The sequence below is a fragment of the Rosa rugosa genome, chromosome 7, assembly GCF_958449725.1.
Source record: "Rosa rugosa chromosome 7, drRosRugo1.1, whole genome shotgun sequence".
NCBI lineage: Eukaryota > Viridiplantae > Streptophyta > Magnoliopsida > Rosales > Rosaceae > Rosa > Rosa rugosa.
Genome location: NC_084826.1, coordinates 6,352,399 through 6,472,231, shown reverse-complemented (window position 1 = coordinate 6,472,231; position 119,833 = coordinate 6,352,399). Strand labels below are relative to the sequence as shown.

Here is a 119,833-nt window from a genome sequence, read left to right as displayed (position 1 = left end):
ATCGAAACATTTCATTACTTGTTTTCATGTTTTGCTTCTTTTTTCTTTCCACACAGCTTTATCATTTATGTATGGTGTTGCTGTAAAATATGGTGTTTCTAAGTTAATTTTTTGCAATTCACAGGCCGATGCAGCATCTGGTATCGCTGTGCACGAAGAGTGCAAGTTGAAGTTTCTGGAGCTCAAGACAAAGAGGACCTACCGTTCAGTAGTTTTCAAGATTGAGGAGGAGCAAAAGCAAGTTATTGTGGAAGCAACTGGTGATCCAACAGAAACATATGAGGCTTTCACAGATAGTCTTCCTACTGATGAATGCTGTTATGCTGTTTTCGATTTCGATCTTCCTATACCAGAGGGTGTCCCAAAAAGGCAGATATTGTTTATTGCCTGGTAATTCTAGTTTTAGATCACTTTCAATTGTTTGTAGTAGTTGCGCTTCAGTACATTGGTTATCTAATCATGACTTCTGTACATTTTTTCTTGCTGTACGTGAAGGTCGCCTGATACATCAAGGGAGGGAAACAAGATCTATGCAAGCGCGATCGAAAGTTTCAAGAGAGAGCTTGATGGGATTCAAATCGAGTTGGAGGCGACTGGTCCATCTGAGATCAGCCTTGATGTAATTAGGAACCGTGTTGCTAAACATGAACCATAGGATATCTGGTGAGGAGCTCTTCCATTCAGCTTTTGTTAGTTGAGGAATGCTGTACATTGTGGGATCGATCGTGACATGCTGATGATGACTTCAATTTCCAATTTTTTCATTGTTTCTCATTCGTCTTAATCAAATGTCCCCCGTTTGTTTGAGTGGCTGCTTTGGTTTATGACCTTCCTTGCTGCTGATTAATTTGGGTTGTTTTGTGTGACCTTGCATTGTACTGGATATTTGATCTTTGTGGCAGAAGTTTTTTAATTAGCAGAAGATATTTTCTTTGTAAATTTGTTATTGCCATTTCTTTAGGCCTTTCAGTGACATGAGTCTTTTTTGTCCATCTTATTTATGAGTATGACAATGACAGCTTCAACTGTCAAATTTCACCTTGGATCTTTCCCATTCTCTCTAGGTTATTGTAGCCCCCTTTCCCAATTTTCACCTTTACCTTCCCTCTTCTCCCTCATGGTTGAGTTTGTTCTCCCCACTGTTGGCTATTTTCTTGGTGAATTTTTAAACATCCAACTTATGTAATCCTTAACTGTAACTGGGTTTAGTTTAATCTTCAGATTTCATTAGATAAAGTAGCTGTTTGAGTTGATGAGAACAGCATACTAGTACGTTACGGTGTATCAAACTTTGAATTGTAATAACATGGAATCAATTTTTGTTATCTTTCGCAAGAAACCAATGGTTCAAATGCCATAACTTAAAAGGAGTTCATTCTGATCCGGCATGGAAAAGAAAATTAGCTCAGCAGCTTCAATAAATGAAAAATAAAAAATAAAAACTGAACAGGTTTCGTGAGTGATTCTGTTTCTACAAAGTTTACATAACCTGTTCTGAGTGAAGTCAATTCAAAAGAAGAATTTTCCACCTCCATATTATGCATTCAACATGATTCCCCTCTAAGAAAGATTAACAACTAATATATTGCTCAAACCTCACTTTTGACAGATGCAGTACGTTCACCTCTGAATCTTATGGATCAAACTCAATTACAGTAACTTGGACCAAGCATAAATCTGTCACCTGATGTAAATTAAGGTGTAAAGTTGGTCTTACCTTGCAATTAAGTAATAAATATTGACAGTACAAATTCAAAAGCCTACCTCAGAGGTGGTCCAAGTCTAATTAGTAGGTTTTGAAGATTCCATTAATTTTCTGACTCGAAGATCACTGCGATTGATTACTCAAAAACTAAAACTAATATAGGCAGTAAAAACATATATTCTACGGGAATAGAAGAGAAAAGATTCTCCAAGTATCACTACTTACTGTATCGTCTTATGATCACAGATTGTGTTAGTGCTACAAGAAACTAAATGGCAAGTGAGAATTTTTTCCACTTGAAGATATTAAGAGCAATTTCAACAGTAAGAATCTGTGATAAATTATTCTTTAGAATTCACTTTGCATGTGTAAAGATCAAGGCTTTGCTGATAAATATCTAGTAGGACCTTGTGAGGGGTTAACTTTTAGCAATCAAAAATTGTCCAAACCACATGAACCATCAGAAGTACTCATAAGATCTTAGAAAAGTGGAACTCTTTTACTGATTTAGAAGGCCACAGTTCAATACAGCTATAAAAAGTCATACAGAACTCACTTCACCATCAAATTCAGGCTGGTATTTACTTTAGAAGGTCACCTGTCTCATTTTTCTTTTTTATGTCACAAATATCAACGTTAAGGGAGGAGAAGCTCTGATGGGAAAAAAAAAAAAAAAAAAAAAAGACAAAGTGGAAGACAAGAATAATCCCCAAATTCTGCAAAAATTCGTACATGTCGTACTAACAAAGAATGAACGAACATCAGTACAATGTTCATGATATTTGATATGAGATCATAATTAATGCCTTATTTGGTGATTGAAGAAATTATAACAATAAATGAGGTTTAGATTAGCAAGCATCTTTCATACTCGCTAGCATGCCTTCAACAATTAGTGAAGAATATTGTCAAAAACAGAATGATTCGCCTTAAGCACCCCGCACCCCGCACCCCGAAATTAATAGAAGAGACGCAAGAAGAAGTCTTAATTGAGCGCTTAATGAGATTCCAAAAGTGTAATCCCTTCTAGGGGTCACATAAGACCAAGACATACAAGTTGTTCAAGTTGTTTGAATATTGGTTAATTGATTCTAGTTAGAGATTATTGTATGGCATAACATGCATTGTTTCTGGTTGAGATTTATTGATGGGTCTCCTATTACTCTGGAGGGTTGCTCTGATATTGTTCTCCATCATTGATTTAATTTTTTTGTCTGGTAGCTAGCTGTACCTAGTGTTTGTAGAGGGGAGACTCATCCAACATTTGCATGTTATCATGCATAGACTTAAAAAGAGCCATGTTAGAGTAGAAGGCTAAAAAGAAAGAGAGAAGGTGAATAGTTGGTGCCTTGGACCCCTAAAGGAAAAGATTGAGAACAAAAGCATGTACCATGTACAATAAATTGGGCAGAAGTAACCACAACCCCTATTCGTGGAACTCTGCCAGATTCCCAAAGTATAGGCACTTTACTTTGGCTTTCATTTCAACTGGAATCTTGCTAGAAAAGGAACTGAATAACTTAATTGAACTAAGAAGCTCAAGGAATTACCTGCTTTATTAGTCTGTTCGAAACTAACTGAAGAACATGCCAAGGACATCTGATCCATTGAAGGTCCCTGAAAACGTTTATCTAGTATGTGACTGTATGCTTTTTAAAGTTTGTCTATGTTTGCAACTGGAAATCTGATCGACAAGCTGAAAACCAAGCCGCTGTTGTATTCTAATCATTTGAAGCCTTGGTGTCATTGTGTCATGAGTTTGTTGCAGATTCCGAATCAATTAAACGAAAACCAGAACTCCTCAAACAATGATCTTAGTTGCAGAAATGGGGATAGATCAAAACCAATTGGCAATGGATGGAGTGACCCAAACCCTTATAAACCCACTAGCAAGGTCCCATTTTTCCCATGTGGGATGTATATATTCTCAACACGCCCCCGCACGTGTGACGAATTTTCAAGCCATACACGTGGACAACTTTTGGGTGACGTGGAGCCCGTGTGGCCGTTAGACATGCATACGTGGGTAACCCGCTCTGATACCATGATAAAGTAATCTGGGGTTCACATCCAAAACCAATTGGCAATGGATGGAGTGGCCCAAACCCTTATAAACCCACTAGCAAGGTCCCATTTTTCCCATGTGGGATGTATATATTCTCAACAAATTGTACATCAATCTTCTCATTGCCGTCATTCTGCTTACTCCTTAATATCTTGAGGCTTCTGCTCTTCTGTTTCATTTCACTTATACTCAACCAAAATCTAGAGCACTGAAGACTAATTACTTCAGCTATCTGCTTGGTGTTTATAATAACGATATAGTACTAGAGCTAACATGAAGAATGATGCCATGAAAAGTATCTTAAAGTATAGCTAATAATTTATTTCTTTATGAAACTTAACAACCATTTGAACAGAAGCTGAAGCATATTGCTAGTCAATGATCTGTACATGAGAGAATAACAAAAGCTTCATCTAAACAGAACAACTATTTTATTTATAGTGCTTCTCAAAGTGGATACAACATTTTGAATAAGACAACAGATAAAAAATGTAGACTATTTTCTTCTAGTCCTTTCCTGCTGCTGGGTTTACAGTTAAGGTTTTGCAATCCGATTCCGAGACCATGTTCTTGTGGATTCTGTCAATGAAATCAGCAGCTTTGTTGTCAATGCCAGGCTCAGCTACCCATCGACCGCCTCTATCCTCCATACTGGGCCACACCCTTCTTGCACTCAAATACGAATCCTCTATCTCTTCTCCTCGGCGAGGCCTCCGAGACTTGAAGAAGCTGAAGAATGAGAGAGAAGATTTCTTCTGTCTGTTGTTTCCTCCCATGACTCTTAACACAATATTCAAATGCTTAAGAGTGAAGAGCTATTGAAGAATGTTGTATACTCTCTCTTTGGTTTATATTGGCAATGAGGCTGTGTTATGTATTTATAGTGGGAGGCTAAGAATCTGGAGGATTCAGACTTTAAGAAAGTAATGAGTGGTTGTGATCACATGTGGTGTGGGGGGATGAATAGGAGAGTATTATTGGTAAACAAATACATTGGAGACCAGAGAAGAGAAAAGCATATTTCCTATGGTCCTCTGCTTTTGAAATTGGCCTAAACAGCCTTAATCAAAGTTCATTATGCAATTCTTGGCTCTTTCCTTGCACTCTCTTCACCTTCAAGATATTATTAGTAGTTTTGTTTGTCTACTACAAATAGGTCTTGGAACAATGGTATTGCACTAAAAATCAATTTTTCCATTTTCACCTTCCACATTGTGCCAATGATGGTAAACCAAAATATGAACTGTGATGCTATAAAATCGACAGTGTAACAGTAGTTAAGTTGTATAATTTTAGCTTTGCACTAGCGTAGATTTCACGACAAATTAAACTATAGATGCTATCTATGATTTTGACACTACAAAAGTTAGCCTTCATAATCTAAAACTTGCTTAAATCTATAGGAATAGTCAAATTGGTATGATACAAGATTTCTTCTGTGGAAAAAGCTCATCAACATCGTTTTCACCAGTAAAGATAGTTAGTGGATAAGACCTAAGAAATTATATATGCAAAAAGGAGTAGCTCAGCTACTATATAATCTAAAGAATGCAGATGGTATATATGCTCAAAGTTCCATTTTCGTTTAAGTTACAGTTCAAAAGGCAGAACCATAGTTCCCCTTTTCAGTTCTTATTAGAGATATAAAATGGTCTACAATTGCAGAGAAGCCAAGCTTCCTGATCTAGCAGGGTATACAAGCTGTCTAGCTTTAAGGTATCAAAAAATGCTTGCCTATAATAGCCAGAGTTTGGCATGGTAGACTTAATCTACGAATTAAGCACGGAAATTTTATTCCCACATGCTTTTGAAGTAACTAAAGTAATGGTTTCTTGCTGTACTCACTTTGATTAATTAAACTTCATTAATCAGAGAATCATGCTTGATTTTCAAAGTCCCAGCAAATCATTTCATGATCAATGCGAACCTGCAAATGCTAAAGTAATCAGTTCATCGACACGTATGTTTAACTCTAGCTTCATCAACATGATTCTCCTCTAAACAAATTAAACAATATATGAATATGGCTAACGAGTGCTACCATAGAATTTAGGCAGGATACGCTTAAAGCTGGAAGTCATTTTAGATTGAAAGGTAGAATATAAATGAAGTCTTTGTAATTTTTTCCATGCTTTATAGTTTATACTTTTTTTTTTTTTTTAAGTGGGCCTGGTGCGGCTGCCCTCAAGCCTTGATTAATGAAATTGCAGAATACAAGGGGGGGACATAGAGCCTGAACCCCAAATTATAATAAGCATAGAGAGAACATCCTAGATTAAAACCCGGATTCTCCACAAAATCTATGTATTCTAACAAGCACCAATTAGCAAAGAGTGCACGAATGGCTACTCTATTTGCTTTGACATAGCGGTGACATACCGGAAAGAGAACTCTATTACGAAGAAGCATAATTACCTGCTTTAGCACAGCTTTCCCACTATGTTGCCGCACGGAAATAAATCCGGCGACACTCAATTTCATCCTACCACTAGGAGGTTGCGTCCATTTGATCAAACAAATAACTCGCCGCCTCGCTAGGCCAGACAGGGCACACAGAGTGTGCATACCGGGACCAAGCCCACGTCGCCCTACCCAAAAAAGGTTGGGACTTATTGCTGGCATAAAGCCACTTCTTACTAAAAGTAAATAATAATTAGACAAAACAGAAAAGGAAAAGTAAAGTAGGCCAAGGGGCAAAGCCCAGACCACGTTATCAACCGGCCCAAACCCAAGGTTTTCATCACAGAGGCCATGACGCCACGCGCAGGCGAGAAGCTCCCACGCCGTGCCACCACCGGCAGTAGCACCACCATCCCTTAACGCCCTCCCGCTTGAACTGCCGCCCCTCCCCAGATAGGATCCGGACCACCTAGACGAAATCGGATCCGTCTGATCCGATCGTAGCCACCAGACCATCAGACAACGCCGTCCGGTTCTGGATCCAAGCCAAACAGATCGTCCGCCAAACAGACCGTCCGACGATCTCCGATCCCACCAAACAGATCGTCCGCGCTCCTCCCTGGGGTTCTGCGACACCAGCCCCACCGACCAGCCTTTTATTCGCCGCTGCCTCTCTGCGTCAGAGACTCCACGAGCCCAGAGCCGCGACGCCGTCACCCTGCAAACCTTCCTTCGACTGGACCACACAACATAGGACACAACGTCCCTTCTGGCCTGTCCGACGACGCCGCCGCGAGGGCGTGCCGTCGGACCAGGCATGCACTCCTAAGGGAAGACCAGACACCTAGGGTTTAGAGAGAGAGAGACACCGTTTATTCTTTATACATGACTTTTTTTTTCTTCACATTTGTAAAAGAGGATCAAATGATTTTTTATAGTTTATACTTTGCATTGCACAATGTTGTTAACAAAGTTTACAATTTGATCCTACCAGTTTTTTTTTTTTTGATACGAAATTTGATCCTCCCAGTTACGGAAAGTCCTTTAACCTCGCGAAGTCGTGGAATCTGGGATATGATTTGTTGAAGTGTGATCAGCAATACTCACTTCAGTGTGTGTGTGCATGTGGTTTTTTTTTTTTGTGAGAACTGTCTTCTATTTATCAATGTTCATGGAAAGACAAACTATACTTTTATATCCTCTAAGTCTACATTATTTATCACATTGCACCATGTTCAAAAACATTACAATTTGGTACTCCAAGTTACACAAAGTCCTTCCTCATTGCTATTCTAAAAAAAAAAAAAAAAAAGTCCTTCCTCATTGCAAAGTCATGGGACGCCTAATCACAAATACTCACTTTAGAGAACGTTCATTCAAATACATCACCGTGAAGAACTAATTAAACTTTGTACCCATTAAGTATAAATTGTGTCTTACATTGATTGCATCATGTTTTAAATTTTTTTACAATATGATCGTTCAAGTTACACAATATTGTTATCCTAATTGGTCATGGGATAAATAATTTATTAAAGTACTTGTAGCAAGTAATCAAAAATACTCACGTTACTGTTGAATCAAATACACTGATAATCCAAGACATGTATAGTCGTATACCCGTAATTCTATCTTTTGTGATAGTTTGGCAAAGGGACTAAAATTGGACTAAACTGGTCCATTTCGATACATGAATAACAAATTTAAGACTTTTTATTGTTGAGGGGCGAGGTGTTAAATTCTCAATTTAGAGGGGTAACTTGATATTAGGCCCAAAATTATTAAGGTAAAATAGAAGAGTGGGAATGAATGTCCTTGCACTCAGCCTCTCACAGTAACTCTCACCATCAACGGAAAGGTAGAACTGAAGTGACCCACTAAACAAAAGCAATACAGGTAACTTCTTTGCTCTTCTGAGATTTGTTAAATCTTTGAACTTTGCTCTGAAATTGTTAAAGTTTTAATCTTTGGCATGTCCTTTGTTTTCAGTTTTGTACCTGTATATATCCTCTGTTTGGATACCAAGAAAACCTAGCAAAACGAAATGAAAAGACGATGGAAATCTTATAATACTTGCTGTTCAATGGAACCCCAAATGCTATATATTTATTTCAATAAGAACTGACCCATATAAAAAGAATTCTGTTTCCAGAATCCAGATTCACGAGTGTCATAGAGGCATAGATTTATGTAGGCTTGTTTCCCAGTCACTAAAGCTTCATGTTTTATTTGGGTTTTGAACTGTAACACATTATCTGTTTCCAAAATAGGGTATCACATCCTGAATGGGTTCAAACTCAAAGCTTTTTAAAGCATGTATTGAAGATAGGATCAGTGGATTGCCAGATGCAATTCTTTTCCACATTATCTCATTACTTGAAACAAGAGATGCTGTAAAGACCTGCCTATTATCTCATAGATGGAACAATGTGTGGACTTATGTTCCGAATCTAGAGGTATATGTATCTTCACCGAAATATGACTCAGATGAACATGTGCGTCAAGCCGGGTTTGTTGATCGAGTACTTCTGTTCCGTAACTTGTCAAACATTCATAAATTCAGTCTTATCTGCCTTGGAATCGAAGATTATTTTGATCGTATTGATGCTTGGGTTTGCACTGCCATTAGGCGCAATGTTGTCGAACTTAATCTTGATCTTTATACCACACCCTCAAATTCCTACGAAGGGTGTCTTAAGTTGCCTACAAGCATTTTCATTTGCAAGACACTGGTAGTTTTGAAGCTGATACTAACAGATCATGTTATTGCTATTCCTCCTAACTCGAGTTGTTTTCCAAGTCTCAAGTACCTTGATGTTCAGGTATATTATCCTGTTGCTGTCGATACAGTGGCAAAACTGTTTTCATGTTGTTTCTCTGCACTTGAAGATTTAATTATACATGGAAATCTCGGAAGACTTAGAGATGATGAAGTTTTGAACTTAACTATCTCTGCTCCTAAACTCAAAAGACTACAGATAAAATTCTGTGCTGTTCCAGAGGATGACCCTTATGCTACGGATGGAGGGTATGAGTACAAAATTTTTGTTAATGCTAATGCTCCAAACCTTGAAAAGTTCAATGTCGAGTACCTTTTGGCAAGCTATTCTTTGAAGAATGTAAAATCGCTAAGCACAGTTGAGCTTAAATTCAAAGGTCTGCATGCGAGAGAGAACCTATATTTTGCTGATCGTATACATAAGCTCTTTGCAGAAATCGTGAATGTCAAATATTTGTCAATTTTAGCTTCAATTGTGGGGGTAAGTATGCTCTAACTTGTTCACTATATAGCATTTTTTGAACTCTGTATTTTATCCATGGAAATTCTATATTATGCTGAGGAAATATCTAACTTTTATCTTTATTCATCTGCCACTTGTGAAGGATCCTGACATTGCATATCAATATGCTATGCCTAGGTTCAATAATTTGAACCAGTTGGAGCTACGTCTTCAAACTTGCTGCTCTTGGCAATCACTGCCAATTTTTCTCAATGCGTCACCCAATCTGGAATATCTTCTGTTGGAGAATGTAAGTCCATGAGATTTTGCACATGCCAAATGTTGCCTTGAATTTACATATGCTAAATGGTACTGATATATAATTTTCAATATTATTGTTTAATGCTTTTTAGAACATCAATTGCCGTGCTCATGGCGCTCATATAGACGATCCTGATGGTGATATAGACGATCCTGATAAATATGATTATGATTCTGACAATTCTGACAATTATGATGAAGATGACTTGGTACATGAATGGTTTCCTCCCGAGGTTGTTCCTATTTGTTTGTTGTCATGCCTAAAGACTATTTACATACGGGGATTTCGAGGACGGATAGATGAGATGGAAGTCGCGGGGTACTTGTTGAAGCACGGGAAGGTTTTGAACAAGGTGACAATTCATACTTCTAATTTCTGTCAAGAATCAGTAATGGAGTTGTGGCAGATATTTTCAAGGCTCCCTAGGGGTTCAAAGACTTGTGAAATTGAATGGATCCTTCCAAAGTTGTGAATGCATCATTTCTTTGCGAAATGAACTTGAATTTACTATTGCTTGTAGCATGACCACATGAAATCCGTTTCACTTCTGAAACAAACTCAAGTGAGCAGCGCTGTATTAAAACTCCTTTTTGATGAATATTGATGGTAGCCATGCTTTGCTTTCTCGTTTCTTCACCATTCAGGGCTTTATATCGGAATTTTTGTAAGGACTCATACAACAGTGCTTTGCACTTACCTTATAAGAAGGTTACTACTTCCTATGATCTGACACCGCCAAAGAGTTCATTCACTATCCAAATCTTCTTTGATGATTCAGCTTGTGATGAATAGTAAGATTAGCATGAAATTATTCTTGTTTTCGATAAGACTGGAATGATATTGTTGAGTTCTTTTCTATGATTTTATTTTTTATTTTATAACTTCCTCTTTCACCTTTAAAGATCAGTACTAGATAATGAAATGAAAAGGAGTTGCTTCTATATTATCTATACTTTATTTTTTTTAAAGGAAGTGGTATAAGAGCTAACTCAGCGCCCTTATCCGAATTTATTAATAATCAAGAAAAACAAGATACATAGCAAGGGGGGCTAAACCAAACCTTGCCAAGAGAAAATACAAAATTGCAAAGTACAGAAGATAACTAAGATCCTTTGAGAAGCGGGGGACTAGGCCAAGACTGCTTCCAAAACAAACATAGTACTGAAAGACAAGAAAAAGAGGCACTCCTCATCTTTCATGCTTTTTCCACCCATAAAAATAAGGCAACCCTTCCACTATGAAAAACGATAATTTGGAAAACCCAAACAATCAGCTTGTAGAAACTTGTGGAGCTCATTAATTAGGAGGATTATTATACCAAGTAAACGTTGCGTTTGAGATTCCCAGATTTGCCATCTTGTCAGCTACAACATTACCTTCTCTAAAAATATGACTACATCGAAAATTCATTTGATGTACTTTAGATAGACAATTGCGCCAACGAACTCTTAAATTCCATGGAGGAGAAAATGATCTAGAAGAGAAGCAAACTACCACATTAATAGAATCACTTTCCAACCATAAATAGAACCACCCTCTAGCATAGGCAATTTCGATAGCCAAGATAATAGCATAAAGTTCAGAATAGAAGGAAGAATTCCAGCCAAGTGACTGACAAAAACTCCCTAAAAACCACCTAAGGCATCTCGAAACACACCCCCACAAGCTGCGTGGCCTGGATTGCCTTTCGCCAAACCATCAGTGTTTACTTTGACCCAAGGAAAAATTGGTCATTTTCAAAAAACATGGTGAACTTTGGGAGCCTTACCACGTTTAGGAGCAATTCCAGAGAACACAATAATTGGGCATCCAAAACACCCTTACAGTGACCAGGAGCAAACAGACTAATTTGACGAATCCATGCCAAAATTGAACAACACATAGGGGGATGATTATCAAAACTGAGCCTATTCCGAGCCTTCCATATCTGACAATGATTAATACCTTGAGTTAGTGAAAGATCGTACAACCTTAATTCTTCATGATCAAAGAATCATGCTTGATTTTCAAAATACCAAATTGTTTTTATTAATCAATGGGGACCTGATATTCTTATCAAAGAATCACAGAATCATGTTTGTTGATTAAGCAATAAGCAAACGTATAGAACAATGAGTTCTGCAAAGATCGAAGTGATACGAAGTTAGGCAGTATATGCTTATAAAGTAGTACAGATTGCACATTAATTATGAAGGATTTGGAGTATACCTTGGCAAAGTCAACAATGGGGGATTTGTTCAAGGTAAGGAATTAAGTTTTTATTAAGAGCTGAGAAATACTACTACACACGGAAAGAAAAGTTTCAACCTCTACTATAGAACAGAGTTATAGAGAACAACTTTACAGATGAAAGTTCTGATTACTGAAGGTGATCGTTTTGAGTCTTTCCGGGTTGTCCGAGCGAAATTTCTGACCCTCCAAATTAATGACTAATTTTGAATTCACAACAATGTATGTTCTACATCCATAATGTATCAAAATGAAGGGAGTGACGAAAACTACACAAGAAGATACCAATTTGGCACGCGCGGCATGGAGTTTATGAATGGCCTCCAGCCAATTAGTTATGGCTCATCCTTGGAATATCCTCGTTTCTTTGATGCCTTCATGCTAATGCAAAACAAATCTCCTTTTAGTAACAGAAAGTCCTTTGCAAGTAGGGACACATATGTGATACGAGACTAGTTTGTTGAAGGAAAACTCACTCCAATGTTGATGCAAATGAGCACACTGATCTACTCGAATGTTTTTCTTTGTTATAGACATGAAAACAACTGTAATACGAGCAAAATTATCCGTTTTGTAATACGGTCGAGCAAAATCATCTTAGAGTGTTAGCATGGTATAACTGGTAATTAGTCCTTAATTTGCTAATAAATTAGATAAAAGGGAAACATAGATTAGGGTAAATGGCTTTGCCCCTCACTATAATTTCAGTTTTGGTTTGTCTTTGGTCCTCTCGCAGTCTCACTGTTCAACAGATCTGAAGTGACCCTGCAGCTCTCCGAGGAGAACATATAGAAATCTCCAACAAACAAGAACCATAGTTATCCCATTCTTCTTGGCTCTTATGAAATCTGTCTTGTGTTTAATCTTGTGCATATCCTTTGTTTCCATTTTCGTCTGTGTATATCATATGCTTGAATATACCTATAAAGCCTAGAAGAACGAGATGATAACCAATGGCCGGAGCCGTAATATATCATGTCCATTCCAGTTTAGAACTGAAGCAACTTAGGATTTTCATAGGAGAAAAGGTTTCCTGAATTGTATTTTCCCCAACCCCAAAGACGTAACTTCCTCCAGATCGAAGGCAATTATAGCAGAGACTAATCGAATAATTTATGTTTTCTAGGCAAACAAAAATGCACATAGGATTTTTAAATGACCAAAATTACATGGTTTGGTATTATTCCCTTTCATCTTTCAAGACCTTATGGTACTTTTTGTGCTTTGCAACTCTCTTTAAAAAGAAGTATATCTTTTTAATTTGATCTGATTAGCTGGACATTAGCATATAGATACTGCATGTCTATGATTTTGACGCCCTCATTATCTTCCTTAAATCATGATCAGCTTATGATGACTAGTAAGATTGGCATGATAGAATCAGACTTCTTTTCTATAGAAAAGAAGAAAGGAAAATAGAAGTAGCTAGCAACAAAAATATTCCAAAGAATGCAAAAGTACAGTAATCAGAAGTTTATTTTCTTTTAGACCAACTTTATTCGTGCATTGGTAGCCTGGTAGGTAACTGCGTTTCAAAATCAATACGTTAAGTTGCCATTTCAAAACTACATAGTTGACACAGGTTGGGGCAGGGACGGAGCTCGGACATAGTTTTTATTTTATTTTTTGGCTGAAAGATGAGTGAAAGAGAGGAGTACCCTAGCTAACACTCTGTTGAATTAATCAAATAAAAAGTAGATAACAAGAGAGGGATACAAAACCAAAACCTCTCGAAGCAAACTAACAATTAAACAAAACTAGCAAAACCGAAACTGAGGAAGACCCATAATGTCACTATTACAATAGGACAAAATAAAAGAAGGAGGCACATCCCACCACACTAGTTGAGTTAACGACATACCGTGATTAGCCAATGTATCTGCAACTTTATTCCCTTCACGAAAAATATGAGAAGATCGAAATGTCATATTTGCGATGCAACTTAAACAATTAAGCCAACGAACACGAAGTTGCCAAGGTACAAGTAAAGGAGAGCGTAGGTAGTCTAGCACAAGTGACGAGTCAACTTCCAACCAAATGTGTTTCCAATCACGAACCCAAGCAAGCTCAATAGCCATTATAACTGCCAAAACCCCCGCCGCTATAGAGCTCGGACATAGTTGACTAGGGCACAGCTTTACCAAAGGAAAAAAGAAAAGAAAAGCTTGTAACTTAAATTTTGTTAAAATTTCAATAACATGTTTTTTTAGAACTATAAAAATAAAAGTTGAGCATATACTATTAAACGGAAAAAAAAAATTTCATATAATCAAACCATTTCTAAAGGGAAATCATGTGGTCAAAAATCAGTTAAAATTTTTTACATCAATTTTTCATTCTTTTAGTTCCACTTTCCAAAAGAATAGAAGAATAATTTTTTTTTTTTTTTAATCAACAGATCAATTCTCATTCAATCTCAAGCCAGAATGGCACAGATACATACATTCCATTGCCATCATGCGCAAGTCTAGGACGTGGCATGCTAGCACCACTCATTAGACAATCAGTGCTCACTTATTCAAAAGCGAGCATATACACTATGAAAAGAAAACATGGTAAATAGGCTAAGTTCGAACAAAACTTAAATTTTTTGAAGCCTATACTCCAGAGAACTCTAGTACCACATGTGTCGGGTATAAACATAGATTGTTGGATCAAATCACCTGGATCCCAGATACGAAACCCTCGAGAATTAGCTCTCCTCATTTTGGTCCACAAGTGGGCCATAATCCAAAGAACATTCTCAAATAATTTGGACACCCAATACTTCCAAGCTGATCTAGGCTTTGGAGTTGAGTTGGGCCACACACGTGATATGGGCCACCCAACTGATTTGGGCACCCAAATTGGATTGGGCCTCCATTTGGAGTTGGGTCTCCATAATGATCCAAGCTCCCCTCCTTCGGCACCTATCCCCGTCGCTGCAACTGCCTCCTTCACTCCCGGCACACGGCCATCATCAATGCCATCCACCGCCTGCAAGGAGAAGTAAATCAAGAAATCCAAAACAAATTAATGACAAGAACAAAACTCTAATTGCAAGGAGAAGAAAATCAAGGAATATGGCTAGATAGGGTGGGCTATAGTTAAGATTGAGATCACTTTGTCCTAATTATATATGTATGAACACAAACTTCAAAAAATTTGGATGGGCTACAGCCTAAGGTTGTCCGGGAACTATGCGCTAGTCTCTGGGTTGGGGTGCATTTTGGAGTCTGGGAACACTCGTGACTATACATGTTGATATATATTTTTAACACTCATATTTATTGAAATTCACCAAAAAAAAAAAAATTATGTATTGAAATTCTTTTGTGTCATAATCTCACCACCATTAGTAAAACGTGATTTTTAGAAGGTTTCCCAAGTGACAAACCACAATAATCTCAACTCAATTTTTATATTTAGGATTTTCTTAATTGGAAGTTTATGTCCGATCTATGATATTTCGACTCAAGACTTGTGTCAAATTAAACAAAAGGAAAAAAAAAAAAAAACAAATTCACGGGTATCAGGCTTGAAAATTGTGTGTTAAGGTGTTTCGAGAACCAACTTTTTCAGCTTTTCTTAATCGTGCGATGCATAAAAGTAGAAAACGCATAATTCTCTACACCGTGCAGCTTATAGAAAAGAGAAAGAAACGAGTGAAAAATAAGAGAACCCATAATATTAGAAAATTAAAAAAAAGTAACAAAAGGAAAGAAAGAAATGAAGGTATACTGGGCTTGAGCCCAGTATGTATGGGTGCGACCCAGGTACAGTCGGGCGAGGATCCAAGTCCGTCCAATTTTACTATAATAACCCGTTTCATAGACCAAACCGCAGATTACGAGATCGGAAGCAGCTTTGGGTTTCTCTCTCTCTCTCTCTAGCTCGCAAATTCAACTCCACCAGGTTATTGCTACCGGTGTTTTGATTCTTATTTGTTCCTGAATATCACGAATTTGAGGTTTTCTTATCTAATTGTTGTTAAAATTATTCATCTTTCAAGATTGTTGATTTGGGTTTTGGACCAAGTTACAAATTGTTATTGGTTTAGGCTTAGTTTGAGTGTTCTGTAAATACCCATTTAACCTATTCGTGTTTTGGTTTTACTTGTAATGCTTGGTATGTGTATAATATTGAAGACATTCTCTTGACCAAAAAAAAAAAAACTTTTAATTACAATTGGATGAATGAGAGGAGAAAATTAGTGCAATTTGGCTAGTAGGAGGAGAGTTAGACAAAAGAAATTGGAGTTTTTGTGGCAATTGAACAGTTGGTTTCACTACATTAGCTATTGTTGTTGGTAATGATTTTTATGTATGTATTGGTGATATTTGTAATAGGTGTGTGTTTTCTCATGTTATAGCTATACTTGTTGCTTTTCCTCTGTTAGTGGCTTTTAATTGATTTGGACTTAGCGAGAGGGGTTTGATTACTGCTCTTATTGGTGCAATTCAACTATTTGGCTAAATACTAGGGGAGTTAGTTAAGAGTTAGATGATAGAAATCCAGAAGATTGACACTTTAGCTTTCATAATATCAGTTTTTCTTGGTAATGAAGAGCAGGTCAGTAGGTTTCACTACATTAGCTTTTGTTTTTGAAAAATATTCTTGGTGTTCTACTCCCCAGACATATTTATCGTAATTTTAGAAGAGTAACTATAAAGTGGTGTTTTGGTGCCTGTTATGAAGTTTTGATATTTGCATAGTTTTGTCCATAGTTTTGCTCACTTTCTGTTCTGAGATTCAAATGAATTTGCCCATCACCTTGGAGTTGGAGTTTTTATTTGTTGTTGGTTTATGATGGTTTAGGCAAGACATGTCCAACCGGTGGTATAACAGTAGACAGGAAACAAGCACCCGAGACAAACAGCAACACGAGAAGGAGCAGGTAACTAGTGGGCCACTTGTATTATTGGTTTGTAGGATCTTGTGTCTATTATCATAGATCTGATGACCTAGTTGCATAATTGGCTTGCCAAACAAGTGGTGTTTTTTTTTTCAGTGACCTCCAAGTTTTATGGTTCTCACATGATTATATTTAGTTCCTCATGAAAAATCATTTCATTAGACTACATTAATCATATGGTACTTGGCTAGTTTTATGTTTGGCTTTTGTTTACGGCCAACAAGGAATTCCCAATTTAACGATATGCATTAAAATGACTTTATGGTGCAGGCATATCAGGAGTCACTTCTTGATGATTTTGCAGAGGAATTCAGACTTCCTATTAATCAAAGGCCAACAGAAAATGTTGATCTGGAACATGTGGAACAAGCGTCATTGGACAGACAGTTACCATCATCTAACATTGGTTTTCGGCTTCTCCAGAAAATGGGGTGGAAGGGGAAGGGGCTCGGTAAAGATGAACAAGGTTTGTTATTATATTTATGATTATGTGATTGTGTATTGAGTTTGTTAATTGATATCTTTAAAGTAAGTGACCACCTTCTTTCATGGACAACTTGTATGTCAACTTGTTTGAGTGCCTAAAGGCTACAACATGCTGCTCGTTCTTTAGTATATAAGTTTTCTTTAATCCCTTTTAATGGCAATCATTATTGGTCTCACTGCGTATAAAGTATTGGTATTGCTTATAGTAGTGATGATAGATTGGCCCTTAAAAGGGATTAATTGCTGTCATTGTTGGTCTCACTGCTTAATTGCTTCTAATCGGGTAGGGGACATATGAAGTCTTGGTATTGCTTATAGTAGCCCTGGTGTTCTACATTCATAACATCTAATCGGGTTCTGCAGGAATTGTTGAGCCAATAAAATCTGGGATTAGAGACCCAAAACTAGGAGTTGGAAAACAAGAAGAAGATGATTATTTTACAGCAGAAGAAAATATTCAAAGAAGAAAACTTGATGTTGAGATGGAAGAGACTGAGGAACATGCAAAGAAGCGGGAGGTATGCCTTCAATCTTAGATACTATAAGTACTTAAGTTATTAGATAATAATGAAGTTGATAAGCTACTTTTTCTGAAACCCAAATTTAATAGCAGAAGGCAGCATATAGCATATATGCCTGTCTTTTGACGGGAATGGTATATCATAAGGGACCATCAACTTTGGAAGGTCTTGAGAATTTCCTGCAGTTTTTATTACCTGGTGGCTTCTACTGCCTGCTTCGTGCACATTAAAATCCAGGTTTTAGCAGAACGTGAGCAGAAAATTCAAACTGAGGTGAAAGAAATACGCAAGGTGTTCTACTGTGACCTGTGCAACAAACAATACAAATTGGCTGTGGAATTTGAAGCTCACTTGAGCTCCTATGATCATAATCACAGGAAGGTAAGCGGTTTATGTTGATTACAGTCACAATCACTTTCTTTGACTTGATTGTTTCAAATTTGGTCTGAATGGGAAAACCCCTTAAATTTGAGGCTTGCAGCGTTTTAAAGAAATGAAAGAAATGCATGGTACAAGTAGTCGGGATGATCGTCAAAAACGGGAGCAGCAGCGCCAGGAGAGGGAAATGGCAAAGTTTGCTCAGATGTAATCTTTTGCCTCTCTGATTCATGCATTAATTTTTTATTTTATTTTTTGTATAGCCTCATTGACTTATCATTCCTTTTCTTTTCTTTAATTTAAGGAGTGCCGATGCCCGTAAGCAGCAGCAGCAGCTACAACAACAGCAAGAAGAATCTGCATCAGCCCCAGGTTCTGCTGAACTGAGAAGTGCTACTGCACTTGCAGATCAAGATCAAAGGAAGGCCTTGAAATTTGGGTTTTCTTCTAAAGGTGGCGGCACCTCTAAGGTAAAACCAAAGTGAAGTTTCTGATCTATTGTAACTATGTATTTGAAGATATGAATCTAAACTGCATATCACTGTCTAGGCTTTGTGAGTAAACTACATCGACTCATAGGAATTGACTAAACTGCATTTATTATTAATGCATTCAATTCATTTGATGAAAAAAATATGCCCGTTAACATATTGGCACTTCTCTCCTATTTTGCAGACCTTGTTTGGTAGTGCTTCAAAGAAGCCAAAAGTAGCAAAAGTAGCTGTGGCCTCAGTATTTGGCAATGATAGTGATGAAGAATAGGTGACATAGCTTGTAACTGCCCAGCGGCTCTGTACCATTACGAAGCTTTCATTGTTTGTGTGTCATAATTATGCAGTTTATGTTTCCATCAGTTGTATGCAGTTGTGATGTGAGGAAAGATCCTTTAATAGGTGTACCAATTAAAGTCAAATACACCGAAGCATAAGAATGATGTGGTTAATAAAGATTGTCTATTATAAGTGCAGACTATTTGCTCATGAGGATAAACAATGCTTATGCCTCCCCCCTCCTTGTGACTAAATGAAGCTTCTGCATTCTGTAATGTTGTTTCTTGATTCATGGTTTATCACAATTCACCGCAGTTACAGGGAGATTTTTGACCATTGGCACTTTATATATATATTAAATTTTTTTTATGCATCAATGCAAAGAATTTTAGATAGGAACCATCTATACATTTTTATTATAAAGCATTAAGGAAGAGATTTGAATATGATACACTCTTTGATCACAACCTATGACATCTCCATCTTAAAAGTTTCTGAAAACCACCAGTTACAGAAAACCAGAATGTGGGGTTGTTAAGCAGCTTCGGCAAATCCGATCTCGAGGTTACTGAAGTCGAAAATTGTGTGATATGCCCCCATAAATACATCTCCAAGGATCCTGCATGAAGGTTGACAAGCCTGCGTAAAGATGGACCTAAGCAGATGTCTATAAACTTGAGTATTAAGTTTCCATAACATACCAGAGAGGACCCGATGGAGGGGGTATATCGAAAGCTGTAAACCCACTGATGCAGATACCAGTAATGCCTTGGCCAGTTTTCAGAACATACTGAAAAATTGGAAAGTATGACAAATAGTTGCAGACTCAATATATTTATAGAAGAACTTATCATCAATTACAACCAGAATAACTGGTAAATCTCAAATCTAACCTGTTGTGGAGTGAGAACAAAAGGCTTATTTCCGATGGTGAAGGTAATGTTCGGCATGCTTGAAATGCTATTGCAGTCAATTATCGACTCTCCCATTGGACTTGGCAGGCTCTCACACAGCTGTTAAAAGTGTTACGTTCAATACCAGCACCAACTTGTAATTTTGTCTCAAATTTTGGCTTCCAAAAACATGAGATGGTTCCGGAAAATTCAGAGATTCTCACCTCATCAATGTACTGAAGTACTCTTTCTTTTGTTCCTTTTTGTCTAAGCTGATTCTGGGCCCAAACAACAGCCATCTCACAAGCTGTGCACAAAGCAGTGTCACCAACAGATGATTCCTCCCTATCTTCTCTTTCGATCACTGTTTCAATTCCAGCACTGCCCAAAATTGGGTTTGACAGTCAGAAATTTAATGTAATGTATGTTTCACATTGCTGTTTAAGTGCTTAAAGGTTTTGACAAGAACCCCTTCAGCTACACCCTGATCATATTGTCAGTTCTAGTGTTTGTGGTCTACTTAACCTTAAGTAACATTCCTAGACTGATCACTATATATCTCCATGAAACTGCTTATGCTATGTTTGAACAGAAAGATTGAAAAAGAAAAAAGGAAAAATATATGTAACTATCAGAATATCCTCACCTCACATACTGGCCCCCATTCAAAACACATAAACCAAGCTGCTTACATACTTGGTCAGGTTGTACCTGCAGATATGCAGATCATGGATAATCCATAAATCCGATATTGGATATGTTAAGGTTGAAAATAGAAGGGTTCAGATTAGGTTAGAGATAGAGAACAAAACCCACCCCTGATATTAGAAGATTCCATATCAAGTCTCCATACTGAGAAACAATTTGCTTACATTCTGTACTCACTACTCCTTCAGCTCCAATAGCATGGTTAACTTCAGTAACAACAGACTGAAAAAAGAGACACAATGTGAAATCAAGCCTGGAGTCTTTTTGAAAATATTACAACTGTAGAAAAGATGAAAATACATACTGTTGGGCCAGTGAGTAAGGACGTTCCTGAATCCACGACAGCAGCACAACCCCCCTCACAGACACCTGAGTACAATCATAAAGTTTAGTCATTCTTAGACACTTACAGTTTGAGTTTTCCTCAGGGTATGATATTAGAATGAAAAAGTAAATCCTGAGTCACCTGTTGACTGGTTTCCGATTAAGAGATCTCCCAAATTGAACTGAAAGAAGTAAAGAGATGTCAACTTATAGATAATTTCCAAGGAATAATGTAAGAGTTGCAGACATAAAATCTTCCAATTCTAACCACCTGCCAGTAGCCCTTTTTAGTAACTGGAACATAGGTATGCTTTCCCTTATAGTGCGTTTTGTCAACACCACCAAAAACAAGTTCACCTCCAACTTCTGCATCTGCATCTCGATTAAGCCAGAATGAGAAGACCTCATCATCTAAAAGACCTTGCTCTGCCATTGTAGACCTGGAATTTTAAAACAAACACATTATCGCAATTTTAGAGACAAAAAAGTAGTTTTAAGAGACAAAAAAGTCTACAAAGGTTAATTTTGAGGACAGGCAAAGACTCAAGTTATTTAGCATGAGGTTTTGACACGAAAATAGTAAAATACCACACTGGTGTAGCATTTCCAACAGAGATTTCTTGAAATCCAAGCCCAAGAAGTCCATCAAACTTTGCCAAGACAAATGTGAGACTGCCTTCTCGAGTGGCCTCGATGAATTCCTGAATATAAAAATGAATGTTTGAAGGTTTAGAAGCATTACCAGTATGCAGCCAAACTACAAATCAAGTCTAAAAGTGAAAAAAACAAGAACAAGTCAAAGAAAAAGCCTGCCTGATTTTTGACAACTACATCGCCGACTAGAACATTATCTTGACTGAAAAAACCAGAAATGGATCCACTTCCATATGTTATTTGAGCAGACTTTCCTGTACCACAAGGCAACCATTATAATCTGAACTTCACAAAATCACTAGAAACCCCTTAAAACTCATATGATGATTACCGTTTGCAATATAGGTACTCGACTTGCTTGACTTGTACCGAGTATGGAAATAGCACGCAATCTGGGGCATGTAATAATGGAATATAAGATTTTATTATTTAAGATCACAACTTCACAAGCAAAAATTAGTTGAGCAAAATTTACTTACAGACAAGTAACACTTTGCTGATGGCACCCAAAGATTGGAACTTCCTGTGTCGAATATGACAGTAAAGTTCTGAGGTGGTGAGCCAATACCAATCTCACCATAGTATTGAGCATCCATATAATTCTCCAGGGGTACTATATCTTCATCATCACCCAAATAGTTATGATCAATCACGCCCCTTATAGTAGTCCCTCTAAATTTTGCCTCCCTTGCTGCTCTGGCAGCTTTGATGGTCTGAAGATCCAAGGTTCGCTTCTTCAGACCGATTCTCACTAGGCCATTAGAGGAAGCAGGAAGCAGTGCACAGATTAAAGTCCATAAGCACAAAGCCACCAAGAGATATTTACTCCACATGTTCCGATATATCTATCAAAAATAGTTACAAACAGTAAGCTGAGAGTTGAATTGGAAGCAAGCACACTAAAAAGTTGATCACTTATGTAAGTTAAAGATTATACACAAACAAAAAGAACCCATGTCTGAAAAATCGGCAAATACTATTGCTAGCTAGCTAGTTGTTCATGATGATCATGAAGAATTAGCAACTCAAACCTTGCTCAGCTAGTTTGGTTTGGGAAAGTTGGAGATGGTGTTGTTGTAGAAGCTAAGTTTGGTGATAACCAGTTGATGATGATGATGAGCCTGAAGTGTCCAGAAGAACAAGTAATCCACAAAAGTCAGAAACTACTAATTATATATGTAGTGGTCCATAAAAATGTGCTAGTTACTTACTCGACCAATAAAAATATCTCAGCATCAACATCACAGGACTAGCTACGCTCTATAATTCCTCCGTAATGGGCTTCCTTCCAAAACTCAGATCGGAAGTGCTATAATCTCTAACGAGGCAGATGGAAGCTACCTTGAAGTTTCCAATATAACAAGACATTTTTTTTGATGCACAAAAAATATAACAAGACATGGGCAAGAAGGAGCGGGGTAGCAAAAATTTAAAGTACTTCTGGTCCTATCTGAATCAGAGCCAATATGGGAGGTGAAATATTTCCCCAGTTCTCCCAATAATTCAGAGGCGTATCAGAACTTCACAACTGTTCTAAGTTCGAAGCACAAGAAAACAATATCCAACGGTTTGGAATTATTATAGAGGAAATTCTCTAAAAATAATGCGATTAATCTTCACTATAGTTTTTTGTTCCCACAATGTTGAATAAAGTTTTAAGTTCAAATATCTCATTGTCAAAGATGAAATATTATAATTCACTATAAGACTATTATTTTAGGAATCATAAATTTGCAAAATGAATACGAAAACATCGACAAATAATTGTCTAAATCGAAATGATGAAAACAATTATTATGAATTACAAATAGTTTGTTAAATACAAGCTTTTCTTCTCAATGAAAGAGCCCTACTTCAAAACTCACTCCTACATTTCATTATCTAGTAGTCTAGTGGTAAATGTAAAAATAGACAGAAGTTGACAATGAAACTGACATGCCAAAGCAAAATAACCATGTCTTACATAGCTTACGTGGTATACTTGGAGCCATGTAGAAGTGCATTGCATCAGTAAAAAAATCTTTCCATAGCAACATTAATGTCAATTGGTCATTCCAAACAGAGACACCCTGAAGTCCCACTTCAGCTCGCCCGACCCGGCCCACTAAAAACCCCACCCGTTAAGCTTATACCCTGTTGACACTTCGCTTTCTCTAACAATTTCAGAGTCACAGTCTGTCACTCATTCTCTGGGTTGTTTGGCTCAAAAGGTAAACTTTATCTGGGTTTCTCCCAGTTCTTTCTTTGTTAATAGTCTCATTTCTAATTCCTTGTAATTGCTAATGGCTCGGATTTGGGTGATTTTATATAAAAAAAATTCCATCTCAAACTCTCAGTACCAGACAAAGTTTCCATCTTTTCTCTTATCTATTTGTATTTTCTTTGTCAAAATGGGTTCTTTCGTCGACATGTTTTGAACAGAATGGTATTTGAAAACTTGACGCAATGAGATTGAATAGCTTTTCAATTAGATTGAACTGAAATTGTACTGTGATATGGTAGCGTTGTGCTTGTGGGTAATGTATAAAGTTGAAGACTTTGTGCAATATAAATCAGCTTGATATGGTGGTATTTACTATTTAGTTGCGTATAACTTGATAGTTCAAATGATTATCATTGGTTGAAGTTTTGCACTGAGATGAAAACTTGTGCTTGTGTGTTTTTTTTTTTTTTTCTTTTTTCTTTTTCTGAGACGCCGCCATTAGTTTTCTCAAGGATTTGGCTTTAAAGGAGACTATTTTCGCACTTGGAGTTCGAGTTGCAGACTTGGAGTTCCGATTCGCAGCAAAAGATTTGAAGGTATGATTCCAATTGATTTTCGCAATTTGAATGTTTAGGCTCTGCTTTTCAAAGGCTTTGTGAATATAAGATTGTTGATTGTTACAACTGAATCGGAATTGCTTTGTATCATTGACTGAATGCATAGATGTTGTTTGGTATTCTTCAAATTTGCTGCCCAGATTTCAATTGACTCCTTGCTCAGATGTTGAGACTTTAGGCCTTTATTAGACTTGCTTTTTGTTACTATTGTTGTTGTGTTGTGGGTGGGAGCCAGAGAATGGCGGGTTGTTAATTAGAAACTTCCCGAGTTTACTATGTGGATTGTGTTAGAGGCATAAAGTGAACAACTTGTTTGTTTATTGCGTTTTATTTCAGTCAATGAGAGGTATTGATCTCTTGGCTTACTTGATCCACCTGAATGGTTAACTTCACGATTTGTCTACCTAAAGTGTGGATGTTTTGTGCTCATATTACAGTTTAGCCAACAAACTGAATGCATTTTGAACCAACAGTAACAGCCTAACCAGTACCAACATTCTAAAATTGAAAAGAAAAGATAAAGGTCAATCGGAAAATGAATAAAGTAGAGCATGTCCAGATTGTTATGCTCCTCAAAAAGTATAAGCTACTGATTGTTATGCTGCCCAGTTTGTTTAATTGATATATATATATATATATATATATATATATATATATATATATATATATATATATATATACTTAATAGTTAATAGGCTTGTCTACTAGGAAGTTTAATTGATATGCTGCCCAAATTGTTATATTTTAATTCTTGGCAGATTGTTATGTTTATGTGTAATTGATAGGATGTTATGTTTAGTGCAGGCAACAATGAGTTCTAGTACTACTACTAGTGTAATTGAGAGGATGTCATGTTATGTGGTATATATAAGAGTAATAATTACATCAATATAGGTCGTTTATACGCAAGGCTTACGCCTTACTGAGGATCACCGGAAAACGCCTCGGCCTAGGCCTCAACGTTTTAAAACATTTAATTTTTAAACTGACCCATTAGTGTACTCGTATTTGGGTTTGTGTCAGTTAGTCTGTGTTTTTGAACTGTCAAAATATCAAGATTTAATTTGGTTACTGAAATAGGCCACTACTATTTTTCAGTGTGATAAGGCCATTGACTTGTCCTGGGTGTGTGAAGAGAGCTCAGAGTTGTAACAGAAAGTTACTGAAAGATGGCATTGAGGCGCTACTTGGGGTTTTCAGATGGCGAGCTGATGAGGTCTGATTGCAAACCTTGTTCCAGATTGATGAGACAGACTGCTGGGATTTTCACAGTTGGAGGAGGATTAGCATTCTGGATTCTTTGTAGATTGCATTATGGTATGCTACTTCTACTAGTTATGAGTGGTCTATACAAGCATGTTTAATGATGTTAAGTCCCATATATCATATTTTTGATCCGTACGTTTTAATGCCAAGTTTAAGAATAAATACCTGTGCTTTTGTTCTTCCCCGTCAAATAACTCATAATAGCTGTAATGTCTCTCAGTCTATTTGAATAGAACAAAAGTCATAGCATTTGTGGTTCTATGCCTCTGCAGGTCCCAGAATTACAGTTCCTAGGGCTCTTCGGTGGGGAGCTTGTGGAGCTTTATCTGTGAGCTCGTCCACTGCTCTGCTGGTACGCTTGCTTAGTCCAGAATGTGAGCCCCAAAACATAGAAACTTATGACAAGGGAAAGTAGCACCTAACCATGAAGATTGTATTGCTGTTTTGAGTAAGTTCTGATGGATTGTTATGTAGGAGTGTGAATTATAGATGGAACTCAATTTAAAGCTAGATATTTTGCTCTGAATGGATATCAATGGATGTACCATTGATATGAAATGAACATGATTAAGGAGATGTTTTTCTTGCATCTTTATGGTTATTGTTTGTTCTCGTTATAACTGCACATAACTAGTTTGACGGGGGTGCAAATCGATTAACAAACAAACTGATTTTTAATAAAATCAAAATCTTCCTGCCATTTTCAGAAGATCTGTGAATTATTTCTCATTGAAATGTGCATATGCAAACATGATTCACAAGTGCTGAAGTGCCCATTAGTACTACAGCAATTTGCAAGTCAGCCAATGCCTTTTGGTTCAAGTTAGAAACTGATATGAGTTCAGTACTATAGCTTCACAGCTAGCAGACACATTGATTTAGTGAAAATAGAACCATCATCACAATTTATTGGAAGTGTATGCATTGAATCCATCAGTGACCTTACTTGAGACCTAACTTTAAGTGTGAAGAATGGAACCATCAACCATTCCAAATGAGCTACTGCATCAATATGAGCATCCACACCAGTAATTTTCTTTTGTTTTTCGAGTTACCAGTTTCGCATCAGATATTTCCTTAAGTTTAAAAGGTGAAGTGGATCTTCAGTCACCTGAGTACTGTACATTTCTTCTTGTGAAGGGAGAAGAAACAGATTTCAGTTCACTAGTCTTCCAATTAACAGTCTTTATGGGCTTAATAACAGTGATCCATAAAGTTACTATTTGTTACAGGAAAGACAGATCAACATGTATAAAAAGGTCCATTCTCTACCTTCTGTAAGTTAATTAAAAAATCCACGAATCGATTCGCCTATTGTGGTCTTTCTTTGTTCTTATGTGGTGTGGAAGTGGCTGAATGGCACGCTGTGTCACAGTCGCAGAGCTTGAACAGAAAAGAGGAGAAAAGACCTGGTCACTTGAGAATGTAGCAGTGCAGAACCAAAGGTCAACAATGGTGTTTATCAGAGTCCGGAAACCATTCTTTTGGAACAACAATGACAAAGTTGCTTTCTTTGTGAACTCCGAAAAGGGTTCAAGGAAGCACTGGTCACCTTCTGATGAAGCAGAATTGGGTGTTTTGGCTCATGGAGCTCTGAGCTGTCGACCAAGTAGTAATTAAGGCCAGCTTTTCTTCAAATTCTCCAGCTATTTTTTCTGCAATAAGGTAATCTTTAATAACTTCGTTCTAGGTGTTTATTTTGAATGAGTAGTGTTTTGGACTGTGTTAGAGACAATGTGAATGGAGGCACCAATTACTCATCACAGTTCAAGAATTAGGATGACGTTGGTAAAGAGTCTGGACCCTTTAGAATTAGGTTAGCTTCTTGTTTTTTTTCTGGGTTCTGTATGCATTAGATAGAGTTGTATTTAGATTTTAGACTGAGATTGAACTGTAAAAGTCATGCTGATACCACATCCATACTCTTTCCATCATCTAGTTTGGGTCATTCTTGGCCTTAGCTTCCCACACAGTTTTGCTCCTAAACTCTTACAACCAAACTAGACGCCTCTATGTCAGAAGAACAAAACCCCAGCTACCACCAACTTTGCTCATGATCAACTACTACTGAGTTGGAAGAAGGTTGCATGCTTGACTTCTGAATCTTTTGACGTAAGTCATGGTTTAGTGACTTCAAGAGTTCAAGGTCTTTGGAGGTCAGATATTAGTCAAAATTAAGTGACAATTGAGGATAGCATGAATCTCTCTTGCAGCTATTTTCACAGCAACTTTCAAGTTATTATTCTTCTGATTAGCACATGGTTTGTTTTTTCTTCTGTCATTTCAACCAACAATATTGCTTTGCTGGTTCCTAGGGCTCTCTGGTGAGGAGCTTGTGTTGCTGTGTCTGTAAACTGATCCACTGCTTTGCCGGTTCCCTTTTTAGTCTAGAATGTGCACCCCAAAACACAGAAATTTATGACCAGGGAAAGTAGCCTAAATTCACAGAGGTTATTCAGGTGTTCCAAGGAAGTTTTTTGTTTTGTTGTATAGGAGTGATTACATATGGAACATAGATTGCAAATGAGAAGAAGAGATGTTACTGTCTTGAACTACCACTTTACTAGTATGAGCATCCACCAGTAACTTGGAGATATCAATTCCTCATCCAATATTTCCTCTTTGGCTCGATAAGTGTTTGGAGATACCAAATTTGATCTTACCAGTACTATTAGACTTTTCGGACCTTGGACTTCAAAATCATGCTGTTTAGTGACTTCAAGTCCTTCATACATTACTCACATTAGAATTTCGACTCATAGTCTTCGATTTTCAGTGACAGAAGTGAACACATGAATCTCTCTTTCTGCCATTTTAACAGTTGCTAGCTGAAAAGTTGATTCTCTTCTGATTAAGCTATAAACCGTTACCCCAATTTTTTTTTTTTTCCGTTGCAACTGAAGGTGACAATAATGCTACATGTGGTGCATATCACTGTCATTAGTTCCACGATCCACAAGTAGATACCAGGTTCTGAAAGGGATTTAAGACCTAACCCCAAATGCGACTCGCCTCATTGCTTTGTCCCACTTGTGATTAGGATCCCACTAAAGACGATTCAGTGATATTATTCTGCAAATTACACTTCATGTTGGTTCTGGCAAATTGAAATTAGCATCGGAATCAGCTGCAAAAACCAAACATATATGGGGATGGAATAACTAAATCAAACCCCCCAAATCCTAAAATAAACACCAAATCAATGAGTTCTCTGGCTATGAATCTCTTATTGGTCTGTGAATGATCCAAACCATTCACTGAGGACTGAGATAAATTAGTTGATTTTCAACCTAATAATAGTCTTATACACCAAATGATGACAATTCTAATGAACTCTGGGGATATGCCTCTAATATCAAACCAACAAGGTAATGTACTTGAGCATATTAAATTTTGTGTTGAATTAGTGTCACTTTCCTCTCCATTGTTGAAGAGTTGGGGCTTGAAAAGTTTCTTAGACAATGAGACTTAGTCCTATATATGTAAGAACAAAAACAAACAGTTAAAAGTAACGACATGGATTGATTCCTATCAGATTCCACTCCCATAAAAGTTCCATCATCCACATCTCTACCTTTCTTAAAGAAGAGTGACTAAATGGAAAATGCCTGCTGCATTTGCAGTACAAAAGCAAGTTCTGATAAAAACGATTTTTTGGTCGATGTCACTGGTGTAGAAGTTCATTGTCGGATGGTGTATTACAAATTTGATTCTTTTGGTCCCGGATGCCAGTATCAATGAATTAGGATTCGTAGTTGCATATGCAAAGAGTCTTACTTAAATTGCAGAAGTCGCTAATGTTTATGCAACTTTTGAGATAGTTTGGGAAATTTGGTAGCAATGGCTAGATAATTGTAGTGATAAATATTAAAAACCAAACTAACAACACTCAAAACTAAACTCTTTTTTTTTTTTTTTTTTTTAATTTTCGTTTAAGGAAAGCAGTGTAACAGCTAACTCAGCGTTCTTACCCGAATTTATTAATAATCAAGAAAAAAGATACATAGCAAGGAGGGCTAGACCAAACCTTGCCAAGAAAATAAAAGTGCAAAGTACAGATGATAATTCCTAAGAAGTTGAGAGTACATAAGATCTTTGAGCTATGAAAAAACCGCTTCCAAAACAAACATAGTACTAAAAGACAAGAAAAAGAGACACTTCTTATCTTTTCTGTCTTTCCTCTCGAACAAGGCAACATCCCACTATGAAAAACGATAATCTGAAAAACTCAAATAGTCCGTTTGTACAAACCTGAACTCAAATTCAAGCAAATCAAAGTTCAAAAGTGATTCTAACCACTCGACCAAGAAAAATATTAAGGTGGGCGTTTGAGAACATTTTCATGCTTGTATCTTCATTTCAGAAACTGAATATGGTGAGAATGCGTTACGCGAAAAAAAAAAAACTAAAAATATGAAAAAATAAAAATGAGATCACGTGCAAGACACGTGGTTAGAACTTAGAAGCAAACAAAACAAACGGGAAATGGTCATCCGAGTCATGATAGTGACTTGTTTGGCGCCACCTGACTAGTTAATTCTGTTAATCGCACCCCACTTGTCATATCTCATTTCCCATTATCCCCAAAATTAATTAACACTAATTATCCCCTTAATCCCCAATTAAATAATCCAATTAATCCATTAACCTCACCCCAAAAACCCCCAAACCCAAACCCAATCACACTGAACACTCTCCTCTCTCTCTCTCTCTCTCTCAATTTGATGCTCTCTTCTTCTTCTTCTTCAATCTCATCACCCCCTTTCAAACCCTAACCCTAAAATCTTCTCCTCCCCCAGCAATGGCCTCCTCCCCCGACCACAACCACACCCGCACCCTGAACGGCGATTCCAACACCCACGCCTCCAAAAAGCCCAAACTCTCCTTCATCACCCCCTCCGAAATCGCCGCCGAATTCTCCCACCACGACCCCACCGTCGCCCGAATCAACAACGGCAGCTTCGGGTCCTGCCCCGACTCCGTCCTCCAGGCCCAGCGCCGCTGGCAGCTCAAGTACCTCTCCCAGCCCGATCACTTCTACTTCAACCACCTCCAAACCGGCATCCTCCACTCCCGCACCCTCATCAAGGACCTCATCAACGCCGACCACGTCGACGAGGTCTCCATCGTCGACAACGCCACCACCGCCGCCGCCATCGTCCTCCAGCAGGCCGCCTGGGGCTTCTCCGAGAGCAAATTCGAGCAGGGCGACGCCGTCGTCATGCTCCATTACGCCTACGGCGCCGTCAAGAAGTCGATCGAGGCCTACGTCACTCGCGCCGGCGGCCACGTCATTGAGGTACCCTTGCCGTTTCCTTTGAATTCCAACGATGAGATTGTGACCGAGTTTAAGAAAGCTTTGGAGAAGGGGAAGGCTAATGGTAGGAGGGTTAGGTTAGCTGTGATTGATCATATTACTTCAATGCCGTGTGTGGTTATACCTGTTAAGGAGTTGGTTAGGATTTGTAGGGAGGAGGGGGTTGATCAGGTTTTCGTCGATGCGGCTCACAGCATTGGGTGCACTGAGGTTGATATGAAGGAGATTGGGGCTGATTATTATACTAGTAATTTGCACAAGTGGTTCTTTTGCCCGCCGTCGATTGCGTTTTTGTATTGTAGGAAGTCGCCCAAGGGTGTGGAATTGCACCACCCGGTGGTTTCGCATGAGTATGGGAATGGATTGGCTATTGAAAGTGCTTGGATTGGGACTAGGGATTACAGCCCTCAGTTGGTTGTTCCGGCGGTTTTGGACTTTGTCAATAGGTTTGAAGGCGGAGTTGAGGGGATCAGGAAGAGAAATCATGAGACTGTTGTTGAGATGGGGCAGATGTTGGCCAAGGCTTGGGGAACACATCTTGGGTGCCCTCCAGAAATGTGTGCTAGCATGGTCATGATTGGTTTACCTGCTTGTTTGGGGATTTCAAGTGAGAAGGATACTCTAAAGTTGAGGGCGCATTTGAGGGAGAAGTTTGGTGTTGAAGTCCCTATATATTTCCGACCACCTAAGAATGGGGAGGTTGAGTCGTTAACTGGGTATTGCCGAATTTCTCATCAAGTCTACAACAAAGTTGATGATTATTACAAGTTTAGAGACGCAATTAATCAACTTGTTTCTGATGGGTTTACTTGTGCTCTACTTTCTAATTGATGAGGTATGCTTGGCTTTCATCCATTTAATTGATCTATAAGTTGGAAATACTATGGATTGCAATTTCTTTGAGTAGCAGTGGCTTTCCCACATGAAAGATCTGTTTTGTTTTGTGGTGTGTTTTTCAAATGAAGATTGAGTTCTGCCCATCTTTACGTATCCAGATTCAAATGCTAGTTAAATATAATGATGAGCCTAAGTTTCTGTACTACTGTCTCTGCAAGTTGTAGTATACCCAATTACTTGCTTTAGTAGTTATTATAGTTGTGTGGACTCTGGACTTGTGGCTGTGGTAGCAGGCATCCCCAACCCCTCTGTTTCAGGACAAAATCAATATAGTATAATTCTTATCAGCCCGAAAATCAGACTAATGATTAAAAATGCTCTTATGGAGAACTTCCTTCCCTAGATATGCCCAATGTTACAATATATGCTTGTGGTTATGATATGCAAGGAGGAGCCTTATTTCGATTATTGCAGGAATAAGCTTTACTTGGGTGAGGCTTGTTGAGTTGACAAGTGATTTGGAATTTAGCCGATGAGATTTATTCAGTTTCATGTGAATTTTTGTTAATTGTTTGTGAGTTGTTTTGACATGCAACTTTCTGTATGCCTGTAGTCTGATGAAGCAACTGAAGAACTTCTTCCGATGAATAACGTCCATGGTTATCTGCCTCTTCTGCATGCCTCAGTAGTTGCAATGGTTTCGGTACCATTTGTTTCCAAGAATAGTTGAAAACAAACTGCTAAGTGCATGTATCATCAAAGCAGAAACAATTTTCTTTTTGGTTTTTAGCGTTTAGACTTCCTGGAGATGTTAACTTGTCTGTTGAACACTGTCGGGCTTGTTGTGGTAAATGTTTAATGACTGTCATTGGCATGGTAATTTAACTTTAAAAAAAACTTACATTGAAATATGACTTACCTACCTTAGGCTGCACATTCAAGCTTTAGGGGGGTGTATTCATTTAAGAGTCTACAAGAATTTTTTGTATTTTAGAAGTCTATGGGTATTCAACTGAGATTTTAAACAGTCCTTTAAAATCTTGATGTATTCAATTAAGATTTAAAATTATCCATTTAAATCTGTTGATATTCAAAAGTATACGGATTTTTAAGGATTTCATTAAATGCTGGATTCTGGAGGATTTTATAGTACTTTTTATACATATCAAAACTCAAAAACAATCCAACCACTTCCTAAGAGATTTTGATGGATTCTTTCTCACTTAAAAAATGAAGCTCTTCACCCAAAAAAAAAAAAGCAGGTCTCAATAGGTGGCACTCATCAATTTTGTGTTAGACCTATTTTCCCACTATCTTCCTATGCCCTCATCTAATAATTTTTTATTTTATTTTTATCACTATAACTCTAAAAGCTTTAATCATTCTAGCTAATTAAGCTAACTTTCAATGGTATTATTAAGATGATACATACACACATGATTCTTTTGTAAATTATTATATCTAAATTATGTCATTAGTTTACTACTTTATTTTTTGTGTAACATTTTGGCTGGTTAATTTTCTCTTATTGTTCATATATCATTATACACAACATAAAGAATGGTAGATTGCCATACTTTCTTGTCATTAATATAGCATTATAGTTGGATCCATAGCTTAATTAAAGAAGAAGAAAAAAAAAATTAACCTACCAAAAACATCATAAGGATTTGTAAAATCTAAACAAATACTAGTAAATCAATCCATTGGAATCAATCAGAGTCCATATAGAATTTAAACAATCCGTGGGTTCGAGTCACCATGAGGGCAGGAGTGAATCTTTTACAAAAAAAAAAAAAATCCATGGCTTATAAAAATTCAAACAAAGTCTTTTAAAATCTGAATTGAATACACCCCCCTTAGTTGTGATCCACTTTAGCTGCAATTGCCTAGTTATGAATCATCTACCAAAGGATTCTTAAATGCCTATCTTCTTATTGATGCAATGCAATTGGGTTCCCACAGCATTTTCTGGGTGTCCAAATTTTTTTTTTTTTTTTTGGCAAAATGACAGCAGAAGCCTAGAAGAAAAGAAAAATTGATGGGCAATAAAGGTCTATTGGAGGGCAATAGACGTTTATTAGAGGGCAATATATGTTTTGAATTGATATAATTTCGTTTTTTTCTTTAATCAAAGTTTTATTTGTCTAATTTTAGGAAGATTAGTTCGCATTCTAACTACCAAAAGTTCTATTGGGGGGCAATAGAAGTCTATTAGGGGGCAATAGAGGTTTATTGCCTCTCTATTGGGAGGCAATAGACCTTTCCGGCGACCTATGAAATCTCCGACGACCTCTTTGGAAACCTCCGGCGAGGTTTTCAGAAAAGTCTTGTGGGCGGAGGCCGATGACCGGAATCCGACCACCAGTGACGGGAATTCGGCAAAGTTGGCCGGAATCCGGCTGCCGGTGACTAGAATCCAACGACCAGTAACGGGGCTCCGGGGAAGTCTCCTATGGTTTCTCTCTCTCTCTCTCTCTCCAAGTAACATATGGGTGAGGGTAAAATGGTATTAAAAAAAATAAAAAACAAAAAAATAAAAATTTATGGGGTATTAGGGAAGACTTCCTTAGAGTGTTTTAGATAAGGGGGAATTAAAAAAACTTAATGGGGTAAGTGAGAAAAAAATCTCTAAAGATAGGGTAAATGGATAAAAACCCAAACAAAAATTAAAAAAAAAGAATACTTGTAATTTTTTAATGATCATTGTGTGCTCTGAGTAGAGACTCAGACTCCCAGAATTATTCTTTAAACTTTTTTTTTTTAACGTTCTTTATACTAGTTATTGGGCTTTTTTCAAAGGGAGAGGGTCCCCAAAAAGCCCGTGCCAAACCTGTCCCTCCAATCCTCATCAAAAAAAAAAAAAAAAAAAAACTGTCCCTCCAATACTACACTGACACCTGTTCATTAAATTTACATCACTAACCCAACATCCCAATAAAACACCGTAGCGGCTGAGTCTCAACTCTCTCTGAATCCCTAAAACCATCTCTCCAGCTCTCCCTGCTGCATCTTGATTCATCTCTTCTGCAATTGAATCTCTTTCCCAACGTCCATTTGTTCTACAGCTCTACCCCTTACTAAGCATAAGGTAATTATGTATTATTCAACAATTTAATTTCGTTCAGTAAATTTTTTATATATGCGCACTTGTTTTTCGTTCAATTGTTCATTTAAAATTGAATCTGTGCGATAATTACTTATATATCAGAGATTAATTTTATTGCGTTGATCTGTTGAGAATAAGGTTACTGTCTGGTTGACTCGACTCTGGTCGTGTGCTATGTAATAGATTTGAAAGAGATAGCTGTCGGAAATGAGAGAGTTTAACGGTGAAGATGTAGTGGAGCAAATCCTATCAATTCTGCCACCCAAAACTCTGATGCGATTCAAGTGTGTGTCTCAAAGGTGGTATGCTCTGATCACTAGTCCCAGGTTCGTTGCCAAGCACATCTACAATTCCATGCACAACAATCTCTCCACTAGTGTTCTTATGAAACGTGAAGTCCATAAGGACACCAACACTGACGAGACTGAAGAGTTGTTCTCATTCCTTCATTTTCGAAATGATGTTGATGGCGTGCATGACGAGCATAGTGTTCTTTCTAGTATCCAGGAATTCCATATTCCGTTTCCTACCGGTGTAAAGACTCCGAACGACTCGCTTATAATTATAGGCCACTGTAACGGGGTCATTTGTCTAGCTCAAGCAGTATCTGGTGAGGTGATTTTATGTAACCCAGCAATTCATGAATATAAGCTTCTTCCACCCTCTCCACACCTTCCAGATTCCGATTGGCCATGTAGCCCCTTATTCCGGTTCAGAGATGGTTTAGGATTTGGACACGATCCGAACTTTAACGAATATAAAGTTATTAACATTGGATTTCCTGCTCCAGAATTATCTACACCTGATGGATTTAACATTTATAATCCTCCCAAAGCAGCTGTCTACACCCTTGGTACTGATTCTTGGAGAGAGATCAGGACTGATTCTTTAGAAACAGAAACTACTATTCTTTGGCCCGAACAATTCCAGATGCACTTCAAGGATATGTGTTTTTGGTGGGGACATGAGCAACATAAGGAATTGGATGTGTATGATTCCCGCAAGGAGGAATTCATTAGGGACGTTATCATTATGTTTGATACTGGGGATGAGCTGTTTCATGGTATAATCTTACCCGATGAATTTTATTATCCATTAAAGAATTATTTTGGTGGGCACCTTTTAGTGTGGAAGGACTCCGTTGCTCTTTTGGGAAGACAATTTCGTGAACTATCCTTTGGAATATGGGTGATGGATGAATTTGGTGGTCCTAATGGTGGTGCTTGGACAAAATACGTAAGTTTTGAGCTCCCTGTGGATCCGTTGATATTTTGGAAGAGCGAGGAGGTTCTTTTGAATGATTATAATGGGACTAAGTATAGCGGACTTATATTCTCTTATAATCTCGGTACCAAAAAGCTTAAAAATCTTCCCATTCAAAGCAAGAGGACTGACTCTACTGCTGTTGTGCATGTGAACAGCATAGTTTCAGTCTTGGGAGGCAACAAACTCAACAGCAAAGATAATTCTACACTCAATGTATAAGTTCTTATTGTTCCTTTTACCATCCCGATGCTTGATCAAATATGTATCAATATCGATGTTGATATTATGCTTACTTTTATGGTTCAAAACGGTAGAATTGCTTCAAATTATAGCTGTTCATGCTCTTTTACAGGCCGATTTTTCTGTATTCAAGTACTCTTCTCCACCAGTCAGTCATTATATGGTTGACAAGAAAACTTACTCATATTCGGTGTGGGCAATCCCATCAGATGATGTGTCTCTTAGGATTAAGAAAGTGATGAAGGGATTGCGGACCGAATTCGGCGGACCAGAGATCGATCCTCACATTGCCGTCGTGGGGTCCATTTGTATGAAGTATGAGGATATGCTCAACAAGTTTAGATCTCTCCAGTCTATTGTTATTTCTTCATACAAAGCTAAAGTTAATCAGGTCGTTACTAGGAGTTCCTATTTTCAATGTGTTTCCCTCCTCATTGATTCATCTTCCGAGGAGGTAATGTATTGTTGTCATTTTATTGTTTTGTTTTGTCTTGATTTGATTCATATCAATTTTCCACTTCTCTTTTGGTTGTTGGCTTCGGATAGATGTATGCTGATTAATGTAGTATCAAGCAAGTGAAATTTCTCTTGGAGAATTTATGCACCTTTCGTTTATGGCATCTCAGTTTTGCTTTTATCTATTAGTTGAGCCTAGTATTAAATTACTCTTCATATTTATTAAACTATTTATAGTAATTCACGTGTATCAAATTTTCTTTTTCTCAGTTATCGTTTGCAACTGGAGTCTGTGCTGCAGAATTTAATTTCTGGAACGGTAAGTTCTTTTCATTGTAGCTAGAGCTGGTTTGTTTATGAATTTGAGATGTTTTATCTGTTCAAACTGTAACTTTGAAATACTTAGCCATAAGCTATTTGAATCAATATTTTGTAAGTTTGGGTAGACATATAACTTTGTCCTGTGAGAGTGAGACAATTAATCTATTGATTAAAAATAATCTTCATGCTTTCTACGTACTTTTCAAGTCTGTTACATTATCCTTGAGAACTTCTGTATAGGAATTTTTGGCATACGCAATTATAACCAGCGGCTACAAGCACTTATGTTGGTTATTTGCTGTCAAGCAATTTAAAATCTTAGGACTATAACAAAAATGAGGATCATTCTGCTGTTGATCTTGGTCTCTTCAAAATGATCGACAGACTTATCACTTTCTTTAGATTGAAGTACAAATGCTGTTAATTTAGTAAGATCATATTCATATGCCCTGAAGTATGAATGAATCAATTAAAGGAACTCCTGTGTAATAGAAGATATCACAGAAGCCAATTCTTGGCCATGTTTGCCTTGCATTTAGAGAAAAAAGATTAGATATCAAATGTTGCTACTTTTTCTGCAGTTCAGCCTTTTGATTTACTGATGGAACAAAATTAATGTCTGTCGTCCACAGATGTTAGGCCACATTTGAGCCTCCTTTATGGGTACCTGACAGAAGAAGAGAGGAAAAAAGCTGAAGAAAAAGTTTGTATTCTGGATGAGAGCATCAGCAGCTTGAGCTTCTCTGTAACTCGACTTGCACTGTACAAAATTGACTACAAAGATATAAGTCTCAAATCATGGCAGAAGATTGCTGAATACCCCCTCCAATTTGAGTAGTTATAGCTCTTAAATCTTAATTCATGCTTATTATTGTAATCTAAGATTCTGTCTCAGTATTGTCTAGCATGATCAATATAAATGGGACTCTTCTTCAATTAGAATGAATATGACCTTAAGACCTTTTGAGTCCAATTAATGATTATGTGTAATCAGATTTTGGATTCTTATCACACCGATCGATTACGTCCCCGAGGATCATTAGTCCAATAAAAATCGTCTAGTCTTATTAATGCTGAGGAGTTCTGAGCAGGTTTGTAGGGAGGAGGGGGTTGATCAGGTTTTCGTCGATGTTTGGTGTTGAAGTCCCTATATATTTCCGACCACCCAAGAATGGGGAGATTGAGTCGGTAACTGGGTATTGTCGAATTTCTAATCAAGTCTACAACAAAGTTGATGTATGTTACAAGTTCAGATACGCAATTAATCAACTTGTTTCTGATGGGTTTACTTGCATGCTCTACTTTCTAATTGATGAGGTATGCTTGGCTTTCATCCATTTAATTGATCTATAAGTTGGAAATACTATGAATTGCAATTTCTTTCAGTAGCAGTGGCTTTCCCACATGAAAGATCTTTTTTGTTTTGTAGTATATATGTTTTTCAAATGAAGAATTGAGTTCTGCCCATCCTCACATATTGAGATTGAAATCCTAGTTAAATATGACGATGAGCCTGAGTTTCTGTACTACCGTCTCTGCAAGTTGTAGTATAGCGAATTACTTGCTTTAGTAGTAAATATGTCTAGACTTGTGGCTATGGTAGCAGGCATCCCCAACCCCTCTGTTTCAGGACAAAATCAATATAGTGTAATTCTTATCAGCATCGAAACGACACTAATTGATTAACAATGCTCGTATGGAGAACATCTAGGGAAGGAAATGCCCAATGTTACAATATATGCTTGTCGTATGGAGAATTTCCTTCCTTAGACATGCCCAATGTTACAATATATGCTTGCGGTTATGATATGCATGGAGGAAGCCTTATTTAGATTATTGCAGAAATAGGCTTTACTTGGGTGAGGCTTGTTGAGTTGACAAGTGATTTGGAATTTAGCCAATGAGATTTATTCAGTTTGATTTGAATTTTTTGTTGATTGTTTGTGAGTTGTTTTGACATGCAACTTTCTGTATGCCTATAGTCTGATGAAGCAACCGAAGAAGTTCTTCTGATGAATAACGTCCTTGGTTATCTGCCATTCTGCCTCTTCTGCATGCAACCTTGTTGTTGTAAATGTTTAATGACTCATTTGCATGGTTATATAACTTTAAAGACTTACATTGAAATATGACTTGCCTACTTTAGGCTGCACATTCAAGCATTAGTTGTGATCCTCTTTAGCTGCAATTGCTTTGTCATGAAGCATCTACCAAAGGATTCTTAGGTGCCTGTTTGCTTGTATTAAAGATTTGTACACCTTTATGCATGATATCAATGGGTGGGTTTTATCGGACTCTGAAATCTAGCTACTTAAATCTTTAGCGAGTCTTACTGTGAGATTTTTTTTTTTTTTTTTTTTTTTTTTGAGAAAATAGATAACTTCATTACTTATCCATGACCAGAAGGCACGTACATTAGATACTGTCTCATACCAAAAAAACTAAATGGCACAAGCTGCCAAGCAAAAGACAGGTGACCCTCACTATTAACACATATGCTCACTTATTGAGCCTAAACAATAAGAAATTAAGTCCTCACTACTAACCTCTCTTTGAAAAGTAAACCTAGTCACCTAGAGTCCTCAATTGGTGTACAACTAGAGTAAACAAGAGAATCAAGCAAACCATTAATCTTTCTCAAGTAATAATGTAATTTACCACACTTAATCACAAGAAGCTAATCCAAATTATATTGCATCTTTACTTCAAACTTGTCTTCCAATTACTAAATGCAAAGCCCTAAGGTGATTAGTCAAAGAACTTAAACATAAAGCATCAATTCAAATAGTGATTAAGCATTCATCATACAGAAACTATAAATCCATCAATAATTATCAAAATACAAAAACAATCATGCTAAGACATCATCCTAACCCTAGAAAAAGGTTTAGCAAAATATATTTAAATAAAACATAGGAAAGAATGGAAGGGGGAAGATGGGGAAGATGGATGAGTCGTCTCTGCTCCTTAGGCGTCTACATTGTGCTCCCGAGACTTCCTCTTATGTGAAATTCTTGCTCCCTTATATAGGGAATATTTCTGCTCATCTTTGGCTTCATGTTTCCTTGTAAAACTTGGGTTTAGATTCCTTTCTTAATTTGGAATGGGAAAACCTTGAAATATCTCTTGTAGAAGTAGGAATAAGTTCCACATTGAATCCTCATCTGAATTAACTTGCTTGAAACATTAGGATTGATGATCTTGTGCCACGAAACTTGAGTTCTCCATGAATGTTTGTAAATTCCCGAGCAAGTTTCCTGTCTGACCTATCTTCACTCAAATAATCATAACTTGCTCTAGAAGAATTGAAATCGAGATCCGTAAAATTATACAGAAAGTAGACATCCGTAGCTTTCCATGAATATAAGGCTCATTGTCTGATTCAATCTGGATGACTCCCAGTAATTCAGAGAATTTGGATGTTCTGCACAGGCAGATTCTGGTGACTCAGGATTGCAAAGCATGTTTCAATCATTTTCGCTCATATTGGCTTCTTTTCTTCTCTTTATGAGATAAACCTATAAAAACACTATATCAACATAAGTGACTTGAAATAAGGAGAACTAAGCATAAATACTAGATTACAAGGCATACAAATATAGGAAATTATGAGCACATTAGTTAGTATCTTTGTTTCCATACTGGATTTGTCAATGTCTAAATGGAATGTGATTCACAAGCAGCTGCTCCATCTTTTTCAAATCACTCAATTGGCCTCAGCAAAACCACGCACTCTAGAGGAAGCAACATTTTGGACATCCTCCATGACTAGCTATCAATAGGCTAACACTTTTTGAGGATATACATGCACCTGCTAATGGGCATCATCAACAACTATTTTTTACAAACTATTGCAGCAGCAATTCTAACTAAGTTAGCCTTAAACTATGACAACCGTACCTATTTTTTGAACACTGCACCACAACATCTATACTGATGGTGATGTTACTACTAGAACATGATCTACTTCATCTTTTGTTGTAAAACAAACTTAATCTTTTGTTAATATAATATCATGTCAACTATATTTTCTATACTTTTGAATTTAGTCCTTAAATAACATTGTGTTAGCTCCAAAATCCGCAGCAAAGCACGGGCACAATTTCTAGTTATTACGAAATGACGGTCATGCAAAAAGGAATGCGTAAGGTAAACGTGTTGGCCTTTCAATCAATATTTGTCAAGACTCAAGACATTATGATGGGGAGGATGGGCAATTGTGTTGACCTTTAGATGAGCAAGAGCGAAAGAAACTGCCGAGAAGGATTAAGGCCTTCCATTAGATCATCGAAGTGGGTGAGTGTTGCTAGCTGTGTACTTGCTTGAGTGTAGACGACACACACTACAGGAAAACTGATTACTCACGACGCAAGATTTACGGCGTGCATTAAATGTACACCGTGAATGAGTATCATTTACAACGTGCATATAAATACACGCCATAAATGATAATTTTTTGACACAATTTTACGACGTTAACTATATGTGCGCCATTAAACTTGAAATTTTGTGTTCTTTAACTGCGTTCCCTGTTGTATGCCGTGGTTGTTCGAACTTCGAAGAGCGCCCGGCCAAAAATTAAACTTCCTCTCCTCTCTTTTTAAAATAGAATTCTAGGTCAAACTCGTATCATCCTCTCTCTCTCTCCCTCCTCCTCCTCTCAGAGGCTCATTATCTCAAAATCTCCTTTTCAAATTCGATTTTGGGAGTCCGATGCCGGCGGTGCAGGAAGATTCGCCGGAGGCCCAGCGATATCCAGAAATTTGACGCCGTTACTGCGATGGTCCTCAGAGCCGAAGAACAAAGCCAGCTACAGCTCGTTGAACTCGAAGACATTGATGATGAAGACGACCTCTTCGAAGCGATCGATAAGTGTAAGCTTCGTGAACCTTCGGTTCCGTTCAATTTCCGTTACATACTTCGATTTTACGTTTCGATCATTTCGCACTGGTAATTGATTTCAATCAATTTTCAAATTCCTGATGGATTTTCTTAGTTTTTGTGGACCTCGCCGGAATTGAGTTTGTTTGCTCACAATTTTATGATTAGAAGTAAATTTCAAGCTAAAATTGCTTCAAAAGTGACTAAATCGGAGTTATAATGGAGCGATGAGATTTGTGTGGTTGATTGAGATAATTTTGATGAAGAGTTTCTTTTACATTGCGTATGTTGTACTTCTATTTTGTTTCAATAAGTGCCTGAACATGATATGGCTAATAGCTGCAATGTTGGGGTGATCCTGGAACAACTGAAAATAAATTGATTTTTTTTTTTTTAAATTTTGCAAAAGACATTTACGGCGTGCAATGCGCGTCATAAATGAAACTTTAAGGCGTGCTTCTGAGCACATTTACGGCGTGCATAGAAAATCTACGGCGTGCTTATGAGCACATTTACGGCGTGCAAAAGACAATTACGGCGTGCTTATGAGCAATTTACGGCGTGCTTTTGAGTACATTTACGGCGTGCAAAATGCACGCCGTAAAAGTGAAAATTTGAGTTTAATTTTATGATGCTGTCTATAAGAGCGTCTCTTCGCGCGCCGTAAAATGTCATTTACGGCGTTTTTTGCGCGCCGTAAATGACCTATTTTCCTGTAGTGACATAAGGGCCTCGTATGGTTCGGAGCCTGGAAATATATATATTTTTGGCGAGGGCATCTTCCAAATGTCTTACAATTAATCATATTTTCAAAAGAAATATGAAAGATTTGCTATGTCTTGATGAGCTTAGGGTTTGACCCATTTTATGTTGAAATGCCTTGTTATAGCACATACTTATTCATGAAATCTCATTTCTTTTATTTTGAGAACTTCTCTGTGGGCTAGCTAAGCAAAAACTTATTACCTCATATATAGGAACCAATTATCCGATCGTGACATACAAGTAATTTCTTGATCGAAATGCATGCATATGACCGGCATGATTCCTTGAAACAAAACAGTATCTTTATCCACTTTTACAAATTACCTGTAATTTTGGAATGCTAATTAACAGCAAGTACATTACACGTTTGAGAAGGAATCAACTGAAATGCTTTGAAGCTAATGACTCATATAAGGTGGATGATGACTCTAGGTTACTTTTAGGTGCCTATCATTAATTAATTTTCTACTGTCGGTTCACTCTTTCCTTCTTTTAGGTGGCCATGGTATATATGTATTGTCGGTTCATATCCAAATATGTTAGCAAATTTGCCTCTCAATACTGATTAGTTTCATCCAAATTTGCTTAATTGAAAATGAGACGGCTTGAATTCACCATTTGTAAGTGATCACACCCACCAAATATGCCCTTTTTGATTTTGTTACCATAATGACCCTTTTTGATTTTGTTACCATAATGAACAAATGATGAATTAATCCTTTTTCAGTTTCCTTATGCAGGTTTAATGTAACATGCGGAGAAACCGTTGAAAAGCAAGCAAAGCAAAAACGATCTATAGTAGCATTAATCCTTGAACCTTTCGTGTAGAATCCAGTTGATGATCGATAATATTATGTACGTTTTTTCATGATGACAATTTTATGATGCTTAATAAAGATGTTAACACAAAAATCTGCTGAAAATTGTCGCACAAAAATTTCATAAAAGCTAACATAATTGCTATTGTTCCATACCGTTTACGGAAGTAGTGGCTATGATGGATAAGTGATTATTACAGTTTTAGCTAGTAGCGTTTAGAGCTGATTACAGTAGGGTTTATAATTGCCATGTTAGAGCCTAAACACTGAGCTAAAATCAATTAATCTGGAACGGATTACAGTAGGGTTTATAATTGCTTCTTGATACAGATTAGTTTCATCTAAATATATGCGTAATTGAAAATGAGACGGCTTGCATTCACCATTTGTAAGTGGTTAATTACACCTACCAAGGATAGGCCCTTTTTTATTTTGTTACCAGAAAGAACAAATATGATGAATGGAGTACGTTGGAGAAACCCTAAGCTACAATGGATTAACCAAGTTGAAAAACAAGCAAGGCAAACAAGATCGAGAGTAGCATCAATCTTGAACCTCTGATGAATCTTATGTTTCTTCATGATGACAATTTTATGACTCTTTATATAAAGATGTCAACCCAAAAATCTGCTGAAATTGTCCCAAGAAAAAGTCACAAGGCTCACGATTGGACCATTTCATAATTTTCATTTTCGTAATCCTAACTGAAGTAGTTTAATGTCCCTAATTAATTAATCTTAGGGCCATTACTAGTGCATGCATATGCTCTGGCATGATCCCTTGAAACATTATATGCAAATGACTCATATGTGGTGATGACTCTTTGTCTAGGTTTGTTATCCAAGTAGCTACCAAATTTGCTTTTCGATACCTTAACCTACTATCAATTATATGAGTAATTATTCAATGGTCCTGAAATACGTACCTCATGGCATTACCATGTGGTGGTCTGGGCCACTCGAATTTGGTGAAGACATTGTAGAGGTGAAAAAAAAAAATTAAATTAAGAGAACCAATAAGAAATAAGTACTATTAGCATATATATGGTTTAACTGATATTTGTTTGCATACAGCAATGAAAGAGGAATAATTAATGTATATAGGTAAACACCTGTTAATTAAGATACTCAAATGATCATCGATCCTTAGTAAAGTCATTTTTTTTTCATCATATCAATAACTACTGTTTTATGAGTCGAACTCACGACCTTTCATTTATAAAAGCGAAATTTATGCCACTATACCAAATGGTACTGGACAGTAAAGTCATACTTGATAATTCCTATCATATAGTTGTTAAGGGACCTATCGGGTTCAGATTATGTCAATAGCTTTTAAAATTGTAATTAAGTTGTGTTAATGACCTAGGCCAAGTTATGAAGGATCCGGGCGTTATGCAGTTTACAGTTTCTTCATCATATATAGTACTTCTTCTCCCAGTATCAAATTGCTACCGTTCCGTACAGTTTACGATTAGTGGTAACTACTTGATCGATTAGTGATTAGTACAGTTTTAGCTAGTAGCGTTTAGAACTCATTGCAGTAGGGTTTATAATAGCCATGTTAAAGCCTAAAATCTGCTAAACTCTTAGCTACAATTAATTAATCACAATCAGCTAGTCTTATGCTTCTTCGTGATGACAATTTTATGACGATTCACGTAAAAATATCAACCCAAAAATCTGCTGAAAATTGTCAAAAGAAATGGTCATAATAAGCTAATTATCATATTTCTCAATTAATCATATTTGAAGTAGTTTGGGAACAGTAGTCTTAGGACCGATCTAATGGTTCGCAATACTCATGATGACAAGGATACCAATAGATCATTACTCTGACGATCATTTTGCTTGTCATTTGCACATTAAGAGAGTTGAGATTTGAGAATGATGATCAAGTGCAACACGTATCAATTAAGTTTCAAAATAGTATTGCCAATAGCAAGAAGGAACCCTAAAATGTAATTCATGCATGCATATGGAAATGACGTGTGAACAGAAAAAAGAAAAAAGGCGAGTTTCAGTTCGACATAGTAGATCAATTGATCGAAACCACAGTAGCTTGTGTTTCAGGGATCTATATATAGAGTTTCATGTTTGGTGATATGAACCATTAGAATTATATCTAGCTACAATATTATTCAAAAGAGTGATCATCATATACAGAAAAAATGAAAACACCAGCAGTCTGTCTTATTTTCTTGCTCTCTGTTATTCTGTTCAAGGGTTCCCGTGCAGAGCCATACGAATACCTACAGTTTGTCTTGCAATACGCTAGAGGTTACTGTGTTAACGTCAAGAAATGTATTCCACGGGCGAGCTTGCCGGCCAAATTCACGGTTCATGGAATTTGGCCCACGAATATTTCCAAGACGGTGATCGAGTGTACAGCTGCCGAGAAACTACACTCGTTCAACAGAACACTGGTATATATTATTTTTACTGAACATCTTTCTGGTTAGTGCATGTTTAACTCATGCTTAATTCTGTAACCCAGTTACTCGGCTTGTTTTGTTTTTCAGATAACACCGTCGCTGGAAACCGATCTTCTCCAATCTTGGCCCAGCGTCCGGACAGATAAAGATAATATGACTTTTTGGAAACACGAATATAATACACATGGGTCCTGTACTGCACCAGCTATCACTCAGACAGCGTATTTTGAGAGAGCTCACAAGTTCTGGAAGGAGTATGATCTCTATTCTGTTTTGGAACAAAAAAAATCAAGCCGGGGCCGTCTCGATGGTATTCACTGGCTGATTTTCAAGCAGCCGTCCAGTCCAAGATTGGTACCGACAAAATACCTCTCATCCTGTGCAAGGAGACCGCATTAACTCGTGGGAGCGGAACAACTGAATTAATTCTGAGGGAAATAGTTATCTGTTTCGATCACCAGGGGACAAATCTGGATTGCAAGAAGAAGATCACAACTGCAAACGATAACATATACTACGTTTAGCTAATTCTCCCTCTTTTCATCTCTTTTTCTACATGGTTTCGATGAATTTAGTTGTGTCTAGGGTTTGACACCCTAGCATTAAGATAATGTAATAAACTATACTTTTATGAATAAAAATACAATATATCTTACGTTAGGTATGTTAGCACAGTGAGTATGCCTACTGCTAGTAATGGTGATCGATGTGCCTAGTGCTTGTGATGTGCCTAATTCTAATGGCAGTAAGGTGCCTAGTATGGTGCCTAACATGCCTAGCGTACTTGGTAATGGTGTGCCTAGCAAGGCTAAAATGAGTCCAATATCAACGTGTGGTCGATCTAATCAGGACAACCCAGCAATAGCTCAGCAAGCCCATGCTTATTGCATGACTGAACCTCAAGCTGACCAGTTTGACTCAGTTGCATGCACGATTAATCCTGACCGCATCATGAAGGACACGTGGCGAGATCTGCATATGTTTGCTTAGCTGTAATTAATGATTTTCTGTTATCTTCTAGTATAAATAGCTATTTCTCTCTGCTTGTATTAGTTATAGAAAATTACTCACAAGTGTCATTTTAAAACTTAGATTAACCATACGGCCACTTAATTTTTATTGTACAAATAAGGCCACTTCCACCTTTAAATTATTTCATCTCTGACAATTATACCCTTCCACTTAACAAAACGTCAAAACCAATTGATTACGATATCAGTCCATTCTCTCCAAAAAAAAAAACAGATCCATCGTTCTCTCTTCGATCTCTCTCTCGCCAGTGATTCAACAGTTTCTCTCTCCGACGAGTTGGTTCACTTCTCGCTATGGCTATCGATCATACATGGCATTGCCAACGAATAGCCTCTCCGACGTCGGAACCTCTCCCTCATCGGTAACCGACAATTGCGCAGCGAAGCTCAGTGTTGACAAACGATTTCAATGGAGTGAAGCCTTGTTGCAGATTGGAGTGAAACGAGATGGCATCGTTTCCCCAACTCCTCCTCTTTCTCTCACGTTTTCTCTGATCTCTACGCCGATTCAAAGCAGATCTGACGGGACCATCACCATCGTTCGATCAATAAATGTCGCCGGCCAAAATTCACCATTGCAGGTCAGAATTCAAAATTCTCTATCTATTATGCATTTTGGAATTGGTTGAATTGTATCCAATTCTAGAATTATGAGCTCAGGTTGATGCTTGTACAACTTGTAATTTAGTCTGTGTTAGGTATTTGAGTTGCTTGCTGACTATGTTGTTAGGTATTTTAGGTGCTTGATGACTAAGTCTTTATGACTTATCTCTTTATTATAGTGCTGATTGCTTTCTGTTAAAATAAACCCTTGTGTGTAGGGTGTGTAGATTAGCATTTGAATTTGTCTTCCTCTATTGTGAACCACGTATAGTTCATGTAAACGTAGATGCTTTTGTGATCATTCCTGTTTTGTATTGGCTGTATAAAAGCCACAGTTGTGTTATTGAATAATGCAAGCTTGAGAACTCCCAGACATTGTGTTTTTCTATTAGAGTTTGAGGTTATTAACAGTGGTATCAGAGCTCCACCACGGGGCCTGATTTGAGTGAAAGAAATAGCAGATTTCTTAGAGAGTGAGAGAGAGCCAGACAAGTGTGAAAAGAGAGAATGGCTTCTAGTTCAGAGGGAGGCTTTGTGCAGCCTGCCATACCGAAATTTGATGGCCACTATGATCACTGGGCCATGTTGATGGAAAATTTCTTGAGGTCAAAGGAATATTGTCCATTGATCGAAGATGGAATCACTGCGGTGGAGAATGAGGCAGCATTAACAGAGGCACAAAGGAAGGCAATTGATGACCAAAAACTCAAGGATCTCAAAGTGAAGAACTATCTCTTCCAGTCCATTGATCGTACGATAATGGAGACAATTCTCAATCGAGACACTGCCAAGAATATTTGGGATTCCATGAAACAGAAATTTCAGGGATCAACCCGAGTTAAGCGTGCCCAATTACAAGCCTTGAGGAGAGACTTTGAAGTATTGCAGATGAAGGAAGGTGAGCATGTGAATGAATACTTCTCAAGAACCCTAGCAATTGCCAACAAAATGAAGGTGCATGGGGAAAAGATGGAGCAGGTGGTGATTGTCGAGAAGATTTTGAGGTCTATGACCTCAAAGTTTAATTATGTGGTATGTTCTGTCGAGGAATGTAACAATCTGGAGACCTTGACAATAGATGAGCTACAGAGTAGTCTCTTGGTGCACGAACAGAGGATGAATGGGCATGGGAAAGAAGAACAAGCTCTTAAAGTCAATCATGAAGAGAAGTTTGGCTTGAGAGGCAGAGGAAGAGGTGTGTTTCGAGGAAGAGGAAGAGGCAGGGGCCGGCAGCAGTTCAACAAGGAAATTGTAGAGTGTTACAAGTGCCACAAGTTAGGACACTTCCAATATGAGTGTCCTAGCTGGGAAAAGAATGTCCATTATGCTGAACTCGATGAAGATCAAGAGATGCTGCTTATGTCCTATGTTGAAATGAATAATTCCAAAAGAGAGGAGGTGTGGTTCCTCGACTCCGGCTGCAGCAACTATATGAGTGGTGACAAGCAGTGGTTTATCGAGCTCGACGAAAACTTCAGGCAAGTAGTGAAGCTTGGCAATGACACAAAGATGGCTGTCATGGGGAAAGGAAACATCAGAATACATGTTCATGGAACAACTCAAGTGATCACTGAGGTATTTTACATTCCTGAGCTCAAGAATAACTTGCTTAGTATTGGCCAGCTTCAAGAGAAAGATTTGGCTATTTTGATTCAATATGGTGTCTGCAAGATTTATCATCCTGTAAAAGGGTTGATTATGCAGACTAACATGTCTGCCAACAGAATGTTTGTGTTGCTTGACCAACTCATGCTCCAAGACCAGCTTGTTTCCAAATGACATCTGAGGACACAACTCACCTATGGCACCGGAAATTCGGGCATCTAAATCTGAAAGGTTTGAGAACCTTGTCATACAGGAAGTTGGTAAAGGGTTTGCCGCCTCTCAAAGACTCCTCCAAAGTGTGCACAGATTGTGTTATAGGCAAGCATCATCGAGACCCGGTTCCTAAGAAAAGCTTGTGGAGAGCTTCTCAACGTCTACAACTTGTGCACTCGGACATTTGTGGTCCGATTACTCCTGAGTCAAATAGCCACAAGAGGTACATAATCACTTTCATAGATGACTATAGTCGAAAAGTATGGACGTATTTCTTACATGCTAAGTCAGAAGCATTTACCACTTTTAAGAATTTCAAGAGCATGGTAGAAAAAGAAACAGGGAATTTCGTTTGTTGTCTTCGTACTGACCGAGGTGGGGAGTTCACCTCATCTGAGTTTAACAGATATTGCAGCTCAAATGGGATCAGTAGACAACTCACTGCAGCCTTCACCCCACAACAGAACGGGGTTGCAGAGAGGAAAAATCGAACCATTATGAACATGGTGCGATGTATGCTGACTGACAAGGAAATTCCCAAAGAATTCTGGCCGGAAGCTGTAAATTGGGCGGTGCATGTTCTTAATCGATGCCCCACTCTAGCAGTTAAAGATAAAACACCTGAAGAAGCGTGGAGTGGGCTCAAGCCTTCTGTGGGGCATTTCAAAGTGTTTGGTTGTATTGGACATGTTCACATACCGGATAACAAAAGGCAGAAACTCGACAACAAGAGCTTCAAGTGTGTGTTCTTGGGCATAAGTGAAGAATCCAAGGCTTATCGGCTGTTTAATCCGGAGTCTAAGAAGATTGTTATTAGCCGAGATGTAGTGTTTGAAGAAGAGGAAAAGTGGAGCTGGGGTAAAACTGTTGAAGAGATTTGTTGTGACACTCTTGAGTGGGGAGATGAAGAAGAAGAGCAGGTTGATAACAATGAAGAAGAAGAGCAGGTTGAGCAAATTGCAGAAGGTGAAGGTAGTAGCTCGGGTTCATCTACACCAACTAACTCAGCAGAAAACAATGCCCCAATCAATGCACCTATTCCTGCTCAAGGGAGGATAAGAAAGGTACCAGTGTGGATGGAAGACTATGAAAGTGGTGAGGGATTGTCTGAGGAAGAAATGCAGCAACTTGTCATGTTCACTTCATCCACTGATCCAATAATTTTTGAAGAAGCTGTCAAGAGTCCTACATGGAGAGAGGCTATGGACCTGGAAATCAAAGCTATCGAGCGAAATGGTACGTGGGAATTGACTGAGTTGCCAAAAGGAAGTAAGAAGATAGGTGTAAAATGGATCTTCAAGACTAAACTGAACGAGAAAGGGGAAGTAGACAAATGCAAAGCTCGGCTCGTGGCAAAGGGGTACACTCAACAAGCTGGAATTGACTACAACGAGGTATTTGCTCCTGTTGCTCGTCGGGACACTATTAGATTGATACTTGCACTTGCAGCTAGCAGAGAATGGAGTGTGTACCAGTTCGACGTGAAAAGTGCATTTCTGCACGGTGAGCTCAATGAAGAAGTTTTCATTGAACAACCTCGAGGTTATGAAGTGAAGGGTGCAGAAGACAAAGTTTACAGGTTGAAGAAAGCATTGTACGGGCTTAAGCAAGCCCCATGAGCCTGGTTCAGCAAAATAGAATCCTACTTCATTAAGGAAGGGTTCGAGAGATGTTTGAGTGAGCACACATTTTTCATAAAGAGTGGTGAAGATGGAAGAATTCTTATAGTCAGCTTGTATGTGGACGACCTTATTTTTACAGGTAATGATGTAAAGATGTTCGAGGAGTTCAAAAGTTCAATGAAGCGAGAATTCGACATGTCCGATCTTGGAAAGATGAAGTATTTTCTCGAAGTGGAGGTAGTGCAAAGCTCGGCCGGAATTTTCATAAGCCAAAAGAAATATGCCAATGATGTGTTAGAAAGGTTCGGAATGGAGCGGTGTAATCCTGTGAAAAACCCTATTGTACCAGGATGCAGACTTGTGAAGGATGAAGGAGGTACAAGGGTTGATCCCACCGCCTACAAGCAAATGGTGGGCAGTCTTATGTACTTGACTGCCACCAGACCAGATCTCATGTATGTGGTGAGTTTGATTAGTCGATTTATGGAGGCTCCTACTGAGTTACATCAACAAGCAATAAAGAGGATCTTTCGGTACTTGAAGGGAACAGCTGAATTAGGAATATTTTACAAGAGAGGAGGAGAGGAAAGCTTGGTTGCTTTCTCTAACAGTGATTATGCAGGAGACCTTGGGGATCGTAAGAGCACTTCAGGGTACGTGTTTAAGCTGAGTTCCGGCGCTGTGGCATGGAGTTCCAAGAAACAACCAGTAGTAACACTCTCTACAACTGAGGCGGAATTTATAGCAGCTGCTTCCTGCGCATGCCAAAGTGTATGGATGCAAAGAATTCTCAGAAAGCTCGGCCTCAACCAAAGTAAGTGCACCATTTTCTGTGACAACAATTCAGCCATTAAACTCTCGAAGAATCCTGTCATGCATGGTAGGAGTAAGCATATCGACATTCGTTTCCATTTCCTTCGAGATTTAACCAGAGATGGAGTAGTTGACTTGGTGCACTGTGGGTCTAAAGATCAGTTAGCTGACATTATGACAAAACCCTTGAAGTTAGAAGCGTTCTTAAAGATGAGAAAGCACCTTGGAGTGTGCGAGGTTCAAAAGGTAAACTGACTGCATTTCCTGCAGGTCAGTTTAAGGGAGGATTTGTTAGGTATTTGAGTTGCTTGCTGACTATGTTGTTAGGTATTTTAGGTGCTTGATGACTAAGTCTTTATGACTTATCTTTTTATTATAGTGCTGATTGCTTTCTGTTAAAATAAACCCTTGTGTGTAGGGTGTGTAGATTAGCATTTGAATTTGTCTTCCTCTATTGTGAACCACGTATAGTTCATGTAAACGTGGATGCTTTTGTGATCATTCCTGTTTTGTATTGGCTGTATAAAAGCCACAGTTGTGTTATTGAATAATGCAAGCTTGAGAACTCCCAGACATTGTGTTTTTCTATTAGAGTTTGAGGTTATTAACAGTCTGTTCGTTGAGCTTCATTTGAATTTGAATTGTTCGGAGTGGTTGATCAGGCGTGTACTGTAGCTTAGCTTGAGCATTTTTGGTTAAGGTTTTGGATTATTACACACTATTGCATTTTTCACATGATTGTGAATTTCATGAGTTCAAAAGGTTTTTCTTGATTGAAATTGGGTTCGGACAAGAGGATTATGTGTTTGAATTGCAGCTAAATGTTGACTTTCTATTAAAGGCTCTTAATTTACTGTTACATAGATGTAGATATCTTTGCTGTAAAATCTCAAGGCAGAGTTGTTGTTTGCTATAATATGGTAATGCTTTGGTGGATAAGGCTTGTAGGATTTGTGCATGGGCTTCTTCGATGGCAGTGGAAGTTAGTATTGTTGATTGGTACAACAAGTCTTGATGGTTTGCTCAGTTGGAAGTGGGAGGATGGCGGTGATGGCAAGGGATCTTGCAGGTGGAAGTGTGTCACATAGCCTCCCCTCATCTAGGCTCTCTCTCCCTCCCTCTAGAGTAGCACATAGGTAGTAACGAGCCCTACTCTTCACTTGAGTACTAGTGAATGGAGCCCTACTCTTCATTTGAGTACTAGTGAATGGAATATCTAGGTATTTAATCACTACGGCCCAATTAGATTACATGGAATATCTAGTAACAGTAGCTTTCTATCCCTATGCATTTGTTAGTATATTTTCAAGCTGATGTTAGTAGGTTTTTAGTTTTAATTTTGATTGATTTCAATTCAATAGCTCTGTAAAGTTGTTATGGTGGCTTTTCAACATAGTGATAGTATTCTATCCCTATGTTAGTATACTTTCAAGCTGATGTTAGTAGGTTTTTAGTTTTAGTCAGTATCTCTCTATAGTTGCTATAGTGGCTTTTCAACATAGTTATAGTAGCTTTCTATCCGTATATTAGTATCTTTTCAATCTGATGTCAGTAATTTCTTTGTTTTCATTTTGATTGATTTCAAGTGGTCTTTTCTTAATAACTTAATAAATTGGAAAAACACGATTATGAATGAAATTCATTTTTCTTCTTGTTGTGATTTCATAACCCAAGCATTTCTTGTTTGGGATTTGTGTCACACTATCAACATGTATAATGAGCTAGTTTTGTGTAATCAGTATCTTTGTTAGTAGGTTTTTATTATTGGTTCAGTAGTTTTGTACATGTGTTATAGTAGCTTTCTGTACCTATGTTAGTAGCTTGTTACTGGTCCAGTAGGTTTGTAAATGTTTTATAGTAGCTTTCTGTACCTATGTCAGTAGCTTTTTATTACTGGTTCAGTAGCTTTGTACTTGTGTTATAGTAGTTTTCTGTACCTATGTCAGTAGCTTTGTACTTGTCTGGTAGTATAAGTGTGTTATAGTATTTTTATTTCAAATACTAATATTTTATTGTATCTTTGTTTTTGCAGAATTCTTCCATTTTGCATTTGTAGTAATAGATTTCGAAAATCATGTGAATTTGGATATTGAAGTCTCCATTGGCGAAGAGATTATTCGGCTAACCAAGAAGTGTTGAAATGAAGTCTTGTGCTGAAGGTGGCAATATTATGCCTATGGGATTAGGACGTCACTATTGAAAAATGACAGTAGCATTACAACATTGACAGTAGCTTTATACAACTATTGTAATTGAATTTCACAACTATATTAGTGACTTTTTACAACTATGGAATTAGCTTTTTACATAGTTATATCATTATTGAATCCTGGATACTTTTTGTATCATTGAATATGATTTCTTTTCTTGATTGTAGTAGCATTTTTATTTTTGTTGTATCTTTTACATTTCTATAGCGTTGTTAGTATCTGAGAATAACTTTCTCAGTCTTTAGGAGTAGCTTTTGTTATGCTTGATAGTATCTTTTGTTGGTGGGGATAATAGCTTTTGGTTTTGGGGAGCTTTTGTTGGTGACAGTAGCTTTTGTTGCTGGTGACAGTACCTTTTATGATCTTGTTGGAAATCACACCAGCGTAGTTTTTGTTTGTGACAGTAGCTTTTGTTGCTGGTGATAGTAGCTTTTATAACCTCGCCGGAAATCTCACCAGCGTAAATTTTGTTGCTAGTGACAGTATCTTTTATTGCTAGTTATAGTAGCTTTTATGACCTCGTCGGAGGTTGCCGGAAATCTCAGCAGAGTAGCTTTTGTTGCTAACCACAGTAGCTTTTGGTGTTAGTGACAGTAGCTTTTGTGGTTGCCGGAGTTGGCCGGAGACCCGCCGGAGTTGACCGGAAACCTCGCCGGAGAGGAGAGAGAGAATGATTGTTGACTTTTTACTCTAGTGGCATTTATGTAAATAAATTAGTTTTTATATCCAAAATATAACACATTTTTTAATCTAGTGGCCTTATGAGGGAAAAAATTAGTTGGTGGCCTTATGGCTAAAAAAAAAATTCAAATATGCACTTATATGTAATTAACTCTATTTATTTATTAGTTAATAGTTACGTCCCCATTTTCTGTAAAAATTACCAAAGCTTCAATATCAGTTGCTCTTCTTCGTTCTCTCTAGGTTTCATCTTCTTCTTCAAGGGTTAGGGTTTCTATTTTTCGCCATTAATGCTTACTCTTTGAGCTTTCTACTATGATCGTGAGATTTTAGCATGGTATCAGAGCCCATGGCGGCCTGACCATCGCTCACCATCTCACCATTTGCCGCTGCAATCGACCTTAGTTTATGAATTTCTTCTTGTTCCTCATTCTAAAAACCCTAGAAAATTGTAGAATTACCATCTCAAAACATCGAGAATCTTCAATCTTTAGATACTTTTTCTGTAAAATTACCTCTCAAAATACCAGATTTGCGTCTCAATTCGACGTTTTCCTTCAAGATTCAAGCTTTCTCAACCTTAACAATGGTGTTCTCATCAAATCTGGCATGTACTGCTGTTTCCGTTCGACTCGATGAAACCAATTATCACATATGGTTGTTTCTAATGCAACATTATCTTCGTGGCCATGGCTTACTCAAATTTGTTGATGGTTCTTATCCTTGCCCGTCTCAATTTAACATTGCTGATGATGGTACTCTCTCTCTCATGATAATACTGATGCTTATGAAAGATGGCTGGAGCAGGCCGGATAGTTCTCTAATTTTGATGATCATCAACACTCTATCGGCAGACGCTCTCACTCTTGTAATTGGGTGTCAGACATCAATGAAGGTATGGCTTACACTTAAGAAGAGGTATGCAACTGTCTCTGAGTCACATATTATGAAATTGAAATATGCTATGCAGAGTATTCAGAAAGGTTCTGATTCTATAGAAAGGTACTTATTGAAATTCAAGAGTGTTAGAAATCAATTGGCCGCTGTGGGAGTTAGAATGTCTGACCAAGATGTTAATTAAAATGTTAATTCTTGCTGGACTCCCTAGTGAGTATGGCCATACTAGGCAAATTATCAAAGGGAAAAGCAATGTTGATTTAGAAGAAATAAGATCATTGTTAATTACTGTCTGCCCAATGTGAAATTGAGTTGGAAAACAAATCTGCACCTTTAGCCACACTTGCAGCAATGTTTGCTCAGAATGGCATGTTACACAACTTTCACCACAATAGTCATTATGGCATGAATTCTAGAATGTTGTCACCTCCTGGTTTTGGTCAATCTTTTGGGATGCATTCTAATCTGATGCCTTCACTTAGTAACTATGGAGTTACTCACAATGGCATGATCAACTGTATGACCTCTGGAATAACTAATTTTCATCAATACAATGCCTCCCCTGCAACCACTCAATATGGCTTTGTGTGTCCACAAAACACTATGGTTGCAAGTACTGGCTTTGCTGTGCCACCCACATCAATCACTTTACCAACTACATTTCAGCACAACTTCAATATGCCATCCATGAGTTATCAGTCTATGCCATCTATGGGAAATAACACATTCATGATGAACAACAATATGGGAATTGAAGGAAGTTACAGTTCAATGCCATTTCAATTTGGTTTCTCCCATCAGTCAGCTGGGTTTCTTGCTCAAAATGGCTCGAATGTGTCAGTATCATATGGTAGACAGCAGCAACAAGTATCTACAGTGAACAATTCCAACTACAACAATATTTCACAACAGAATGCAATTATGCCTCAAGAACACTTTTCTCAGCAGAATGCACAAATTGGAGCATCAAGCAATGGTTATCAACAGGGTAATTTCAGCAACCCTTTTGCTGTTGGCGGCCACTCAAATGATAGTGTTTCATATCCATACTTTTCAATTAATATAGATGGGAGTAACACTATCCCAACCTAACAGGTGCCTTTACCCTTCTTTAAAAAAAAAATAACTAAATAAAAAATATGAGTTTCAGAATGTGCTTCATTTGACAGATCTTAAAAATTTGAACTCAACTTTGGGAAATTGTAAAAAAAACTTTTGGGTCAAGTGGATCAGGCACAGGAACAACACCTAAAAAAAAATCATGAGTTTCAGAATGTGCTTCATTTGAGTATTTGACGGATCTTAAAAATTTGAACTCAACTTTGGGAAATTGTAAAAAAAAAACTTTTGGGTCAAGTGGATCAGGCACAGGAACAACACTCATGCAGAAAGATATACAGTAAAAATAATACCTAGTTTTGGTCGAATGAGTGTTGTTTTTGTACCTGATTACACTTCACCATTGGAAATGTTAGTAGGCCAAATCCCGTGAATCGTGAACTTGGCCAGACAAACTAGATGTCGGAAAGCATTTTTTATTGTTGTGCGTAGCAGCAACATCTTGCCTGTTGAACCCGAATGGTAATTATATGAGTCATTTGGATGTCAATCCACTAAAATCCTTTTAATAAATGGATCATTTGCGAGTATATGATTGAGTATGGTTGTTTACTACAAATAATTAAACAAGTATGGATCATTTGCAGTTGATTCTCCTTGGATCGGATCTTTATTTGTGTACATATTGTATTAGTGTATTTTGGTGACTATTCATTTTGGCACTTTTAAGAATGCTTGCGATATATTTTTTTTTGGATGGTTTTCAACATTTAAGGACCAGGTTTATGTGTCCTAGTAAGGTATAGAGGACACAGTATCTTGATATGGGAACACATTTTATGTGTCCTCTATTAGATACAAGGACACTTACTTTGGACTTTAAGGACACAGTTTAGGTGTCCTAGTAAGGTAAAGAGGACACATTTTTCTTGATATGAGAACACAGTTTATGTGTCCTCTATTGGATATGAGGACACTTATTTTTTTTCTTTAAGAACACAGTTTTAGTGTCCTTGTAGGGAAAAGATGACACTTTTCAGTGTCCTTGTATATGACTTACAATGACTGATGGATATAGATGACTCTTTTTTAGAGAGTCCTTAAATGTATTAGAGGACTCTTTTCCAGTGTCCTTAAATCATGTTTTTGTAGTAGTGTGATGAAGATCCATTTCATTGCAGATGGGCAAAGAATCTCTCTTGTAGAGTTTGATTGCAGTAAATCCAGTAATTGTAATTGTTGGGTTCTTCTTTGATTGATACCTTGGTCCTTGTATCGTTCGGCCACCATGGAGTTCGGGTATAAGAAGCTTTAAAACGATTAGGCCCTAATAAACATCTTCGACAACATAGTCTTATTTAACTCTCTTTTTCTCTTGGCCACGTGTCAACGTATTACAAGCTCGTCAAACCACGTGGCATTTGTCACGTGGATTTGACAGCAGTATGGAAAAATTTCTCGGCCAAGCATATATTGCCAAATGGTTTGAGAGAGACAGTAGCATAGAAAAATTTCTGGCCAAGCATATTGCATATTGCATATTGCTTACATGGCCAATATATATTCAAATTCTGTATCTCAAACATCTTTCCTTTTTCTATCATATTAAATGAATTATTTTTCTTTAAAAGAAAAAAATAGGGGTGCACCTTACTGTTGGGCGTTTTTAAGGGGATTTTGCCATAAAATCGAAACACAATGGGTCTCAACTCTCTGAATCCCTAAATTATCTCTCCAGCTCTCGAAGTGCAGCTGCATCCTTCATCGAATCGCTCTTTCGACATCCTCTTGTCCATTTGTTCCTATTAAGGACTAAGGTAATTGTGCAATTTTTTTTTCTGTGCACTTGTTTCAATGAGTTTCAATTTCACATTATTGAACTTGAGCGTTCAAGCGTTGAGAATAAGGTCAGAATCCGGTTGAATTGAGTCTGCGTATTGTTTTCTGATTGTGTGTTATGTAATAGATCAAGAAGATGATCGAGAAGGAAAAGATCTATCTGAAATGACGTTGGAGTTTGGCAAAACTATTGATGAAGATGTGGTGGAGCAAATCCTATCAACTCTGCCACCCAAATCTCTTAAGCGATTCCAGTGCGTCTCTAATAGGTGGTATGCTCTGATCACCACTCCCAGGTTCGTAGCTAAGCACCTCTCCATTTCCATGCACAACAATCTCTCCACCAGTGTTCTTATGAAACGTAAAGTCCATAAGGACACCAACTCTGACGAGACTCAAGAGTTGTTCTCATTTCTTCATTTTCGAAATGATGAAGATAATGATGTTGATGGTGTGCATGATGAGCATAGCTTTCTTTCTAGTATCCAGGAATTCCATATTCCGTTTTCTACCGGTGTAAAGACTCGGGCCGAATCACTTATAATTATAGGCCATTGTAACGGGATCATTTGTCTAGCTCAATCAGTCTCTGGTGAGGTGATTATTTGCAACCCAGCAATTCATGAATATAAGCTTCTTCCCCCCTCTCCGTACCTTCCAGATTCCGATTTAGAGATGGATTGGGATTTGGATATGATCCGAACTTTAACGAATATAAAATTGTTAACATTGGATTTCCTGCTCCAGAATTATCTACGCCTGATGGATTTAACATTTATAATCCTCCCCAAGCAGCTGTCTACACCCTGGGTACTGATGCTTGGAGAAAGATCAAGACTGATACATTAGAAACAGAAACTACTATTCTTTGGCCCCAAATATTCCAGATGCACTTCAAGGATATGTGTTTTTGGCGAGCACCTGAGCAACACAAGGAATTGGATGTGCTTGATGAAGACGAGGAGCAATTCATTAGGGAAGTTATCATTATGTTTGATACTGGGGATGAGCTATTTCATAATATAATGTTACCGGATGAATTTGATTATCCATCAAAAAATTATTTCTTTGAGAGCCTTTTAGTGTGGAAGGACTCCGTTGCTCTTTTGGGAATACAAATCTGTCAACTATCATCATATGGAATATGGGTGATAGATGAATTTGGTGGTCATAACGGTGGTGCTTGGACAAAACACATAACTTTTGAGCTCCCTGTGGAACCGTTGATATTTTGGAAGAGCGACAGGGTTCTTTTAAATGATCCTAACGACACTGATTATAGAGGACTTATATTCTCTTATAATCTCGATACCAAAAAGCTTAAAAATCTTCCCATTCAAAGCGAGCGGACTGACTCTTCTGCTATTGTGTATGTGAGCAGTATAGTTTCAGTATTGGGAGGCAGCAAACCCAAGAACAAAGATAATTCTACACCCAATGTATAGTTCTTACTGTTCTTTTTTCCATCCCGATGCTTGATCAAATATGTATCAATATGGTTCAAAAATGTAGAATTGTTGCAAATTATAGTTGTTTTCATGCTCTTTTACAGGCTGAATTTTCTGTATTTGAGTACCCTTCTCCACTAGTCAGTCATTATATGGTTGACAAGAAAACTTACTCATATTCGGTGTGGGCAATCCCGTCAGATGATGTGTCTCTCCGGATTAAGAAAGTGATGGTGGGACTGCGGACTGAATTCGGCGGGCCGGAGATTGATCCCCACATTGTCGTTGTGGGGTCCATTCGTATGAAGCATGAGGATATGCTCACCAAGTTCAGATCTCTCCAGTCTAATGTTATTTCTTCGTACAAAGCAAAAGTTAATCAAGTCGTTACTAGGAGTTCCTATTTCCAATGTATTTCCCTCCTCATTCATTCATCTTTCGAGGTGTCACCTGAGGTACTGTATTGTTGTCATTTATTGTTTTGTTCTGTTTTGTTTTATTTTTATTTTTTACGATTTTTCCACTTCTCCGTTGGCCTTTTGGTTTCAGATAGATGTATGCAGATTAATGTATAAAAGTGAAATTTCTTTTGGATAATTTATGCATCTTTGGTTTATGGCATCTTACTTTTACTTCTATCTATTAGTTGAGCCCAGTATTAACTTATTCTTCATATTTATTAAACTGTTTAGAGTAATTCACGTGTATCAAATTTTTTTTTTTCTCAGTTATATTTTGCAACAGGAGTTTGTGGTGGACGATTCCAATTTTGTAATAGTAAGGTCTTTTCATTTTAGAGCTGGTTTGTCTATGAATTTATCTGTTCAACCATAACTCTAGCCATAAGCTATTTGGAAAAGAAAATATTTTGTAAGTTTTGGTATATAATATATAATTTTGCCCTGTGAGAGTGTGTGTGAGACGATCTATTGACTAAAACTAATCTTCAAGCTTTCTGCATTTCAAACTTGTTACATTATCCTTGAGAACAACATCACGGATCTTAGGACTATAATAACATCAGGATCTTTCTGCTGTTGATCTTGGTCTCTTTGAAATGACAGACGTCTTAATACTTAATTTCTATCTATTGAAGCATATATAAATGCAGTTGATTTAGTAAGATTTTATTCGTCTGCTAGGAAGTAGGAATCAATCAAAGAACATCCTGAGTAACATAAGATATCACAGAAGTGAGCTCTTGCTATGGCCAGGTTTTCTGTGCATTTAGAGAATAAAGATTAGATTGCAAATTTTGCTACTTTATCTTCATTTCACATTATGATTTATTGATGGACCAAAACTATTGTATGTCCTCTGCAGAAGTTAGGCCACATTTGAGCCTCCTTTATGGTTACTTGACAGAAGAAGAGAGGAAGAAAGCTCAAGAAAAAGTCAGTTATCTGGATGAAGGCCTCAGCAGCTTGAGCTTCTTTATAACTCGACTTGCATTGTACAAAATTGACTACAAAGATAGAAGTCTCAAATCTTGGGAGAAGATTGCTGATTACCCCCTCCAATTTGAGTAATTCCCTTATTTCATGCTTATAATTAGCATGTATTGAAATATAAGACTTTTGCCTGAGTGTCCCTGCTGTAGTCCTGCGACTCCTGTCGAGCACAATCTGATTTGGATTGCTACATATGTATCATGACAATCTTATGCCTACACCTTCATAATGATGAGTTTGTTCTTTTAGTACTTATTCTGTAGTATTATTCTTCGGCCGAAACTAAAAACCAAATTACTTTTGAACTTATTGATTAGAAGCTGGGACAAAACAAATAGAAGAAAAGAGGAAATTGTCCTTTCTCACCACCCTGATTGTGACCCCAAACACAAAAAATGTTGTAATCATCGACAGTCAGCCACAGTCTAAGTTGCATTATATTAGCTAAACTACTATGTATGCATTTCGGAATTCGGATAACAAAGACATGCTTGGAAGAAGACATTATTTTAGCACAATTGATGGTGAAAATTGAAATATGATTAATAATATATCTATACACGCAATTTGTTTGTGGGAATGATCTGAAGGTATTAGTTCTTTGTTCTGGAGTGAGGCTAGTCATGGCTTGTCGGATAATCATGTTCTACCGGTACTATGTTCCTCATCTACTACTTCGTCATCAGAATATCCAAATCTTGAAGCCCAAGCTTTCATTTCGAATTTCAAGGGCATCATCTTACCATTATTACCACAACCTTAACCCTAGTGATACCCAAACCAATTTCCCCATCAAGCAAAAACTCTCTTCCTTCATTACAGACTCTGACATCCAAGCTCAATTTTCTCACCAAGATCCGGGTGTTGCCCAGATAAACAATGGCAGCTTTGGTTGCTCCCCTGCTTTTGTTATCTCTGCATTGCAACAATGGCAACTCAAATGGCCAGGCCAACCGGACCATTTCTACTTCAATGAGCTCCACAAGGGGATACTCAAATCAAGAAACACAGTTAAAGAACTTATCAATGCAGAAGATGTTGATGAAATTTCCATTGTAGATAATGCCACCACAGCAGTAGCCATAGTCTTGCAGCAGATGCAGTGGGCCTTCTCTGAAGGCAAATTCAAGAAAGGGGATGCTGTCATCATACTGCAATGTGCTTATGGCGCGGTGTGGAACTCGATCAAGGCCTATTTTTCGCGTGCTGGCGGGTATGTTATTGAAGTTCCATTTCAATTTCCAGTGAATTCCAGTGAAGAAATTATAAGTGAATTTCGGAAGGCTTAATTTGGTCAAGGAAAAGCCTAGTGGTAGAAGAATTAGATTAGCTATGATTGATCATGTTACATCCATGCCATCTATTGTACTTCTAATTAAGAAATTGGTTAAAGTTTGCAGGGAAGAAGGTGTTGATCAAGTTTTCATAGATTAGGGTGTTAGGTGTGTAGATGTTGACATGCAAGAAATTGGAGCAGATTTTCACACTAGTAATTTGCACAAGTGGTTCTTCTGCCCTGCTTCGGTTGCATTTTTATATTGTAAGAAGTCAGTCACACATTTAGAATTGCATCATCCTATGGTGTCTCATGACTATGGTAAAGGGTTGGCTATTGAAAGTAGTTGGATAGGGACTACGGATTATAGTCCATCTTTAGTGGTTCCTTCAGTTGTGGAATCACAAATAGGTTTGAAGGCGGTATTAAGGGAATCAAAAGGAGGAATCATGATGTTGTTGTTGGGATGGGTAAGATGTTGGCAAAGGCTTGGGGAACCAATCTTGGGTCTCTGCCAGATATGTGTGCAAGCATGATCATGGTGGGAATACCAGCTTGTTTGGAGGTTTCAAGTGATGATGATGCTTTGAAGTTAAGGACACATTTAAGGGAGAAATTTGGTGTTGAAGTCCACATATATTACCAGATGCCAAAACATGAAGAGGTGGCAACAACAACGAGGTATGCTCGAGTTTCTCATCAAGTCTACAACAAAGTTGATGACTATTATAAGTTCAGAGATGCAATTATCCATCCTAATTAGGGCTTTTCATGCAGCAGAAAACAGAAAGTTATGCAATACTTCTGTGAATCTGTTTGAATTACTTGTATTGAAATGGGTTTTCATGTGAATTTTTAGTTCAGTGGAGCCTGAAGAAGTCCATATCATGAATAACAGGAGCCATTACCTCTCCGTCTCCTGCATACTGCTAGTGGCAATGGTTTCGGTACCATTAATATCCTAGAGTTACCATAGAAACAAAAGCTGGAGAAGATGCATGTATTAATAGGAAGAAATACTTCTCTCAGCTTCAACTACAGTAGTTTGATTCCATTGGGCTGTTATTGACCTGTCTGTTGCTTATTCTTGTTATCATGAATTGGAACATGACATCTTAATGTTCACCATGTTGTAGAGAATTGGAATGATTGTATTGTATTCATATCACCATGAGGTTTATATAGGGTTACATCATGTATACAAAAGGCAATACATAATAGCTATACTAATCAATCGCACATTACAAGTATGTCAATCGCATACATTACGAGTCTGTCAATCGCATACATTAAGCAATACCTATTGCATGAATAGTCATTATCATTTACAACACTCCCCCTTGGATATTCCATGTCAATAGTGTTGCCTCTGCTATGCGCTTCTAAGTTGCCTGTCAAAAACCTTGCCAAGTAATAAAAACCCAGTGGGAAAAAAAACAACCTTGGTCGAAGGAGAAAAAGAGCACAACGCGCGTGAATGTGGAGTAGTCGACATCCTTCAACACTCCCCCTTGTGCCGCTCAAACTCGGTGATGACGTTTTGATCGTTGCCTCACTAAAAACCTTGCCAGGTAATAAAAACCTTGTGGGACAAAAATAACCCTGGTCGAAGGGCAAAAAGAGCACAACACGTCCTTCACTCTTCGAGATCGAACATGTAGACATCATACCTCCCCCTGATGTCAAGGTCTCCCCCTGATTTCTACAATTATGGGAGTTCGGATAACTTTCTTAATCCGATACTCTTCATATGTTTCTCGAAGGTGGATTTAGGTAACGATTTGGTAAACAAGTCCGCTACATTATCCTCTGAACGGATTTGATTCACTTCAATATTTAGAAGTGTTTGTTGTTGCTGATTGTAAAAGAACTTAGGCGATATATGCTTGGTGTTGTCGCCCTTGATGAAACCTAACTTCATTTGCTCAATACAAGCTGCATTATCTTCATAAATGCATGTAGGTTCATCTGTGGTAGACTTCAAACCACAAGTTCCTCGAATGTGTCTAACTACAGACCTTAGCCATATGCATTCTCGCACGGCTTCATGTAAAGCGATAATCTCTTCATGATTTGAGGAAGTAGCAACAAGGGTCTGCTTTGTAGACCTCCAAGATATTGTAGTGCTTCCCATGGTAAAGACATAACCCGTTTGGGAGCGACCTTTGTGAGGGTCAGAGAGATACCCTGCATCAGCAAAACCCATCAATACATCGTTGTCATTTTGATGAAGGGGAGGAGGAGCACGGAAGGTGGCGTTTTGCCTTGTGGAGTCCGATCCCACACTTCCGTTATTTCTTTTCTCTCTGTAGGGATAGAACAAGCCTATATCAATCGTACCTCTCAAGTATCGAAAAATTGTCTTTATGCCAATCCAATGGCGGCGTGTTGGCGCAGAACTGTGTCGAGCTAACAAGTTTACTGCGAATGAGATGTCCGGTCTTGTGCATTGAGCTAAGTACAATAATGCGCCTATTGCACTTAGATAGGGCACTTCAGCCTCTAATAAGTCTTCGTCCTCATCCCTTGGACGAAACGGATCTTTTTCAGGCTCAAGACTACGACCGATCATGGGAGTACTCACAGGCTTTGCTTTATCTTCATTAAAGCGCCTTAGTAATTTTTGAGTATATGCTGACTGATGGATCATAATACCATCGCTACGGTGCTCGAGTTCTAGTCCGAGCCAAAACCGTGTTTTCCCAAGATCTTTCATCTTAAATTCGGATTTCAAGTACTTAGCAGTTTCCTTTAACTCATCTAGAGTTCCAATTAGGTTCATGTCATCGACATAAACTGCTACAATTGCAAATCCGGAACTTGTCCTTTTTATAAACACGCATGGGCATATTTCATTGTTCTCATATCCCTTCCCAATCAAGTAGTCACTTAGACGGTTATACCACATCCGTCCGGATTGTTTCAATCCATATAGTGAGCGTCTCAATCTTATTGAAAACGCGCTCTGTGGTGTAGAGCCACTTGACTTGGGTAATTAAAGTCCATCTGGAACCTTCATATATATCTTTGAATCAAGTTCCCCATAGAGATATGTTGTAACTACATCCATAAGCTGCATATCAAGTTTTTCGGAAGCTACCAAACTGACAAGGTAGCGGAACGTTATAACGTCCATTACGGGAGAATATGTCTCCTCGTAGTCGATTCCAGGGCGTTGTGAGAAACCTTGCGCCACAAGGCGGGCTTTGTATCTAACAACCTCATTTTTCTCATTACGCTTTCTAACAACATTTATGGCCAACAGGCTTTATACTTGGGGGTGTCAGCGTTATAGGCCCAAATACCTGTCTCTTTGTTAGTGAATCCAATTCAACCTGGATTGCATCTTTCCATTTAGGCCAGTCTGCTCTTCGTTGACATTCTTCAACGGAGCGAGGTTCGATATCATCCTGTTCTATAATTCCTTGAGCAATAGAATATGCGAACACATCATCAAGGATAATAGAATCTCGATTCAACGTCTCATGTACACTAGTGTAATTTATGGAGATCTCCCTATTCCCTGGAATTGGTTCTAACATTGGAGCGTCCCCCAATGATGTCTCTTGGACATAACCATAATCCGGAATATCTTTATGAGACGGGCTATTTATGTCGATGATTAATGGATCTTTCTATGCCAAACTCGCTTTCTTTCTCGGGCGAGAATCCATCGAACCTTTGGGCCTCCCACGTTTCCTTGCTGGGAGTCTGGCCTGAGCCATATTACCATCACTATTAGTGGTGGCGGCGCCATGCCCAATACCCCTAGGGGTGGTGCCATGTCCATGATTTTTAGGGACATCAATCCTTGCAGGCACGTTTGCAGCAGGTATATGTGATCTTGTCACTTTAGAGATATCAGAAAGCACATCAGGCATAGAGTCTGCCACGTTCTGAAGATCGAGAATTCTCCGCCCTTCAATTTCGGACTGTGCAGTTTGGGGATCAAGATGAGACAAAGTGGGGACAGACCACGACAATTCCTGTCGTTCATGTTGAACATTATTGTTCCTATCTCCCTCTAACAATGGGAAGACTGTCTCATCAAAATGACAATCAACAAATCTAGCGGTAAATAGATCGCCTGTCAAGGGTTCTAAGTAGCGGATAATGGTTGGAGAGTAATATCCAACATAAATGCCTAATCGTCTTTGATGACCCATTTTGGTGCGCTGTGGCGGCGCAATTGGCACATAAACTGCACACCAAAATATGCGTAAGTGTGAGACATCAGGCTCATATCCAGTAACCATCTGGGACACAGAAAAGGGTTGAGTGGCAGTAGGCCTCAGACGAATGAGCACAGCTGCATGCAATATTGCATAGCCCCAAGCAGAAACAGGGAGATTGGTGCTCATAACCAATGCTCTAGCGACCATTTGAAGTCGTTTAATGGCAGCTTCTGCGAGACCATTTTGGGTGTGAACATGAGGAATATGGTGTTCAACCTCAATCCCAATGGACATGCAATAGTCATCAAATGTTTTTTATGTAAACTCTCCAGCATTGTCAAGACGAATTGACTTAATGGGATGATCAGGGTGGTGAGCCCTTAATTTAATGATTTGTGCTAGGAGTTTAGCAAATGCAGCATTTCTTGTGGACAATAGCATGACATGTGACCATCGTGTCGATGCATCACCCAACACCATAAAATATCTAAATGGTCCGCAAGTTGGTTGAATAGGCCCACAAATATCACCTTGGATTCCTTATAAGAATGGAATATTTTCCTCAGTGTCCTTTGCATAGGATGGTCTCGATCCTAATTTTGCTAAAGAGCAGGCTTTGCAAAACAAAAGAGGGGCTTTAGAAGCAACCAGGGAAGTATCCGGTTGAATGAATTATGAATGGCAAGATTACATATTTGTTGAAATTTGAAATTTGAATTATGTATGGATGAGATTTGGGTTCTAGGGATAATCGTCCCTAGCTATTCCACATGCATAACAATGCATGCAAAAGATACCATGTATACCAAATTCTTTACTCTCAAGCCTTACCGGGTATTATGCATTTAATCCATCCAGCTAAAACATGAATAATGCATATCATTATACTAGTACCTTCCGTTGAAGAGAATACTTAACTCTCCGAAATTAGCCATTAGATCTCACTAGCTTAGCATCTAATCAGAGGTCACAAGCAAAAAAATGGATGCACGTGTAAAAACCCCTCCTTACTAAGTGTATATATCGGCGTTGCTAGGGTCTTAAACACAAAACTTTAAGGTCTTGAGCAGCAGCACTAGAACGAACTTGAGCTAATCGATCTTATGCTACGGGTAGTAATTAAGATCGAGAACCACCCATGAAACATCCAAACACACGCTTAAAAAAGTTAGTCGATGTGTTAAATCATGCATCTAAACTATTAGACATAGAGATAAACGAGTACTTAAAGTAAGATTGCATTTTTATTCATAGGGAGTTTAGTACATTATTTTAATGCTAGGGTATCAAACCCCGGCCTAGACCCAACTAAACTCATCTAAACCATGTAGCAAAATAGATGAAAAGAGGGAGAATCAGCTAAACGTAGTATATCATACTCGATTTAGTTGTCTTCTGCTTCTGGTCACAATCTGTTGATCGGGTACAATTGACCAAATTTGTCCCCTGGTGATCGAAACAGATCACAATTTCCCTCAAAATGAAGTTGGTTGTTGTGCTCCCACGAGTTAGTGCGTCCTGCTTACAAAGGATGAGAGGTTTTGTGTCGGTACCGATCTTGGACTTGACGGCTGCTTCAAAATCAGCCAGTGAATACGATCGAGACTGCCCCGGCTTGATATTTTTTTGTTTCAAAATGGAATAGAGATCATACTCCTTCCAGAACTTGTGAGCTCTCTTAAAATACGCTGTCTGAGTGATAGCTGGTGCAGTACAGGACCCATGCTTATTATATTCGTGTTCCCAAAACGACATATCATCTTTATCTGTCATGACGCTGGGCCAAGATTGGAGAAGATCGGTTTTCAACGACGGAGTTATCTGAAAAACAAAACAAGCCGAGTAACTTGGTTACACAATTAAGCATAAGTTAAACATGAACTAATTAACCAGAAAGATGTTCAGTAAAAATAATATATACCAGCTTTTTGTTGAAATGGTGTAGTTTCTGTGCAGCTTTACACTCGATCTCCGGCTTGGAAATATTCGTGGGCCAAATTCCATGAACCGTGAATTTGGCCGGCAAGCTCGCCGGTGGAATGCATTTCTTGACGTTAACACAGGAACCTCTAGCGTATTGCAAGACAAACTGTAGGTATTCGTATGGCTCTGCATGGGAACCCTTGAACAGAATAACAGAGAGCAAGAAAATAAGACAGACCGCTGGTGTTTTCATTTTCGCTGTATATGATGATCACTCTTTTGAATAATATTCGCATGGTTCATATCACCAAACATGAAACTCTATATATAGATCCCTGAAACGCTAGCTACTGTGGTTTCAATTGATCCAATTGATCTACTATGTCGAACTGAAACTCGCTTTTTTTGTTTTTTCTGTTCACACGTCATTTCCATATGCATGCATGAATTACATTTTAGGGTTCCTTCTTGCTATTGGCAATACTATTTTGAAGCTTAATTGATACGTATTGCATTTGATCATCATTCGATCTCAAATCTCAACTCTCTTAATGTGCAAATGACAAGCAAAATGATCGTCAGAGTAATGTTCTATTAGTATCCTTGTCATCATGAGTATTGCGAACCATTATCATATTGGTCCTAAGACTACTGTTCGTAAACTACTTCAAATATGATTAATTGAGAAATATGATAATTAGCTTATTATATATGACCATTTCTTTTGACAATTTTCAGCAGATTTTTGGGTTGATATTTACTTGAATCGTCATAAAATTGTCATCACGAAGAAGCATAAGACTGGCTGATTGTGATTAATTAACTGTAGCTAAGAGTTTGGCAGATTTTAGGCCCTAACGTGGCTATTATAAACCCTACTGCAATGAGCTCTAAACGCTACTAGCTAAAACTGTACTAATCACTAATAGATCAAGTAGTCACCACTATCATAAACTGTACAGAACGGTAGCAATTTGATACTGGGAGAAGAAGTACTATATATGATCGAAGAAACTGTAGACTGCATAACGCCCAGATCCCCCATAACCTGGCCTAGGTCATTAACCAAACTTAATTGCAATTTTAAAAGCTATTGACAAAATGAGACAGACTGCATGCGGCTGATATTTTCATTTTTATTGAATAGTAATGCAGCTAGCTAGAATGCTAGATAGAGTTCATATGGTTCAACAAACATGAAACTCTCTTTAGTCTTTACATTTAGAGCCTTGAACTCGAGCCAGTGTGGTTTCAATTGATCCAATCTACTATATATTGAACTGAAACTGGCTAGCTTCTTTTTTTTTTTCTTTCTTTCTTTCTTTGTATTTTTTTTCTCTGTTCACACGTCATTTCCATATGGATACATGACTTACGTTTTAGGGTTCCTTCTTGCTTTTGAGAATAGTATTTTGAAGCTTAATTGATACGTATTGCACTTGACCAATCTCAACTGGATCTCTTAATGTGCAAATGACAAGCGAAATGATTGTCAGAGTAATGTCCTATTGGTATCATTGTCATCATGAGCATGAGTATTGCGCAACATTATCATGTTGGTCCTAAGACTAATGTTCCTAAACTACTTCAAATAGGATTAATTGCGAAAATTGAATTGGTCCAGTTGTTAATAGCTTATTAGGACTAATTCATCATTTGTTCATTGTGGTAACAAAATCAAAAAGGGCATATTTGGTGGGTGTGATCACTTATAAATGGTGAATTCAAGCCGTCTCATTTTCAATTATGCAAATTTCCTCGGGTGGATAGCAGAATTTTCCTAAACTAATCTGTATTGAGAGGCATGCAAATTTGCTAACATATTTGGATATGAACCGACAATACATACATACGTACCATGGCCACCTAAAAGAAGGAAAGAGTGAACCGACAGAAAAAAATTAATTAATGATAGGCATCTAGAAGAAACCTAGCTAGACTCATCATCCACCATATACGAGTCATTAGCTTCAAAGCATTTCAGTTGATTCCTTCTCAAGGTACGTTACTGTTAATTAGAATTCCAAAATTACAGGTAATTTGTAAAAATGGATAAAGATACTGTTTTGTTTCAAGGAATCATGCCGCCCACATGCATGCATTTCGATCCGGAAATTACTTGTATATCGGGATCGGATAATTGGTTCCTATGAGGTAATTATAAGTTTTTTCTTAGCTAACCCACAAAGAAGTTCTCAAAATAAAAGAAAATGAGATTTCATAAGTATGTGCTATAACAAGGCATTTCAACAGAAAATGGGTCAAACCCTAAGCTCATCAAGACGAGCAAATCTTTCATATTTCTTCTGAAAATATGATTAATTGTAAGGCATTTGGAAGATGCCCTCGCCGAAGAATATATATTTCCAGGCTTCGAACCATACGAGGCCCTTATGTGTCGTCTACACTCAAGCAAGTACACAGCCAGCGACACTAGCTCACCCACTTGGATGATCTAATGGAAGGCCTTAATCAATCCTTCTCGGCAGTTTCTTTCGCTCTTGCTCATCGAAAGGCCAACACGTACAGTTTCCCAGAAAGGCCAACACGTTTACCTTAATTATATGCAGGAATGACCGTCATTTCGTAAGAAGTTTTATCGTTCACATATATCCACGCTCATGGCAAGTGAGACTAGTTAATTATGGCCATATATGGTCATGTAAGTGACGTTAACAATTCACATGACAAAGGGGGGATAACGCAGGCAAAATCTGCACATACAAGAGAACGACCTAAGCACACTAAAAGACAACTCAGGATTTTGTTTACTTAATTAGGGGCGGAATGCTTAGATGAACTAAATAGAAATTAAAAATGAGGGCGAAAGTATTAAAGAGAATTCTAAATATACGAACACTGTTCATTGACGCCGGAAAGGACGGTGTTGTCCTCACTTTTTTTTTTTTTTTTTGGCGGCTCTGCCATTCACTCTCTCTAGTCTCTTCCTCCCTTCATTGGCGGTGAGAGGTCGTTTCTGCCCTTGCTTTTCACCCGCAATCTCAGGCTGCCATTGCTTTGTACACGTATTGATCAGTCTGTCCAAGTTTCCACGTGTAGTGATCAATTACCATACACCTATCGGCCTTTTTCTTCTTGCTTTACCGATTCCGATCCCGATCCCGATCCCGGCCTCGACCTCCATCAAGGTCAACACCCCCTGTTCGCTGATATCAGGCTTATCCATCGCAATCAACATCAGCAGAATCTTGGTAAAATTTAGCTTTCATAAAATCAGTTGATTTCGTTTACCATGTTATGATCGATCAGTTTTTTCATCTCTGTAAACCATATGTTTACAACTTAACTTGTTATTCTTTCTGATCTCGAAAACTTTGTTCCTTGTGATAGTATTTGTTTTTGTTTTTCAAGAATTGGGAAACTGAAATTTTGTTATTAATCTGACAAAATAGAGTTACAGTAGAAATCAACCGAAGAAACTCTGTTTTGCCTATTATTCTATTAATTTTTATGTATTACGGGCTTACGGCTTCTATTAGATTATCTATTGTTCTCCATTTTGAACTGATTATCTTCTACAGATTCTGTTTGCTCTGCAATTTCACATCTAGGTGGTTAATTACAACAACTTCAAGGTATGCTTTTGATCTGTCACAATTTCAAATTTTTCACTACTCATCTATAGCATCTACTTTGTACACTTAATTCAATTATCTTCCAGTAAAACTAATTGTCTTCCAATGTTTTTTTCAGATTGATGTAAACTTTAGGCACTTAGTTTCTATGGATGTATAGTTTAGTTCATAGATTGTTTTGAGTTCTTCAAATTTTTACTTTCTCAATTTTTCAAGCAAAGTTTTAGATTATAATTGTTGACCATTTTGAAAACTTGGTGACAGTTCAGTTTAGTAGAATCAATAAGAATACAGGGGCAACATCATAGATGGTTTCTATTGTTTATTACTTGCATTTTTTCTTATTTTTTATTTAATTTTGATTCATTAATAAACATGTCTTCTTTTTGTGATTGTGGATGTTGGTGATTATCTTGCCCGATTCTTATCGTCATTTCTATTTGTTTTGTTGTAGTTTTTAGAACTGGAAGGGGTGCTTTATCTGCTTTCAACGTGCTGGCAACAGTGGCTCGGTTTTACTGGTAGTTGATCGTTCGGCGGTAAACAGGTCTTTTTCAGCTTTCTCTCATCTGTGTTTGGTTTCTTCTTTACTGCTTATATTATTATGCAAATGGAAGCTTAATGTTCAAAGCACCTTAAACACAACAACAGCAGTTAACAGTACTGTTTGAGTTTCTGATATTTGGATCGTTGTCTTTTGCTTTCTTTGTGGTTAGCTTAATTAATTGTTCATTGTTCATTATTTTTTCTAATCAATTTATGTGTCCGTCTATTCTACATATAGGCTTGAAAACAAAACGATGAAACTGAAATGTGTTATTGGTTTAATTGTATGTGTGATTATGATCTGTTTCTCTAATGCATTAATTAATTTGTTGTCTTCATTTTAGTGATTAGTTCTGTACCTGCCTGGGATTTAAGTGGAGAAACAGAGGACGGACTGTGTTATAGTCACTGAGCTCGCGAAGCCGCTGATTGCCTACTGCATGTAAGACTAGCCCAATTTAATTATTTTAGTTCAATTTTGTGATTGTTTACTTCTGCACAGATCAAATTTTTGGAGAAAAGATAATCTGTGTGATTGAATTCCGATGCTAACAATGAAAACTCATTAGACATGACTAAAAATGGGTGAAGGTCATATTTTCAAGCTTTCCTTGGCTTTTCAGTTCAGATATTATTGGAGTGGTATTGTTTTGTTTTGACTGTGATCAGACATTTCTATTTTGTTTTTTTCAAAACAAATGTGTTGTGGTTAGTTACTTTGAAGGAGATGTTTCTGCAGATTTATTAATGTCATATCTAACTATTAACAAATTAGATAATGGCGATTAATGAAAAGAAGTCTGTTTCTACTGTTAATGTTATTAAGGGTTTCTCGCATAATGGTGACTGATGACAAAAATTGAATTCGTTCTTACCCTCTGATTTCTTCATGCATTTGGTAGTTTGACTAATTTTTTATGGTTAAGTAAGAGTAAACAATTTTTGTGAGGTGGAGGGTTTTTTTTTTTTTTTTTTTTTTTGTGGCTTTTGAAGGTTAGAACTAAATTGTGCAGTCAAAGTTTAAGTGAAGCTATTCAATAAGGATTGAAGCAAACATTGCAAGAGAAGGTATAAACATTGCACAAAGTAAAACCTTTTTTTTTTTCTCAAATATGAGATTCTGAACTAAAGCTATTCAAGCACAGAATATATATACACACAGTAAAGCCATTAAGAAAAAAAAGAAAAGAAAAAACGAAGCTAATCATGCGCAGAAAATAGTGGTGCCTTTTGTATATACTAATTCATAAACTGCAATAATACTAATGCATTAGTGGGATGAGTATGCTTTAAAAATATAATCAAGAGGTATTGTATTTAGGAACTGATGCATATAGTGGTCCTTTTTTTTTTCAAAGTTAGAACTAAATTGTGCAGTATAATTTTAAGTGTGAAAGATTTTCAAGGTTAGAATAAATTTTTTTTTTTTTTTTTTTTTGGGTTTTGAAGGTAGAACTAAAGTGTGAGAGATTTTCATTTTATCGATGTTTGTTTCTAGATCAGTGATGCAGGGTTATCAATGTTTCTATAATTTGATTTTGTATGTTCTTTTAAGTTCACACAGTTTATTTTAAAATTACAGCATTATAAGAGAAGATTTGTTGGTAGTTTTGTGATTAATTTCAAGATTTAATTGTTATTTTCTTTCGCTTTTATAGATTATATGCAGAAGCGTTTACACATCATTCTGCTGCCACTGTTCCTTTGTGTATTGGTTAATACTATCTTGATCTCTTATTCTTATTCAGGTAATAAATGCCACAGTTTTATTTGCTGAGTTACTGGTTTTATCTGTGTTCATTATTGTTTTTTTTGTACTCGGTTTATAGTTTGTATGACCATAGTTGGATTTCTAAATTCTGTCACTTCATTCTCAGATTGTTGGAACAGTGTGCAGTCAGATTGTTTAACTGCTTTGAATTCAGGTATAAATTTGAGAACAGTTTGAATCATATGTAGTCTTACTACATATGATTGTTAAACTATGATTGGAAGTGTCCGTGTCCTTAGGTTATTTGTTGTATTATTTTTGTTCCGATTGAAACAGAAACAGATATTCCAGTCTTTGTATTAGAGATGTTCAAATAAAAAAACGAAACTATTTCAATTTAAAGCTAATGTATAGTTTTTTAAAAGTAGTTATGGCTCCAAAGATGAGGTGGACAAGAAGTAAGAGATTGTTAGAGGAGTATGAAGATGAAAATCATAATGCTGAAAGGGAAGTCCAAGAAATATCTAATGACCAGAATGTAATTGGTGGTATATCTGAAACTGGAACTGCAGTTTCTGGTAGGGATGAAGACCATCAAATTCATCCAAGATCAAGGCGTGGTGAGCATCCATTATCAAATTTAAACTATTTATCTCCTTTCTGTTTACAAGTTCAAAATAAGTAATACTATTTGTTTCTAGCAAAGGTTGCCCGCGCGTTGCTGCGGCAGCTATGATTGTTTGTGAATTGTTTAAAAAAGTTAGTGATTGTATGCATAAGGATATGACTGATTTTTTGATTAGAATGAATGTGATAAAGAGGACTGAAGGTACATAGATTTCAAATTGCAAAAGCGTATGGAAGGGCAAACAGTCCTTATAGGTGAATTTCCAATTCATAAATAAATACTCTTTTTATCTACAAATTATAGTGGAAACTAACACTTTATAGACTGACAATGTTTTCTTATTTCATACAAGACCTTTATGGCTGCATCAAAGCAGTTGTACCACATCATGAGGTGTTCGTTAGAAGCAAAAACAAAATGGAAACAAAATGTGAAATCACTTTGGAAAATCTGAGGTACAGTATTTTTAAAGTTTCTTATATCTTAAGATATGCTATTTTCCCTAATAAAAATAACCAATAAACTTTTCAATGCAGTAGAGAAGCTGTGAAGATAACACTTTGGGGGGATACTGCAAGAGAGTTCGATCTGGATGCAATTTACAATTTGCCTCCACCAGTAGTAGCAGTATTTACTAGCTTGAGGATTGCTCTATTTCAACGTAACTATAAATTTGAAACATTTAATAAAATTGTTACAATTACTATCCAATTTATAGAACAACCAACTCCATCACAAATCACAGCTGCATAATCATTGATCCAGACATTGGCCAAAGAGAAGACTACGAGGAAGAGTAAGTGTTTTTATCATCACAAAATCATAGTCTATTAATATTAATAAATTCACAATCCATTAAACTCAATTGCTTCATGTGTAAATGTGTACACCGATAAAATGAAAAACATTGCAGATTCTCAAAAGCAGGGGATAAGTCATAAGCGGAAGTTGCTACCAACTCCATCCAAGCAACCACTCCACCAAGAAGCCAAAGATCATGCAAAAAAAAAAAACAGCGTCACAGCTCAATACCGTTAATCTGCATGAATACCAGGTACAAACAAGATTTTTTTTTCCTCCAACTTTATTGTTTTGCTTCAACATGCTTTATAAATGCAGCTATATTTTAAGACTATGTACACATTGCAACAACAAGCGCTTTACTGCAATGCATGGATTTGTAGATTTCCTACATACAACAGTTGGTGGTACAAAGGTTGCCTGACCTGCCGCAAGGAACTCAAGCAAAAAGAGGATACTAATCAGCTCAGCTGTAGTCGTCATGACGTACAAACGCCTCTCCCATGGTAAAGACTCTGCTTAGCGAAAATAGCTTTTAACAAAAATTATTCTACATTTGAAAACAGGTAATCTGTCATCTACATTTCATTGTAACAGTTCATTCTTTTATGTACAGTTACAGAGTATATATGACAATTGAGGATGATACAAACCAAGCAACAGTTGTGCTCATGGGAAGACAGGCTGAACAGTTATTTGGCAGCAAATGTCAGGACTTGGTCAACAACAGCATGTATTCAACCAAACAAACAGTTCCAAAGGAAATTCAGAGAACAATTGGTGAAAACTACCTGACCCAGAAGAAGTGATTGTCAGCAACATTTTTCCGGCTACACAAGTTTCCCTGCCATCAACAGAAGAAGAACCAGGAACACACCAGATCGTCCCCTCACCCAAAAAAAAAGATCAATTGAGGCAAGCAAAAGGACATTATTCATTTCTGACCCAGAGAAGAAAATCAGGAGGTAAATATATATTACATTACCACGCAAGTTTCTATATAAAAGCATACATTTCTTATTGACATGCTACTTTTAATTACATAATACTTCTGTTTAAACTGATAGGGAACCAGAACAAGGAAGCGCCACTTCATCATCACTGGCAAAAGAAGAACATAACAAGGAAAACGAGCAGTAAACATGCATCACTCTTTTGTACATATGTAACTAACAAGTAGAAGCTGCATTGACTACAATTTTTGGTATAACTTTAGTCAACTAACCAACTGAAGCATTTTGTACACTGGAATAACCAATTTTTGAAACAGCTCCAGTATAACCTTTTGTAAACAAACTTCAGTTGATTCAGCAGCTATAACTGAACCAATCTTATGTTTTGAAGATACAATGCAGCTGCTGTTTTTGAAGATGCAATGCAGCTGCTGTGCTTAACAGTATCTGTCAGTTACTCCTGCTAGGTTAATGAATGACAAATTTGTAGAACCAGCATTTTTGTATTAGGTATGATTCAAAGTAAACAATGTAAAACTAAATATATATCAATAATATGTTATAATCTTTCTTTTCATTCCAATTTACGTCTTACATTTTTTTTTTTTTTTTGGCCTGCTCTCTTGCTTTTTTATCTCTGTTTTTTATGTTGATTATGATAGCATGCTCTTGCACAAACGAATTGGTTTTTGCTATGCCTATGTTTTCCACCAATCGATCACGAACAATCGACACCCCATCAATAATCACTTACCTTTCTAAATAAGATATGAACAACTGTAACCCCCGCAGCAAAGCGCGGGCAACATTTGCTAGTTTGTACTATTGTAAAGTATGTTTTATTAGAGAAAAGAAAGAATTTTTGTTTTTTTTTTTTTTTTTACTAAGGGCTTCAGCCCACTTGTCATAGTGTAGAGCCGCCATTGCCGAAAGATGGATATGCTATCCCAACTCTGTAGGAAACAACCCTGAAATCATCTTCTCCAAAATAATTTTTTTGTCTAAAACCATGATTCCACCCAAAACTGTGGACACACAATTTTTTTAGCCAAAATAATATGTTCTCATAATTTTCTCACAAAAACTTTTCCGCCTCATTTTTTTATAATTTTCAAGTGATTCTATAATTAACAGACCATAAAAAAATCTTGACCCAAAAGTTTCTTTTACAATTTTCCAAAGTTGAGTTCAAATTTTTAAGATCCGTCAAATGAAGCACATTCTGAAACTCATATATATATATATATATATATATATATATATTTTTTTTAAAGAAAGGTAAAGGCACCTGTTAGGTTGGGATAGTGTTACTCCCACCTATATTAATATTATTAATTATTTAAAAAAAAATAAGGGGACTTTACTGTTGGGCTTTTTAAAGGGGGACTTTGCCATACAATTGGGTTTGGAGTCTGAACTCTCTGAATCCCTAATTATTTCTCCAGCTCTCGAAGTGCAGCTCCATCTTGATCGAATCTCTCTCTCGACATCCTCTTCTCCATTTGTTCCTTCTACTCTTTTTATTCAGGACAAAGGTAATTGTGCATTCTTATTCTCTGTGCACTTGTTTTCGAATCAGTTTCAATTTCACATTCTTGAACTTGTGCGTTCAAGTGTTGAGAATAAGGTCAGAAACCGGTTGACTTGAGTCTTCGTATATATTGTTTTCTGATTGTGTTATATAATGACAATCCAGCAGGACAAGATCTATATGAAATGACGTTCGAGTTTGGCAAAACTATTGATGAATTAGATGTGGTGGAGCAAATCCTATCAATTCTGCCACCCAAATCTCTGAAGCGATTCCAGTGCGTCTCTAAAAGGTGGTATGCTCTGATCACCAGTCCCAGGTTCGTAGCTAAGCACCTCTCCAATTCCACGCACAACAATCTCTCCACTAGTGTTCTTATGAAACGTGAAGTCCGTAAGGATACCAACCCTGACGAGACTGAAGAGTTGTTCTCATTCCTTCATTTTCGAAATGATGAAGATAATGATGTTGATGGCGTGCATGACGAGCATAGTGTTCTTTCTAGTATCCAGGAATTCCATATTCCGTTTCCTACCGGTGTAAAGACTCCGAACGACTCGCTTATAATTATAGGCCACTGTAACGGGATCATTTGTCTAGCTCAAGCAGTATCTGGTGAGGTGATTTTATGTAACCCAGCAATTCATGAATATAAGCTTCTTCCACCCTCTCCACACCTTCCAGATTCCGATTGGCCATGTAGCCCCTTATTCCGGTTCAGAGATGGTTTAGGATTTGGACACGATCCGAACTTTAACGAATATAAAGTTATTAACATTGGATTTCCTGCTCCAGAATTATCTACACCTGATGGATTTAGCATTTATAATCCTCCCAAAGCAGCTGTCTATACCCTGGGTACTGATTCTTGGAGAGAGATCAGGACTGATTCGTTAGAAACAGAAACTACCATTCTTTGGCCCGAACAATTCCAGATGCACTTCAAGGATATGTGTTTTTGGCAGGGACATGAGCAACATAAGGAATTGGATGTGCTTGATGAAGCCGAGGAGCAATTCATTAGGGAAGTTATCATTATGTTTGATACTGGGGATGAGCTATTTCATAATATAATGTTACCGGATGAATTTGATTATCCATCAAAAAATTATTTCTTTGTGAGCCTTTTAGTGTGGAAGGACTCCGTTGCTCTTCTGGGAAGACAAATCTGTCAGCTATCATCATATGGAATATGGGTGATAGATGAATTTGGTGGTCACAACGGTGGTGCTTGGACAAAACACATAACTTTTGACCTCCATGTGGAACCGTTGATATTTTGGAAGAGCGATGAGGTTCTTTTGAATGATCCATACGACACTGATTATAGCGGACTTATATTCTCTTATAATCTCGGTACCAAAAACCTTAAAAATCTTCCCATTCGAAGCGAGCGGACTGACTCTACTGCTATTGTGTATGTGAGCAGTATAGTTTCAGTATTGGGAGGCAGCAAACCCAAGAGCAAAGATAATTCTACACCCATTGTATAGTTCTTACTGTTCTTTTTTCCATCCCTATGCTTGATCAAATATGTATCAATATGGATGTTGATATTATATTTACTTTTATGGTTCAAAAATGTAGAATTGTTGCAAATTATAGTTGTTTTCATGCTCTTTTACAGGCTGAATTTTCTGTATTTGAGTACCCTTCTCCACCAGTCGGTCATTATATGGTTGAAAAGAAAACTTACTCATATTCGGTGTGGGCAATCCCATCAGATGATGTGTCTCTCAGGATTAAGAAAGTGATGGTGGGACTGCGGACTGAATTCGGCGGCCCGGAGGTTGATCCCCACATTGCCGTTGTGGGTTCCATTCGTATGAAGCATGAGGATATGCTCAACAAGTTCAGATCTCTCCAGTCTGATGTTATTTCTTCGTACAAAGCAAAAGTTAATCAAGTCGTTACTAGGAGTTCCTATTTCCAATGTATTTCCCTCCTCATTCATTCATCTTTCAAGGTGTCACCTGAGGTACTCTATTGTTGTCATTTACTGTTTTGTTCTGTTTTGTTTTATTTTTATTTTTTACGATTAAACCACTTCTCTGTTGGCCTTTTGGTTTCAGATAGATGTATGCAGATTAATGTATAAAAGTGAAATTTATTTTGGAGAATTTATGCACCTTTGGTTTATGGCATGTTACTTTTACTTCTATCTATTAGCTGAGCCTAGTATTAACTTACTCTTCATATTTATTAAACTGTTTAGAGTATTTCACGTGTATCAAATTTTATTTTTCTCAGTTATCGTTTACAACTGGAGTCTGTGGTGGACGATTCCATTTCTGTAATGGTAAGTTCTTTACATTTTAGAGCTGGTTTGTTTATGAATTTATTTGTTCAACCATAACTCTAGCCATAACCTATTTGGAAAAGCAAATATTTTGTAAGTTTGGGTATATAATATATAATTTTGTGCTGTGAGAGTGTGTGTGAGACGATCTATTGACTAAAACTAATCTTCAAGCTTTCTACATTTCAAACTTGTTACATTATCCTTGAGAACGACATCAGGGATCTTAGGACTATAATAACATCAGGATCTTTCTGCTGTTGATCTTGGTCCCTTTGAAATGACAGACGTCTTAATACTTAATTTCTATCTATTGAAGCATATATAATGCTGTTGATTTAGTAAGATTATATTCGTCTGCTCGGAAGTAGGAATCAATCAAAGGACCTCCTGAGTAACATAAGATATCATAGAAGTGAATTCTTGCTATGACCGGGTTTTCTGTGCATTTAGAGAATAAAAATAGATTGCAACTACTTTATCTTCATTCCACATTATGATTTATTGATGGACCAAAACTAATGTATGTCCTCTGCAGAAGTTAGGCCACATTTGAGCCTCCTTTATGGTTACCTGACAGAAGAAGAGAGGAAGAAAGCTCAAGAAAAAGTCAGTTATCTGGATGAAGGCCTCAGCAGCTTGAGCTTCTTTATAACTCGACTTGCATTGTACAAAATTGACTACAAAGATAGAAGTCTCAAATCATGGGAGAAGATTGCTGATTACCCCCTCCAATTTGAGTAATTCCTTATTTCATGTTTATAATTAGCTTGTATTGAAATATAAGACTTTTGCCTGAGTGTCCCTGCTGTAGTCCTGTGACTCCTGTCTAGCACAATCAGATTTTGGATTGCTACATATGTGTCATGACAATCTTATTCCTGCACCTTCATAATGATGAGTTTGTTCTTTTAGTACTTATTCTGCAGTATTATTCTTCGGCCGAAAGCTAAAAACCAAGTGACTTTTGAACTTATTGATTAGAAGCTAGGACAAAACAAATAGAAGAAAAGAGGAATTGTCCTTTCTCACCACCCTGATTGTGACCCCAAACACAAAAAATGTTGGACTCATCGACACTCAGCCACATTCTAAGTTGTATTAAATTAGCTAAACTACTATATATGCATATCGGATAACATAGACATGCTCGGAAGAATACATTATTTTAGCACATCTGATGGTGAAATATGATTAAGAAAATATCTACACATAATTTGTTTGTGGGAATGATCTGAAGGTGTTAGTTCTTTGTTTTGGAGTGAGGCTGGTCATGGCTTGCCGGATAATCATGTTCTACCGGTACTATGTTCCTCATCTACTACTTCGTCATCAGAATATCCAAATCTTGAAGCCCAAGCTTTCATTTCGAATTTCAAGGGCATCCTCTTACCATTATTACCACAACCTTAACCCTACTGATACCCAAACCAATTTCCCCATCAAGCCAAAACTTTCTTCCTTCATTACAGACTCTGAAATCGAAGCTGAATTTTCTCACCATGATCCGGGTGTTGCCCGGATAAACAATGGCAGCTTTGGTTGCTCCCCTGCTTCTGTTATCTCTGAATTGCAACAATGGCAACTCAAATGGCTGCGCCAGCCGGATCGTTTCTTATTCAATGAGCTCCACAAAGGGATACTCAAATCAAGAAACACAGTTAAAGAACTTATCAATGCAGAGGATGTTGATGAAATTTCCATTGTAGATAATGCCACCACAGCAGTAGCCATAGTCTTGCAGCAGATGCAGTGGGCCTTCTTTGAAGGCAAATTCAAGAAAGGGGATGCTGCCATCATACTGCAGTGTGCTTATGGCGCGGTGAAGAACTCGATCAAGGCCTATTTTTTGCGTGCTAGGGGGTATGTTATTGAAGTTCCATTTCAATTTCCAGTGAATTCCAGTGAAGAAATTATAAGTGAATTTCGGATGGCTTTGGTGAAGGAAAAGGCTAGTGGTAGAAGAGTTAGATTAGCTATGATTGATCATGTTACATCCATGCCATCTGTTGTACTTCCAGTTAAGAAATTGGTTAAAGTTTGCAGGGAAGAAGGTGTTGCTCAAGTTTTCATAGATGGGGCTCATGGTGTTGGGTGTGTAGATGTTGACATGCAAGAAATTGGAGCAGATTTTTACACTAGTAATTTGCACAAGTGGTTCTTCTGCCCTGCTTCGGTTGCATTTTTATATTGTAGGAAGTCAGTCACACATTTAGAATTGCATCATCCTATGGTGTCTCATGACTATGGTAAAGGGTTGGCTATTGAAAGTAGTTGGATAGGGACTAGGGATTATAGTCCATCTTTAGTGGTTCCTTCAGTTGTGGAGTTCACAAATAGGTTTGAAGGCGGTATTGAGGGAATCAAAAGGAGGAATCATGATGCTGTTGTTGAGATGGGTAAGATGTTGGCAAAGGCTTGGGGAACCAATCTTGGGTCTCTGCCAGATATGTGTGCGAGCATGATCATGGTCGGACTACCGGCCTGTTTGGGGATTTCAAGTAATGATGATGCTTTGAAGTTAAGGACACATCTAAGGGAGCAATTTGGTGTTGAAGTCCCAATATATTACCAGATGCCGAAACATGAAGAGGTTGCAACAACAACAGGGTATGCTCGAATTTCTTATCAAGTCTACAACAAAGTTGATGACTATTATAAGTTCAGAGATGCAATTAATCAACTTGTTTGTGATGGTTTCACCTGTGCTCGATCTTTAGGTAAATATGGTCTACCTTCATCCTAATTAGGGCTTTTCATGCAGCAGAAAACAGAAAGTTATGCAATACGTACTTCTGTGAATCTCTTTGAATTACTTGTATTGAAATGGGTTTTCATGTGAATCTTTAGTTCAGTACTGAAGCCTTTTAAGAAGTCCATATCATGAATAACATGAGCCATTACCTCTCTGCCTCCTGCATGTTGCTAGTGGCAATGGTTTCAGTACCATTAATATCCTAGAGTTACCATAGAAAAAAAAACCTGGAAAAGCTGGATGTATTAATAGAATAAAAAAGCTGGATGCATTAATAGAATAAATACTTTTCTCAGCTTTAACTACAGTAGTTTGATCCATTGAGCTATTTTTGACCTGTCTGTTGCTTGTTCTTGTTACCATGAACTGGAACATGACATCTTCATGTTCACCACCAATTAATGGACAAAGGAAAAAGGTTGCATCCCTAGTAGGGATCCAAATAATACTAAAATCCACATTCAAATCTATTCTTTCATAGCTACCCTGCTAACAAACATAAGATTTTTGAAGAGGAATTGTAGTTTTGTTAAAAACGGTGATGAATGGAGCTCTGTATTTGCCTTAACAGGTATATGTAATGGAGATCTATATTGCGCAGTAAGTAACAGAAAAATGCAGCAAATAATAGAACTCTACAGTCTCGTATTGGTCTAGATGAAATGCATATACTTGGATTGAAACAGAACATCAAGGTAATTATGTACATTCTCTATAAAAAAAAGGTAATTATGTACATATTGAAGAAATGGGGAGCTAGCATGTAAGATTTTTTTTCCCAGGTTGGCAATTATAGCCACTGACTGGAGTTCTAGCAAAACAAAGTTTCACAGTACTGTCTCAGCAACTATGTTATATTTTTCAAGTTGAATATGATATGGCTCGATCCAAGTGATGTCTGGACGTCTGCATTTAAAAGTGGCTTAAAGAGCCTTAATTAAGTTCACCGTGCAATTCTTGATGAGCGCATTCCTCATCTTCAAGGCATTAGAGTCTACAGACATATATCTTGTAATGGTGATAATATTGCCCCAAAAATCCATTTTTTCCACTTTCATCTTGTGTCAATGATGATCAACAAGATTGAAGGTTTGATAACATAAAAGGTAGTTAATATCACAAGTTTGAATGCTTCCACTAAATAGCTTAACAAGTTCATCAATTTTGTCTGGATGTTGTCTATGGATCATTTTTGTTTTTCCTGTGGCCTTATGAGTGAATAAAATGTTGAGTAATATAAGATTTTAAAAAGACCCTATATATTACTTGCTCAAATAAATAAGGCGTATGACATGCAACAAGATATAAGGATAATAGATGAAATATCAGTGATGCTCACCTAAATGGTAGTTTTAAGTGAACTTCCTTAAGAACCATATTCTTTCGACGCACCATTTTTTTACTTGATCATACATAAAATCATTTAATTGTCTATAATTTGATTATGTTCTTTTATTTATTTTTTATTGTGGAGACGAAGTTCAAATTTTGAAACTATGGAGCAACCTCGATGTCGGTGTACACCATAGAAGAAAGAATGTGAACTTCGGTCATACAAATTAACTCCCAAATCTCACTCTATTAAGAAGATCAATCATTTAGGTGTTCGTGAAAATAGAACGTGGATAGTCACAGATACAGCGAAATTATGTTACCAATCCTTCCGTTATTCTTATGAAAGATTGATAATTAAACATAACATAAATCAATAAAACATCCACTGATCCACAATTATGTTTTAAAAGATGAATTGTAAACAAGTATTGAAGAAAAATCCATGAATCATAGATACGGTACAAGTACAACAATGAAGAGTCAAACTTAAAAATGAACCCAAACACTATTCGAAACAAACACGAAGACATGTCTCCTCTATCTATAAACTACAACCATATTAACCACCGCACTCTTCCCTTTCTCTCTCCTTCTCTGCGTTTGATTCTGTCGTGGCCTCCCACGCATGCGTAACCCATTCCCAAAATTCAAAGGTGAGAGCCCAATTCCCAATCACCAAAACCCCAATTCGAATTGGGGCACTGAGGACTCAAACCTCAATTTCAATTCTACAAGGTACCCATCTCGATTCCTCATAGTTTTTCCACATCAATACACAAATTAGGGTTTCCAAGATTACCTTGCTTATATGTACTTTGTTAAATTTTTGACATTTCATGTTCATAGCTACTCTGCTAGTATTTTTGGGGCGTGAAATTGAGGATTCGAATGTGTTTGGCTTGAAATTTAGGTACCCAATTGCTAATTTTTGATGATTTCTAGTTTTCTACAATTGGGTGCCTTAATCAGTTTGATCTTTGATAAAGTTTGAAGCTTTAACTGGTTAGGATCTCAGATAGTGAGCAAAAAGTGTTTCTTTTGTTGCATTTGGGTTTGGTTATTGAACTTTTTTGTTTTGTTGGTTAGTAAATTTGAAGTAATTGGTTGAAAGACTGAAACATTAAGTTTCTTTTCGATTTGTCGATTTGTCAGTGACTAGAAAGAACGCTATCCTCTATTTCAGGTTAAAGGACCAAAGTGGAAGTCATAGTCCAGCAGTTCATGTCTAGTATGTATTGCGTTTAAGCTCGATTAGATTTCTTAAGAGTGAAGTAGTTACTTTTTGGTACTGTTGTAAAGTGAAGTGGCATGAGGTTTGTGAGGTTGTGGAGTTTATTTACAAGTTAACAGCTCAAAAAGTACCGTAGAAGATAGATTAGTAACATAGTATAATAGCTTGCCTAGTTTTTCTGTTTGACTGATGCAGATCATGGCGGGGAAGAAAATCATAACAATTTGTCAGTCGGGGGGTGAATTCTTTACTGAGAAGGATGGTACATTGTCATATAGAGGCGGTGACGCTCATGCTATTGACATTGATGAACAGGTGAAGTTTAATGAGTTCAAAATGGAGGTGACAGAGATGTTTGGTTGTAACATCAATAACATGTCCATCAAGTACTTCCTCCCTGGCAACAAGAAGACCCTGATTACTGTTTCGAATGACAAGGATCTGAAGCGCATGATCAAATTCCATGATGATTTTGCAACAGTCGATATTTATGTCATGGAAGAAACAATTGCACCCGATGTCTCGAACATGCCTGCCAGTAGGTAGTCCTCCTGATATGTAAGCTAGTACTTAATACCTTCTTTGTAAGTATTCTTTATGGTGAAATTTCAGAATTTCTTGGATTTTTTTTGTAGGTCAAGCAGAACAACTTTGTCAGAAACTGTGCTTCCAGTTGATGTTCCTCTGGATGTTTCAGAGTTTGTCGGTGATACCCCCCAGCCAGATCTGCCACTAGATGCCTCTCTTGATGTTCTAGATGATACCAGCCCTATCGATACACATATTGATCTACCCACTGAGATGTCACCCCTTTTCCCTTTTATTGGCCCCAATGACGACAAACATGCTAAGGGTGCACAGCAGTGGCAGAATTCCATTACGGGTGTGGGTCAAAGATTCAGTAGTGTTCATGAATTTCGTGAATCATTGCGTAAATATGCCATTGCACATCAGTTTGCCTTTAGGTATAAGAAGAATGATAGCCATCGTGTGACTGTTAAGTGCAAGGCTGACGGCTGCCCTTGGAGAATTCATGCATCAAGGTTGTCTACGACTCAGTTAATATGTATCAAGAAGATGAATCCAACACATACATGTGAAGGGGCTGTTGCAACAACGGGGCATCAGGCAACAAGGAGTTGGGTGGCTAGTATTATTAAGGAGAAGTTAAAATACTTGCCTAATTATAAGCCCAAGGATATCGTCAATGACATCAAGCAAGAATATGGAATCCAGCTGAACTACTTTCAAGCCTGGCGTGGGAAAGAAATAGCAAAGGAGCAGCTTCAGGGTTCATACAAAGACGCATATAATCAGTTACCCCTTTTCTGTGAGAAGATAATGGAGACAAACCCAGGTAGTTTTGCTATATTTACTACTAAGGAAGACTCCAGTTTCCATCGTCTCTTTGTCTCATTCCATGCCTCATTATCTGGTTTCCAGCAAGGTTGCAGGCCTCTCCTTTTTCTTGATAGCATTCCTTTAAAGTCAAAATATCAAGGCACATTGTTGGCTGCGACTGCTGCAGATGGGGATGATGAGGTTTTCCCTGTTGCTTTCACTGTTGTGGATGCAGAAAGTGATGATAACTGGCATTGGTTTTTACTTCAGCTGAAATCCTCATTTTCAACAACTTGTCCGATAACATTTGTGGCAGACAGACAGAAGGGGCTAAGGGAATCAATTGCTGATGTATTCAAAGACTCATACCATGGCTATTGCCTGCGATACTTGACTGAGCAACTTATCAGAGACTTGAGGGGGCAGTTTTCTCACGAGGTGAAGCGACTCATGGTTGAGGATTTCTATGCTGCTGCGTATGCACCTACTCCAGATAACTTCCAAAGGTGTCTTGAGAGCATTAAAAGTATTTCATTGGAAGCTTACAATTGGATCATACAAAGTGAGCCATACAACTGGGCGAATGCATATTTTAAGGGTGCCAGATATAACCATATGACATCAAACTTTGGAGAGCTGTTTTACAGTTGGGCATCAGATGCACACGAGTTACCAATAACTCAGATGGTTGATGTGATCAGGGGTAAGATTATGGACTTGATCTACAAAAGAAGAGCAGATTCCGATCAATGGTTGACAAGGCTAACTCCATCCATGGAGGAAAAGCTAGATAAGGAAACCCTTAAAGTTCAAAACCTCCAAGTACTACTATCAGCTGGTAGCACATTTGAGGTTCATGGTGAATCCATTGAAGTTGTCGATTTAGATTGCTGGAACTGCAGTTGTAAAGGGTGGCAGATAACTGGTTTACCATGCTGTCATGCAATTGCTGTCATTGGTTGTACGGGTCGGAACCCATATGATTATTGTTCAAGATTCTTTACTACTGACAGCTACAGATTGACATACTCAGAGTCAATACATCCTATTCCACAAGTAGACATTCCTGTGACAAAGACTACTTCTCAGGTAGCAGTAACTGTAAGCCCTCCTCCAACCCGCCGTCCACCTGGCCGGCCAACGACAAAAAAGTATGGATCTCAAGGAATGAATAAGCGTCAACTCCAGTGTAGCAGATGCAAGGGTCTTGGGCACAACAAATCCACTTGCAAAGAGATATTAATAGAGTATTAGCCGTTGTAAGTATTAATTTTTCTTTAAAAAAAAATTTATGCTTCCCTCTTATGCATTTTATCACGGTTTTGATCGTTGTTATAGCAATAAGCAAGTAACAACAATGTTGTTTCACTGCCTATGTGATTTTACTGGTTTGTTGATTTGCATCTGTTTTTTAGCAACTTACAGGCTCATTTTGTAGGCGTGGCTTTTTTGTGTAATTTGTGAATTGTGATACGTATAAACTTGGGTACATATATATGATACAAGCAGGTCTTAGAGCCAGATAGTGACCCTTTCGTATTAATGGACACAGTGACGCATTGATATGCATTTGTAGACTAGCTTTTGTGTTGATACCTTAAGTTAGAATTCCGTGATGTTGGTCTGTGACTTAAGGGCGTCTACATTTCAGCTTCTATCCTGTGTCTTGATATTTTGTTAAGTGTTATTGGATGATGTTACTTGGCATTTCTATCCTGTGCCTTGTTATTTTTAGTGGGATATATATTAATAATTGATGTGCTTCCTTTTTCTCAGTTCTGTTAATAGGATTGCATCAGAGGACAAGGGGCACCTCATTCTGTACCAGTGTCCGGTGGAACTTGAGAGAGCTGGTTACTCAGTTTTAATAAGCAAGTCAAGGAACCTGATATGTGTAATACTAGTACTTCTTTTGTAATTATCAGTTCTTTTTCAGTAGTATTGCTAACTTGGGTTTCCAACAAAGTTGAAAAGTTCGTAACGAGTCTAATGACCGTGGATGGTAATAGGAGGTAGTATGTTTTAGGTTAGTTTAAGGTCCACGAAAGTGGGAAACTGTGGATGCAAGACATCTGGCTGGTACATGTAGTCTTAGTATTGTGAATGAGCCTTCTGGTCAGTTGGTGGATGATTAAAGCAGCTGAGATATCTTGAGCTGAGCTTGCACTCAATACGAGTCTTCAGTTGCATGCGAGTCTTCAATCTTAGTAATGCATGATCCATATTTTGATGTGTTGAGATGGTAGTTGTATCAGTACAATGATTGTGACCGTATGTTCGAGTACACTTGTGCGAGTGAATTCGCTCTCCAAGCAACAGCAGATCTAAACTTTGCGGCGAACTTGTTGAACACCTTGCTTTACATTCTCAAGGAAGCATCAATAGAACCATTGCTAGCATTACCAAGGAGAGAGTCTTGGGTAGGGCCGACGTAGTAGGGCCGACGTAGGGGACACGTGGTACGGGTTGGCCAATCAGGTTCTTAGCAGGGGGGTATTTTGAGTATTTCATTTTAAAAATCAGGGACAGTTTCGAAATAAATATAAAATTTAATGGGTATTGATTGGCCAGCCGCATCACGTGGCAGTGCGGCTGCCGTATGTAAGAATTTTTCTACCAAGGAAAACGTTGATAGAAGCATCGACCAATTCCGTTCCTGAAGGACATAGGAATCCTTGGCTATAACAGCGAAAGTTTATTTACTTCCGTTTCAGAATTAGATAGTCATCTGATTATCATCGGAGCCGGATCATTCTGTAAAGAAAATTGCTTTGATCGGTAGCATTACTCGTTAGTAAATCCGGCAAGTGATTGCTAATTAGGTGACCTGACTAATCTGTACATCTAATTATTAGAATTTAAATAATCTTAATTACGGCTTTCTTTTAAATTAACGGTTAGATGATTTTCTTTCACCGACAAGAGAATCTCACCGTCCTTTTTTTTTTGGGCCCACACCGCATCGTATAGTACTTCTCGGTAAACCCATACAAACTTCGTTTCAGACTTTCGACTACTTTTCCTCCCCCCTCCCTTCTTCTCCTTCTTCTTCCTCCTCCTCTCCAAATTTCCCCTCCCTCCAAAATGAAGAACCCTAATTCCGACGACACGGCTCCCAATCCAAACCCCAACAACCACCACAACGCTGCCAATGGACGGCTGAGCAAGGTAGTAGTGGCACCGGGATCAGCCTCGGCCGGAGGAGGAGGAGCAGCCGGCGGCGGAGTAGTAGTAGTAGAGGAGTGCAGCAACTGCGGGACCAAGAAGGGGTGGGTCCTACACAATGTCCGTTACCGAGCCACCCTCCGCCGCCTCTGCACCTCCTGCGTCCTCCGCCTCCACCCGGCCAGCTTCTGCCCCATCTGCTTCCTCTTCCAGGACCACAACCACAACAATTCCCAAAATGCCCCTCCTCCCAACCTCGTCTCCTGCTCCAAGTGCCCCTCCCTCTCCCACTCCGACTGCCTCCCTCCCTACGCCGCCTTCTCCCCCTCCCCATTCCTCTGCCCGCCCTGCGCCTCCGCCAACCCCAAATTCTCCTTCTTCGAGCTCGACGACCGCAACAGGGTCCTCGACAAGCGCCTCGCCGCCGTGCTGCTCTGCGCCGCCAGCATCGCCGCCTCGTCCATGTCCAAAGCCGTTGCCAACTCACGCGCCGAGGCCGAGCGGCGCGTGAGGGAGGCCGCCTTGGCTCGGAAGCGCGCTCGCGAGGCCTTGGACCGCTTCGTGCTGATCTCCTCCGTCCAACCCAGACCCGAGGTCTCTGGCTCCTCCAATGGCGGCAAAGAACCCTCCAAGAACAAGATTGCATTGACGAACAAAGCTCATCACTCTAATGGGGGCTTGCATCATAAACAAGAAGAAAAGGCTGAAGAGCAGAAGGTGAAATTGGAGCTGAAACAGTGAAAATTTGTCTCTGAAATTTTAGTATCTTTCTCTGTTTTTTTTTTTCTAGTTGATATTATGTATTCTGTACCAATTTTCTAGTTTGCAGCATTGTAGAGTCTGATTAATGTATAGGGACCTCTGGTTCCTCTCAAAATATTGATCTTCTTTAGGTCTCTCTATGTATGTATGATCCTTTTTTCTGCAGAATGATTTTTTTTTTTTTTTTTCAAGTTAAGAACAAGAGGCTGTGTGCTCTAATTAGAGTTTGACATTACCATAGATAATTACTTATGTTACTAGCGAAAGACTACTGCAATACCAGTTGTACATTATCTCTAATTTTTGGAAATTCTGATGAATAAGCCAGCTCCGCTCAAGCTCGCCTCTGCGAATCTTAAGACCTGGAGAAGAGTAGCTTCGATCGCTCCAGCCCTTTCAAGAAGCAATTTCGAAAGGACAAGGACCCCTGTATATGTTTCCGCAGGGATCCAAGTAGCCGTATCTCTTCTAGTTGAGAGTTGAGATTGTTAATAACTTTTATATCTGTCAAGTGCGTCACCTTGACAATAGTAACTTACTCTCATGTCAATTAGTATTAACCAACAACATTCAAGCACCAATACACAAACCAGTAGTAACAACGTTAACCAACAATTCTCAAATGCACACAGCTTTTTAATCGGCAGCATACAAGGCACGAGCTGCGAGTGAGCAGCACAAAGGAACCACTCCACGGCAGCCTCCAATCTTCTCAGCCCCAAAGCTTTCCACTATTTTAGCATCAAAAATTTGAGTCTTCTCCCCTGCACCCCTGACTTCTTCAGTTACAGGAGCTTTATTACAGCAGCATGTTGGCTTTTCCTATACACAACAGGAGTTGAAACAATACCCACACCCCTTTTCCAACATTATAGATTTATAACCACACCCCATTTAGTGGTAAAGTTGCATAGTTGGTTTGATATTAACAGGTGGAAGTGGAAGTGGAAGCAACGAAATCTGTGACTCGGGAAATGAGTTGGTCCGACTCGGGCAACTCTGGAAAAGCATAGAAGCCATGAAACATATTGGGATACTCGATCAGCTTGGCCTCAATCCCTGATTTCCTCAACCAATTATAGTACCTCCTCTGCCAGTCCTGCAGCGGATCCGCCCCTCCCACGAACACCACCGTCGCCGGATACTCCATACCCGAAATGTCCACCGCGTTCGGCCCGCTCACGTTCGCCACCTCATGGTCCCGGGTCGACCCGACCGGCAGAAACGCCTTCCACAACCAGTCGGTTAGGGTCACCGTGACCAATGGATCCTTCGCGAGCCGGATCTCGGACTCGGTCCGCTCCTCGCCGCCGAAGAACGGTTGGATAGATACCAACCCGGCCAACTTGACTGTCCGACACCGACAGGCGCGTACGGCCACGTGGTGGGCCAGGTTGCCGCCGGCGCTGTCCCCGGCCAGGAAGATCCGGGATCTGTCTGCGTTTTTGGGGAGGACGGCGTCGTTTTGGCCGAGGAAGGACACGACGTCGAACCCGTCGTCGCATTGGGAAGGGTAGCGGTGCTCCGGAGAGAGACGGTAGTTGACGGAAACTACGACGGCGGGGATTGTGGCGGCGAACCTACGGCAGAAGGCGTCGTAGGCAATCGAGGAGGGGCTGTTGGTCGTGAAGCCACCGCCGTGAAAGTAAATCACGACGGGAAGAGCGGTGGAGTCGATATCGACGACCGGGATGAAGAGCCGGAACCAGAGATTGCGAGTGGGGTCGACGATGACGTCGGAGGAGGTGACGCCGTTTCTGGACTTTGGTGAGGCCTTGGGGTCGACGAGGTTTAGGAGACGGCGGTTGACGGTGCCGTCAGGGCGACGAGCGGCCTTGTCGACCTTTGGCAGTAGCGTCAACGCCAGCCGAGTCTTCCACGACAGTGAAGCTAACGGGGATGGTTCTGAACCGGACGTCGTCGTTTTCGTCGCCACTTGCCATGCCAAAGGCAACAACAAGCTCTTCGGCTTTCTCGTATGGTACCGCACTATCCTATACATTTTTTTTTTTTTTTTGAAACAATTTTTCTAATTTTTTTCTTATATAACAATTTCAAAAATATCTTCATGAGATTCATTGAATCTAGTTTTAGTGGTTTGCATAGGTCCAAGTGTTAAGAACTGATTGAAATCCATTCAAACATTTTTAGTTTCATCTACCTTTCAGATTGCTCAAATCAGGACATCATTTCTGTCGGGAGGTCTTCGGTATACGGCGTTTAACTTCATATACAGCTGAGATTGAACGGTTTTGAGTGATGAATAACGGAGGCACTGAGCCCACATATGAACGGCTGAAATTGTATATTTGTTGTATGTGGACTTGCTACCGTGTGTACAAGAATTTTCGCATTTATGCATAAACATAAACAGTTCAATTACCCCGAACTCAAGAAAGAGAGCAACATTACAATTTGTTCTGCCTCTTTCATAAATTACACTCGAGTACTAGACCATGTAACTGTCAATTAGTATTGGACTAAAATTTTAGAGAAAATTTTACAAACAGTACCCAAACTAAGGCCCATTCTAAACTTTCATACCCGACTATTCAAAACTATCACATTGGTACCCAGAGTTTCTAACCCAACCCAACATTCATACACGCTGTCTATGACGGCGTTATCTAGCTAACCACATGGCATATTTTGAGGGGTAATTCGGTCCAACTTATTTTTTTTTTTTTTAATTATGAGACCAATTTTTTTTTTTTTTTTACACCAACAACACCGTTCCATTGCGCACGCCCAGAATGCAGCAGACGCATATGAAGCAACTGGTCTACACCAGAAGTCCAGAATCAAGCATGGAAGCGGTGCATGTCTTTAGCCCAATGCTGCACCAACATGCGCACACTCAAACCTACCCATGCCGTCTTCATCACCCACGGTCTCCACCTCAACAACTACACCGTCGGCAAACTCATTGCCTTCTGCGCGCTCTCCGGCTCTGACAATCTCCGATATGCCTCTCTCCCCTTCAACCAAGTCCAGACCCCCAACACCTACATGTAGGACACCGTAATCAGAGCCCACTCCACCTGCTCCGAGCCTTATCTGGCCACTCCACCAGAAATTGGTCACCGTCATCGACCTCGAATATGGTAGTGCTGCACAACCTGAAGGAGATCATCAGGTTGGGTTGTTCAACGTTATCTTTCCCATTTGCCTCCAAAAGTAGAAAACTTGTTGTGGGTGATCGACCACCCGCATGTTTTTCTCATGAAAATCATGAATCTCTCTGCACACACATCATCACCTCACAAGATGAGAATTTCACAGTGAATTACTAGATAAACTCATGTGGGTTGTCACCGGAAGGAGCAATTTCAACATCCAAGCGGGTCAAGTTGCGATCCGCAGCAAGAGTAGACTTTGTTTTGGCCCATTTCAGAAACCATGGCTTCTGCAGATCCCTCAGGTTATGTCACACCCACTATTTCTTACAGCCGATTTTGAGAAAACCCTTCTGCCCAAGCTCGAGTATTTCAGCTCTGCCGGCTTTTCAATGGAGGACCTTGCCAAAATTGTGGCTTTAACTCCAGGTGGAGATCGGTGGTTTTGGTGGCGCAGCGGTGGTGCTCAGGTGACGAGGAAGGGGTCTTGCGTGGAGAACAGGTGAAGGAGATAGATGGGTAACAGCGAAATGACCCAATTACCCCTCATGGTTTACCAAGTGCCAAGAGACTTAACGCCATTATAGATGGTGTGTACCATTCTTGGGTCGAGTCTCAAACTTGGGGTACTAAAGTGATAGTTTTGCATAGTCGGATACTGAAGTTAAGAGTGGACATTAATTCGGGTACTATTTGTAAAATTTTCTCAAAATTTTATGACTTTTATATACCATCGAGGTTAGAAAATAGCAAAATATAGCGGTTCCGGATTGAACATAAAAGCAGATCAGCTAATACGATTGTGCATATTTTTCATAGCAACAATGATTGGTATGGTTCAATTACTCACAAATCTAATAGCTGCAACAAGAGAATTTGGTGATCTCAACTGATTGGAGGCAACTATCAAGGGCAGTTTGGCACAAGTGATATGTCAACTGAGAAAACTGGTGCGATACATATTTCTAGAAAATAGAAGTTTCTTTGACACTGATTTCTCAAGTGATGAGTATTGGTCAGTAGTAGGCCAATACATCTTGGTCTGGCCTCCAAAGTATGACCACATATTTCAGTTTCTACAACTACAGCTTGTATCTGAAAGTGACTGCTAAAGCTGTGTTATTGTTCTCCCTCGGACCTATATGAGCTGTTTAACTGAGCCACTGGCAACATGTCAATGAATGCTAAAGCTGTAAGTGAACCCCTGTGAGCTACAATTGTGAGGTAGGATCTGTATTATTTCTGATATCAAGGAACTGATTGAATGTCTCGAGCCTGACATGCACTTACATCCTGTATAAGGCAAGAATGTCATGTAAGCGTCACTTCACAGGAATCAATAGTAAAATTAAAAGCTGTAAGAGTGGGTGGGTGATGTTGAATAACTTCAAAGCCAATGTCAAACAAAGGGCTTCACACTCTTTTCTACATTCCAAGTGTGCCGCCACATTAGACAGACAGGCCTAAGAATTACAGGGGCACAAGAAGTTAAGTAGCTGAATGCTTTCTTACGTAGATAACCAATATCAAACTAGAAAAAGAAAGTAGATGCAGAGCTAAGCTCAAATCCAGCAAAATACAAATATAGAGGACACAAGTAACTGTAGTAACTAATACCAGTAAATGAGGATAAATCATTAGCTGTCTTATATGAATAATAGTAACAATATCTTGTGAAAAACAATAAGTAGGAATAGAATTAACTAGCTACTGTCTATTAAGATCCCAAAGCATAATGGATAATTGCTCACAAGAGGCGCATATAGCAGTGTAACAATTCAGAAGCAACAAAAACTAAGTCTGGAAAAGGAAAAGTAAAAAAAAACAGAGAGACTTCAACTAAACCCTAAAGTAGAACAACTAAAAGAAAACAAGTACCAGATGTCCAGACTGCCTTAACCAACCCATAACAGCATTCAAACGATGCACACCAGATTTCCAGGTTTTTGACCTTGAATTTAAGAAAACACAGTAACAAGCTTCAGTATACCGTTCAAAGTATAATCTTTCCAAAACTAAACGTCTCCATAACCTAATAATATGACCAGAGAAAAGGTGCAAAATATTTAGAAATGTTCATTATTTGACCTTCCTGACCAAGAAGTTTATATCTCTAAAGTGTAGAATGTTACTTGAAGTAGGATGGATCAAACTGTCATCAAGTTCATTGACAAGGCAGACTTGGAGGTTCCATGTCTGCAAAATCATGGTTTTAAAAGCTCTAAAGAATGGTAGCCTTCTTAGCCTCTTGGTAACTCCATTACCCTACAAAGCAATAAACACCAAAAAGTAAATTAAGTCGCAGATTGATATTGGATTGATGGTAACCACACAGTCTTCCCTTTATTATATAATAGACAACAAAAAGAAAATATAACTGTTCTCAGTGGCACTTAATGATGCCAACATAAGGCCAAGGGAACAGCCAGCTGGTCAACCATATAGTATATTATGTCATGATAATTTGATAGGCATTTTCAGCCCAGTTCTATCTGAAGTTTTGTGCTACCATATCATCAAGACAAAAGAAAAGTACTACAATACATATAAGCCATTCTATTGTCAAACACATATGCATACTACTATGCCTACATCACATGTACAGATTAAGTTTCTGAAGTGCAAATTTGAGCAAGTAAAACCTACAAACCTGATTGGTTAAATCTAGTTAATTTTTCTTTATTGACATCTGGCCCAATAAGAAGATGCTTGGAGAAATGACCGCCGCAACTCCAATAGTAGATTGTGGACTGATGAAGAACGCTGCATTCCGAGGTGCCAGACTTTCCCCCAGAGCCTAAAGGTGGATCTGCTAATCCAGAATCTGGACTTATTACATAAACCCTGAATGCTGAAGAAAAACTCTTCGCATTCTAGCCAAGTAATTGGCTGAGGAGGGCAGACAGGAGGAATTCGGAACGACAACTTCTCATGTGACTAACGGAGTTAAATTCTTCAACTATCGCATGCCAAGCAAGTTTTTATCATGATGCATCTAAGCCCTCCGCCAGGATGTTGCTAACAGTATCTTGGTCACTAAAAGTATCATAGTCCATTGATCAAGTTTTTATCATGATGCATCTAAGCCCTCTGCCAGGATGTTGCTAACAGTATCTTGGACACTAAAAGTATCATAGTCCATTGATCTCTTATCTACTTCATCACTAACAGCAGACCCAATCAACAACGCATGAGTCTTGGCATCTGGCACCCAACCCTTTTCCAACATTATATCCAAAAATCTGCTGGCATCACGTTTATAACCCTCTATCCAGAGGCCATGAATTAGGATGTTGTAGGTTGTTGAATTTAGAACTTCACTATTGGGAATAAGTTTCTGTATTGATCCTAAAATTCTGTGCAACTGAGAATGTTTGGCTATACAAGACAGTAGACTAACTAGTCTCTCTGAATCAGGTACAAGACCCTTACTGACCATCATGCTGAAAAGCAATACGCATTCTTTTACTCGATTCTGCACACTCATGCATTGTATGAGGATGCAGTAGGCGTCCAAATCAAGATTGCGACCCTCCACCAGCATTTTTGATAGGATAACTAGCAGTTCTTTTGTCTTGTCTAATCTTGACAATCCAAGCAAAACAGTGGAGTAAGTTGAACTTGTATAAAAAGTACCAGAACAATAAGCCAGTTTCTGTAGCTTTATTGCTTCAACAACCTCTCCTGTCTCACAAATACCCTTGATCAACATATTGAAGGAGGAAGACTGGAGAGAGCATCCATTACTAGACATGTAATAGAACACATCAGCCGCCTCACGAGTCATTTCCACAAGGCAAAGGCCTTTGACAAGCTCAGAGTAAGATCTAGGGTCCAAAACCCAGTATTTGGTGCGAATGTGATGAAATATATCAAGAGCTTTTCTGTGATTGCTCATTTTGCAGTTGCCAACAACAAGAGCTGAGTATGTAGCACAATCAGGAATAGAAGATGACACCACCATTCTACCTACAAGTTCAAACACTTCCCTAATCCTTGCATTCTCACAGAGCCATCTGATGAGAATATTCCAAGAACTACAATCAGCTAGGTTTCTTTTGGACATTTCCACAAGTAGATCTTTTGCTGTGAGAAGTTTACCGGTATTGCAGCAACCTTCAAGCAACACATTATAGGCAGAAGTTTCAAGGATATGCTTATCTTCCAAGAACTTCAAAGCATCATCTATCTTTCCAAATGTACAGAAGACATTCATTACATCCACAAACAAATTAGTAGGTGGTGTCAACCCAGTTTCTATCATGTCTTCTAGAACCTTTATCGAATCATCTAAATATAGGTTCTTGCATAAACACTGTAATAAAACCCCATAAATCAGAGAATTCGGCATAAAATTAGAAGCTCTCATCATTTTGAACAACCTGATTCCCTCTGCTGGTTTATTTTCCCCACATAACAAAGGTATTATGCAGGTATAAAAACTCAAATCAAGCTGACAATCAAGTTCGAACATTTCACTTAAAACAACAACAGCTTCATCCTCTCGATCTTTTGCAAAAAGAGCCTGTATGATTATCTCAAATGTTCTACTATTAGGACTACACCCTTTCTTTTTCATTCTCCTATACTGATCCAAAGCCGACTCAATCCGATCAGTCTCCAACAAACCCTCCAACATATAATTCAAAGTCTCAACAGTCGGTAACATCCCTGCCTTCACCATCTCCTTATAAACAAGCACTATGTCTCGAAAATCCCTCTTCTCTTTCACAAGAGCACCCAATACAACATTAAATGTCTCAATTGAGACCCTATATCCACCTGCTTTCATATTCACAAGTACCCTTATTGCCTCACTCAGCCTACCATGCCTAACAAACACATCAATCAATTCCAAAAGAGCTTCTCCAATACCTGGGCATCTATCTTTGACCATATGATGACAAAACCCTTCCATTTCCTTAACATTTCCAGCCAAACCCAGCTTCAGAATCATCTTATAATATGTTTCTGCGGTGTGGCTAAACCGTTTTTGGAGTGAAGCCCATTTGAATAGCTTCACTGCCGAGCTCAAATCATCAGTGTTATCCAAAACCCGGACCAAGTTATCAGGAACAAGCTTGTTCCTCAAAGACTGAATATTTTGCTCGAATTCAGATAAATTTGGTGGGTCAGGATTGTTTTCTGGGTGAGTTTCAATGGTTTTAGCGCATGAAATTGAAGAAAGGTAAGCACTTGAACAAACCCACATGGGGATTCTCTTGGAAAAAGCTAAAGGCCGGAGCTTTACAGCCATTGCAGGAATTCATGAACACTTTGCTATTCTAAGGTAGAAAGTTATGATGGCTTAAATGTAATGAGGATGATCACTGACCTGAGAATGAAGAACAAAACAGAAGCGAAAGTGATTTTTGAGCTCCCTATTAAACCAGACCCTGTAGAATTTGAACCTTCTTGTTTTGCTGTGATGAAGTTCCCAGAGTTCTGTTTCTCGGCGTGGTCTACAAATACTGATAACCTATTTACTTCAATGACCAAAAGGAATTAACTTTGACTGTTGCTCTACCGTAAAGAAAGTAAAATAAAAAAGCTATTAAGAATAGGATGAGAAACAAATGAATTTGACAGCTAAAGTTAAAATGTATAGTTTTAAAATTATTATAATTTTAATTTTGTAGTTTAATATATGTAATTGAGATGCACTTATCCCTCAATCTCTTAAAATTGTTCCTTATGTGAGCAAGAATGGACACATGGTTGCAGATCAAATTTCGTTCACGATAACCTCTCAAAGAAAATGACACATTTCTTCAAACAAAAATCCGTTGGTTAAATATGAACAGCTCCTACATGGAGTAACCATGCACAAGTACACTAATCATCAGTCATCTATTTTTTTGCTGACAGTTCCTTCATATATTTCAAAGCAGAACTATAGTAAAATTTGGTATTGTAGGATGTTCTTCAACGATATGAGGAAGCGTCGGGGCCAGCATATAAACTTTCAAAAAATCTATGTATCTTTTAGTCGTAATGTACCTTACTGAAAACGGGATGATATTGAGTTAGTCCTAGAGGTGAATATTGTTGAGAAGCATGATAAGTATTTGAGCTCGTCGATTTAGATTAGCTATTCAAATGAGGGGTCGTTAGAGATTCTTGTGGAAAAGGTTGAGATGCGAACTCAAAGGTGGTGCGGTAAAACTAGACCTGTAAATGGACCGGGTTTTGATCCGGACCCGCTCCAGATCCGTAGCTATTAAACGGGTTTGGATCGAACATTTTGATCCGTTGATTCGTTAATGATCCGAATCCGTTAACCCGTTTAATAAACGGATCGGATTTGGATTTAGGTCGATCCGATCCGTTAATGATCCGACCCGTTTTAGTAATAAATAAATATTATTTTTTATTAATATATTATTATTTTTTAAAAATATTAAATATTTCTAATATTACTTTTTTGCAGAAATCTAAGAGGCAGTCTTTGTAATTATTGTCAAAAATAAGTAATTTTATTTTTGGTGATACTCTTCATGTAGATCATGTTATTTTAATATTTTATTAATATCTTATGAGATATTATGATATAAATTTAATATTACTATTTAAAATTTAAAAATATTTGAAATTATAAACGGATCGGATTAGCGGATCGGGTATCCGTTAATCCGACGGGTACGGATTTGGATCGAGGTATCAATGATCCGCCGGGTTAACGGAGCGGGTTTGGATCGAATTTTTTTTTTAGTAAACGGATTTGGATTTAGGTCGATCCGATCCGAACCCGATCCATTTACAGGCCTAGGTAAAACCCTAAGCTTTGTTGGGAATGAGATCTCGATCAAAAGATTCAAAAACAACACAATCCATTTCAACCCCTCTAATGAGTTGTTTGGAACTCCCTAAGCATTTTTGTCGTAAGACGCATCGGCTAATAATTAACTTTTGTATGGGGTGATTAAGGTGAAGAGAAGAAGATCATTGGTTAACGTGGTATAAGATTGGCTCACCTTGTTAGTCACTTCTTCATTTATGGATTTTGGTTTAGATGAGATGCTTGCTATTTTATATTTAGAACATTTTCTATAAGGATTCATGTAATATTTCACGGGGTACATGTACTATGTCTCCTTGTTGTAATCTTTTACATCAATATTCATAATATAAGCATGGAGATAAGTGTCTCAGTTTGACCAGATTCCAAACATCAGAGGCGGAGCTAGAATTTAATCTCATAATATAAGCATGCATTGAGAAATAACATAAAAATTAAAAAGTTACATTTGGTTGCCATTCATTATCGAACCCAAAACCAAGGACATGTTATATTTGTAAACTACGTTTAATTTAACTTGATGTCCAACCTGGAATCCACTTGGTCTCATAGTGGCTTCATCCTTGTTCATATTTTTAAAAATTTGTCGATTAAAGTTTGTCATAATTTTTTTTTTAAAGAAATACATACAAATCGACAAAATTTGTCCTCTTGATTTTTGTGCCATATTTTGCGAACGAGAACGTCGTCGGCAAAAGCCGGTCATAAGAAAAAAAAAAAAAAAAAAACAAAGTAGATATTTGTACTCTCTCCCTCTGCGATTATTCAACAAGAAACCCCCTCCTCGTACCAATCTATATACAAATGTAGCCTATTCACTGCTTCTGCTACAGGAAGACGGCACTGCTTTTGTTTTTAGCATCACGTCCGTTGGTCTCGTGAAGCTTCTTATAATCATGATATATATATACGCGTGCATCTTGTATCGTGGCGTCGAAAAAGTAGTGTGCGTCATGCACTTGTTTAGTATGAAGTTGTATGAACCAGAAGGTTCCTGTCATGCCATGAAGTTGTGCTTTGTTTCTGGCTTTCTGCTATCTAGCTTGAGCCTTGAGCAGTTGTCACTTGTCAGTTTCCTTCTTGCAAGATATATTTACGTGCACGACGATAAGTAGCAGCTCTTGATTTTTTCAGGTAAAGAGAGCCACCATAACAACCGCCAGTGATATCAGAGGTCAGAGGATTACAAAAGTATTCACCTTCCAGTGCACCGGTCACGTACCCTTATTTATGCCCTACAATCGAGCAACAAGAAATATGTAACAATATTCAATAAACAGAGTTGGTGAACCATTTTGTTGAGTCTATATATATTATCTTATTTTCATTGGTATTATTTAGTTATAGTACTATACCACTCAAAGATCACACTATATCGATCGCTAACGTTTTTGTTAATTATTTGAAGATGATCCATAATAGTTAAAATTGAAGGTGGTCAACTAAATTAACTCGTAAGAATATATTAAGGTTTAAAAGTTTAGTTTCAATGAAAATTTCAGTACTTTGTTTATAACTTTATATGAAAAATTCGATGAAAATTTCGGGTGTCGATGAAAATTTCGATACATTTTGGTCAAGATTGAAACTAAAAATATAATTTTAAAAATATTTTAAATATCGCTCAAATATCAGTAAGGTCAAATTGCGAAAATTTCAACAAAAACTTCGGTGATTCCAAAAGAATTTGAAGAGTATACTACATTTCCAAAACATGATAAATTTTTTTTTTTTTTTTTTTTTTGGCAAAGCATGATAAAAATTCTTGAAATCTAGAAAAAATGCAAAATTTTTCTAACAACCGGTCAACATTAAAGAAAGAAAAAAAGATAAATGATTGAACCATGACAGAGGAACCTGGCTCATCATTTTAAAAATAGAAAAAGATTCAAACATGGTCCAAATAGTCCCAGGTGGGAATCCCCCATTGGTTTGAGCCAAAATTTGGATTTGCCGCGCGTTGGGTCAAACTCAAACCCACGAGGACCAACCGCTGGCTTCGGCAATCGTCACATTCACGAACCCGAGGCTCGGAGTCCTCCGAACCAGAGGCACGGCAACTAATCCGCCTCCGTCTCTGCCTAGATAAGACAAAAAATCATAATAATTAAGTACACAAAATCTCTCATCAATAACCCTAATTTCCCGGCCCCATTGGCTCTAACTCGTCTTCCATTCTCAGCCGTCGGATGAGTGAATCGTCACCGTTGGTCTGAGACCATTTAAACCATTCGAGTGCTCTCTGGCCAAAACAGAGTGTTCATTTCAGAGGTCTCTGTCCTGGTCTGTATGTCATTTTGGTAAGAAGACAGAGATTCCCAACTGGGTTTGGCTCACAAGCTCTCTTTTCAAATTGGGTCTCACTCCAAACCTGGTAATTTTCTCTCTCTAACTCTCTCTCTCTCTCTCTCTCTCTCTCTCTCTCTTGCTCTGTTCTTTGATTCAAATTGGAGTTTTTGCTGGTGAGAGTTGCAATTTGCTATTGGATCTGGTTTTGGGGTGTTTTGAACTTCTGGGAAGGTCTAGTTGCATGTGGGGGTTAGGAAATGCCTAATGTTTTATTTATTAAATTAAAAGTTTAGGACTTTTTCATGGTTATAGTCCTCCTCAGTTCAAAACACCAGGTTAGTATAATATATTGGGTCAATCAAAGCTCATTTTGGCTTAGAATGGTGGTTTATTGGATTTTTATTATATTTTGTTTGTTTATTTAGTGTTTAAGGAAAATTAAAGATGCCATCTTTATTTCAAAGTTTGAGTCTTTGAGACTTTTCAGTTCAGATTTGGTTTAATTCATAGACCCAGTTGATGCCTCTCTCTCTCTCTCCTCCTCAGTTTCCACTATAATTTATTTGTTGAGGTCGACACAAGTTTCAGATGATTCTTTCTCGCTAGATTTCTCTCTCCTCATAACAGTTGGTTTGACGGGGAGAGGAGGGAGGTGTATTATTTGCGTGTTAAATTAAATTAGTGAAATTTTCTTGGAGAAAATGATGTTGGTAAGCATCAATTTTTCATTTTCTGAAGCTAAATCCGTCAACTATTTATAGTAGTCTTAAAGTTACCGTTCTTTTTAATAATAATCATTTTTCTTTATAACTTCATTTTCTTGGAGGCCATACAAAATTTAATGCACAGCTACCGCTTTCACATGCAGCAGCAATGGAGAGATAATGGCTTAAACCACGGAAGTTTGGCCCAATTCGGCTTCATTTACTGTATTGAAGCAGCAAGGAATTGGTTCAGTCTCAGTGATTTGCTGTAATTTATGATGTCAGTCTCGGAGAAATCTCGGCCGAGCTCGTCTGCTTCTTCTTCATCTTCAGTTTCAGTCAATGAGTTTGATCCATTGCTGAAAGATTTGAATGAGAAAAAGCAAAGTTTTCGCCGGAACGTGGTGTCGTTGGCGTCGGAGCTGAAGCAGGTTCGGAGCCGCTTAGCTTCTCAAGAGCAATCATATGTTAAAGAAACTCTCACAAGACAGGCATGTGATTTGTTGATTTTGGGATCTTTTCGAATCTTGAAATCAATCATATCTCAAATTGGGTCTTTTTTTTTGTAGGGTTTGTTTATAAAGTTTTAAGTGATTTGGGACTTTTGTACAGGAAGTAGAGACAAAAGCTAAAAACATGGAAGAGGAGATTGGTAGATTGCAGAAGAGATTGGAACAAAGAAATGTGCAGCTTGACGCTTCCACATCTAAAACTGAAAAGGTGCCGACTCTCATATCCCAGTTCTTTATAATTTTTCATTAACTTTTTAATTTGGGTTTAGATCCTTTATACTTGAACATGATTCAGTAATTATGGTTACTAGCTGTTCTTGTTTGAGTTGATCTAGTTTATTATTTGTTTTCTACTGCAATCTTGATGTTTTGAAATGATCAAATGAGCCGCACATTTCATACACATCATTGAGGATGCCTTTTGACCCTTTCTACTTTGTTTTTGGCGGAGCCCATAGGAGGAAGGGTGTCCAAGTCTTTTATGATTTTTTATAGTTGTTTCCTTTTCTTGTAGCTGACAATTCAAGTAATTTTGTTTGTTATGCCAAGGTATTGGAGGGAAGAGTTAGATATGGCCCAACTAAAGTTTGGAACTTTTGGCAATAGTACTAAACAAAACTTTTTAGGTTTTTAGGAGCTGTCAATTTTGAGGTTTCCTAACCATCTTTCCAATACAAGTTTGCACTTATTTTCTCTTATTAGTGATGCTGTGGTTTGATAAATCCCAAATCAGAAACCAATGTCTTAAACAATTTTATTCCCCCTAATCCTTTATACGTTTTAAATGCACCAAATGTTAATGAGTTTCGTATTAAAAGAAGCCAAACTTAAAAGTCCCAGTTTGCATATCACACCACATTACAGAACGTAGCCTGCATACAAGGATTGAAAATGTCTTGAAAAATGAGGAAATGATCTATTTTCTTTTTCAAGTCTTTGCATATTGGCATATCTAGGGGGACACATAGTTGTATTAATATACACACCAACATAAGCATATAACTGTTGTCTATTCCTTTTCTGCTATTCTCTTGTATTGGAAATTTATAAGCTTGCTTGTTCTTTCATTGTTCTGGTGGTGTTGTTATGCCCTGTCATTTTTTGCTCTTAGGGGTTAAAAGTTAGGATATGAAGTCTAGAGGCCACCTTGCCCTTTGATTTTACCCTTTTCTTTTTTATCTTGGTAACCTTTTTTCCCTCTTAAAAATCTCTCAGACTTCCAATTTATGACTAAATTGCAAGACTTTTTTAGGGTTTTAGCCAAACATGAGTACTGAAAAATACCATTCTGACATGTGCAGAAGGTAAAGAACTCAAGTAAATTGGAGAGTTGAAAGCACAGTTGTTGAACAAAGTGAAAGATAGCAACTGTATTTAGAAGCTTATTTTGCGTCTATGGGTTTAGATTTTCTGAATTTTCTAGCTGCATAAAGCTTGCAGCCTCTGCTCAAAGAGATTTGGCATTTAAAGGCGTATTATGCAGATTAATTTGTTTACACTGATGAATCTGCAACCGATACCTGAGGGATGTGATTGTATTTTTGATGATATCCTGTCTGTTGTATCTAAACAATTCAATAAGTCGCAAATTAATTGATTGCAGATCATAGTTTTTGACTCTTTATTAGTTAGGGCTGTGAACCTTACTGGTTTACAAATTTCCTGATTATAATTTTTACAATTGAATGCAGTGCCTCACAGAGTTGGATGGTCTGAGATCACAACTTGCAGCCACTCAAGCAACTGCAGATACTAGTGCTGCATCAGCTCAATCGGCACAGCTCCAATGTCTAGCACTTGTAAAGGAAATAGATCAAAAGAATTGTTCCTTGAAAGAGCAAGATGAACGTATAATTAGGCTAGGAGAGCAATTAGACAAACTACAGAAGGATCTTCAGGCAAGAGAGTCTTCGCAAAAGCAACTGAAAGATGATGTTCTGAGAATTGAGCAGGACATTATGCAAGCTGTTGCACAAGTGGGGGTGAACAAGGATTGTGAGCTGAGGAAAATATTAGATGAAGTTTCTCCAAAGAATATTGAGAGGCTTAATAATCTTTTAGTTATAAAGGATGAAGAAATAGGAAAACTGAAAGATGAAATCAGGATAATGTCCGCTCACTGGACGCTCAAAACTAAGGAGTTAGAATCACAGGTAACTGCATCTGTTTTCGTTATCACATATTTCACTAGTACTTTGTTTACTTCTTCTGTTTCCCCATAAGATCTTTATTAAAAGTTTTGACAATGAGCTTCAACCTGTTTTTTGGAACAGTTGGAGAGACAACGGCGAGCTGATCAGGAACTGAAAAAGAGGGTATTGAAATTGGAGTTCTGCCTTCAGGAAGCTCGAGCTCAAACAAGAAAGCTTCAAAGGGTAACCATTAGTTTCTTTATTGAGTTCTTTGTTCTTTTCAACTACAAATAAGATTTCACTTGCCTGATTTTATTGAGTTTGCATTTTGACTGAAACCTAGTGCATGCAAATGGTCAAGCTTTATGCCCTTGTATATTTAGTTGCTTCTATATATTTATTAAATCTAGACTATTATTCACTGTGACAGATGGGGGAGCGAAGAGACAAAGCTCTGAAAGAGCTCAGAGACCAGTTACAACAACGGGGTGCGAGTGGAGCTTCATCTGCTGAAAGACCAAACTTTTGGGAAACCTCTGGTTTCAAAATCGTGGTTTCCATGTCGATGTTTGTCTTGGTTGTCTTCTCAAAGCGATGAAATAGTTGCTGTATAACTGCTCTGTATAAAAAGTATGAAACCTTAGTTTTAGTCGAGGAATTAGGAATAGCTGCAGAGGGCATTTTGCTTGTAGAACTGCAAATGCACATTGTAGAGCTTCTCCTTATGTATCAGTAGCAGAGACTCATTTTTTTTTCTCCCGTTGAACCACATTGTTAGCGTATGTATGGATATTGAATCTGTGTATGGCATTGTGGCCTCTACATTGAACTCTGCAATATAGTAGCAAGTTTCATGTTGATAGCTGATTAGCGCTGCATCACTATCAGAGTCGATATATTTGGTGTAAAAGGAATATAAGAAAAAAATAAAATAAAGGAATAAAAGGTAATCCATATTTTCCAAAAAAAAGTAAAAGAAAAAGAAGAGTGGATCATTCACGCTACTTGATTTGAGTGTAGGTTATTGGTTATTGTTCTTTGATTGATTCCTCGAGTCTATAAGCTTAGCAACCGGATAACCCATGTCCCATTCTTGTGATGGAGGAATGTGCTTTTTGAGTGCACGCTAAGTGTACTTAGAATTTAGAAATGCCCAAGTGACGCTAGTAATAGTGATTATCCATCACCTCTAACATTCTCGTTGATTCCTACATTGCATAATGTACACACTTCAGCTCATTGAATTTGATTTTCTCCTTGTTGGTTCTAACGTGTTGTTCTTACCTTCCTTCAAGCACAGAGAAACATTAGCTCGGGTCCTCCACATTCTTCAGGAGTATCATCTTTCCTGAGTCCATTTTTCTTTGTGAACATCTCATCCATGTCCTGAGATGTCCAGGTTTCCTGAGATGGATGACATGTTTAGAAAGACGTAGGAGCAAGGTACTAAGGAGCTTTATGAGGGTATATCTTGGGTGAGCATGCTTTTGCTTATGGATATCATCGGCGTGTACTTTGGAAGGTGAAGAACTCTCACAAATTGGAGCCTCAGAGGGATGCTGTTGATTGAAAAAAAATGTAAGTCAACTGCATTGTGCAATGAATTGAGATACTTGTGATTAGAAACTTCTTTTGCATCATTGTTTTTTTTTTTTTTTCCCTCCCTCTCGAAGTTTTCTGGATTTGCATGCTAGCAATAATGGATAGCTGTATTAAGTTTTGTTCAGAGGCAAACATATTTCTCAAAGTAATTATGTTACATTGAGGTCCTTGATGATTCTGTAACCCGTGGCTAGCTATTCTCTTTGAAACTATAAGCTTTTACTTTTCAAAATATTGATTATCATGGTGACAAACTAAGTTGTCATATGGTAGATTAGAATTCCATGTTCCATCAAAATCCAACATATAACTACTACATTGTATAGTAAATGCATATTGCCTCAACATGTCATACCTCGATTTGGTCTATTCTTGGCGTTTCATAGAAACTGAATGGTCATCAGTACCACTGCTCTGTTAATACATTTCTGAAGCAATATAAACTTTAAATCTACTACTCTGAGCTCACTACAAAGAACTACAATAATCAACCAAATGATATACATGATGACAAAACTCTATAATACCTCCCAACCTCAACGAGTAACACTGTAGTTTCATACTCCCATAGCAGCCCAATTTAGATGTAGAAGAGTTTGCTTTCATCCAGAACATGCTTCCTCTATTTTCTTCGCTTCATTGCTTGCATACGTAGTTATTTACATAGCTTGAACAGATGGAAGTAACCTTACAGGGAGAGGAGGAGGTTATACTTCTACATGTTAAGAACGATTTTTCTAGTAACCAAGGCTGTTACCAAAAAGATGCAACTAACAAAGGGCCGCAAGCTAGCTGAAGAGGATGTTGAGCTGTTAAAACCAGGAGGGCTGTCGAGCCCAAATGGTGGCATGGTTCCTGAAGCTGCTGGGTTGCTTGAATTTAAAACTGAAGGGGGTGGAGTACCAGAGCTGCAAGTAGAGATGAAATTAGTGATGTATGGACTGGTTAATATATTTTAGAGTTCCCGAAACTTGTGAGATAGAACACTTACCCTGATACACCTTCCCCTGGTGGTGGAAATGATGTAAATGTTGGTGCTGGAGGAGTTGTTGTTGCTGGTATTGGAGTTGGAGTTGATGATGCTGGAGGAGATGGAGTTGTTGGTGTTGGGGTTGTTGATGATGACGACGATGATGATAGGTAAGTACATGAACCAGTGCCTGTTCAAACATTCGTGAGGGTCTCAGACATATATGGTTTTGATACTCAGTAAGATTTAGTCACATATCTAGCATGTTATGTTTGGACTCTGGTGACTATCAACTGATTGACAGGCGTAAATTGACAAAGATAGCCCAAATTTGAACTTCTTAAAGACATTTGACCAATTATTTCAAATTTTTAGAAATATAACCACTCAAGGGGGCTCAAGTTCTCAAAAGGAACCGAGCACTACTTGAGTAGTGCTTGAATCATACCTGAGAGAAATCTTGAACGGTTATATTCTAAAATTTTGAAAATTGGTTAACTGTCTTTAAATTGTCCAAATTTGGGCTATTTTTGCAAATTTTCTGCTGGATTGTCTAGCAAGAGAACCTTTCCCTATTGTTACAACACTAGCATATCTATACTATTATTAAGAGAAGAGGCTTTGTTAGCCAAAATCTAAAATTTTGCCAGAATTAACCCTAGAAGATTAATAAACTTTGAAAATTAATTAAATCACAAGGATAATTAAGACATTTACAAAATATTTTTTTATTAAAAAAATTTGAAAAAAAATATCCACAACCCACTTTTCTCTCTCCCATTTTCTTTTCTCTGCAATAACCAACTTTTTCCTTTTATATTTTCTGAAAAAAAAAAATTTAATAACTTGCACATGCAGAGCATGTGTGGAAAAATGCTAGTATGAAATTATAAGAACAAAAACTGATTAACAAAATAAGTGTCATACTTGGATTAGTAGTAACTATTGTGGCAACCCCTCCAAAGTCACAGCTAGTTGCAACTGGATTCTTCTGATAATAGCTGTTGAATGCATATGAGGCATGGTTTTGGAGAGTATTTGGATTGTAACAACTTCCACCTTGCTGGAGCTGTGAACAGTCTACCTTCCCACAAGCATAGTCCAAACCAGCCTGAACTGCTGTTTCCGATGCTCCACTCTTGGCCACACACCAACTCTGTCCTGGAACTGCAGGAGCATTAGTACTTGTTGCAGGGGGTGCCACCGGATTCGTGACAGGAGGAGCATTAGTACTTGTTGCAGGAGGTGCCACAGGATTCATGACAGGTGTTGTGACAGGAACGACTCCAGCTGGTGCCGGGTAAGTTGTGACAGGGTTGGTTATTACTGGATTCCCTGGGACTGTGATGGGGGGTGCTGTGGTAGGATTGGCTTCTGGTACTGGTGAATCCACAGGGTTTGTGGAGGGCACAGTAATAGGTGTGGTGGAGGGTATAGGATTCAATGGAGCTATTGGTACTGTGTTTGTAGAGGGGACAGTGACAATAGTTGGGGTGGGAATATATGGAGTGGTGGATATTGGTGGTGTTGTAGATATGGGAGTTGTAGGGAAGATTGTTGGTGAGTCATCTGCTTCATGTAAAGTTGTCTTGAGGTGGAAGTTTCTTGAGAGTTCTCGGCGAAAAGAGGGAAAGATCTGTTGTTCTGCTCTTTTCGTCTCTTTCTGTGCAAAATCTTCCATTGAAGATACTTGTGCATATAGACCAACTATGCTACTTATAATGTACGTGTTGTTTTCTAAAACTTTGGACACCTTATCGGCGAATGCAGCTACTTCAGTTGCACTGGGAACTGCTGGACTCTTGACTGTCAAAACTATGGGGACATCAGTGCAAGGAAGAAGAGAATTTGCAAGGCTGGCTCTTTCGATCATCGAATGGACAAACCTTTCACCCATACTCAATTCTCCATCAATATTGGCTTCTACAATGACAGCAGATTTCACTTGTTTGATGTAGTCACAAATCCTATGCAGGTCTCTTCCATGTGAGGTGCTCATATTCTCTAAAAATGACAAAGGAAATGCCACCGAGACCTTAATTCTGCGGTCAGCAGGTAAACTAGAGAGGACTGAGTGTGTAGATTTCAGGGTGGATAAAAGCATGGAGAGAGCATATTTTCTTGTATAGTCACCACTAGTTGCTACGATGCTTTTGATCTTTACTTGTGAGAGAAAGGGCATTATATAGGATTTCAGCCCTGAGATTGAAGAAGATTTGGAATTTATGATATTTTGAACATGGCCCTCATTCAAGTAGAGATCAACAGCTACACCAGTGTTGGACAGAGTTCTTAAAATCCTATGATCTTCAACAAAGACTCGAATCTGAGATGGGGCAATCTTGTTTCGCTTCAGAAATGATATTGTTCTACTTGGTGATGAAGTTGTAGTGTTTCCGCTAACATGGTAGGAGAAACCTACCAGAGTTCCTGTAAGGAGTGCAAAGAAAAAAGGGGGAAAAATGCAGAAACTTCAAACTCTTAAACTGACAGTTTTAACAGTAAGTAGTTGTAACCCAATTGTAGTAATTTGGTGTGATAGTCATTAAAGATCATGGTTACAGAAAAAGTAAAGATAATGACGGAACTAAGTAATATCTGTTACGTACTTACCTGATGAACAGCTAAAGAGGAAAGACAGAAAGAATAAGAAGAGGCATTTAGAAGCTGAATTGGCCATTGTTGTGTGAGGAGCTTCTGGGATTCTATGAAGAGACCAAGTTGGATTTTTATTCATATAATGGCGGTGATTTGAAAACCTTGCACATAGAATTGCTGTGAATATAAACTCCTAAAGATGCTGAGGGATCAAAGTGTTAAAGATAAAGGTGATGGAAGAAAAGGGGGAGGCAAAAGTGTTAAAAAGAAAGGTGACTAGTTGTAATGATAAAGAAAATATGTTTACTTTGTCATGAAGGATTTGGAGAAATGGAGACCATCTCTCTGTAAAACAGAAGAAAGAATCCACAATGCTTTTATGTTTTTTTTTTTTTGCTTTCCCAAAGAGAAGCTCAGGATATAAAGTGGCCTTAACTAGTGGCTAAACAGATGCACATGAACGTAAGTAATTCAAAATTTTCTGCATTTCTTTTTGGGGCCAAACAAGATCTTAAGATTGGTATCCCCAGGCAATAACAAATGCATATACAAGATGAGTCATCAGCATCAAAAACAGCTAGCCTCTGAATAAAGGACTGTTAAAAGAATGGAATTTGGTTGGACCATGTTAAAGGAGGCGCAAGAAAGTCTAGCTATTTTGCTTAGATCAGCTAATCCCATATATTACCAAAACTTAATGAATATGTATCACTACAACTAAAAGGTGAAGAAAAGGCAGTGGAAAGATTAGTGTTCCTGAGATTAGGGTTTGGCACATCCTTCTTGGATAAGGGTTTGTGCCATGTGATCTAGTCGTTGCTCAGCAATCCTAGTAGTGGAAATGGACATGGAGCATAGTTATATGCTACACTGTAACACTGGACCATGGATCTAGTTGTGTTGTGCCTATGGAGTGAAATTAACAGCAAGACTGTTTGTGCTGCTCTTCATTCATTATGAACCTCTTTGTGTTCTTCAGTCAGTGATAGGTAAAAGTTATCAAGAAGATGCAGGGTACCATGTTCTCAAATGCTTGATAAGGACACAAGAATACAGTGGTCTCCAGCATCAGTGCTCTCCTCCCTCATGTGAAATCCAACCGTCAACCGGTTATACTTTTTAACTATTCTCCGTTGACGTTTGAGGAGCATTAATTCATGTCATGCCATGTACATTGATAATTGATCTATTATAAAGTCATCATGTGCCGCCAATGCATTTTCAGTAGCAACAGTGTTGAAAAGTAACCACAACCACCTTAAGTTGATGATGTTCCTGCATCTGCTAATTACCATTTGAACCAATAAATACCACTGGAGCCATCTTCTTTATGTGGATTTAAGATAGAATATGCAAGAGAGTAGGGACGCAACCCATGTGGATTAATCTATTGTGCTCTCTGCATTGCATTCAAATTTCAAAGTAGTGAATCAAAAGCAGCTTGTCTGACTAAGTCTTTAGCCGAAAGCAAATAATACAGTCACACCGGTGATAAGCTTGATGGATATAATATGAACTTGGAAAAGTGACCTCGTATGAATTTAAGGGGGAAAGGAGAGTGACACAGCTAAGGTCACTTTTGGTTCGCGAAATTAAGGCCTTGGAAAAGGAAAGTCATTCATTTCCCGTCTTTGGGATGGCAAAGGAAAGGAAAATGGTTCCTGAAGGAAAGGAAAATGGTTCCTGAAGGAAAGGAAAACATAAGGGGGAAAATTGTTTTCCCTTAGGGATCACTTTCCCTCCTAGTTTCCTGCATTTATTACAAAAATAAATGACTATATTACTAGCCTTTCCAAACACTGGAAAAGAAAATTGATGGGAATTGCAATTTCCCATGCCCATGGAAAGAGTAAGGAATTGATTTCCTTTCCTTTCCGCGAACCAAACGAGGCCTAAGAGATGAGCAGATTTCAATATATACAAGATATCGATTATGCGTCTTCAGAAAAAAAAAAAGAAAAAAAAAAGAAGAAGAAAATCGATATCTTCATGTGGTTTTATTCTCTTGCTCATAGAGAACTTTGGAATAGATTATATGGATATTAACTTCAGCCATCGAAATTATAGTACTAATCTATGTACTCCGGTTGGTAAATTATCATTCGGGAGTACACTATTGGAGATTTGTGAAAAGGTCCATATAAGTTAATTTTAATGTGTTTGTCCACGTTTTTTAGAACATGTCGCGACTCATGCGAGACTAATCTCACGACATTGGAAATCAATCTGAGCATGCTATAAATTTCCCTTAATCACATTATATGGCACGTTTACTTACTTGGAATGGAAAATAATCATGAATCGGAAACAAGTGGAATGGGAGAAGAAAGGAATCGGTATTGATTCCGGATGAATGATTCCTAAACCCATCTCCCCCCTTCGTAATCGAATTCCTGAGATGAATGATTCCTAAACCCATCTCCCCCCTTCGTAATCGAATTCCTGAGTATTCAGGAATCGATTCCTGATAAGGAGGTGGGACCTACATCTATTCCGATTCATTCATGTGTTAGTAAACGCAGGAATTTTTTTACCCGGAATCATTCTGATTCCTTTATGTGTTAGTAAACGCAGGAATGTTTTTCCCCCGTAATCATTCCATTTTCTTCCAAGTAAGTAAACGTGCCCTATATGAAATAGATAGGGTAAGTTACGTTTTACTACTCTATCATATGACAATCTCCGCTTTGCACTTTTTTTAATTTTTCTATACGAAAAAAGACCACAAAAAAAAATTAGGAGATCAAAACTATTTGCATGAGAGTGATGAGACACTATACTAGGAACTTAGGAAGTCTTCCAGTCCATGAGTTACTTGAGGCGAGAAAGCGTTCCATTTTGATTAGACAATTACTGGTGCAATTTGCATGATAAATTTTCATTTGAGAGTACACTATTGGAGATTTGTGAAAAGGTCCATATGGGTTAATTTTAATGTGTTTGTCCACAATTACCCTACCCTTCTCCGTTGCTACAGTTGCAACAATACTCACATTGTTTGCAACTGCCTCACCGGAGGTGAAGGCTCAGTTAACCTTCAATTTTTTTCTTCTTATTTTCTTTATTGAAAAATGCAATGATTAGCGATATTAAATAGATAAAAACATAACTCTCCAGCTCCGAAATGTTTAAATATATGCTTTATAGTAAACTTGGTAATACGACGTTTCGATCATAGGAGCATGTTGGGAGGAAAAGATATTGTGTACTTGGGTTGGTGGTGCTTGTCAGTTTGACCAAGCGAATTGTGTAGTGGCATCTCTCTCTCTCATAAAACACCCAAACCCCTCTATATAAGTGACGATCAGTGTGGAACTATTGTATAAGGACTTAATGATGAGGAAGTTTGAAACTTTTATGATTTTGTCCCTTGGTTTGTTGTTTCTATTTCAGAGCACCACCGAAGTCGACAATCTTTGTTGCAAGAAGGCTAATAAGGATACTGATGAAAATGTCATACGTACTACCACAGCTTAGCCACCGTCAACCACTAATGAAAAGTAATTCTTTAATTAATCGTATTTATGAAATTTTAGTTAAGTGAATGGAATTAAAGTCTAATTATTGTTATTATTGTCTTTATGTGCTAGAGCTACTGGTCAGTGTCGTTCAGAGCATAGTTCAGACACTATGATGTGGTGGCGGAGCTACTACAGCTAGCAGTACTCAGATGACTCCTTTTTCGAGCTCTTCAAGGACTGAGCCCAGATCAAGTTCACCCTCGTCTAATTCGTTGACCCAAACCATCCGCACCGTTCCCCAACGCACCTCCTCGCCTCACTGCCACACTTTCATCCTCTCCTCGTGTCAAGGTATCTAGGCATCATGACGATAATCTTGTCGAAAAACTTGTAAAAAACGGCAGTAAAAAATATTATAAATGAAAAAAAATACTTACTTTAGACCTATTTGAGATTGTTTTTTAGAGACCCATAAACGTTTCTGACTTGAAAAAATATTATAAATGAAAAAATAAGTTACAAAATAATTTAAAAGTGAGTTGTGAGAAGCACTCAAATTTGAAAAACAATTTAGGTCTTTTAGAGCAATCTCAACTTGTGCAAGGATTATCCTCACTTTGGATTTTCAATCTATTAAACATTGATTTTTTTTTTCTTTCAAGAACTACTAATTATATTACTGAATATGTTGAAGGAATATCGATTTAGTGTGCCTTATCAAACTAGGAGTAGCAATAGGAGAGAAGGTTCTAGATTTCCCAATCCTACACGGATTGGTATTCCTTGTAACATTAGAACTAGTACTTTGTAATCTCTATATATAGGGCTCCTATTCTCAATAATATGATTACAATTCTCTCTACAATTTCTCTCAAATCTCTTTTTCCTTAAACACGTTATCAGCACGACTCTAACCACAAAACAGAAAACCAAAACTCATTCACAAAGCAGCCCCTAGCCCGAGCTAGCCGAGCCTTCGCTGCAGCCCGCGCGCCCGTGCGTTTGCAACCTTGCACAGCAGCTCCTGCTGTCCCCTCCCTGCAGCCCTGCGTTCCAGCCTGCTGTCACCGAAGCATCTCTGCTGCGCAAACAAGCCAACGCACACCCACTGCATCTTTTTCCCGTTCCTGTGCACATCCGTCCTCCTGAAAGCCTCTAAACATCTAGTTCGGAAGCTCAGATCGAAAAACTTTCTTCATCAAAGTTGTTCGTCTCTGTCTCTTACATCTAACCTCCGAATTTCAGCCTTATCGGAGTTATATTGAGATCTGTACACCAATCGAAGTACAAGCTGTTCAGAACAGAATCTGCTCCGAAATTTCAACAAGTAAGTTTTTAAATTAAAGTTCCTGTTTTCCGAAGTTTAAATTCTCCTTCTTTTTCTTCGGGGACTTGCAACCTCCCTTCTTCTACATCCCACCTTTCTTATAACGTGGGTTCGATTCTTGAAAAGCGGAATCGTGGGGATTCACGCAATTAACGAACTAAGAGCGTTCGTAAGACTTCGGACTAAGAGCGTCAATAAGCATCGATTTAACGAACTAAGAGTGTTCGTATGCTACGGACTAAGAGCGTTCGTGAGCATCTATTTTTACCATACAAACATCATTGTTTCGGTCTAATCCAATTATTCTTGGAAATCGATTTCTTGGTAGCATAGCTCGGAAATCTTATTTATATTAGTTTTCGTGGAAGCATTGACTCCGAAACTAACTTGTTCTTGTTTTCATCTTTCAGGATGTCAAACATGAACAAACTCGATTTTGTTCCATTGGATTATGCAGGCAAAAGGTACTTTTTTTGGGTCACTGATGTCGAGATCCACCTTATTGCCCGTGATTTATTGCATACTATCCAAGAGCTTTGTCCTATAGAAACAACTCCAGACCCTCAAACTGAGTAAGATAATTCCAAGGCACTTGCCTTCATGAAACGTCACATGGATAGTGACCTACAGTTTGAGTTCATAAATGAGGATAGCGCCATAAAGCTTTGGCATGCGCTTCGCGAACGATATGGCAATGTTCGTGACTCCATACTTCCGAATACAGAAGCAGAATGGAAAAATCTTCGCTTCTCTGAATTTGACACGGTCATGCTGTTTTATTCGGAAGCCCTCCGCATCAAAGTAATGATGCGTCTCTGTGGAAAGATGATCACAGAAGACCAGTTGATTGAGAAAACCCTCAATACCTTCCCCGCCTGTGCTATGAGGTCCTCTGACTTATTCCGGACTCATGTAAATGCAAGACGGATCACAAGTTTTCAACAGCTTATTGAAGCTATGGCCACTACTGAAAGACATGGCAATGAACTTGTGCAAAGAAGATTTGATAGGCTTCAAGATAGCTATCAAGAGCATTGTCCTATGGCTAGAGAAAGTCGCCATCGACGTCATGATCCATACGATCGAAATGCTCAAGAAGGTAATCGCTCAAGGCGACAATCACACGACCGTAGGAGGCGTGATTTTGAGGGAAATAGGGTTGGAAACCATGGAGCCAACGTTGGCCATGGGCACCACTTTCCAACGCCACCAGTCCTAGGGACTATGCATATTGCGCCAATGCGCCTCAATCAATGGAGAATCCTCTTTATGGTGTCTATTTCTGATATGGAACGTCTGATCAATGGACCTGAATTTGCAATGCACCTACGAAGGTAGCCGCATCATGGTGATCAAGACATCGAGTTCACAAAGACTTTAAATCTGGCGATGAAGACAAAATGCCGCAGATTTTTATTTAGAATAGTCTTTTATACTTTCCAAGAATTTTGTAATGGCAATTATGCCTTAATCAATAAAATGACTTATTGGATTATCTCTTTTCCTCTAGGCGTACTCAATTAAGTATGATGTCTAGGAAAGTAATTGAGATTAGTGGTACTTAAGAGAGCTTCGCTCCACCGACATCTCTCTACTTCCCTGGTCATATTTAATTGGAATTACCGAACGAATTGAGTGACTACAATTTGCCTAATGTTTGATTTTACTTTGGATTAGATTATGGTCACGAAACTTTGATGTAATCATTGGCTATTATTAATAAAGTATCGATTTATTTTATCTCATGTCATGGACATATTTTTCGAACTTTATTACTTAAAAAATATAAGAGCCAATGGTTTTCATGTGGAAACGCATTGTGAGAATGGACAAGAGTTCCTTTGCATCACCTCTAATGACTACGGACATAAAAGAGTCTTAGAGAAACTTATGTGTCACTCTAGTGGGTTGTAGGCAACCACTATTCGAGTCATTGAATCCAACCATGTCATGAGAGATGATTTATGGGATTCCGACACATATAGGCTTTGGCACGACCGTTTGGGACACCCAGGTCGTGACATGATGATCCGTATATTAAAGACTTCACAATGACATCCCTTTTTCCGAACGAAAGGAAGTAAAACTCGAAATTTGGATCAAGGAGGAGCACCTGCGCCTCACGGCGCCTTCCCCCTTCAAGTCCGGCCACCACTAGCCGGCGCCGCCATCCCCCTGCGGCTCAAGGGTGGCTTTGACGCCACCTCTGCTCCCCTGACTCCAATTTCTACTTCTAAAGTCAATTGTGACTTCCTGGCTCAACCAAAATCCTCATTGGTTATTTCTAAAGCCCATTATTCGTTCTGCAAAGCCTGCTCTTTAGCAAAGTTAGGATCGAGACCATCCTATGCAAAGGACACCAAAGAAAATATACCATTCTTACAAAGAATCCAAGGTGATATTTGTGGACCTATTCAACCATCATGCGGACCATTTCGATATTTTATGGTATTGGTTGATGCATCGACACGCTGGTCACATGTCATGCTATTGTCCACAAGGAACGCTGCATTCGCTAAACTCCTAGCACAAATAATTAAGTTAAGGGCTCACCACCCTGATCATCCTATTAAGTCTATCAGATTAGACAATGCTGGAGAGTTTACATCAAAGACTTTTGATGATTATTGCATGTCCATTGGGATTGATGTTGAACATCCTGTTCCTCATGTTCACACCCAAAATGATCTCGCAGAAGCCGCCATTAAACGACTACAAATGGT

At 38.1% G+C, this 119,833-nt stretch overlaps 17 protein-coding genes and 1 pseudogene across 53 annotated transcripts; 13 read left to right on the top strand and 5 right to left on the bottom strand.

Annotated features, from left to right (window-relative positions):
- Positions 1-7,976: 7,976 nt before the first annotated feature.
- LOC133723893 (FBD-associated F-box protein At5g60610-like) lies at positions 7,977-10,338 on the top strand. 2 transcript variants are annotated; one of them, XM_062150762.1, is made up of 4 exons: positions 7,977-8,066; positions 8,441-9,430; positions 9,555-9,701; positions 9,805-10,338. In XM_062150762.1, exons 2-4 carry the CDS (start codon positions 8,456-8,458, stop codon positions 10,183-10,185), a joined length of 1,503 nt encoding a protein of 500 aa, XP_062006746.1. In that variant the 5' UTR covers positions 7,977-8,066; positions 8,441-8,455; the 3' UTR covers positions 10,186-10,338. The 2 variants fall into 2 exon arrangements, with proteins under 2 accessions (XP_062006746.1, XP_062006747.1); XM_062150763.1 differs by lacking the exon at positions 7,977-8,066 and having other exon boundaries at positions 8,274-9,430.
- A 5,325-nt stretch (positions 10,339-15,663) lies between these two features.
- LOC133720835 (uncharacterized) lies at positions 15,664-19,193 on the top strand. 2 transcript variants are annotated; one of them, XM_062147317.1, is made up of 8 exons: positions 15,664-15,836; positions 16,740-16,818; positions 17,107-17,302; positions 17,686-17,840; positions 18,081-18,224; positions 18,325-18,428; positions 18,529-18,691; positions 18,897-19,193. In XM_062147317.1, the coding sequence occupies exons 1-8, from the start codon at positions 15,679-15,681 to the stop codon at positions 18,981-18,983; spliced, it is 1,086 nt and encodes a 361-aa protein (XP_062003301.1). In that variant the 5' UTR covers positions 15,664-15,678; the 3' UTR covers positions 18,984-19,193. The 2 variants fall into 2 exon arrangements, with proteins under 2 accessions (XP_062003301.1, XP_062003300.1); XM_062147316.1 differs by having other exon boundaries at positions 18,526-18,691.
- Positions 19,194-19,377: 184 nt separating this feature from the next.
- On the bottom strand, positions 19,378-23,028 carry LOC133723411 (aspartic proteinase-like). 3 transcript variants are annotated; one of them, XM_062150238.1, is made up of 15 exons: positions 22,782-23,028; positions 22,508-22,691; positions 22,050-22,415; positions 21,902-21,962; positions 21,730-21,824; positions 21,505-21,617; positions 21,188-21,356; positions 21,059-21,098; positions 20,897-20,961; positions 20,701-20,814; positions 20,531-20,595; positions 20,109-20,265; positions 19,885-20,004; positions 19,693-19,781; positions 19,378-19,610 (listed from the first exon to the last, which is right to left on the bottom strand). In XM_062150238.1, the coding sequence occupies exons 3-15, from the start codon at positions 22,401-22,403 to the stop codon at positions 19,526-19,528; spliced, it is 1,527 nt and encodes a 508-aa protein (XP_062006222.1). In that variant the 5' UTR covers positions 22,404-22,415; positions 22,508-22,691; positions 22,782-23,028; the 3' UTR covers positions 19,378-19,525. The 3 variants fall into 3 exon arrangements, with proteins under 3 accessions (XP_062006222.1, XP_062006221.1, XP_062006220.1); XM_062150237.1 differs by having other exon boundaries at positions 22,602-22,691; positions 22,782-23,025; XM_062150236.1 differs by lacking the exon at positions 22,782-23,028 and having other exon boundaries at positions 22,602-22,758.
- A 686-nt stretch (positions 23,029-23,714) lies between these two features.
- LOC133723413 (uncharacterized) lies at positions 23,715-26,182 on the top strand. Of its 2 annotated transcripts, XM_062150241.1 has the most exons (4): positions 23,715-23,780; positions 24,276-24,369; positions 25,489-25,707; positions 25,929-26,182. In XM_062150241.1, exons 3-4 carry the CDS (start codon positions 25,560-25,562, stop codon positions 26,069-26,071), a joined length of 291 nt encoding a protein of 96 aa, XP_062006225.1. In that variant the 5' UTR covers positions 23,715-23,780; positions 24,276-24,369; positions 25,489-25,559; the 3' UTR covers positions 26,072-26,182. The 2 variants fall into 2 exon arrangements, with proteins under 2 accessions (XP_062006225.1, XP_062006224.1); XM_062150240.1 differs by having other exon boundaries at positions 23,728-24,369.
- A 4,153-nt stretch (positions 26,183-30,335) lies between these two features.
- LOC133723412 (probable L-cysteine desulfhydrase, chloroplastic) lies at positions 30,336-32,721 on the top strand. Its single transcript, XM_062150239.1, has 2 exons — positions 30,336-31,808; positions 32,424-32,721. The coding sequence occupies exon 1, from the start codon at positions 30,458-30,460 to the stop codon at positions 31,802-31,804; it is 1,347 nt and encodes a 448-aa protein (XP_062006223.1). The 5' UTR covers positions 30,336-30,457; the 3' UTR covers positions 31,805-31,808; positions 32,424-32,721.
- A 2,042-nt stretch (positions 32,722-34,763) lies between these two features.
- On the top strand, positions 34,764-38,213 carry LOC133722369 (F-box/kelch-repeat protein At3g06240-like). 2 transcript variants are annotated; one of them, XM_062149258.1, is made up of 5 exons: positions 34,764-34,901; positions 35,103-36,398; positions 36,538-36,879; positions 37,152-37,200; positions 37,835-38,213. In XM_062149258.1, exons 2-5 carry the CDS (start codon positions 35,127-35,129, stop codon positions 38,038-38,040), a joined length of 1,869 nt encoding a protein of 622 aa, XP_062005242.1. In that variant the 5' UTR covers positions 34,764-34,901; positions 35,103-35,126; the 3' UTR covers positions 38,041-38,213. The 2 variants fall into 2 exon arrangements, with proteins under 2 accessions (XP_062005242.1, XP_062005241.1); XM_062149257.1 differs by having other exon boundaries at positions 34,786-34,901; positions 35,058-36,398.
- Positions 38,214-45,796: 7,583 nt separating this feature from the next.
- Positions 45,797-46,568, top strand: LOC133719959 (ribonuclease S-7-like). Its single transcript, XM_062146154.1, has 2 exons — positions 45,797-46,091; positions 46,188-46,568. The coding sequence occupies exons 1-2, from the start codon at positions 45,837-45,839 to the stop codon at positions 46,497-46,499; spliced, it is 567 nt and encodes a 188-aa protein (XP_062002138.1). The 5' UTR covers positions 45,797-45,836; the 3' UTR covers positions 46,500-46,568.
- Positions 46,569-58,499: 11,931 nt separating this feature from the next.
- On the top strand, positions 58,500-61,795 carry LOC133722510 (uncharacterized). 2 transcript variants are annotated; one of them, XM_062149395.1, is made up of 6 exons: positions 58,500-58,651; positions 58,801-58,969; positions 59,156-60,112; positions 60,226-60,576; positions 60,850-60,898; positions 61,445-61,795. In XM_062149395.1, the coding sequence occupies exons 3-6, from the start codon at positions 59,561-59,563 to the stop codon at positions 61,648-61,650; spliced, it is 1,158 nt and encodes a 385-aa protein (XP_062005379.1). In that variant the 5' UTR covers positions 58,500-58,651; positions 58,801-58,969; positions 59,156-59,560; the 3' UTR covers positions 61,651-61,795. The 2 variants fall into 2 exon arrangements, with proteins under 2 accessions (XP_062005379.1, XP_062005380.1); XM_062149396.1 differs by lacking the exon at positions 60,850-60,898 and having other exon boundaries at positions 58,801-60,112.
- A 386-nt stretch (positions 61,796-62,181) lies between these two features.
- Positions 62,182-63,938, top strand: LOC133719975 (probable L-cysteine desulfhydrase, chloroplastic; annotated as a pseudogene).
- Positions 63,939-68,241: 4,303 nt separating this feature from the next.
- On the bottom strand, positions 68,242-69,261 carry LOC133723925 (ribonuclease S-7-like). Its single transcript, XM_062150796.1, has 2 exons — positions 68,945-69,261; positions 68,242-68,844 (listed from the first exon to the last, which is right to left on the bottom strand). The coding sequence occupies exons 1-2, from the start codon at positions 69,197-69,199 to the stop codon at positions 68,383-68,385; spliced, it is 717 nt and encodes a 238-aa protein (XP_062006780.1). The 5' UTR covers positions 69,200-69,261; the 3' UTR covers positions 68,242-68,382.
- A 2,588-nt stretch (positions 69,262-71,849) lies between these two features.
- LOC133720527 (uncharacterized) lies at positions 71,850-81,939 on the top strand. Of its 14 annotated transcripts, none has more exons than XR_009851919.1 (12): positions 71,869-72,158; positions 72,489-72,542; positions 72,997-73,089; positions 73,440-73,530; positions 75,228-75,419; positions 75,603-75,681; positions 75,780-75,882; positions 75,964-76,223; positions 76,341-76,481; positions 76,612-76,734; positions 76,845-77,193; positions 77,296-77,758. XR_009851919.1 is itself a non-coding variant. In XM_062146875.1 (11 exons), the coding sequence occupies exons 5-11, from the start codon at positions 74,752-74,754 to the stop codon at positions 81,753-81,755; spliced, it is 2,151 nt and encodes a 716-aa protein (XP_062002859.1). In that variant the 5' UTR covers positions 71,850-72,158; positions 72,489-72,542; positions 72,997-73,089; positions 73,440-73,530; positions 74,747-74,751; the 3' UTR covers positions 81,756-81,939. The 14 variants fall into 14 exon arrangements, 3 of the variants coding, with proteins under 3 accessions (XP_062002859.1, XP_062002860.1, XP_062002858.1); XR_009851918.1 differs by having other exon boundaries at positions 75,225-75,419; XR_009851912.1 differs by having other exon boundaries at positions 71,870-72,158; positions 73,433-73,530.
- A 232-nt stretch (positions 81,940-82,171) lies between these two features.
- LOC133721999 (probable L-cysteine desulfhydrase, chloroplastic) lies at positions 82,172-84,083 on the top strand. The gene has a single exon (XM_062148782.1). It carries the CDS (start codon positions 82,285-82,287, stop codon positions 83,755-83,757), a length of 1,473 nt encoding a protein of 490 aa, XP_062004766.1. The 5' UTR covers positions 82,172-82,284; the 3' UTR covers positions 83,758-84,083.
- A 1,513-nt stretch (positions 84,084-85,596) lies between these two features.
- On the top strand, positions 85,597-89,867 carry LOC133721751 (uncharacterized). 6 transcript variants are annotated; one of them, XM_062148459.1, is made up of 5 exons: positions 85,597-85,836; positions 86,285-86,329; positions 86,528-86,874; positions 86,968-88,932; positions 89,450-89,867. In XM_062148459.1, the coding sequence occupies exons 3-4, from the start codon at positions 86,531-86,533 to the stop codon at positions 88,925-88,927; spliced, it is 2,304 nt and encodes a 767-aa protein (XP_062004443.1). In that variant the 5' UTR covers positions 85,597-85,836; positions 86,285-86,329; positions 86,528-86,530; the 3' UTR covers positions 88,928-88,932; positions 89,450-89,867. The 6 variants fall into 6 exon arrangements, with proteins under 6 accessions (XP_062004443.1, XP_062004444.1, XP_062004445.1 ...); XM_062148460.1 differs by having other exon boundaries at positions 86,285-86,414; XM_062148461.1 differs by lacking the exon at positions 86,285-86,329 and having other exon boundaries at positions 86,648-86,874.
- An 803-nt stretch (positions 89,868-90,670) lies between these two features.
- Positions 90,671-91,736, top strand: LOC133721753 (uncharacterized). Its single transcript, XM_062148464.1, has one exon. The coding sequence runs from the start codon at positions 90,758-90,760 to the stop codon at positions 91,577-91,579; it is 822 nt and encodes a 273-aa protein (XP_062004448.1). The 5' UTR covers positions 90,671-90,757; the 3' UTR covers positions 91,580-91,736.
- Positions 91,737-92,181: 445 nt separating this feature from the next.
- LOC133721752 (probable carboxylesterase 18) lies at positions 92,182-93,632 on the bottom strand. Its single transcript, XM_062148463.1, has one exon. The coding sequence runs from the start codon at positions 93,600-93,602 to the stop codon at positions 92,526-92,528; it is 1,077 nt and encodes a 358-aa protein (XP_062004447.1). The 5' UTR covers positions 93,603-93,632; the 3' UTR covers positions 92,182-92,525.
- A 1,860-nt stretch (positions 93,633-95,492) lies between these two features.
- Positions 95,493-100,165, bottom strand: LOC133721622 (pentatricopeptide repeat-containing protein At1g12775, mitochondrial-like). 6 transcript variants are annotated; one of them, XM_062148289.1, is made up of 4 exons: positions 97,367-100,165; positions 96,805-96,981; positions 96,595-96,667; positions 95,493-96,009 (listed from the first exon to the last, which is right to left on the bottom strand). In XM_062148289.1, the coding sequence occupies exon 1, from the start codon at positions 99,971-99,973 to the stop codon at positions 97,787-97,789; it is 2,187 nt and encodes a 728-aa protein (XP_062004273.1). In that variant the 5' UTR covers positions 99,974-100,165; the 3' UTR covers positions 95,493-96,009; positions 96,595-96,667; positions 96,805-96,981; positions 97,367-97,786. The 6 variants fall into 6 exon arrangements, with proteins under 6 accessions (XP_062004273.1, XP_062004275.1, XP_062004274.1 ...); XM_062148291.1 differs by having other exon boundaries at positions 96,814-96,981; XM_062148290.1 differs by having other exon boundaries at positions 96,595-96,748; positions 96,849-96,981.
- A 3,566-nt stretch (positions 100,166-103,731) lies between these two features.
- LOC133721807 (nuclear envelope-associated protein 2-like) lies at positions 103,732-108,014 on the top strand. Of its 7 annotated transcripts, none has more exons than XM_062148536.1 (6): positions 103,732-103,889; positions 104,676-105,003; positions 105,125-105,228; positions 106,712-107,173; positions 107,294-107,395; positions 107,583-108,014. In XM_062148536.1, exons 2-6 carry the CDS (start codon positions 104,784-104,786, stop codon positions 107,748-107,750), a joined length of 1,056 nt encoding a protein of 351 aa, XP_062004520.1. In that variant the 5' UTR covers positions 103,732-103,889; positions 104,676-104,783; the 3' UTR covers positions 107,751-108,014. The 7 variants fall into 7 exon arrangements, with proteins under 7 accessions (XP_062004520.1, XP_062004519.1, XP_062004521.1 ...); XM_062148535.1 differs by having other exon boundaries at positions 103,733-103,889; positions 104,676-104,999; positions 105,121-105,228; XM_062148537.1 differs by having other exon boundaries at positions 103,752-103,889; positions 104,673-104,999; positions 105,121-105,228.
- A 1,027-nt stretch (positions 108,015-109,041) lies between these two features.
- On the bottom strand, positions 109,042-112,585 carry LOC133722145 (uncharacterized). The gene is made up of 4 exons (XM_062148971.1): positions 112,338-112,585; positions 110,652-112,154; positions 109,746-109,914; positions 109,042-109,662 (listed from the first exon to the last, which is right to left on the bottom strand). The coding sequence occupies exons 1-4, from the start codon at positions 112,459-112,461 to the stop codon at positions 109,470-109,472; spliced, it is 1,989 nt and encodes a 662-aa protein (XP_062004955.1). The 5' UTR covers positions 112,462-112,585; the 3' UTR covers positions 109,042-109,469.
- Positions 112,586-119,833: the final 7,248 nt, after the last annotated feature.

Excerpts from the sequence above, each read along its gene's own strand:
- LOC133721807 (XM_062148536.1), top strand. The coding sequence starts at position 104,784 with ATGATGTCAGTCTCGGAGAAATCTCGGCCGAGCTCGTCTGCTTCTTCT. Across the intron at positions 105,004-105,124 it reads AACTCTCACAAGACAGGCAT|TAGAGACAAAAGCTAAAAAC; the intron begins GTGATTTGTTGA and ends TTGTACAGGAAG. Across the intron at positions 107,396-107,582 it reads AAACAAGAAAGCTTCAAAGG|ATGGGGGAGCGAAGAGACAA; the intron begins GTAACCATTAGT and ends TCACTGTGACAG.
- LOC133722145 (XM_062148971.1), bottom strand. The coding sequence starts at position 112,461 with ATGAATAAAAATCCAACTTGGTCTCTTCATAGAATCCCAGAAGCTCCT. Across the intron at positions 109,915-110,651 it reads AATAGTTACTACTAATCCAA|GCACTGGTTCATGTACTTAC; the intron begins GTATGACACTTA and ends ATGTTTGAACAG. Across the intron at positions 109,663-109,745 it reads CCAGGGGAAGGTGTATCAGG|CTCTGGTACTCCACCCCCTT; the intron begins GTAAGTGTTCTA and ends CTCTACTTGCAG.
- LOC133722510 (XM_062149395.1), top strand. The coding sequence starts at position 59,561 with ATGCACTTCAAGGATATGTGTTTTTGGCGAGCACCTGAGCAACACAAG. Across the intron at positions 60,577-60,849 it reads CTTTCGAGGTGTCACCTGAG|TTATATTTTGCAACAGGAGT; the intron begins GTACTGTATTGT and ends TTTTTTTCTCAG. Across the intron at positions 60,899-61,444 it reads ACGATTCCAATTTTGTAATA|AAGTTAGGCCACATTTGAGC; the intron begins GTAAGGTCTTTT and ends TGTCCTCTGCAG.
- LOC133721751 (XM_062148457.1), top strand. The coding sequence starts at position 86,522 with ATGCAGATCATGGCGGGGAAGAAAATCATAACAATTTGTCAGTCGGGG. Across the intron at positions 86,875-86,967 it reads TCGAACATGCCTGCCAGTAG|GTCAAGCAGAACAACTTTGT; the intron begins GTAGTCCTCCTG and ends TTTTTTTTGTAG.
- LOC133723893 (XM_062150762.1), top strand. The coding sequence starts at position 8,456 with ATGGGTTCAAACTCAAAGCTTTTTAAAGCATGTATTGAAGATAGGATC. Across the intron at positions 9,431-9,554 it reads TTTTAGCTTCAATTGTGGGG|GATCCTGACATTGCATATCA; the intron begins GTAAGTATGCTC and ends CCACTTGTGAAG. Across the intron at positions 9,702-9,804 it reads AATATCTTCTGTTGGAGAAT|AACATCAATTGCCGTGCTCA; the intron begins GTAAGTCCATGA and ends AATGCTTTTTAG.
- LOC133721752 (XM_062148463.1), bottom strand. The coding sequence starts at position 93,602 with ATGTATAGGATAGTGCGGTACCATACGAGAAAGCCGAAGAGCTTGTTG.
- LOC133723412 (XM_062150239.1), top strand. The coding sequence starts at position 30,458 with ATGGCCTCCTCCCCCGACCACAACCACACCCGCACCCTGAACGGCGAT.
- LOC133723411 (XM_062150238.1), bottom strand. The coding sequence starts at position 22,403 with ATGTGGAGTAAATATCTCTTGGTGGCTTTGTGCTTATGGACTTTAATC. Across the intron at positions 20,815-20,896 it reads CCTTACTCACTGGCCCAACA|TCTGTTGTTACTGAAGTTAA; the intron begins GTATGTATTTTC and ends CTCTTTTTTCAG. Across the intron at positions 20,596-20,700 it reads GGAATCTTCTAATATCAGGG|GTACAACCTGACCAAGTATG; the intron begins GTGGGTTTTGTT and ends GCATATCTGCAG.
- LOC133721999 (XM_062148782.1), top strand. The coding sequence starts at position 82,285 with ATGGCTTGCCGGATAATCATGTTCTACCGGTACTATGTTCCTCATCTA.
- LOC133721622 (XM_062148287.1), bottom strand. The coding sequence starts at position 99,973 with ATGGCTGTAAAGCTCCGGCCTTTAGCTTTTTCCAAGAGAATCCCCATG.
- LOC133723925 (XM_062150796.1), bottom strand. The coding sequence starts at position 69,199 with ATGAAAACACCAGCGGTCTGTCTTATTTTCTTGCTCTCTGTTATTCTG. Across the intron at positions 68,845-68,944 it reads ACCATTTCAACAAAAAGCTG|ATAACTCCGTCGTTGAAAAC; the intron begins GTATATATTATT and ends TTTGTTTTTCAG.
- LOC133721753 (XM_062148464.1), top strand. The coding sequence starts at position 90,758 with ATGAAGAACCCTAATTCCGACGACACGGCTCCCAATCCAAACCCCAAC.
- LOC133720835 (XM_062147316.1), top strand. The coding sequence starts at position 15,679 with ATGTATGGGTGCGACCCAGGTACAGTCGGGCGAGGATCCAAGTCCGTC. Across the intron at positions 18,225-18,324 it reads ATGATCATAATCACAGGAAG|CGTTTTAAAGAAATGAAAGA; the intron begins GTAAGCGGTTTA and ends TGAGGCTTGCAG. Across the intron at positions 18,692-18,896 it reads AAGGTGGCGGCACCTCTAAG|ACCTTGTTTGGTAGTGCTTC; the intron begins GTAAAACCAAAG and ends CCTATTTTGCAG.
- LOC133722369 (XM_062149258.1), top strand. The coding sequence starts at position 35,127 with ATGAGAGAGTTTAACGGTGAAGATGTAGTGGAGCAAATCCTATCAATT. Across the intron at positions 36,399-36,537 it reads AAGATAATTCTACACTCAAT|GCCGATTTTTCTGTATTCAA; the intron begins GTATAAGTTCTT and ends GCTCTTTTACAG. Across the intron at positions 36,880-37,151 it reads TTGATTCATCTTCCGAGGAG|TTATCGTTTGCAACTGGAGT; the intron begins GTAATGTATTGT and ends TCTTTTTCTCAG.
- LOC133719959 (XM_062146154.1), top strand. The coding sequence starts at position 45,837 with ATGAAAACACCAGCAGTCTGTCTTATTTTCTTGCTCTCTGTTATTCTG. Across the intron at positions 46,092-46,187 it reads ACTCGTTCAACAGAACACTG|ATAACACCGTCGCTGGAAAC; the intron begins GTATATATTATT and ends TTTGTTTTTCAG.
- LOC133720527 (XM_062146875.1), top strand. The coding sequence starts at position 74,752 with ATGCAGAAGCGTTTACACATCATTCTGCTGCCACTGTTCCTTTGTGTA. Across the intron at positions 75,014-78,626 it reads TTTAACTGCTTTGAATTCAG|CTCTCGAAGTGCAGCTCCAT; the intron begins GTATAAATTTGA and ends TTATTTCTCCAG. Across the intron at positions 80,691-80,962 it reads CTTTCAAGGTGTCACCTGAG|TTATCGTTTACAACTGGAGT; the intron begins GTACTCTATTGT and ends TATTTTTCTCAG.
- LOC133723413 (XM_062150241.1), top strand. The coding sequence starts at position 25,560 with ATGGCATTGAGGCGCTACTTGGGGTTTTCAGATGGCGAGCTGATGAGG. Across the intron at positions 25,708-25,928 it reads TCTTTGTAGATTGCATTATG|GTCCCAGAATTACAGTTCCT; the intron begins GTATGCTACTTC and ends ATGCCTCTGCAG.